Source organism: Onychomys torridus, chromosome 4 (assembly GCF_903995425.1).
Source record: "Onychomys torridus chromosome 4, mOncTor1.1, whole genome shotgun sequence".
Classification (NCBI taxonomy): Eukaryota; Metazoa; Chordata; class Mammalia; order Rodentia; family Cricetidae; genus Onychomys; species Onychomys torridus.
This window is the reverse complement of record NC_050446.1, coordinates 142,893,369-143,036,753: the sequence shown is the minus strand read 5'-3', so window position 1 is coordinate 143,036,753 and position 143,385 is coordinate 142,893,369. Positions and strand designations below refer to the sequence as shown.

The window sequence follows — 143,385 nt, the reverse complement described above, 5'->3', positions numbered from 1 at the left end:
CCCACCTCTAGACTCAGATAAAATGTTCCGACACTCTCACCCCAAGATGGCTATTTCCAAGACGCTAGAGTTGCAAGTTTCAAAGAATCTATTGTTCAAGGATTCTGTGCCATTCCAACTCTGGAAGCCGCTCATGGAGACACCACATTCTGGGATCCTTGATCCATAACCCTGTGGATTTGCCTCACGCAAACTAGGAGCCTGGCTGGCTAGTGGATCCTGGCACTCTCAGCCACCAACCAAATAAACAGGACAAGCTTGAGAAACATCTGGAGAGAGCTTGACCTTCTGGCCAAAGGTTCATTGACCTTTACTAAGGCCTACAATCCATGAAGACAAAGGAAGAGCGTTTCTCTCATAGCCTGGATCTCTTCTATTAAGAACAAGCTGTGACTCCCTACTGAATTTGCAAGGCAATCCTTTTCCTCAGCCTGGCTTCTGAAGCCCCTTTACCCACCTCTCATCCACTTTAAAGTTGAGGGTTTATGAAATGGAGAAGGGGATTCGGGATGACGCCTGGGAAGCTGCTTCTGGGACCACATATCTTTGTTCATTCTTAATCACACCCCAACTATTTTATTGAATATCTGTATGTCAAATTGTTCTGGGCTCCGGGGACATAAAAGTAAATATGGAATTCAGGGTCCCTGGAGCTCTGACAAAGGTCATTCCAGACCCCTCTCATAGCCCAGCATTTGTCCTATAGCATAAGCTTACAGTCTCTAGAACTTTGGACTTATTTGCAAAGTGGGTCAATACCACCACTTGCCACTCAGAGCATGAGAAGAGATGGTAATGGGGACCATCTAGGCCCAGCCTGGGTGCTACAGGTGGGCAGTGCACATCTGTGCTGTCAGGAGGGTTCATCTACTTTCGTATCCCCAGTTCCTTTTAGAGCCCTCCATGAGGCGTTAAAGAGACAGGCAGGGTTGGGATCTAGTCCTCTGGTGGGAGGATGGATGTACACGTGCCTGCTTCCCTGAATGGGTTGCGGGTCCTCAGACAGACTCTGCAGAGGCTGAGGCCATATGCCCTCTTCCCCAGCTTGGCCTCTGAGCTTCGTCTTCACCTAGCTTGCTGCCCCACATAACCCACATAACTATTCCCTTTCCCCTTTGTGTTGGGGGGGGGGGCTGCTCCATGGAAGACAGGGCGAAATCAGCTCCAAGACACAGGCTGAAACATTCGAGCCAAATCCAAAAAGGCGGTGGGGAGTGAAGGCTAGTTCTGGGGAGTTGTCTCCAGGCAAAACATGTCCATTGTCTCCCAGGAGCTCCTCTGTTCCTTGCATCCCACCCTGGCAGCTGCCTGGGGCTCCAGCCAGTGCCAGCCATGAGTCCCTGGCCTATTTGAGGGTTAGATTATTTTTTCATTAAGTTTGTAATTATTGAAAAGTGCAAGTCATTTGCAACACACTGAGGGAAGCAGGCAGGGGAAGTTAAGGCTTTTTCCCTGCCTGCGGCCTGCTGGGCCCCCACCCTGTTCTGGGGAAAGGGGAACATTGTTGGGGAAAATAAATATGAAGCTGTGATCCTTCAGGAACTTTATGAGCCTGACCCCACCCCACTCTCTAGCCTGCTTATGCTCCTCGTTAATTAAAGGGGAGACTAGTTTCCAGGGCTCTTTCTGGCCAGGCTAGGACTGTAGGCAGACCATAGGGATATAGGGGGCAGGCAGCTGGTGGCCTTGGAGGTAACAATTTTTCTTGAGACAGGCTTCACTCCCCTGAAGAGGACTACGTGTTCTTCCCACCCGTATAGCCCCTTGACCTCCCAGGAGGGGGTTATTACTGTGGACACCAAAGAGGTTCCTGGAGAGCAAGAGCCACCATCTGCAGAGTATTTACTCTGTGGGCAGCGGGGCCCCATCAGTCCCCTCCAGACTCTATCTGTGGCTGTCACAGAAAACTGGATCTCCATGCAATCACCCATTTACATATTCATTTACACCTCAACTTTTTACTGTGTGCCAGGCACTGTTTTAGGCAAGAGGGTGAGAAAAAACAACAACAACAACAACAACAACAACACACACACACACACATACACACATACACACACACACACACATACACACACACATACACACACACACACATACACACATACACACACACATACACACACACACATACACACACACACATACACACACACACATACACACACACACATACACACACACATATACACACACACATACACACACACACACACACACACACACACACACACACACACACACACAACCCTGACCCCCTCCCACAGCCCATAGGATATAGGGTTCAGTAGGTATTTCAAATAGATGTGTGAACCAGTGTGTCTGTCATTCCTTGCCAGGCTGACAGACAAGCACATAAGTCAGGTCATGGCTGAATAGCCTTAGGAGAGCAGGGGACCCTCTGAAAAAGTGACTCTGGGCTGAGGCCTACAGAGAGAGGGGGTCCAAGTATTTGACAGTGAGACTTCCACGTTGGAAGTGCAGGCTGGACCCCCACCCCACTTGCTTTTCTAGTCTAGGTTTCCTGGCTACAGTTCACTGCTGCCCAGCCTGCAGTGGCTTACCCATTACTCCTTCAGTACATCCCTTTGTTAATTGATTAACTGTGCCCAGCGCATCTGTAAAACCAGAATGCCAAGCCCTTTCGTGGGAGACACAGAGTGTCTAGTGACGGTCTCAGAACCCATATTATTGGCACACTTCTATCCCTCAAAACAGTGTTTTTCCATTTAAAACACTAATGAACCAGTTTGCTGAGGCTCTGCCCAGTACCAGGGTATTTTTCCACTTGGATCTCTGGTGGAAGAGCCTAGGATGGTAGCCGACTAAAGACATTGCTGTTCTTCTTGTTAAAAAAAATAACCACCCCTGGCGCACACCTTTAATCCCAGCACTCAGGAGGCAGAGGCAGATGATCTCTATGAGTTCAAGGCCAGCATGGTTTACATAGTGAGTTCTGGGCCTGCCAGGGCTACATAGTGAGGTCCTACCTCAAAACAAATAAATGTAACCTTCTGGGATGGTATTGTGTTCCCTAAAATATTGTGCACCCTAATAAACTTACCTGGGGTCAGAGAACAGCACAGCCATTAGACATAGAGGCCAGAAAATTGTGGCACACATGCCTTTAATCCTAGCATTTCAGAGGCAGAGATCCAGCCAGATCTCTGTGAGTTCAAGGTCACACTGGAAACAGCCAGGTATGGTGACACATGCCTTTAATCCCAGGAAGTGATGGCAGAAAGCAGAAAGGTATATAAGGCATGAAAACCAGTAGCTAGAGCCTGGTTAAGCTTTTAGGCTTTTGAACAGCAGTTCAGCTGAGATTCATTCTGGATGAGGACTCAGAGGCTTCCAGTCTGAGGAAACAGGATCACCTGAGGAATTGGCAAGGTGAGGTAGCTGTGGCTTGTTCTGCTTCTCTGATCTTCCAACATTCACCCTAAAAACTGGCCTCAGGTTTGATTTTATTAATAAGACCATTTAAGATTCCTGCTACGACCTCCACCAAATAAGAGCAAGCAGAAATTCAAACTCAGGAGCTGAGACGTCTGAAGCTCTAAACTGCAGTTACATAAAGGGAGTGGATGAGAACTATCCTTAGTGGGCCTTGTGCTGGCTGCTCTGGTGCTGCAAAGAGGGTTGGGTGGTTTTTCTGAAAGCCCCAAGGACTGGAGGCACCAGATACCAGAGGAGGCACCAGAACGGCTGGGGTGGGAGAAAGCTCAACTTGGAAGCCCTGGATCCCCAACACTCCCTGCCCAGCCTACCCAGGGCTCCACTCAGAGCCCACCAGCAAGAGAAACTCACTGGAAAGGGGAACCAGTGAGGTTACTAAGGGAGGTACTCCAGGCCCAGGGAAAGGGAGGGCCTTAGAATGTTAGGAATACCTTTGCCCTCCCTCCTCTTCCATGTGAAGAATGCGCTGAGAACCACATCAAGTCTCCTATTTCTGTGACCACAGTGCCAAGACACAACCTAAAGGAGGAAGAGTGGATTGTACCTCATGGTCAGGAGCTCTGCCTCCTAATGTGATGGATGTCTAAATAACTGCGGGGATGTTTTTAAATGGCTACACTGTTAGAATGTGAATAGAAAGGGAAGAAAGGGGGTAGGGAAGAGGAGGCAGAATAAGAGGAAACGGGAACTGAATTTAGCATTTCCAGAGATGTGATTGCCTCAAAACCTAGTGACTTAGCCACAGTGGATTGGTTCATAGTATAGTGTGGTGGTTTGAAAGAAAATGGCCCCCAAAGGGAGTATCACTATTTGGAGGTGTGGCTTTGTTGAGAAGGGTGTGGCTTTGTTGGAGGAAGTGTGTCACTGTGGAAGCAGGCCTTGAGTTCTCATATATGCCCAAGATACTGCCCAGTGTCTCAGACCACTTCCTGTTGCCTTTGGGAGTCAAGATGTAGGACTCTCAGCTACTTCTCCAGCATTATAGTGATAATGGGCTAGCTAAATCTTTGAAAATGCAAGCCATCCATCCCAATGAAATGTTTTCCTTTATAAGAGTTGCCATGGTCATGGTGTCTCTTCACAGCAACAGAAACCTTAACTAAGACATAGATCTTAGGTTGATGTGGCTCTGTCTGGCCTCCCTCAAATGTCTCCCTCAAATGCCAGCTGCTCTACAGTGACCCACTCAGCTGATATCAGCTGAGGTAACAAAGATGATCTCATCACAGGTCCATTATCCTTCAGGAATCCAGCCGGGGTTCCTTGTCAGCCTTGGGGCGGGCACCTGAGCTGAAGGAAGCAAAGACCCAAGTGTAGAAGTCATTTCCCTGCTTCCCACTGTGATATTTGCCATCATCCTATTGGTCAAAGTCTGCATGACTGGAGTGGAAGACAGGGCTTGAGTCAAAGCCGAGAATCTCATGGTCTTTACTTCATGACTTTTCTAGGGCAACCTGAAATGCAGAAGACTGTGTTAAACAGCAGAAGACAGGGGTTTCTTGACTCTCTGCCCAAAACTCAATAGGTATTAAAGTCAGAACTCAGGGGGAAAATAGCAGCCTTATCAAACTATCACAGAACTGTTTTCAGGGTGAACAGAGTCTGGGTTCAAGTATTCAAAGAAAACAATTACGTTTAAAGAGCCATTGCAATGGAACAGGGAAGGCCTGAGAGTTTGAGAGAGATCATTGTTACAGTTGAGCCAACACAGCTGGAAGCAGCATCTACAGTGATAGTGAAGACACCGAGACAAAATCAACAAAAATCAACAGCAGGGAAAACAATCAACATCCATCACATGAGGAAAACAGGGAAGGAAAGTGGCTACGACTAAGCTAACATCCCCTCCTGGTTACAGGAGGGAGCCTCTGTACGGCATCTGAAATGAGGACATTTCCAGATGTGCACTGGGGTGAGGTGATGAGCAGAAGCTGCCTTATATGACTCCATAAAGGAGAAATATTAGGGTAACAAAGAACACGCTACCCCTAAAGAGAGGAAGAGCAGACATGTAAACAGAGGTAACACTATGGAAATCCACTCAGCTTCAGCACCTGCTTTTTCATAGAGGAGACCCCCCTCTTTAACAAATGCTGTGTGGAAAACTGGGTTTCCCACATGTATAAGGATGAGACTAGATCCATACATCTATGTGCACGGAGAAAAATCAATTCAAACTGCGTCAAAGGTCTCACTGTAAATCCTGAATTTCTGGAGCTGCTAGGAAACACTTTAAGGTCATGGCTCAGGCAAGGACTTTCTGAAAAAGACTCCAGGAAATAACAGCAAGAATTGTTTGGAGTTTGTGTGAAATTAAAAACTGCTTTGAGATTCCAGCTCATCTCAGCCACGTGTCTATCATTAAGAAAACAAAGGCCAGTGAGATGTCTCTGTGGGTAAAGGCACTTGCTGCCAAGCTGGATGATTTGAGTTCAACCCCCAGAACCCATATGATGGAAGGTGAGAACTGACCCCACTAGCTTTCCTCTGATCTCCACATGTATGCTGTAGGATGGGTACAGACATATGCATACACTCAATACATACACTCAACACACACACACATACATATACACATACATGCATACTGTTTATGAAAAGTGAAAGAAATCACATGATAACAAAATGTGGTGAGGATGTCAGGGGGAACCTCCTTATTCTTTGATGGTGGGATTGTAAGCTAGTACAGCCACCAGTGAAAACTAATATGGAGGTTCCTCAAAAAAACAAAACAAAACAAAACAAAAAACAAAAACCCTAAAACTAAGGTGCAGCATGACCTAGCGACACCACTCCTGAGTACATATCTGAAGGAACCTAAATATATCACAGAGGTACCTGCTGCAACCCATGTTCACTGTGGCACTATTTCACAACAGCCAAGCTAAGAATCAGCTGAGAAGCCTATTGCATTTGCTTCTCTGGTTTTGTGATAACCACAGTACCAAAAGCAACTTGGGAAGCAAAGGGTGATTTGGCTCATATGGCCCAATCACAGTCGCCATTGATGAAAAACAAAGCAGGAACTCAAGCAGGAACAGAGGCAGGAACCATGGAGGAAAGCTGACTACTATCTTGCTCTCCATGGCTGCTGAGTTTGCTTTCTTATACATCCCAAGGCCACCTGCCCAGGGCTGTCACCACCCACAGTAAGCTGGACCCTCCCATCCATCATTAGAAAAGAAAATGTTCCATAGACCCACTCACAGGCCAGTTTGATGGAAGCAATTCCCCAAGAGCCTATTTGGTTGTATGACTGTGAGTCCCTGAGATGCCTGAGATCCGACTTCCTCACCTGTAATGTGGATAACACATGCAAACTTCACATGGGATCACATAGCCATACTGCTCAGTTGGTTCTGGCCTCCCTGTCAGTGAACATGCCCCTCAGTGTACGTATATTTACAGGTTTATAAAGTAAAAACTTCTACAAGTTCTCATTATAAACAAAATGAAAATTTAAACAAGGTTAAATCAAATAATACAGATCAGTCTTCTTATTTTTCCTGCAAGACTGGAGGCAGCTTAGTGCAGCCCTTGGGTCTGTTTATGTTTCATTAAATTGACAAGCTTTTTCCTGGGAGATCTGAGGTGGGGACAGGAGACCACACTCTGTTCACTGTTGAAACTGATTTGTTCCATGACAATGCTATGGTTTGGCCATTTTATCATTCCTCCTTCAGTTTTGAATCAGTTAGCCTACCATACATACCTCTCAGGTGGGCTAAGCAATATTTAACTAGACTCCTCTGGGCTGCAATAAGGTATACCTGGTGAAGTGGCCTTCACCACAGAGGTTACTGCAGTTGTTTTTTGAGGGGAGGGGGTTACTCTTTGGGGGCCCACCACCCAGCTCCCAAATAAATACATGGAGTCTTATTCTTACTTATGAATGCCCGGCCTCTGGGCATTTACCTTTCTCTATTCTCTATTCCTTTCTTTACTTCTTACTCCATAGCTGATTATGGGGCTGTGTGGCTGTGTGGCTGGCCCCTGGCATCCTCCTCTTTTCCTTTTCTCGCTCTTCCCTTCCTTCTTTGTTCTTCTTCTCTCGAGCCTAGATTTCTCCCCCAATTTATTCTCTCTGCCTGCCAGCACTGCCTATACTTTCTCCTGCCTAGCTATTGACCATTCAGCTCTTTATTAAACCAATCAAGTGTTTTAGGCAGGCAAAGTAACAAAGCTTCACAGAGTTAAACAAATGCAACATAAGAGAATGCAACACATCTTTGCATCATTATGTGGTGGTATTGTGTTCCCCCAAAATATTGTGTGTTCCCCAAAATAAACTTATCTGGGGTCAGAGAACAGACAGCCACTAGAACAGAGCCAGAAATGGTGGCTAGAAAATGGGTCAGAGCAAGCCATAGCAGAAGTTGGGCGGTGGTGATGCAAGCCTTTAATTCCAGCACTTGGGAGTCAGAGCTAGCTGGATCTCTGAGTTCAAGGCCACTCAAGGCCACTTTAGAAACAGCTAAGCACGGTGACCCACGCCTTTAATCCCAGAAATCCAGCTTTTAATCCTAGGGAGAGATAGCAAAAAGCAGAAAGGTATATAAGACCTGAGGACCAGGAACTAAGTTAGTTAAGCATTTTGGCTGGTTAAGCTTTTAGGCTTTGGAGCAACACAGTTCAGCTGAGATTCATTCTGGATGAGGACTCAAAAGCTTACAGTCTGAGGAAACAAGACCAGCTGAGGAACTGGTGAGGTGAGGAAACTGTGGCTTGTTCTGCTTCTCTGATCTTCCAGCATTCACCCCAATAACTGGCCTCGGGTTTGATTTTATTAAGAAGACCTCATAAGATTCATACTACATCATTAAACAAATATTACACAGCATGAACAAATGTAAACATCTTAAATTAATATTCCACAACAGGTTACTATTATTGCTGACACTTAATTTTGCCATATAGGATGTAAATTGGCAGGATCACTTCAGAAAACTTCTGAACAGTAGCTATTAAAACTAACCAGAGGGGTTACTGAGATGATATGTGGGCAAAGGTACTCACCAGCTAATGATGCAAATCTGAAAGCCTGGGTTTAATATCTGGAACTTACATAAAGGTGGGAGGAGAGAACCAACTCCACAAAGTTATCCTCTGACTTCCATATGCATTGGGGTGACATGCCCACCTGCCTCTGCTCATATCACATACACCCACCACCACCACCACCACCACCAATTGAAATAAAATAAGAAATAAACAGAGCTCAGTTGGTCAAGTCCTTGCCTAGTATTCATAAAACCCTAGGTCTGATCCATAGCACCATGTAAAACCAGGTGTGATAGCTCACTCCTGCAATCTCAGCACTCAGGAGGTGGAGACAGGAGGATCAGAAGATCAACAACATAGAGAGTTCAAGGCCAGCCTGCCCCAAACAAACAACTAAACAGAAACTGAGCTGTAGCCAACAACTGGATATTGTGTGCGTGAAGTGCACAGGTCTTACGATATACATCTCAAGGAATGTTTTGCAAATGTACTCGTGGCCTAGGTTGAGAAACAGAACTTTCTGGACACCCTGCTTAGCTCTTTCATGCCTTCCTTCCCGCTGCTCCCATCTGCCCTCCCTGCCATTGTAGATGTAGACTGTGCATAAAGACCATCTTTATCAGTCTTCTCACTCACGGCTGTGATTTTGTGTCAGATATCTGATGACAACCAAGGTGGTTCAGATACTCTCCTAATGGAGAAAGATGCATAGACGTGGCAGAATCCAACTGTAGAATCCCACTCACAGTGGGGTTTCCACAGCTCTCAAAAGCCCACTGTGGCCTTCAAGAAGTACCAGGGACTTAGAAGATGGAAATATTAATTACCCTGGTTTTGTTTGTTCACACTGTGTATGTGAATTGAAATAGCATGCCATAGTTTATTAACAAGTACAGTTATCCTGTATCAACACCATTGTTGAGTTTAAACCAGTGGAAAGGAAACTAATTATCTCAATCTGATCATTGTACCTTGAGAAAGAGAGGATGTCTGATATGTGAGCAATTATGACGCATGCCATGGAAATCGGTGTCTATGGTAGCGTGACTGTTGTTGCCTCAGCTTACCTGAGAGATGGACTTCAGAAACTGTAAGTGAGATGGTTCAGAGTAGGCCAAGATAGCCAGCCACCTGCCTCAAACCACTTTCACCCAGGCTGATGTGTGGTATTGTGTTCCCCGAAATGTTGTGTACCCTAATAAACTTATCTGGGGTCACAGAAAGAACAGCCACAATATTAAACATAGAGGATAGGAAGTGGTAGCACACACCTTTAATCCCAGCATTCCAGAGGCAGAAATCCATCTGTTCAAGGATACAGCCAAGCATGGTGACTCACGCCTTTAATCCCAGGGAGTGATGGCAGAAAGCAGAAAGGTATATAAGGCAGGAGGACCAGAAACTAGCAGCATTTGGCTGGTTAAGCTTTTAGGCTTTGGAGCAGCAGTTCAGCTGAGAGGCATCCAGTCTGAGGAAACAGGATCAGCTGAGGAACTGGAGAGGTGAGGTAGCTGTGGCTTGTTCTGCTTCTCTGATCTTCCAGCATTCACCCCAATAATTGACCTCAGGTTTGATTTTATTAATAAGCACCTTTAAGATTCATGCTACAGGCTGAAGTCAAGGGTGGGCTTGAGTCCATCATCCGCCCTGATGAAGAGGCTTCTGAACAAGGCCCAGGGAAGAGAGAGTCTGCCTGCCTCCCTGTTTCCCCAGCCTGATCCACCCTCTGCTGCTGCTCTGCTCTGCTGGCCAGTCCCAAGACAGTCCTGAGAGCCTCCTATGAACCAGGCTCTGTGCAAAATACTGAAGGTTGCTGGAGGAACATGTGCAGCTCCTGTCTGCAGGGACTCCAGGAGCATCACGGAGCTCCGTGATGGAAGAGACTCGATTCCAGACCAAGTGTCAGGGGATGTCGGGGAGGCCCTGGGCCCTGCTATGGGAGGGCCGCAGGCAGAGGAGCAGAAAGGCGACATCAGCTGAGGACACCGTGTCCTCTCATCTTTTCACACTGCTAGACCGCTTGTTTGTGGGGATTTTATTCTTCTCTTAGTAAGATTTCATTCCCCGTCATGGGAATGGCCTCTATCCCTGTGAAGGGCTCCCTGCCACTCACCCCTCATGCCCTCTGATGGGTGCTGCAGCCTAGGTGGAAGGAAGCAGGTCCAGAGAGGAGCTACTAGTGGCCAAGGTCACTTGGCTGCCAAGTTTCCCCAAGGTCATCTCCTTTCCCCATGTTACCCTTCTCCTGCCAGGGCAAGGATGCCCTAGAGGAAGGGACAGAGAACAGGTCTCTTGAAGCAGGGTCCCCCAGCATTGTGGGGCTCCAGGAACCTTTGAAGCAAAGAGGGTCAGTGTTTACAGTGGCCCCAAGGACCTTTCCAGTAAACCTTGACTGCCAGGGTTAACAATTCCTATCTGTGCCCTTGCAGCTCGACTTGGATTCTTGGAGATGGAGAGGAAGGCTCAAGGGTTAAGAGGAGGCTGCTGGAGTCTCCTAGAGTCACTGGAGTGACCTGTGGCCTGGTCAGGCAGCACCAAAATAGTGAAGAAAATCGGCTCACAAAGAAAAGGGGCCTGCTCTGGACCCCAGGAGTGGACAGTCTGGTCAGGGTGCCCACAGCGTTGGCCTGTGTTGCGGTAGCTCATGATAGGGGGAACTTTGTGAGACAGTAGCCTCCCTAAAAGTCCCCAGCACCTCTCCACTGGACCACCAAACTGTCGCACGAGGCTTTGGCGAGCAATAGACAAATACTTGAAGGCATTTTCTTGCAAGCCACTTACTAATTACAAATGGGAAAGAGGCAACTTGGCAGAGGATGAAGTGAACGTTGTCTCAAAGTTACCTCCACAGAGGGACAAAGGGACCTCACAGCCCCTAGTGTGCCTTGGCCTCCTCTCCATGCTACTTCAGCTCCATATGCATATCTTGAGGCTAACCATTTTTTGTATGTGTGTTAGATGGGGTATGCACATGTGAATATGCACATGTGAGTGGGTGTGCACACCCATGCATGCCCAGATGACACAGGAGTCCTTTGAGAGAGTTGGAATCTAGAGCTAGGCTGGTGGGTACCAAGCCCAGCCAATCCTCCATCTTTGCCGGCTCCTAGCGCTGGGTTTACAGGGGCATTTATAATGTGTCTAGCCTTTCCCGGAGACCTGAACTGAGGTCTTTGGGTTTGTGCCATGGGTGCCCTTACCCACCAAGCTGTCTCACCAGCCCTTAAATCTAAACTTGAGGTAATATCACACCAACCCAAATGCAAGGATACACACTCAATTGTAGTTAGAGATTTCCTGCCTGGCCCAGTCAGGACAAATCTCTCTTACCCGCCAGTCGCACAGTTGCTCAGACCCAACCAAGAAAGCACACAGAAACTTACATTGTTTACAAACTGTATGGCTGTGGCAGGCTTCTTGTTATCTACCTTTTCTATCTTAAATTAACCCATTTCTGTTAGTCTATACTTTGCCACATGGCTTGTGGCTTACCGGTGTCTTTACATGTTGCTTTTCATGGCGGCGGCTGGTGGTGTCTCTCCCCAGTCTTCTACTTCCTAGAATTCTTCTCTCTTGTCCCGCCTATACTTCCTGCCTGGCCACTGGCCAATCAGAACTTTATTTACACAGAGCGATATCCACAGCACTTCCCCTTTTCTTTTTTTTAAGGAAGGTTTTAACTTTTACATAGTACAATTACATATAACAAAACAATTATCAAGCAAGAATTATAGTTACAATATTAAAGAAGATAACCTATCTATCTTATATTTGTGAGTCTAAGGTTTTATATCTAACTTATCTTGTATCATAACTGAGGAAATTATAACTATCTAGTCTTCAACCACATCAAAGACCTCCGAAGGATATAATATTACCTGAGAACCAGGAGAAGGATGTAAGCATTTTTCAGGAGCCTTATAAGAGTAGACAGAGACAGCTGGCAGCCTGGACAGTCACCTAATGTTCCTTTGTAGAGTTGGGGCATTTGTCTTCAGCCCACAGGGCTAGAGTCTCTCAGTCACTTCTCTCAGTGTCCTGTAGAATGTCTGGCAGTTTCCTCTGTGAATCAGGAACCTGAAGGACCATTTTGTCAAGCAAAGTTTAGTAGTCATCTTTCTATGGGTCCTTCATGTCTAGTCATCAAGCAGTCCAGGCAAGAACAGTTTCTTGCCCAAATGGCTATTTTTGCCAAGGTGAAGATAAGATATGAAGTGTCTTCAATGCCCATCCTCCTCTCTGAAGTAAATTGGTGCTGCCAGGAGCAGACATGTCTCACTGTCCAGAAAGTCTAAATTTTAAAAGTATTTTAAATGCCATATTCTGTAGGTCTTTGAAGTATTTGAAGATTACCTATCGATCTGAAATATCTCTATGTATACCTAGAAGACTTAACTAACATGGCTATGAGTATGATTAATATAGATGACTAATTATTAATCTATTTTTAATTATCCATTTCAATTTAAAATGAGCTATACAAACACAATACCTTAAACACGAGTAGAAATATATACATAGTATAACAAAATTAACTTTAAGTTTGTATCAATAGACTAAAGTCTATACCAATGTAAAACATTTTAAACAAGTTGTTGCTCTTTAGAAGTAAGTTCCTTAATCTACCCTTTTGTCCTATTATATCTATATCCTATCCCCTTTTCTTCTTTAGAAAGAGATCGCATTTATAATCAACCCGATTTAAATAAAAATATTGGTTTTTCTCTGCCCCACACCAGAGGGCTCTTCTGATTTGGGACACAAGAATCTCTTAACCTTTACTTTTAACAATACGTCTGGGTTTAGAGAAGGAGTGAGCCGATTCCATCTCCAAAGCCAGCTTGATAATTTTGGGAATGTGGGCGTAGTTTCTCTTACTACTTCCTGCTGGAGGGGGGCACTGTATCTTATGGGGACACAAAGAAAATTTTAGGATTATGGAGTAGTCCATTAGGGTGAACCTCTGAGCCAGTTGCCTTGAAATCATTCTGGATGTCGGATCATCTGGGCCATGGTGTCATCGGAGACCTTTCAGGTGGTCTTGGCTGATCAAACCTGATGTATCTTAATCTGGAACAAATCCACAGCCTCTGGCTTTCTGTGGAAACAAAAGCAGAGACTCCTTTCCAAAGCAACATATCCTTATATCCAAATTTCAAAGTCAAGGTACCTTTAAAATTTACATATTTGTTTAACTCAACAGCTTTTACGGTCAAATCTTTCTCTGCAGTTAGAAATCCCAAAGACAACACAAACCAGATTCTCTGTGTAATATCCATCTTTGTAAGACTGAAACACAGCTGTGGCCCACCTCAGCTTCCCAACATGGCGGTGGTACAGTTTACTGCCAGCTCTGGGTCTGGAGCCATGTGTACCATCAACTATCAGAAGCAGTTCTATCAAAGCAGCGCATAGCCCAGAAACCTTTTTTTTTTTTTTTTTTTTTTTAACTAGCAAAGGCTAAATCCACCATGCAGCAGAGTAAAGTGTCGCTTGTAGACTCCTCATTCCCACCACACTGCAGATCAGATGCACAAGCCAGGAACCCGCCAGGAACCCGCCAGGAACCCGCCACAGTAGCTCAAACCGGAAGGCTGCCGCTACCTTGAGAGAGACAATTAGGAAGCTGTTTTTAGCTCCGTTTTAGAATCTTTTTTCTCAGGTTTTAGGTGGAAATTCTTGCCAACACGATGGGCGCCATTTGTAGTTAGAGTTTTCCTGCCTGGTCCAGTCAGGACAAATCTCTCTTACCCGCCAGTCGCACAGTTGCTCAGACCCAACCAAGAAAGCACACAGAAACTTACATTGTTTACAAACTGTATGGCTGTGGCAGGCTGCTTGTTATCTACCTTTTCTATCTTAAATTAACCCATTTCTGTTAGTCTATACTTTGCCACATGGCTTGTGGCTTACCGGTGTCTTTACATGTTGCTTTTCATGGCGGCGGCTGGTGGTGTCTCTCCCCAGTCTTCTACTTCCCAGAATTCTTCTCTCTTGTCCCGCCTATACTTCCTGCCTGGCCACTGGCCAATCAGAACTTTATTTACACAGAGCAATATCCACAGCACTCAATAAACAAAAGTCTCTTATATTTCCCCAAGAACTGCCAGTGTCGTGAAGGCCAGAGAAAGACTGTGGACTATTCTAGACAAGAGGAGATCAAAGAAACACAGCAACTCAAGATGACATTGGTCCTAGATGGCACTCTAGAGCAGGAAACTAAATCCCCCAAAGGACATGAGCTGGAAAATGAACAACACCAGGATGCAAGCACAGACGAGAAGAAAACATTGGAAATCTGGGTAGAAGCATGCCTTGTGTCCCACAGTTGGACATATCTGTCTAGTCACAGCACATGCCCCCTGCCTCATGACCTCAGCTCCTAAAGTCAGTTCTACACACTCTGACAGAAGGCACACAGACCTGCTTTTCATACATCCCTGTGAAGCTTAAAAGCTGATAAAAATTAGTCTAAGATCCAGAGGGCATAAGAGGGTAGAGATAACCATCCTCTAGGGGGCCACAAATGGAGTGGGGACTTGATGTGACTGATACTCATTTTTCTTTATCTAAGTGCTCTGTATGGGGTGTGGATAGTCTGGAAAGCTTTTCAGCTTGCTCACTCATTTGTGGATATTTTAAATATATATCATTCTTATGTCAGGTGTTTTTTTTTTTTTTTTTTTTTTTTTTTTTTTTTTTTTTTTTTTTTTTTTTTGTGTGTGTGTGTGTGTGTGTGTGTGTGTGTGTGTGGTTGTGTATAAACCAGAGGTTAATCTTGGGTGTCTTCCTCTCCTGCTTCACTCAACAAGGCATGATGTCTCCAGCATCAACCTCCTGACAGCTTGAAGAGTGAGACTCTGCCCAACAGCTCCACGTGGGAAGCCCAACCCTTGTAGGCAAGAGTAGCGGGATTCAGGGAAGGGTCCCTTAGAGACAAGAAAGGGACCAGTGTGATGGGGAGAGTCACAGAAGCTGGTGGCCCAAGGGGGCAGAAGACAGCTCTGGGAGGACAGGGAAGCTGTCCCAGATGCGGACTGGCACGGTGGCCTTGACCCTCCTCTAATGGAAATGTTCCTCTCCCTTCTTCATTTGGGCTCCCAGGGGCTCTGGTGGTGACCCACCAGCCCTGTTTCCCTGGTGGTGACCTGCTTCCCTGCCCGGTTTTTTCTAGCTCTTCCTTTAGCCATCACCTGACCAGATGCTAGCATTTCTCTGTTAAGATCCTTCCCCTGAGATCCCAACCCAGGATGCCCCACACTTTTGGACTCCCCACCTCATCCAAAGACGTGTTATAGCAGTGCTTGACTCTGCTGGGAGAGACAGAGCCTGCAGGGGCAGAGGGTACATTCGGATTGGGCCTTAATCACCACTGCTGGCATGCTGGGGCCTTCTGGGGGGTGGACGTTCATGGTGGAGAAAGTGAGTACGCACATGCTCATCGTGAAAGAGAAGAGTTGAGGGGAAGGGTGGTTTTTATTAAACACTAGCTGTGGAGGCCAGGTCAATCTCAGTGGTCTTCCTCACTCTCCCTCTCTCTCTCTACATTAGTTTTTGTAGCACGAATCATAATTGGTCTTAGTAATAAAAACCTGGAGCCAGATATTGGGGTAAATGCTGAAAGATCAGAGAAGCAGAGCAGCCAGCCACTAGAGAGACTTCTTACCTCTACCAAATCCTCAGGTAGAAGGGGCTGAGCTCCTGTCTCCACCCGGCCTTATCACTTCCTCTCTCTGCCCAGTCATATCACTTCCTGTTTCCTCCTCCCAAGTGCTGGGATTAAAGGCATGAGATCCCAAGTGCGGGGATTAAAGATGTGTGCCACCACTGCCTGGCCTCTGGTGGCCAGCTCCGCACTCTGATCTCCAGGCAAGCTTTATTTGTTAGAGCACAAACAGAATATCACCACAGTTTTTGAGACAGGATCTCTCACTGAATAGAGAACTTACAGATGTGGAGGCCAGGCTAGCCTGGCTGGCCAGCATGCTCTAGGGATCTTGTCTCTGCCTCCCCCAAGTTGGGTTTACAGATGTATGCTGCATACCTGGCTTTTGGCACGGGTGCTAGGAAACCAAACTCAGGTCCTTAGGCTTCCACAGCAAGCACTGTATTAACTGAGCCATCTTCCCAGCCTCACTAGTAGATTTTATACCTTTGATCCACTTAGCACTCCCTCCTGTTCTTACCAGGTAAATGCTAACTTACAGACAAGGAAATGGTTCAGAGAGGGCAAGCAGCTCACTCAAGACCACACAGCTGGTAACTCAAACAACTGGGATTTGAATTGTCCAACTGTCTTGTACTCGTTCCACCCATTTCTTAATAAACACCCTCATTATTAAGTGATGACTCACACTGCAGCAATGGCTCCTAATTAAGTTTGGGAAACGGAAAAGCATTTGGGCAGTGCTCGGAGGAGGCCGGCGTGGCAGAATTACTTCCATACCAAGCTTTCTTCCCCAGCCAGGGAGCGGCTGGGTTTCTCTTTTTGCATTCCTTGCTGTTCCCAATGAGCAGATGACCAGCTTCTGCCTTCCCTTCCTCCCCAGGCTGCCTCAGACCCTTTGTATAATAGGGTCAAAGAAACCACTAGAACCATCAACTGAGAAATCCATCGATAAATCAGTTCCTACTTCCCCAAGCCATGACTATGGGGGCAGGTACTGATCCATGGTAGACACAGGGAAGTCTCAGACTCCAGCCCTCAAATGCAATGACAACTCCAGGAAAAGAGCTTCGTTTTGCAGCCAGAGGTCAGAGAACACATCTGTTCCCAAGCTTCAGGTTAAACCATCACGCAGAGGAAGCCATGGCCAGTTTCCCTCTCCTGCCAAGAAGAGCCGGGCTGACGGAAGCCGGTTGGGAAACCCAGCTTAATGTTCTCTAACTGTAGTCTGAAGACCATACCTGTTGATCACCCGTGGGATGGTGGCTGGGCTGGGTGGTTGGCCTCTCCTCCCAAACCAGCTGTGAGGGAATCTACAGAGCCTCTCCCCTTCGTGGTCTACCAGCTCAGAGGCACTCTGGCAAATAAGATTTTGAAAGATCTGGCGGGAGACTGTGTTAGCTTTCCATCACTATAACAATACACCTGAGGCAATCAACTTATATAGAGAGAAGGCTGGCTGTAGTTCATGGTTTTCTGTTTCCAGCCCATTCCTGGCTGACCCACTTCCTTCAGGCCTCCAGAAGTGCACAAAACGGCAATGGTTGGGAGCATAAGGCGGAGAAAATTGCTTACCTGATCTTGAGAGACAGGAAGGGACTGGGGTCCCACAACCCTCGAAAATACCCCCCAAAATTTCAGAGCCTGTTCTAAAGGTTCCCTCACCTGCCAGTAGTGCCACTCTGAGGACCTGGCCTTTCACACAAAAGCTTTTGGGGGATATTCAATGTTCAAACTTGAGCAAGGATGTAAGAGTGGGGTGAATTTGGCATGTGGCTTCCAGCTAGCTATACAACTTCCCTGAGGCTCAGCTTACTCCTCTATAAATGGAGCTGACGGAGAAGATGGAGAAGGCTGAGAGGCGTGATCCTCCCCTTCCCTAAAAGACAGACAACCACAAAAGCTGGTGCATGGTCTGCTGGTGGCCTCCATTCTGACCCCAAGTGCCACTGAAGAAGGAGGGACTGGGAATCGCCCATGCCAGGATAGCTGTGGCCCTTTTCCTGGTAGATGAGAATTCATTCCAGCACTGTGAAGACCCCGTGGGCCAGCTCCTGTGGACGGAACACACCGTTCGCCAACCCTTGTTCCCTTCCTTCTCTTCTCTCCTCCCCCACACTGCTCCACCCACACCAGCCCTTCTAGTTCATTCCCACCCCAGGGCCTTTGCACAGCTGTTCCCTCTGCCTCTCTCCCAAGCTGTCATGGGGCTCCCTTGCAATCAGGCACAGCTGATCACATGAAGATGGTGGCCGTTTTGTTTGGAGGACCAGTCTCTACAACAGTGTCCATAGACTGGAAGGTGGGTGAGTGAGGTGGGTGTTGGTGACCAGGGGCGCGGCGTTAGTCAACTGCAGGTTAGTGGTGGGCTGGCAGATTAATGAACGGAATGGAAAGCAGTGAGTCTGAAGTCCTGTGGCCCCCCACCCCTGCCTTTGTTCCGGTCTTCCCACTCATGACCTTGGCTGAGTTACTTGTGTGCTCTGACTCACTATCCACACATCTGCCCAACACAAAACAAACTATACCTCACAGGGCTACCTCTAGAGCACAAGTGATAACGTGAGCCCTTCCTTTGCTGACTCACTGGATGTCCCCTGGGATATCAGAAGCGCTTTCCTCAGGATGGCCCCCCGAATTCTGCAATTCTCGTCATTTTGGCAACATGACCTAGCATCTTGTGTGGAACAACTATAACGTCAAGACATTGATGGGATGGTGTTCTCGAACCTCTTCCAGCTTTCTGGAGATGAGGAAGCTGATGCCAACCCAGCTGTCAACAGCCAGCACCCTTGAGTAGGATCTCAAAGCAGTGGCCTCTGTGGATACTGGGGACAGTAGAGGACATCACGACCGGCGATGCCATTGAGGCTGCAGCCATGCAGCTTCCCCCAGAAGCGCACTCACAGCCCTTCTTGTGGTTACTCAGTCCTTCCTCTCTGGATCCAGGGTCAGATTTTCTATCTCCGTCAGTCTCAGAAGGGCAAAGGAAAGCCAGGGAGTGCAGGGAATGCCCCCAGGGAACATCACAGAGCATGCCTCAGACTCTGTCTACAGTGGGAAGCAGATGAGTGGAGAGAGACTGGAGCAGCAGGGCTCCAAGAGTCTGGGTAGACAACACAGTGGAGGGAAAGAGGCTGGCAACCCAGTGATTCACACAATGAGGGAATACAGAAGCCACAGGAGGAGCAGACAAGTGGAGAGAGGGACTACTTCCTGGCAAGGAAGGTCTGACTAGGACCCAGATAAGCCTGGATGGAGAGCAGGGCTTTAGGAATTGGGGGACCTGAGGCTTTGTCCTAGCTCTGTTCCTGACACAGGTAAGTGGCTTCCTTTCTCAGAGCTGTGGCTTCTTCTGAGAAACACAAGTAATAATGTATCTGTCACTTGAGGCCTGATCTTTTGAAGTGTTTAGCTTGCATGTCTATCCTGGGAAGCCAGATGCCATGCTGGGAAAACATGCAAATGACTCCAGGAAGAGGCCTGTGTAGAGAGTCACTGAGGTCCACCACACATGTTCCCAGCTCTTAGGCCATGCCCAGAAGGATGCTAACCTAGCCAACTACTAGAGGAACAGGTAAGGAAAGCCCAACACTATTTGTGACACAAAGCCAGGCACGCACTCAGTCCCTAGGAACACTCCTGGGGTGAATGTGCTCTGGAGAATTTTCTGGAGATGAACTTGACTTGAGTCTGGAAGAGTGGTTGCAACTCAGACAAGCGGTAATGAAGAGAAAGTTGTCTGTAGGCCACAGAGAATGGCATGAAGCAAGCATGGAAGGGCCTTTGAATACTTGGCAGGAAGTTTGGGCATCATCCTGATGACCAAGGCTTCTCAGACTGAGTTAAAGAGACTTCATGGATGTGCTTTGGGGGCAGAGACTGTGACTTCCATATAATTCTATGGCTCAGAGGTAACAAAGAGACACAGAAGTCTCTGTCAACCCAGAATCAAGCAAATTGCTGAAGTGGGTGAGAGACTTCAGCTTCAAAGATGCCTGGATGCAACAGAGGGCATGCTCCTGAGGAAGCCCAGCCAAGGCGGGGTACTCAGATACCTCACTGTCTGAGGGCTGCTTGTAATACAGTTCCTCAGTCCAAAGCTGAGGCCTTGGCAAGCTTTCAGGAGAGTCATGGGTGTTTACAGAAGGCTGCTCCGCCATGGAAAGGTAAATATCCGTGGGGAACAAGACATGACGGTTACATTGTATGTCATAAGAGACAGACTAGAGCCAGGGGGCTGAGAGCATGGCAGGGGAGGAAAGCCTTGGTAAACAAGTAGACAGGCCCCCGCCCCCTGGGAATCAGAGCCAGGTGGGAAAGGCAGAGACCCTGGGCCCAAGACACCCAGGACCTCAGTGAAGCTGTCCAGCTGAGTGCCTGAAATGTAGTGACGTGTCTGCTGTAGCATCACTGTCTGAATTCTCAACTACAGGTGGACCAGTCCTCAGCAAATCTTATTCAAGGAATGAAGGGATGATGAATGAAATCTTATAAGTCCCGCCCAACTCAGTCCAGGTACTATTTCTATAGGCTTCTCATGGTACCTCCCGTGGGTGCCCATGACCCCCCCACCCCAGCCCTGGATTCTAGAACTTGACTGACTTTACAACAACCTCTCCACCAGCCTGTGAGTACCTAGACAGCATCGTTAACTTCTGCCAATCCCTGCTGCAGTGAATGCTGGGTAATGAGTGAATGAACCCATCAACCAACTGCTCACACCAATACAGGAGACCTCAGGGCCAGTGTCCATGCTACAGCTCACAAGGTTGTTTGTCCTTGCTGCCTGAACACTGCATGTACCTGTGAAATATTTTGTGAATCTGTAACAAGCTAACTCCCCTTAGAGACCTGTTGTGACCATTAACCTTGACTGTCAACTCGCTGGGTTAGAATCACCATGGACACAACCCTTGGGCAAATCTGTGAAGGAGTTTCTAGGTTAATTGCGGGGAGAAGCCCACTCTAAATGTGAGTGGCATCATTCCATGGGCTGGGTTCCCCCACTGAATTAAAGAAGAAAGCAAACTGAACGCCACTCCCGACGGCCGATGAAATGTGACCAGCTGCCTCAAGCCCCTGCGGCCTTGACGTCTCTGTCATGAGGACTACACCTTTAACTGTGAGTTGAAAATAAATCCTTTCTTCCCTGAAGTTGCTTTCTCCAGGCACTTTGCCACAGCAACAGGACAAGTGACTGATACACCTGTCATGCACCAGGGGCCACATTTATTAGCAAATTAATTTTCATCACTCGATTCCCATCTCCATTCTAGAGACGAGGAAACAGAGGCTCCAGATGATTCAGCAGTATGCCGAAGGTCACATAAGTGGCCAGCCCATGACTTGACTCTGGCTTCTGTGGCTCCTCATACTCTCCTGTCACTCCACTGACAGTGGCTGTCAGGCAGAATGACAGGCAGAAGCTGCTGTGTGCCTCTGCTCGGCACATCCCAGCCACCTTGTAGTCCTTGGGCCGGTGTTGGTGATGCCAGACTGCAGGATCCACAGTTGCTCATGGGCTCTGCTCTCATCAGCTCCTTCCAGAGTCGGGACACGAGGGGTTTTCTCCTCACCTTTGTGGGCTCTGCTCTCCATCCCTCTCTCTTGCCATCCTTCACTACTTCAGTGCAGACTGGCAGCCAAGCTCAGCCCCCACATTCCTGTCCCCCACCCACCGCAGACCTACTGTCCCCTCCTGATGGAAAACTTTTCAGTCCTTCTCTTCTTTCCTCAATTACCAAGGGATCAACTTGACTGTGAACATATTTTGGAAATATTTTCACTGTTGTTTTTCCGTCTTGCCCTTTGTTTGAAAGAGTGTCACAACTTCCAACAGCAGAGAAAAGAGAAATGCTATCCCGGCTGACCAAAGCTGGACACAGAACCAGAAATGACTTATTGAATAATCAGAACTGAAAACCACCCAGACAATAGCTCTTGTCGTCACCCCGGCATCAGAAGACTTGGAACTCTGGGGCTCTTCTCCCTGAGGTATGCCTAGAAATTGCAAATACATGAGGTGAGACGGGGTCTTGATCCTGTGGTGGCTTATGAATCTTCCCTGATCCCTGGACCTTGTCCAAGGAATGCTCAGTCTTCTGTTTCACTGTCTCCTGGACAGACGGGCTGACCCTGCGGGGAGATGAGTGGTAGTTGAGGTGGACATCTAAGTCGGAGGTGCCCATTGGGCTCAGACAGTGGCCAGAGTTAGGGTTCAGCATGGAGCCAAGACCCCTCTAAATCAATATGTGGTCAGTACTAAATTCAGTTTGTCTCAAGGATTAGGGATCAGTCTACCTCAAATATCAAAGCCTAGTAGGGACTGGATTCAAGAGCTGGTACAAAACAATATTCTCGGTCCTGAGTTCTATTAAAATGGAGATTTTTTTTTTTACCTTGGCTTCAGTCTATAATTAATAATGTGGTCAGAGCTCTTCCTTAGATGAGGTTTGTTGCACCAATGTGATGGCTGATTTTGCTTGCCAACTTGATATACCTGGGAAGACACACCCTCAGTTGAGGAATTGCTTCTGTGAAATTGTGTATGCGAGCATGCCTCTGGAGCCTCTTCTGATTGCTAACTGATGTAAGGGGGCCCAGCCCACTGTGGTACTGGCGGTACCATCCCTAGACAGGGATGCCTGGGCTGTGTAAGAAGCATAGCCGAAGGTGAACCTGGGGCAAAGCCAATAAGCAGTGTTCCTCCATGGTTTCTATTGAAGCTCCTGCCTTGAGTTCCTGCCTTGGCTGTCCTCGATGATTGGTTATAACCTGTAAGAGTCAATAAACCATTCCCTCCTCCAAGTTGCTTTGGTCGTGGTGTTTATCACAGCAACAGAAAACAAACTAGAACATTCTGTCTAGGATCGGGTGCAAGTTTCAGTGTGCAGCAAGGATCGGGATCCGTCCTGGGTCCCCAACCTACTAAAACGAAGCCTGGCTCTTACTGTCCTGAGAGCATGAGTCAGTTGGCCTGCCAGATGCTAGTCTGTGGTAACCCCTGTCCTGAAGCCCGCCCCCCCTTCAGCACCAGGCCGTATGAGGCAGCAGCTGTCTGTAAGCTTTGCAAACTGCAGACGATCGATCGATCGTGTGAGCGCCCTAGAGAAATGTTGGAATGTCCCTCTCAGCTTCCCCTAGTCCCAAAGCTTCTGCTTCCTCTTCCACGTGTGACAAGAACAAGCTGAAGCTCCACGGCACGGCCTTGGGCTGCCTTCTGTGAACTTGGTGTATATTTAACTAATTTGATTCCCTCCTTCCACCCTGACATGGGTCCTGGGGGTCAAACTCAGGTCATCAGGAGCCCACAGCAAAGGCTTTACCCACAGAGGCATTTCCCATGCCCATTATTGCGATCCTATGGACTGAGGCTAGCCCTATTTTCTGTGGAGAAACCGAGGCAAGGGTCAATTCAGTAAGTTGTTTGAAGCCCCACTTCAGTGGGAACATTTCCGCTTCAACCAGGGAATGTGGCTCCCAGGTCTCTGCTGATTCTAGGAACTGAGAAAGCAGGTGAGAAGTGTGTCATGGAGCAGAGTGGTAGACATAAGTCAGCATAGAGTCCTGGAGGTGACCATGGTTCCCAGCAGTCTCTTTGCCCAAGAGGCCATGCCCCAGCAAACTCCACACTCACATAGAACATAGAGGGTTAAGAGAGTCCTGGGGTGACACTGAGGTATCTCATCAAACTTGTTTGTTTATGGAAAGAAATTTCAAGCCAGCTGCTAAAAACCTGTATTTTGTGGGTAATTTTTTCAACTTATTGCATGGTATTAAAATAATAACAAGCCAGTCGATGGTGGGTGGGGGTTGGGATTCCTCAGGGCTTAGCACAGATGGGGCAGGCTGGCTTGAAGCTGTGAGCCTGAGTACTCCATAAGGCCTGAGCTGTTTGCCTCTCCCTGGGAAAAGCCAGGCACACAAGCAATGAGGATGGAGGGATTTTTGGGGTTTTGGGGTTTTGATTGAAGAGGAGACTGACATGAAGTCTTGAGGAGGTAGTGGGAGGTTTGATGTCTCTGCTTACAGATTTGAGCAGGCACAGATGAAGAACATGTGAGAACATTCCCTGGTTTGGGAGTTGCTCCTAGCTCACCTGCACTACCTATGACTTATCATGAGAACTCCACTCATCTTGCCTTGCTCTAAAATTGCCTTAGCAGATCCTGACATCAAGAGTTGGGATCAAGCTGGAGGTGGGATGAGGGATGGCGCACGCCTTTAATCGAGCACTCAGGAGGCAGAGGCAGACAGATCTCTGTGAGTTCCAGGCCAGCCTGGTCTACAGAGCGAGATCCAGAACAGCCAGGGTTACAGAGAGAAACCCTGTGTAGAAAAACCAAAGAAAGAGGGGGAAAGACACACACACACACACACACACACACACACACACACACACACACACAGAGAGAGAGAGAGAGAGAGAGAGAGAGAGAGAGACATAGAGAGAGAGACAGAGACAGAGACAGAGAGACAGAGAGTGAGTTGGGGTCAAGTTCCTGTGGGAAGTGATCCCCAAAATCATGGCACAGGATAGGCACAGGACAGAAAATAGACTCAAAACAGGAAGGAGGTTGGCCCTGGAGGGTCAGCTGCTCAGTCAGCAATCTTCTACAGCCTAGTTTGCCATCCCCAGTTTCTGCTGGCACTGAGGGAGAGGGGACAGTGGATAGGAAGTGCCTTGGGCCACCCTGTCCCTTAAGGGAGGGAGCTGGGGTTTGTCCATCATTGCTCATTTCTACTCTATTATTGGGACTATTAGCAAGTTGTTTTTCTAATTATTAATTTTTTTCAGCTTCGTAAGTTCTGTTTGGTTCTTTTTTTCTTTACCATGGTTTTCTACACTTTTATTTGTTTCAAGAGAATTTGTAATTTCCTACAAGAACATTGTTATGACGGCTGCTTGAAAATCCTCGTCAAATGATTGCGACATCTTAATTATCTTGATATTAGCATCAGTTGAGTGTACTTTCTCATTTAGGTTGTGGTCATCCTGATTCTAATTATGAAAATAATTCTCTATTCTATCATGGACATTTGGGCTTTTATGTCAGGAAGTTTCCAATCTTATTACAGCTTCTCCTTTTGTGTATTCATGTATTTGTTTGCTTGCTCTTACATTGAGGATCAAACCCAGAACTTTAGGACACACTAGACAAGTGCCCTATCACTGAGTTACAACTTCAGCTTTATATCTCTTGATCTAACCATTTTACTGATGAAGTGGAGCACAAGGGTTTCTGTGGACCTTCAAGGGACACACCTTTAATCCCAGCCCTTGGGAGGCAGAAGCGGGTGGGTCTCTGTGAGTTCAAAACCAGCCTGGTCTACATAGTGAGTTTCAGGACACTGTATGAGTGTCTGGGTCAGTCCAAGTAAAGGCTAAGATATTTTGTGACTTGGGGTCTAGGGGAATAGCAAAGAAGGCATCCTTGAGGTCAAGGACAGAGAAATGGGAGGTTTCTGAGGGGATGGTGGAGAGAAGAATATAGGGATTTGGTTACCATGGGGTGAACTACTGCAGAGTTGATAAGCCAGAGATCCAGAACCAAGTGGTAGGCTCCGTTAGGTTTTTACACTGCTAGTATGAGCGTGTTAAAGGGGGAAGAAGTGAGATGCAAAAGATTCTTTCTTAAGAGATCAGAGATAAGAGACTTTGAAGAGAGAGTGGGTACTGGGTGGGCCTTAGTTATATATTTGGTTGGGTTTTGTAATTGGATGATAAGAGGCAGGTGATGTTTGGCTATAGAAGGGTTTGGAGTATCCCACACCTGGAGATCTAGTTGAGAGGCTGGTAAGGGAAAAGGAGTATCAGAATGTGTGGTTTAGAGGAGAAGAAGGAGGGGAATGGCTGGCGAGCCTTGGGTCAAGTGGATGGAGGAAGCAAAAGAAATAGAGGTTCCCTGGGCCTACATGGTGAGACCCTGTCTCAAAATACCTAATTCATTAGTTTGTTAATTAATTAATTAATCAATTGAAGCACACTGTCAGGGGAGTCATCAGATTCTGGGCAATTCCATTTGGTCGGCTTTGGTCCTCTGGTGCTTCCTACAAGACTAGTGTTAAGCACTGGCCCTTGAATCAGAGAGAACACAAAGGGAAGCTATAGGCCACTAGCCTTCATGAACAGACTCTCAGAAGTCCTTAAAAATATTCGGGAAGAGAGCTACGCAAACCATGACCAAGTGGGGGCAGGTTCCACTATAGGAGGTAACGTATGACATCCACAGGTAAAAGTTAAATGATTGTATCAGCATACACAAAAATATTGACAAATTGAAAATCCATTCATAATTTTAACAACCAGAAAAACAGCAACCAGAAGAATTCCTGAAACTTGATGAAAAACATCCACAAAAGCCTGACTGGTAATGTCATGCTCACTGGTGAGGGCTGGAAGCCGTCCCACTCAGACTGGGAACAAGACAAGGATGTCTGTTCTCATCGGTCCCCTTCAGCATAGTGCTGGAAGTTCTGACCAGTTCAACAAGGCAGAAACAAGGACATAGAAGGTATTAAATTCAGAAAGAAAGGAAAATGGTACTTACTTGCCGGTTTTCTATGTAAACACACACACACACACACACACACACACACACATATATTACACATATATACATGTACATTAATTCTATGCATACATTAATTCTATATATGCATTCACAGAACTAATAAACAAATTCAGCAAAGTGACAAGATATAAGAGCAATATACAAAATTGTCTATATTTCTATAAGTTAGTAATGAATGTGGAGACAGCAAAATTAAAAATCCAATAGCATTGAAACTTGTTAGGGGAAAAAAGAAATGAAATAGATTTGAAGCCAACAAAATATAGATGTGAATGCTATGCTAAACTGATGAAGTTTTGACTTGAGAAACCAAAGGATTCTAAGAAGACAGAGACACATACCATTTGTAGATGAGACAGTTCAGCAGATTGAAGTTATTTCTTCGAAATTGATAGGTATATGTAATGAGATTCTCAGTAAGACTTTTTTTTATAGATACAAACTTATTCCAAGATGTATATAGGAAGACAAAAGAAAGAGAATAGTTAAAATAATTTTGAAAAATAATTAAGAGGAGTGGGCCTAACTAAACTCAAGACTTACTATACAGGCACAGAGGTCGAGACAATGTAGTATTTTGTGTGTGCATTTACACACGTGTGCCTGTGCTTTGCACATAGAGGCCAGAAGTCAATGTTGGGCATCTTCTGTTTCTATCTTACTTTTTATGTGACTGTCTCTTTCTGAACCTCAAACTTACTGACTGGGCCGGATCCCGAGGGAACTGCCTGACTCTGCCTCCTCAGCATTGCGATTAGAACCTGCTGAGTCCAGCTTTATACAGGTGTGCTGGGGATCTGAACTCAGGTCTACATGCTTTTATGGCAAGCACATTATTGATTTAGCCATCTTCTAAGCCCCCCAAATGTGGTGTTGACAGGCAAAAAGACAGACACTCCACAGAGCAGGATAGAAAAATCCCAAAATAAATCCATATATAAATGTGTCCAACTAATTTGTGATAAAAGAGTTAAGGCAGTTCAATGGAGGCAGAGTACTAAAACTAGTGGAGACAGTAATACCAGATCATATGAGAGCAACTGGATATTCCCAAGCAGAAGATGAACCTTGACCTATAAACCCCACACTTTTCACAAAATCAAATCCCAAATGAATCATGGACCCATAGATGTATCGTTTTTAGGAAGTCATAGATGAAAGCCTTTGACACTCAACACCAGCAAATGTTCTTGGACTTGAAACTTAAAGTGTGATAGCTAATCTTGGTTGTCAGAAAGACACCCCCGAGAAGAGGGAAACTCAACTGAGGAACTGCCTCAGCAGACAAGCCTGAGGGCATGAATGCAGGACATTTTCTTAATTGCTGATCAGTGTAGGAGGCCTAGTCCACTGTGGGCAATACCATCCCTAGGCTGTACAAGAAAGCTAGCAGAGCGAGCCAGTAAGTGCTGGTCCTCCATGGTTTCTGCTTCAAGCTCCTGCCTTGAGCTCCTCTCCATGACGGACAGTAACCTGTGAGCTGAAATAAACCCTTTCCTCCCCAGGTTGCTTTTGGTCCTGGTGTTGTCACAGCAACAGGAAGCAAACTAGAACACAAAGCATAATTTATAAAAAGGAAAATATGATACAGTGGACCCCATTGAAGTTAAATCTATTTGCTCTGTGAGAGAGTCTGGTAAGAGACAAATTACAGAGCAGGAGAAAACATTTGAAAAATCACAATATCCAACACAGCATTTTTTATGTAGTACATAAAAAAAAAAAACCAGACAGTGGCTTTATTTATAATAAGCAACATTTGAAAATACAAATGTCTTTAATGGAGTAAAATGCTGGGTGACTATATTCGGTGCCCACCACCACGGAAGACCACTCAGGAATAAAAAGCAGTCAACTGTAGCACACGGGCAAACTGGGGTGACTCTCAAGGAAATTATGCTGAATGCAGAAAGCCAGTCTCAAACTGTACACACTTCACAATCCCATTACATAATATTTGTGTAACAACATAATTACAGAGATGGAGAACAGATGAGTGGTTGCTAGGGATTAGTGCTGAGGAGGGAGAGGAAGGGCAGAGCCATGAGGGTACCATGTGGGAGTCCTGTGGTGGTAGCTTTGTTAGGAATCTTGACTGTGGTGATGCTGAAACCAAGCTCCTTGCGGTGAGATAACACAGCATTCTGGAAACAAAGCAGTCCCTGGCAAAGCTGGGCTGGTGGTCATCTGAGCAGGAGCCATCGAGTGGCCCTGGGGAGCTTGTGCTTGGCCTGATGGGAAGTCCAGGTGTTCTGGTTGCAGATATCCACCCACTCTTCCTGCCTACTATGTGGACTCCAGCTACTGGACTAGACTACACTTCCCAGCAACCCTTGCAGGGAAGCAGAGTTCCTGTCAGCAGGACATAAATGAACAGCTCTGTCCTCTCCATAAGCCTTTGCCTTCTCGGGAAACTTGAAACCATGTAGAGTAGTGCCCCTTTCCCAAGACACATACCCCCAAGAAGCCTAGTACATGTCTGAAACAAAGCATACCACACCTATATAGATTGCGTTTCCTATATATCCAACCTATGATAAAGTTCAACTTATAAGTCAGACATGGTACAAGATTAACAACACAAGCAAATAAAAAGAAGGGAAAAGTGCAACAATATAGTGTAATAAAAGTCAAATGAATACAATATACCTCCCAAGATAGTTTATTTTATGTTTGTCTTTCTACTTAAAGGAAGCACTTCTGGCTTCTCTCTGGCATATGTGAATCACTGGTGTCACCACTTGGGACTATTAATAAATGACATAACGGTGACTTGAACACAAGCACTGCCAATCAACTAAGTGATTAACAAGAAGGTGATATATACAGAGTAGATATGCTAGGAAATGGTATGATTCAAATCCAAGACCAGATTAAACAAGAGGAATGCATTACTCCTAACAGGCCATAATTTCATATTTATGAATACTTGTTTCTATAATTTTCCATTTTATATTTGCAGACTTCTGTCAACTGACATCACTTGAAACTGTGGCTGAGGAAGGGCTGCTGTGTGGAAGAGGGAGGAAGCCTGAGCCCTCCAGTCTGGGAGGATTTCTTCTGGGATCATGTGCTATAAGCCACTATTCTTGACAGTTCCCAGTAGTTCCTGAGTAATAGCCTCAGGCCCACAGCTCCTAGAAAGACTACCAGCATCCCCAGCCTTAATGCCCTCCCTGGGTAGCTGTACTAGAGGAAGGTCTGAATGGCAGGCTGAGATGCCCAGACGACCCCCTAGAGATAGCACCAAACCTTCTGAGCATCTAAGGGAGGAAGGGGATCCTGAGTTTGAGACTTAAATCCTCAAACTCAGATTCTGGAGATCCTAGAGGGTTCACTGGGCTCACAAGATTAGGAAATTCTTGGGCTATTAGATACTTTTCTGTTGCTCTGATGAAACACCATGACCAAGGCAATTTATAGAAGGAAGGGTTTATTTGGGCCTACAGTTCCAGAATTTTAGGGTCCATAATGGTAGAAACAGCATGACAGACATGTGGATGCTGCTGGAAGCTGAGAGCTGAGGGCTCACATCACAGGTTGCAAACAGGAGCCAGAGAGAGAGAACTGGGAGTGGTGTGTGGCTTTTAAACCCCAAGGCACGCCCCGGTGACGTGCTCCCTCCAACCACAAGGTCACACCTCTAAACCTACTCAAACAGCACCACCAATTGGGACCAAGAGCTCCAACATCTGAGCCTGTGGGAGACATTTTTGTTCAAACCACCACAAGGTCCCACAATGAATCTTGGGATTTGTGAATGCTCAACCATTCATTTATTCGTCTCGATCATTCATACTTTTATTCATTTCAAAAATACCGAGTAATCATTTTATGCACTGGGCACATGGTAAATACACAGATGGTTGCTACCCTGTGTAATTCACAAGCTGCAGACAAAAGCAGGCCAGTGGTTCCTGGTACTGTGGAGAAAAGAGGAAAATGAGGTGGAGAGAGTGCCCTGTACTTCTGCAGTGATGGGAGAGGGCTTTCTGAGGTGGCCATGCTGGAAACAAGTTCCGAAGGGACCAGGGGGAGGATTTTCCAGGCAGAGGCACAACAAAAGCCCTGTAAAGGACCTAAAGAGGGAGAGCCAAGAGGAGGCATGGGTAGCTGGGGCAGAGGAAGAGACAGAAATGTCTGTGTTAAGACATCTGTAATGGAGAATTGTGGATGCCCAGAAGAGGTTCTGGACTAAGAATCAGGGACAACTTCCTGGAGAGGTGTCAAACCATGACTGGGTCCTGAAAGAGTCAGTGGAGAAGAGTGGTAGGATTCAGCCCCCGCTCCATGAAGAAGCCAGGGCATGAAATGCTCAGGATGTAAGGGGATGCTAGATGTGGTATTACACACCTGTAATGACAGCACTTGGGAAATGGAAGGAAGATGGTCGGGAGTTCAAGGTCATCCTTAGCTACTCAGTGAGTTCTGGGCTAGCCTGGGATACATAAGGCACTATCTCACAAAAACAAAACACAGGTATAAGAGGTTTGAGAAACTTGAAAAATATGGTGAGAAGTTGGAGACTTGGGATGAAAGGGAGAAATCAGAGACATCCGAACCAGAGGGCCCTGGCAGAGAGCCACAGTGTTTACCTGCAGCTGGCCAGAGGCAGGCCTTGCATGTAGGCTGGGGGTGGGAGGTAGGGGTTTAGACAGCCAGCCAGCCTTGGGACCTCTTTCTATCAAGTCACACTTGTAGCAAGCAGGAAAGCTGATTGTCCTTTAGGCCTCCAAGGCTCTCTCCACTCCCTCTGTGATGAGACTGTGTGCTGAGAAGTGGCTAAAAGGCTACCGACCTACTGTGCAGCTTTGGACACTCATTTGGTCTCTCTGAGCATCCCTTCCCCTTTGGAATGCGCAGTTAGTCAAAATAGGAAGTTAGTTGTTCTGAAGCTTTTAGCTCACATAAAGTGTTTAGCCGAAGGCCAAGCTCATGGGTCTCAGACACCTCTGTGGCAGCTTCACTGCAATTGGACTTGTGTCACAGGGTCACAGGAGGCAGGAGAGTACTGTTTCATGGAGGAGCAATTTGGCACTCAAACAGTTAAAACTAACCCAATCCCGGAGATAAGAAACACTCCAGGTCCCAGGCCCCTTCCTAAGCAAATTTATGAGATTCTGGACACTGGGTCAAAGAAGAGGGGCTCCCCGGGGCTGCAGCAGGAACCACTCAGGGTTCAGACCAGAAAGTGTTTGGGACATCTGGAGCAGCCTGGTTCACACTCCCACCCCCGAGAGCCAAGAGATGGAGAGGGCTGGGCACCAGAGAGCCAGGTGCGAACCCACCCGTGCGCCAGAGAGGGGCCTAGCTCTTGGCCAGAGTGGAGTGTTGGGAGGCAAAGCAGTCAGGGGACTGTTCACACAGAAAAACAACTCAGGAGGGTCCTGGGGGCACGAGGAGGGGGAGATCAGAAGTGGCAGAGGGAGGGTGCTGCTGGAGGGTCTGAACGGGTGGATGTGCGGTACTGCGTGGGTGTACCTGCAGTCGGCCTGTGCACGTGCGCGGGGCGGGCAGGACCGCCAGCACCCTCACGGGCCCCCCGAGGGTTAAGCGCCGCCCAGCCGCCGGCTCCTCCCCGCCCGGCCGCGCGGCCACGCTGAAGCCCTCACTCGACCCACCGCGCCCTAGGCGCACGGCGGGTCCCCGGTGGTGGCCGCAGCGACCAGCAACCCGCGGATGCGCAACGCGTGCCACAAGCCGTCCCCGCACAGCGGCTGCCGGGCCGTCGGGGCGCTAGGGCGCCAGAAGCACCAGGCTGCCCAGATGCGGGCGCCACTCTGCCTGCTACTGCTCGTCGCCCACGCGGTGGACATGCTCGCCCTGCACCGGAGGAAGAAGCAAGGTACTGATGTGGCCGGACTGTGTTGGGGTAGGCACTCTGAGGCAGGCTGGTGGTAGCCTGGTGGGGAATCTGTCTGGTGCTAGACGCCTGAGCTAGTACACGGGGAGCTGTCGAATAATCTGGACCCAAGCAGCACTGCACGGAGGGAAGGGGCTAGTGGTCGAGCTCACTGGCCCCAGCCTCCCAGCAATGTCCAAAGGGTAACTAACTCCACAGACACCAAAAACCTAAGGAACCATCCTTGGGACCAAGGCACTAGAAGACAGAGCTAATGGCTAAGAAGCCAACCCAAGCATTCTCCCTGGGCCAGAGGGTTATATCAAGAGCAGTGGCTCCATGCCCTACATGGGGCTCCCTCGCTGCCCCTGACTCCTGCTGTCAACCCCCTCCCCCAGAAGTGAGCTAGATGAGCCTTTCTGTGATCTATTCTGGGTGACTTGGAAGAAGTTTGTCCTCTCTAGGAGCCTTGGGATTTTTTTCCTTTGGGACCTCCTGGAGCCACCAGGAAACCTGAACCTGAGACTAACTGGGCCCTGAAAACATTGTCTTTGGGGTCCTGTGCCACATTTCCTCAGTGCCACAGTCAGATGTCTTTAGGAGGTGAGTTTGGGGCTGCCCCTGCAGAGATGGAGTTGGTAGACCCTGTGCTGGCAGGGACAAGAGGACTACCAAGCCCTATGCCTAAACGGGGCAGGTCCTAGTACCCTGGATGCTTGTCTGTGAATCAACAGCCCAAGGCTGACCACAGCGCCAAGAGGCTGCCACACGCTGTCCCCACTCATCCCTATGATGACCCACTGACCGAGTGGGCTGGCTCACTCTGTAGGGCAGGTTGCTTTGCTGAGTGGTCCCATAGGCAGGTGGAAGCTCTGTTCTCTCTGGCTGAGAGCCTGGGTCCAAGAATACTGAATGGGAGTACATGAGAGTGACTTTGCCCTTAGGGCTTCTAGTCCATCTTCGTGGAAAGCCTTACATTGCTGCTGTAGCCCCTGTCAGGGAGCAGGGTGCACAGAGGAGCTGCGGGAGAGCGGGTATGAGGTAGGATGGCAGGCCCTGGCCTAGGGGTCCAGCCTCTAAGGAAGCTGGACAAAGGGACAGAGAAAATAGAGAGGCAGGTGGACTCGGGTGGGCTGCAGGGACTTGGGGACCCTGAAGGTGTCCCTTTGTGAGTGGCCTTCACTGAGCCCAGATGCTGGAGTCAGTCTGTCTGGATGCACATCCCTCCTTTGAAGGCTCCAGCTGAGTGAGTGACTTTGGGAAAGGCACGCGGGACTTAAGGTTTACCTGTGTGAGGTCCTTCACATTGGTCCTCCAAGATGCTTCTCCATTCTGAAACGATGTTTAAAATCCTTTCCTTTCACTGGCTTGTCTTTAAAATAGGAGCAATACACTTCATTCTCCTTCATCAGGAGGACCATAGCTCTGAGGAACTGAGCTAGAGGGTTCGCTGCCTATGAGGGCACCACATTGGTGCCTGTCACCGTTAGTCATCCCAGTTTCTTGTCTGTTGCGTGGTTAGCTACTTACAGTGAATGCAGGGAGAGGAAACAAGTTCAGAGAGGGAAATTGACTTGTCTAAGGCTGCACAGCAGATGCTTAACATCTCAGATTTAAGATGATAGGGTGTTGTAAGATCCTGTGAGCTGGGTTGGTCTTCCTTTCTCAGAACCTCAGTTTGCCTCCCTGGAGGGGAGTGGAGCTGGACTTTTAAAATGATTCTCACTGAAGAAAGGAAGAGGATGGGGAGGGCATGAAAAGAATTTGTCCCCCCCTCTTAGCCCAGCTCACTAGCACCTCCTCAGGAACTTGGGAGCAGAGTGATGCTCCTTGCATTGGTCCAGCTGGATGAAGATGCTGCTTTTGAGCCTCAGGTGCGCACACCTGCCAGGCATCTTTAGCGAGGTTATGACTTCGTTCATGTGATGCAAAGCCTTGGGCTTCAGTCCCTCTCCTGACCCATTCATGCCGTGTGACCTTGGATGAGAGGGTTTCTCCTCTGCTTCAGCCCACGGCCTCAGTTTCTCCATTGACACAGAGGTGGAGGCTACACAACCCTAGAGCCTGCTCTGCAAAGCAGTCACGGTTATCTTGACCAAGTAGGTTTGGGAAAGGTGGGGTTTGGCAGAGTTCTTGGCTGTGCACTTTATCAGAGCCCAGGAACAGGTGGTGCAGAGGGGCTGGCCTTTCCCAAACCTAGACATACACGCAAGGACCACTTCTCAGACATGTCTTGGAAGGTTGTGCATGTGGTCCCCAGGGTCTCAGTGACTTTGGCCCTCTGATCTGACTTTGGCGAGGGAATGTGTTCTTTAGATGCTTGGATATTGGTAGTGTCTTGCCTGCTTGATCGCTCACACTCATTCATCTATTCACGTAGTGTTACAGAGCCGCCTCCCCGCCAGGTTGTGTCAAAAGCCTGGAGGATGCAAAGCTAAGACATCCAAGCCAGCGGAAGGCTCACCCTTCCCTGCTTTCCTGAGTTGCCTCCTCCTCCACACCCTGCCCTTGACCTCAGTCTTTGGCCCAGTATCCAGCCATGGGGAAGGACCTGTTTGCCCCCGCCTGGTCTGCACTGCCTCCCTTGGGGTCCACTTCTCATGGTCCTGGGCTCCTCTGGCTCCAGCGTCATCACTGGTTTTTTATGAAACCTAATTTTTCTGTTTCTGCAAAACAGAATGAAAGCAAAGGCTTGAAAGGGGTTCTTGGACCTCAAGTGTCTCTTACAAAACACTTTGATTAATTAAGTATAAATGAATTAGAACCAGATGGGGACGTTTCTCTTGAAATGAACTGGTGTGCCTGGCAGTGGGGCAGTGGGGCAAAATGAGGGCACTCTACATTGTGTCCCCTGGTCACAGACCTAGGGCTTCCTGTAGGGATGAGGTGAGGCTGAGGTCCAAATCCTCCATTCTCTCCTACCCTGGGCATGAGAACTTGGGCAGGCCACACACTTTCTCTGATACGTCTGTGAAGTGGGAGCCACTGAAGCCACCTCCCTGGGCAGCAGGAAGAATTTACCACCATCCTGGAGGGAAAGTACACAAAGCGCAGAGAGGGCTGGACAGAGGATACCTCCTGAGCATTGACTTCCCCGTGACCTTGTTCCCCTGAGCCCATTTGATTTCCTATGGTGGGTGCAAGGAATACCGTGAATGGAGCCTGGATGACAGCACCGGCCTTGGATGCAGATCCAGAGTGGGGATTAACATATGGGCAGGCAGGTGACAGACGACAGGGGTTCGTAAGGCTACCTGGGCCTCTTGTCTATGGGTCAGAGCAATGGCTGGATGCAGAACAAGATGTGTTGCCTGAGAGATGGTATGCAGTTGGAGCCAGGCTCAGATGCACATTGCCACAGCTCTAAAAGGGAAGTTCCCTTGCAGCAGAGGGAGGTGATGCCTTGACCGGTGCTGAGGGATGGTGTGGGGGAATCCTGCCCTGAGACCTGGGTCTCTTGGTAAAACAGCAGCTAGTTAAGTCTAGGAATCAGAAGCCTGCACTCAAGGCAGACAGGGAGCTGATCCGGAGCTCCACACCTGGCCTGTCCCTCCTCAGCCTCTCAGAAACCAGCCTGTGTACAGAGAGAGGTGCTTTCCACTTACCCTGTCATGGCCCTGGGAAGCCATCCAGACACTCTCCCCTTTCCCAGCCACCAGGGATGCAGAGACCACAGAGGGAGCACTGGCCATGTACTGGGGCCCTGCATAGGGGATGGACTTCCTCAAGGGAGTGGAGGGGGAGCCTATGGGGAACTCCCAGCTGCTAAGTTGGGGCACAGAACCATAGCTTAGGAGGCATCCAGCCTGTGCCTAGCTCAAGCAAGGAACTCTGTGGGGACCGGCGGTCATGTCTAGGAGGAGCCTTAGCAGGTCATTGAGCAGTGACACAGTGTAGCAACCTGCAGGAAGCAGGGGGCTGGCCGCTTTGGGGACCACGCAATGGGGAGAAGATGGGAGTCCCGTTGTGGCCAGGGCCAGTGTTGGGTCATGGAGGGATCTGGGGTGCCACGTTTGCTGAGCTCCCCTGGCCAGCCTCTACTGGGCATTGCATTGTCACCCATGTCAGAATAGCCAGCGCGTCCCTAAAGTCCATCAGGGATAACACCATGGCAGGATGCCCGGTGCTCTCCAGCCCAGCCTTGACAGGCAGGCTGGCCATTGTTCCGGTCTCGGCTAGGGACTCCAAGAGGGGACATAGCTTAGGGACTCTGGAGCTCCAAGAGGAGACACTGCTGAGCTGGAGCATCGTGTGTAAGAGGTTTGCTGTCCCTTATGAAGGACATTCACACCGAGATCTGAAGCCTGGGCAGTCAGTTTTTTAATGAAATGGCATGGAACAGAACAGGACAGAAGGGAACAGAACAGGGTAGAAGAAAGTAGAGTGGAGTAGGGGGTTGGTTCTGTGAAGAACCAGAGTAAATAGTCTAGGTTGTGTGGCCCACCCGGGATCCTGCCAGGGGCTGCCGTATACCATACTCTGCAGAAAATGGTTGAGTGCTTTTGAAGTGTTGAGAAGGGTAGTGATGCTTGCTTCTGTGTGGGGCTGTGTGCACAGGTGTGTGAGCATACATGCAAGTATGTGTAAAAGCACATGAATATGTAGTATGTGTGCTCATGAGTGAGTCTGTGTGCAGTGTGAATGTTAATATAAAATTCTTTTCCCTTTTTATTTGCGTGCATGTATGTGGTGTGCATGTATGTGGTGTGCATGCCTATGTTATGTGCATGTTTATATGTATGCATACTCACGTGTGTGCATGAGTGCGATGGTCTGAGATTGAGGTCAGGTGTCTTCTTGCTCAGTGGTTCTCTATTTATTGAAACAGACTCTCTCACTGAACCTGGGGCTTGCGATTCTGGCTAGTCCGGCTAGCTAACTGGCCTGGAAGATCCTCTGCCTCTTCCCACTGAGTGCTGAGATTACAAGTGAGCCACCACATCTACTTGGACTTTCATGGGTTCTTGGGACCCGAACCCAGGTCGCTAGACTCACACAGCAAGTGCTTTGTCTATTGGGCCATCTCACCTGCCTCTGAAAGTGTGTCCTTCTCAGTATCAGAACATGGGTGCCACCCCCACCCCACCCCGCCCCGCTGTGCCTGTCTGAGGCACTCAGCCCTTCACGAGCTGGCCTAATACAGGACAGATGTAAGATGCCGGACCTTATGAAGGTAGGAGGGTCCCTATTTTCCCAAGAGGAGACTAAGGCCCGGTAGGCCACCTGGCACTATCCAGGGACTGGGCAGTAAGCCCAGAGAGTCTGATTTATAGCTCCACTCCCCCGACCCCGGACACCTACACACACACCCTGAAATAAACTTATCTGGGGTCAGAGAGCAGGAGGCCACAATATTAAACATGAGGATAGGCAGTGGTAGCACACACCTTTAATACCAGCACTTGGGAGGCAGAGCCAGGCAGATCTCTGTGACTTCCAGGCCACATTAGAAACAGCCAGGCATGGTGACACTTGCCTTTAATCCCAGAAATCCAGCCTTTAATCCCAGGGAGTGATGGCAGAAAGTAGAAAGATATTTAAGACATGAAGACCAGAAACTAGAAGCATTTGGCTGGTTAAGCTTTTAGGCTTTGGAGCAGCACAGTTCAGCTGAGATTCATTCTGAATGAGGATTCAGAGGCTTCCAGTCTGAGGAGACAGGATCACCTGAGGAACTAGCAAGGTGAGGTAGCTGTGGCTTGTTCTGCTTCTCTGATCTTCCAGTGTTCACCCCAATAACTGGCCTCAGGTTTGATTTTATTAATAAGAACTTTTAAGATTCCAATTACACCCATGAGCAGCTCCGGAGGTCTTTTGCTTCTGGTTGCCCAAGCCTGGTGTCATATCCTTCCCAGCACACTTGAATGTTGACCTCTACAAGGTTGGACTCATCTGTCTGGGCCCTCAGGGTTCTTCCTGCATTAGATGTCCCAGGGCAGAGTGTGACAGACACGGTCATGTTTTCTTCACACTGGCCTTCAGCCCAGCTCTGTCTGGTGGATACAGTTTCCTCCTCTCCCCACCCCCTCACATACACAGGAAGAAAACTGAGGGGACTGAGTCACACAGCTAACGTGTGTGTGACCTGGGTCTTTCTGATTCCAAAACCCACAGGAGCAAATCCCACTTACCGTGGAGCGCTGAGTGCCGTCATTAGCCAGCCTCTTTTCGGCACAGAACGTTGTGGTTTGCAGAGCAGTCCAGGCTTAACTTTCTCTCAGGAGTTCCCGAGAGAGGCTGTAGAACGTTGCAGGGTGGGGAGGCACACAAGGGCCAGAGGCGCCCTCGAGATCAACACTTGTAAAAATGGAGGTGGCAGCCGTAAAAGACCAGCCCCCAGTCAGCAGCTGTAAGTGGCCATGGAGGTGCAGAAGGACCAGGGGCCAAGGACAGCAAGGCAGCCTGCTCCAGAGCCTGTGAAGTCCTTGGATCCTGTTTCCACTGTGGAGCAGAGGGCTGCTAGCCTGCCTGGCCCTTTCCCAGGCAGGTTTGGTGTCAGAAGAAATGAAGAGGCCTTCCATTGATGGAGGGAGGCAGCCCAGCAACAAGGGTCAGGTGCCTTCACAGGGCTCTCCAGGGACCTGGGGATGTGCAGCACCACACAGGGTCTGGGGATTTGGTTAAGGCCTGTATTAAAGTTGTCATGATTTCAGGGCTAGTCTTTCATCCAGATCTGTGGCCGTGGATGCTGTTGAGACGTGAAGTCGTGTGGCGTGGTAACTCTTCCCTGCATGCACCCTCACCCAGCTCTTTCCACACAATCTGCTCGAATTTTTCACTAAAATCACACCGCCTTCAGTTTCCCTGGGGAACTGCCCAATTTTTTGACCTACAGAAATGGCGATTTCAAATCCTTCAACCAATAATTGTCACCACTGCATTCTGCCTCTGCAGGCATGATTCGCTCTCAAGGCCTCTACAAGGCTGTTCAGTGGCCCACATTGAGAGGACCACCCAGCTGCTGAGGGACCCTAACACCCAGAAGTGCTCACATCCTTTAGATTAATAAGCCTGTGAGGTGGATATTAGTATTATACCTGTCATATAACTGAGAAAATATGTGACCCAGAGAGGTTAGGTAACTTGTCCAAGGCCACATAGCTAAGGTCCAAATGCTGCCTGACCCTGGTACCTACTGAGCACAGTGGCCTCATAGCCTCACATCAACCACTCATGGAGACCGAGTTACCCACATTCCACAGAGCAGTAAACAGAATTAAGACAGAAGCACTAATGAAGCCTATGCAATTGCCTTTTTTGTATGTTGAAAGCAGCCAAATATCAGCAATCTCATGTTCCAACACAATGGCTTGACAAAGTAAGTTTTGCCAAACCAAGACTTAAATCCAGATAATTGATGACTGAGCTCAGGTCCAGTGCCAGAACACCACCAGGCCTCTGAGGGCCACACACAGACGGAGAGATGGGATGTCCCCAGGCAGGTCCCTGGGGGCCCAAGCCTTCTTTCTTAATCCAGGTCACATGCCCTACCTATCTCAGATCCCATGGCCCATGTTTGGCCTCTGTCTGGGGAGACCTGCACCCTTGGGTGCTGCTTCCCCGGGCTGAGACACCTCCACACCCTGGATTGATTTCTTGTAGGGCCCAGGCCCCACTCCATGGCTCACGGGGAGGCTCTGATGCCTGTTTCAAAAGGGGCTGTACCCCAACAATGCAAGAGGGAATCAAGCCATGTCTGGGACCCCAGACCACATGGGGGGAGTCACCCCCTATCTCCAGAGCGTCCACCTTCCCCACAGCTGGTGGCAGGAACAAAGGGCTCTGGCATTGGTGAGTGCTGTAGCTGTCTAGTGAGTTTAGGTGTGCCCTGGGGCCAGTGGCAATATAGGCATGGGTGCTGCTGCCCTTGATGCCCTGTTCTGGTCATGCCTCCTTCCATGCCTCTGTTGGCTGGTTCACAAAACAGCCTTGAAGTGAGGATAGCACATTGTAACACATAGGAGTGCTCAACGGAATGGCAAGTGTCAAACCCCAGGCAAGGACCTGTGACAGGGTTGAGACAGGCCTGGGCTTCTGTGCCAGCTCTCCCTACAGCCATGCTCCTGAATGTCACCACAGTCTGTCAGGACAACAGGGCTGGTGATCGCATCTGACTGTACAGTGTCCTGAAGGTCATTGCTTGTGGCCCATCTGGAAGACACAAGGCACTCAGCTAGTGTTGATGACAGCCATGTATCATGGGAGGCTGGCTTCTTGCGTATGTGGAATGCTCAAAAATAATGTCACACATGGCCCTAACACCAGCTGAAGATCTTAAGCAGATGTGGTGAGTTAAACAGAGGTAGCTTTGAGGAACCTAGGTTCTGAGGATAAAGTCGATGCTTGGTGCTGTGTGATGTGGCCTAGTGAGCCACCCTCTCTGAGCATCTGCACTCCCCTGTGTAGTGACCCGAGAGGATGATAGTGAGCATGGTTTTGCACACTAGGTGTAAGGATCACCACAAACCCACGAATAACAAGCCATGTGTTCCCAGGTGACGCCATAGCATCTGATACCTTGCCCTTCACATACAACAAACTGGAATCCTAGTCAGGTGGCCTTTGAGCCACTTGGCTCCTGAACATCAGCCACTGGGGTCTACAAAACTCGGCTTTTGTTTTGTGCCCAACTATATTTTTCTGTCATTATTTTTTAAATTGCTAAAAATCACTTGAATTTTTAGTTTTCCTCTTCAAAATCGACTTTGCTTACCTTTTGTTCTCTCTGAGTGTTTTGCCTGAGTCTGTCTGTGCCCCACATGCATGCTTGATGCCTGCAGAGGCCAGAAGAGGCTGCCCATTCCCCTGGAACTGGAATTACAGTCAGTTGTGAGCTGCTATGTGGGTGCTGGGAATCAAACCCAGGTCCTCTGAAAGAGCAGCCAGGGCTCTTAACCATCTCTCTAGCCACTATTTTTAAATTTCAAATCTTGATTTAAGCATTAATGTTATTTTAAATCTGTAATGTCTATTCATTTAAAAGTAATGTGTTGAAATGTATTTGACAAATGAATTTTATTTAATTTTTACATTTTAGGTTTTAATTTTATCTGATTATTTTAAATACCATTTTATTTTAGAATAATATATACTAATTTTCATATTTTTGGGATTTTATGTGTTTATGTGTGTACATGTATGTGTATGTCTGTGAGGAGATGTGTACACACACATGACAGCCAAAGGCCAACCTTAGCAACCATCTCCTTTGTCTTTGGAGACAAGGTCTCTCACTGGGACCTGGGACTTGCTGTTTTGTAGGATAGGCTGGGCGGTTAGTGAACCCTAGGGATCTGCCTGTCCCTGCCAACACACCCAGCATTTTTATGTGTGTGCCAGAGACTTGAACTCAGATCCTTGTGCTTGCAAGGCAAGTAATTCACTGACTGAGGTATTTCCCCAACCCCATTTTAGTGTTTGTTTTCATTAAAATATGTTTTAGTTTTCCAGTTTAATTTTTTGCTCCCCTTTTTATTGGGCTCCCTGATTTTTCCTGCCAGTTTTGTGGGATCCCTGGTGCCACCTGCTTACTGACTCATCTTATTTTAACCCTGAAGAGTCTCTTCGAGTTCATCAGTTTTGTCTCATCAGTTTATCAGCCCTGTGGAAAGCAGTCACCATGTGGCACGGTGCTGCCATAGTCAAAGCCAGTCACCACATGCTGCCATAGTCAACCCACTAATTCTATTTTATTTTGTATTTATTTACAAGTAAGTATTTTGTAGGCACGTTTTAAAATTTCTTTTACATTTTTTGGAAGAGACAGGATTGTTCTGCCTTATGTACTGAGCTGGGTTTGATCTTAGGGAGAGCATTCTGGAAGGCCTTATGGAAATTACAGAGGTGTGAGCCAGGGGCCACATCGCTGGTATCCCTTCCCTTGAGCTTTTTCTTCTGATCATCATGGTGCTGCTGGGTCTCAAGAATGAGGTGTTCCTGTGTGTGACCCTCCTCTGCCTCTAGAGACGGGTCACTTTGGCTTAAGTGGCAGCCCTCCCTAAGAGGAGGGGCATCCCCAGCTAGCAGCTTGCATGTGGTTCAGTGGCCCCAGTGTGGAGATGTCCTCTTCTCTTGCATCCAGAAGGAAGTCACACTGAGGACATTTGTTTGCCAGGTGGATTTTAGAAAGCCTGAGGACTGTTCCTAGGAGCTTGTCCTCACATGCACACAGTTCCGGATCGGAGATCCCGAGGAGCTGATCCCCGGGGCCTTTCCTCGTGTCCTGTCTTAGCTTGGCTGCCATAACTCCTACTTGTTGCACACAGTGTGGGGTCTAGCCCTGGGGACCTTGGGCGCTGGGACAGTGGTGTCTTTCAGTAGCAGTCCCCAGCTTTTAGAGGGCCACCTCTCAGAAATGGACAGGGAGAGGCTTCTACTCCAGTCTGCAGCCCATGGTTCTTTGCTGCACATGCTTTGACCAGCCTCTTACCACCCTGAGCCTCTCTTGTCTGTCCATGCAAATGGGGTATGCCTAGCCCGTACTTGGAGGGTTGTGGTAGAGAGCACAGGGCCTCCCTAGGGCTTGGCCTGGCAAGATGCTACTGCAGTGCACCAGCTTTGAAACTGACTAAGGGAGCCACCCAGACAGGGCCTTGGTGTCAGTCCCAGCCTTGAGGACAGAGGGTATGTAGTCTGCTTCCAAATTGTCACCAGAGGGAACCCAGAACTAAGATGTGGTCCCAGCTGCACAGTGGTCAGGAGGCAGTAGCAGGCACAAGAAGCATGACTCGAATCCATAACTGGGAGGCATGGATGTGCTGGGGCACAGGTAGAAGTTTCAAGAGGGACAGCCATGAGTGTCCCAGTCAGAGCTCCTATTGCAGCAACAGAACACCATGACCAAAAAGCAAGTTGGGGAAGAAAGGGTTTATTTGGCTTACACTTCCATACCAGTTGACCATCAAAGGAAGGCAGGACAGGAACTCAAACAGGGCAGGAACCTGGAGCTGATGCAGAGGCCATGGAGGGGTGCTGCTTGCTGGTTTCTCCCCCTGCTTGTTCAGCCTGCTTTCTTACAGAAGCTAGGACCACCAGCCCAGGGATGGACATTGGTGCTCCCAGGAGCAGACGTGTCTCACTGTCATGAAAAGTCTAAGTTATTAAAATATTTTAAATGCCATATTCTATAGGTCTTTGAAGATTACCTATCTATCAGAAATACATCTTTGCATACCTAGAAAACCTAACTAATATGACTATAAGTTTGACTATTATAGATACTATTAATCTGTATTTCTTAATTATACATTACATTGTTAAATGAGTTACATAAACATAATATCTTCAATAAGAGTAGAAATAGATATACAGTATAACAAAATTAACTTTAAATTTATATCAATAAACCAAAATCCTTACTAATGTAAAATATGTAAGATTAATGGCTTTTTTGGATTAAAGTAGATTCAATAATCTACCCGTTTATCCTATCATTTCTATATTTCCCTCTTTTTCTTTTCAGAACAAGATCCCTGAATCTAATCTCCTTTGTTTAGCTTTTTTCCTGACCATTATCCATAACAACCCCCCTAAACAATGACAAATATCCATAATTAATTTTGGGAATGTGGGTGTAGTTCTCTAGACTACTTCCTGCCAATTGAGGGTCTGGTAATCTTTGGGGGACCCTGAGAAAATTTAGGATTATGATCAAGTCCTGACTGGAGTATTCTGTGAGGCCGGATCATCTCAGTCAGCAGCCTGGAAGCTGTTCTAGATATTGGATCACCTGGGCCATTGTTTTCATTGGTGTCTGGTCCCCTTGCTCTGAAAATACATAAACTTTTAAAGGTAACATAGATATCTGTATTAGTAAAAGTATAGATTGTGCATTATACACAAGTCAGCCAAAGATTTTTTTGTTTTATGTTTAAGCAGGTAAAATATACATCATGTGTCTTGTAGTTCATTTAGGTTTGTTTTAGGTTAATTTCTTTATGTTTACAGCCAGATTTTTCGGAGGGTCTTCCTCAATCAAGCCTGATTTTTCTTAACCCAGAATGAATCCTGTGGAAACGAAAGTATAACCTGTAAGTGGAAGTTTCTGTCCACCAGATACCCCAAATACCCAGCAACCACTTGCCAAATAATTGACTCAGAGGCTTAATATTACTTATAAATACTCAGCCGGTAGCTCAGGCTTATTACTAACTAGCTCTTATACTTAAATTAACTCGTAGTTCTTATCTATGTTTAGCCATGTGGCTTGGTACTTTTTCTCCATATGACATTCTCATCTTGCTTCCTCTGCATCTGACTAGTGACTCCTTACTTCTCACTTCCTCTTCCCAGCATTCTTAGTTTGGTTGTCCTGCCTATACATCTTGCCTGGCCAATCAGCGTTTTATTAAAGCAATTCGAGTGACAAATATTTACAGTGTACAAGAGGATTATTCCATAGCATTTCCCCCTTTTTGTCTAATTAAAAAGGAAGGTTTTTAAGCCAGGCAGTAGTGGCACATGCCTTTAATCCCAGAACTCAGGAGGCAGAGGCAGTGGATCTCTGTGAGTTTGAGGCCAGCCTGATCTACAAAGTGAGTTCCAGAACAGACTCCAAAGAGAAACCCTGTCTCAAAAAGCAAGGAAAAAAAAAAAAACAAGTTTTAACTTTAACATAGTAAGATTATATACAACAAAACATTATCAAGCAAGAATTATAATTACAATATTTAGTCTATTTGTATTTGACAAAATCAGAGAAAACATTCAGTTGTCTATTCTATCTTGGTGAGTCTAAAATTTTGTATCTAATTTATCCTTTATCATAACTAAGAAAAATTATAACTATGACTATCTAGTCTTCAACTCCATCGAAGACTTCAGAAGGATGAAATGTTACCCAATGAGAGGGACATCAGGCTGCCCGAACAGTCACCCAAAATTCCTCTGCAACATAGGGGTGTCCATCTTTGGCCTGCAGGCCTAGAATGTCTGACAGTCATTTTTTAGAAGCAGGAAATGTTGAGGGACTGTCCTACATGTCTTGGCAAGTTTGGCAGTCACTTTTCTCTGTGTCCTGCTGGTCCAGACTGGACAGCCTGCTTACTGTCAGCAGTCAAGGCAAAGGCAGTTTCTTGCTTAATAGGCCATTCTTGCTATAAAGAAAAAAAAAAAAAAAAACCTCCAAATGGAGTGTCTTCGATGCCCATCATCTTCTCTGAAGTAGATCTGTGCTTCCAGGAGCACATCTGTCCCACTGTCATGAAAAGCCTTAGGTTATTAAAACATTTTAAATGCCATATTCTTTAGGTCTTTGAAGTGTTTGAAGATTAACCTATCTATCAGAAATATATCTTTGCATACCTAGAAAACTTAACTAACATTGCTATAAGTTTGACTGTTATGGATGACTATTAATCTGTATTTCTTAATTATACATTACATTTTTAAGTGAGTTACATAAACACAGTATCTTAAACAACATACAGTATAACAAAATTATCTTTAAATTTGTATCAATAAACCAAAATCCATACTAATGTAAAATATGTAAGATTAATAGTTTCCAATTGGTCCCCATGACCTTAATTAGTTTTTGTGTTACCTGTGAGATGAATGCAGGCCCATTGTGTAGGCCCCAAACCACAGGGAGGCCATACCTTGGAATGATTTCTTCTAGCAGTTTCTTGACTACCACTGTGACCATCTCACGTTTGGTTGGGAAAGTCTCAGTCCATCCTGTAAAGGTATCTATTAAAGACTAATAAATATTTATAGCCATATAGGCCTTGTTTTACCCCTGTGAGGTCGATTTCTCAGTTAGCTCCTGGTCAGGTTCCTCTTTCTTGATGTCCAGTTCTTTTGACCCTGCTCTTTGCATTTACGAGGCAGCAAGTGGGACATTGACCTATAGCTTCTGCTGTCTTAGTCTTGAGATCAAAAACCTTAACATGTGCTCTCCTCAAAAGGTCTTGTATTTTTCTTTCTCCCAGATGGGTACTTTGATGTATATGCTGGACTAGTTGGGTAGCAAAGTCCGATGGGAGAATGTCATCCATCAGGGGTCTTGAACCACCCTTTTTCTTTGTAAGCATTACTGTACAAGTGAATTCTCCAAAGCTCTTGATCAGTGTAAGCTGGAAAGTCTAACAGTGTGGGTGCTACCATTTTGGTGGTGAGGCCAGCAAGGATTGTTGCCGTCTGGAGGGCAGCTTCCTTTGCTACCATGTCTGCCAGGTTGTTTCCCCTCAAGATGGGGTCCTCTCCTTTCTGGTGTCCCAGGCAGTGCATGACAACTATTTCTTAGGGTAGCTGTATGGCCCATAAGAGGTCTAAAATATTATTTGTTTTTAATAGTCTTTCCTTGCACAGTCAACAACCCCCTCTCCCTGTAGATGGTGCCATGGACATGTACTGTGGCGAATGAGTATTAGCTATCAGTGTAGATATTAAGTCTCTTACCCTTTCCCAGCTGTAGTGCCTTAGTCAGAGCTATTAGCTTGGCCCTCTTGTCCCAGAGGATAGAGCCTCTGCCCATATGACTTCGTCTTCAGTGGTTGCTGCCCCCACATACCTGGTACCTTCTTTGATGAAACTACTACTATCTGTATACCATGTTACCTCAGCCCTCATCAGAGGGACATCCTTGAGGTCTGGTCTGATCCCATGGAGATATCTCAGGATATCAAAACAGCCATGGAGGGGTTGGTCCAGGTCTAGGTCTGGAAGCAGACTGGCAGGGTTCAAAGCACTGTTGCTGGTGAACTGGGTTCTGGGTGGGTTTAAGAGCAGAGCCTGATGAGTCAGCCATGTGCTAGAAAGCCATCTGTCGGGAGGGTGTTTAAGAACTCCTTCAGCAGCATGGGGGTGGTCACCCTAAGATTTTGTCCTAAAGTCAGTTTGTCTGAGTCTTTAACTAGTAAGGCTGGTGCTGCAATTATGTGGAGGCAAGGAGGCCATCCAATGGCCAATGGGTCAAGTCTCTTGAACAAGTAAGCTACCAGCCTTTTCCATCGACCAGGGGTTTACATCAGTACCCCCTCAGCAACTCCCCTTTTCTCATCCACATATCAGTGGAAGAATTTGGTGGCATCTGGAAGTGCCAAAGTGGGTGCAATTAGTAGATCTGCCTTGATTTCATTAAAATCCTTTTCCATTTGTGGGGTCCATTTGAGGGGAGCCTTTTCTTCCCTTGTGGCCTCATATAGAGGCCCAGCCAGTTCAGCAAACCCAGGGATCTAGAGCCTATATAACCCAATGGAACCCAGGAGCTCTCTCACCTCTTGGCAGTTGCTGGGTCTGGGAATCCTTAGCGTGGTCTCTTTTCTTGTCTTTGCCAGCCATCTCTTGCCCCCCTTGAGTATGTATTCCAGATAAGTCACCTCAGTCTGGAAGAGTTGAGCTTTCTTTGCTGACACACAATACCCCAAGTCTCCGAGAGTTTTGAGCAGTCCCTCAGTGGCGACTTTGCAGGCTTCAAGATGTCAGGCACTATCAGGAGGTCTTCCACATACTGGAATAAGCTGACTTTAGGATGGGCTCTTCTTTACTCACCCAAGTCCTTGTGGAGTGCTTCATCAAAGATGGTAGGGAAGTCTTTGAAACCCTGGGGCAGTTGTGTCCAGGTCAGCTGTCCATTGAATCCATCTTCCAGATCCATCCATTCAAAGGCAAACAAAGACTAGCTAGAGTCAGTGGTAAGCTGAAGAAAGCATCCTTGAGGTCCAATACAGTATGGATGACCCATTCTGGGGTCTGGGTGCTAAGGGGGATATGTGGGTTGGAGATTGTCGAGTGGATATCTTCAACCCATTTGTTAACCTCTCGGAGGTCTTGCACTGGTCTATAGTCATTGGAGTTGGGCTTTTTAACTAGCAACAGAGACATGTTCCAGGCTGACTGGCAAGGGTTCAGAATGCCCAAGTCCTTGAGGCGTTTGATGTGGGGGTGATCCCCTGTTTAGCCTCTCTGGGCATTGGGTATTGTCTGATGCATGTTGGTGTTGCATCAGCTTTTAGCTGTACTAGTATGCGAGGCCAGTGTGCTGCCAGCCCAGATGCCCCATGCTTGGGGAACTTCTTGGAGCCATTGTTGTAGCAGGTCTTTATTGTCTTTTTGATTTGGTGGGCCCATGAACAATTTATATTCATCCACAAGTGACATAGTGAGCACATGTAGTGTCTCCCCCTCTTGGTCAGTCACTGATACTCCAATCTGTTTAAAGTGGATGTGGGCCCCCACCTTGGTTAGCAAATCTCTTCTCAACAGTGAGTATGGGCATTCAGGCTTGACCATGAAAGAATGGTTATCTGGCCCTTTCCTATGTCTACCAATCTTCTGGTAGTCCCTGAGTACCAGTTCATCCCTGTGGCCCCTTGTGACATTTGGCCTAAGGGTTGCTTTAGAATAGAAAGTTGCACTTCTGTGTCCATCAGAAAAATCTATGGTTTCTCCTCCACTTTTAGGGTTACCCAAGGCTCCCCTTCACTCATTTCTTCTAACTCTAGCATCTTTGCTTCTGAGCCCTGTTGTTCAGAGTGTTCATTCTTCCAGTGACTCCATCTTTTTGCAGTAGGCACAGTGGTCTTTTTGTAGGTTTTTTATTGCCTGGTCTTGGCTTTAGGCTTTTTCCTCCACATTTTAAGTCCCCAAAGGCCAATTTTCTTGCCTGTGTTTTAGCTTCCAGGTTGCCTGATGCAGCTAAGAGAGCTTTAGTGAGCCCCTGGGTCAGCTTATCTAAAGCCTTCGTCAGCCCCGTCTATCCTGCAGGGTCAGATAGTCCCACAGCACACAAAGGAAGGGCCATTGAGTCGGCCTCGGCCAGTGGCTCCTCCCTTTGAGATCAGACATTGTGAGTAGGAGGCTTCTTAATTCCTCCTCTGCCCCCTCTGCCAACCCTCCCTAGGTGGTCTGGGAGTAAGGTGGTGGGGCTGAGAAGAATTCCTCCTCCAGGTTGCCTGGAGATGGAAGGACAGGGTACAGGGTTGCAGAAGGCTATGGTCTGACATCTTCTTTTGGTTTCTCTTTCTTCTCAGCAGCCACAGCCACAACTGTCTTGGGGGTGGGGTGAGGTTTTAGCCATTTATGGATTCTCTATAAGGAACTGCCAGATGGTAATATAGGGAACCTGATCAGGATGCCCTGGTGATCCATAGACTATGTTCTTAACTCAATAAATGGTCGGGAAGTCTAAGGTTCTTTCCTCCAGCCACCCTACATCAAATGTGGCCCATTCATTCCTACAAAAGATGGAGAGTTTTCCTTTTTGGACAATAAGCCCCAGGTCATCAGCCTGGGCCCTAAAGTCCTTGAAATGATCCAATAAAATGTTCAGGGGGTAGAGACTGTTTGCTGCATCTCTCCTAGGAGAATAACAGTGGTCAGCAGACAAAAACACACAAGAATGACACAGATGAAAATGTACAAGTACAATGCGCAAAACAGAAACCAGAATCAGGAAAACAGCTTTTCCCACTGTAAGTGAGCTCTGCTTTGTAGGAGCATCCTGTCCTGTCCCACCTCTATTTCTAAAGGGACCCAGTCCCTTCCAGGGGGACCCGATACATCTCTCAGCCCACTTGGCGTAGTTGCCAATAGCATGTCCTCCTGGTACACTGAGCCTCCAGATTCAGTTAGCTCAAGCTTCCCAGAGACATGAACACAGTGTACGCAACAGTGACAGACCAAGACAGAGACTGCTCACTTACTGGCCAGGTTTCCACATGCTCAACATATCAGGAGTCTTGGGGGGACTTCCCAGACAATGCACCAAATGTTAGGGTCTGTGAGTCATTCCACAAAGACCACCATTTACGTATGCAATCAGCAAGAGCATTTATTTCTCAAGAGTAAAAATTCCGGCATGCCAGGGTCAGCCATATGACAAGATGGCAACCTGGAAAAGAGCACACACACTCCTTTTAAGCACAGCTGCAAGAATTTCAGGAACAATTGGGTCATCCTACATATAATTGGCTTACTAAGAGGCAGTTACACTAATACATTTCTGACTGGCTGGGGCTACAATCCTTCCATCTTTGTCATGTCTAGGCAAGTCCTTGGTGGGGGGGGATACAGGATTTTCCTTATTTGGTCATTGACTTGAGATACTGTAGGGGCCGACTCAGGCATGGTGCTTGCCATCTCCCTCGTCCCTGCTGTCTGGGGCATTGTGGATTGATTACCTGTTGTTCGTGGTATTTCTCATGAACTTCTTTTTCAGTTCTGAGAAACTGAAACTGAGGTCTGGCTTCTGACAGAAAACCGAGGAGCATGTTATGGCATTGGTTTGACACTCTCACACTGCGTCTCCTGCCCCTTCTCCTCAACACCTGGGAGATACTTGGGATGGCAGACCATGTCTCTCCAGTGACTTCCCAGCTGGAATCTTGGAAAATTAAAAATGATCCTGGCTTATAACCTTGAGGTCATACACAAGGTCACATATAATGTAACTGTTTGTAAATAGTTCAGCAATGTTGTTTAGGGCATAACAAGAAAAAGTCCAATACCTGAGGGGTGATACTTGGGATGGCAGGCCTGACTGAGCATCCCTCTCTAGCCACCTCCCAGCCTGAATACAGAAAACTTAACACCATCCAAGCATATAACCTTGAGATCACATACAATGTAATTGTTTGTAAATAGCTCTGTTGTTTTGTTTGGGGAATAATAAGAAAAATCCTTGCCTGTTATGACAACAGGTAATTTTTAATATTTTTAATGCAGAACTTGGACAAGTCAACTATAGTTAACCCACCCTAGTGGTCTGAGCCTTCACCCTCCAACCTCACCACCCACTCTTCCTCTGATCTCTCCAGCCTGAGGACCTTTTACTTGTTGGTCCCTCTATCAAGAATGTATATTTCAGAGAGGCTTTGGAATCCCACTCCATTCAGGATGGAAACTTCCACTTGTCTAGATGTTTCTGTCTAGTCTAGTGGACTGTCTTATCCAGTGAGATCTCCCTGTGCCTTGAACAGTATTTGACACAAAACAATCATCCCTTAATATTCCTCACCTCAAGATGCCCAATCTGCAGGTGTTAAGTCCCTATGAATAACAGCATATGGCCATGTATGGTTGTTTGAATGGGAATGGCCCCCATAGGCACATATATTTAAATGTTTGATCCCTAGTTGGTGGAACTATTTGGGAAAGATTAGGAGGTGTGGCCTTGTTTGAAGAGATGTGTCATGGGGGTTGGGGGTTTGGAAGCTTGGAGATTTCTGAAAGCCCACACCATTCCCAGTTAGTCCTCTCTGCCTCATGCTTGTGGATCAAGATGTAAGTAAGCTCTCAGCTACTGCTCCTATGCCATGCCTGACTGCCTGCTACCATGTTCCCTGCCATGATGGTCATGGACTCAACCCTCTGCCCTCTGGAACCATGAACCACAAATTACATGCCTTTTTTGTTTTTTGTTTTTTGTTTTTGTTTTTTTAAGTCAGTTTCTCTGCATAGCCCTGGCTGTCCTTGAACTCACAGGGATCCACCTGACTCTGCCTCTCGAGTGCTGGGATTAAAAATGTGCACCACCACTACCCAGATTTATCTTTTAAATTGCCTTGATCATGATGATTTGTCACAGCAATTAAAAAGTAATTAAGATACCATATAACCTTGAGGTCACAAACAAGGCTACATACAATGTAACTGTTTGTAAATAGTTCTATAATATTGTTTATGTTCTGTCCACAGGTATTTTTTACTTAATATTTTCAATACAGAACCTGGACAGTAAGTTCTCTGTAGATGTTGTGTGGCTGGCCTATTCTTCATATGAACATGCTGAGGTCAGGCAACCGTATAGTGGGGATCTGGGATCTGGGAGCAGGTTGGTTGAACCCAGGTTGACCTTGCATCCCTACTTCTGTCTTCTGCATTTTACCCCCGAGCCAGCCTGATTAAGAGCCTCAGCTCCAGGTCCAGGTGATGGTTAGGCATATGTTACCTGGAGTGGCAGAGCCCCACCCTTTGCCAGCCCCAACAGGCTGTGGTGATGGGTGTGCAGAGCTGACTGTGAGCCAGGGGCTGTGCCCACATCCATAGGGAGAAAAAGGTAGCTGGAGAGATGGAAGAGTCAGAAGCACACATTCAGATCCAAGGGTCTCAGCTCTGGATTCCAGGAATTCATTGTGTGCCTCTAAAAAGAGTTCCTATCCTTCAGTGAGGACCCTTTATTAATGGAGTGCCCCCAGTTAAATGCTGTTACCCACCATGCTGGAGACAGCAGGGCCCACCTCCTCTCGAGGGGCAGGTGTTGGTGGTCTTTTTCAGTTTAGTTTGCCTACCCAGTAGGTCCCAGTAATATTTCGTGTGTTTTGATTTTTCTTACTAGTATGTGGAGGCCCCCAATGGGGTACAGGGAAGCAGTGGTGGTGAAGCCCATGGTGGAGGAAACTATTCATAATGGAGAATCTGAAAAGCAAGATGGAGTGGCCAAGTGTGTGCCCCAATAACCTGAGGGCCTCTCATTAGACCCTGCCCCCCCAAAGGTTCACACACCTCTCATTAGGGGACTGCGTCTTTTGCACATAAATACCTCTAGGACTCCTCCTCACATGCCCATCCTCTTGTCACAGCCAGGACTCTTCCCTCTGGGGAGATGGCTGTGTCAGGTTTTGCTTTGTTTGCTGTAGGTTCAAGTCCCAGTTTGGCAGCTCTGTTGCTTGGGGCCCCTGGTGGGGTATGTGGCAGCTATGGTGGAGAGCCCATGGTGTGGAAAACTGTTCGCCTCACAAGGGAGAAGCTGAAGAGAAGATGGAGAGGCCAAGCATGTGCCCCAATAGCCTTAGGGTCTCATTAGAGCCTACCTCCAAAAGACTCTCCCACTTCTCCTTAGGCAACCAGGTCTTTCACATACAGATCTTTGGGGATGATGTCCCAACTTTAGCATTGCCTGTATGTTGTGTGCAGAAAGAGTAGGGACAGAATTTCCTGCTGCTGTCACCTCCAGAATTCCTGCAGTTGGAGAACTCAGGGCCTATCCCAGTGAGTAGAGAGGAGGGGCTGTGCCAGGTGCACCTGTGCTGCATGGATGGTGGGTGTCACACTGTGGGACCCTGAAGACTTGCACCCCTCCGGGTGCCAATCTCCATCTTCAATCAATCTCAGTCACCACCATTGTGTTCCTACACTGGGATGAAAACCTGGCCAAATGGTGACAGCATGGCTGTCCCATCTGCCCCACCCCCTCCATCTCTTAATAGTTTGCTCATCCTCAGCGTATCAAGCAGACAACAAATATGAATTAAATTGGGGTGTGGCATTCCGGTCTCCCCATCCTTCAGGCCCCTCCAAACCAGAAGCCCACCTGCATGTGGGAGCTGGGGAGATGTCTGCTGGTCCATTCTGTAGCAAGCTTATTGTTGGGCTGTCTTTGCACCTCCAGCCCCAAATATTGACCCGGAGACTTACTATGAATTACGAAAGCTTGGCCTTAGCTTAGGCTTTTCCCCAACTAGCTCTTAAAACTTAATTGACCCATATTTTTTAATCTCTGCTCTACCATGTTGCTCGGATACCCTTTCTTTCTTGGTACAGCACACCTGACGTGCTCTCAGTCTGCTGGCGAAATGGCCCACCTAGATTCCTCTTCCTAGTTTCTCTCTCTTTCTCTGACAGGATGTTGTGCCTATTCTCTCCTGCTTAGCTATTGGCCATCTAGCTCTTTATTAAAATCAGTTGGAAGGCGTCTTAGGAAGAGACACATCTTTACAGTGTAAACAAATATTCTGAAACACCAGTCATCACTGGACCATCCTTTAGTGCTCTGTGGACAGACACCCACAGGCTGGAGAGGTGCAAGGGAGGGAATGAAAGGCGGCAAAGAGAGCTGGTCCCCTCCCAGAAAGTCCAGGAGTGGGTGGACCCCAATTCTAGACCAGTTCAGCTGGTTCAGGGAAAGCAGAGAGCACAGGGAGTTTGTTTTCACATTTTAGAGGAGCAAGGTTATTCAGCAAATATCTAAAGCATGCACATGCAGCAGGCACTGTGCGGGCTGCATGAGGGCCAATTGGTGAACAAGGCAGAGTCTGACAGAAGCTTACATTTCTAGTACTGTTTCTTGTAACTTTCTCAAAAACCCTGCAGATATGGCTTATCTCCACCTTTGTTTAATACATCCAATAAAGGTGAAGGAGAGGCTTTGGTTCTTGTTTTCACCCTTGCATTCCTATGTACCAGAAAGAGCATGGCATAATGTAGGTATTCAAGAAATACTGGATGGACAAATGGGTGGATGGACAGATGCATGGATGAGTGGATGGTTTGGGGGGTGGCTGTGTGGATGGATGAATAGATGGGTAAATGGAAGAATAGTAAGACAAATTGGATGGGTGGGTGTGAGGGTGGATGGATGGATGGGTGGATGGATGGATGGATGGATGGATGGATTCTTGAGTCCTTAGAAGCACATTTTAACAATCCATCCAACATATTAAAAAGCTGAGGCCCAAAGGCAGGCAGGGACTTGCCCAAGGCCACACAGCCCTGGACAAGAAGCCAGACCAGGGCTTCTCCTAATTCTAGAATTTGAGAGGAGGAGGGAGCCCATGGGGAGGGGTCACATAAACATCAGAATCTAATTATGCTCCCTGGAGCCAGGAGATTCAAAATGGATTCCCAACTCGGCCATCTCCAAGTCCTCATGGTGCTGGCTAAGACTAGCTGTCTGGAAGGGGTCTACCCTTGGATCTGCCTGGGCCTGACTCTGCCCCTTTGGCTGCCACTCACTGGAGCAGGGCTGGTTCTCGCAGCACCAGAGGCTGATGCTCCGAAGCTGACTTCTAGTTCATGAAGAGAGGGGTGTTCAGGTTGAAGCTATTTGGGGATCTGCATCGTCAGCACTTAAAATAATAGTAACCTCCACTTACTAAGACTTCCTGGCTCTACACCCCAGCTCACTATCAGAATCTGTTGTAGCCCCAGGCAACTTACTCTGCTATGTCTTAGCTTCCTTGTCTATGAGTTAGTAAAAACCTACTTCCGAGGGTTATGTATTCACAGCTGTCTCACTGCCAGGCCCCTGCCATCTGCCAGATGTTCTGAGCATACCACACAGGCCATCACACTGGACCTTACACCTGAGGACATTGATTCCTATTTTACAGGAAGGGAAACTGAGGCTTATGGGGGCTCACCTGGGTTAGAACTCAGGCCATCTGCCTCTGCAGCCTGTGCCCCTGGCTACCCTAAGTGTTGCCCTTCTCTGATCCTGCCATCTGTCCAGATGGACTTCAGGGGTGCCCGAGTCACTGGGCTTCTCTAGAGATAAACTAAAGGAACAGAAGGGCTAGGCATGGGGTCCTCATCTTACCCATCCTGGACTCACATTTCACAGCCGTGAAAGGCCAGGAGAATCAAACTCCCAGAGTGGACAGCTAGAGGGCTCTGGCCCCTGAATTGCTGCACTCCATACACAAGTTGTTGTGGCCTAGAAAGCTCAGAGAGGAACTTGGACCACCCTGGGAGGGGCAAAGCCACAAACAGTCAGAGCTGCTGGGCCTCAAGGTCATCCAACATAGCACCCACTGTATAACAGGCACTCAATGAGAACCTGCTCAGACCAGGTACTGCTGTCACTGAAGCAGCCCTTAATGAGAGTGACATACACAACCAGCCCCCTCCCTACATCATGGAAAGCTTGTCAGTGTTTGCTAAGTGACAGGTGTACAGACTGTGAGTTGATCCCTAGGACAATTACAAGATAACGCGTCTCCCCCCCCCCCCCCCCGTCTCTCTCTCCCTCCCTCCCTCCCTCTCCCTTCCATCCTCGTGTGTGTGTGTGTGTGTGTGTGTGTGTGTGTGCGCGCACACGCGTGCTTACAGGGGTTCCTGACTGGGTGTGCAGGTATACATATGTGCCTGTATATGTGGAAGGCATGTCAACCTCATGTCATTCCTCAAGAGCCATCATGGCTTTTTCTGAAACAAGGTCTATCACAGAACCTGGAGCTCACCAGTTAGACTAGGCTGGCTGACCAGTGAGCTCCCGAGATCCTCCTTGTCCCCACCTGACAACATTGGGATCACAAGCCTGCGCCATGCCCCACTTTCTAGGGTTCTAGGATTGACCCAGATCTCCATGCCTCTGCAGCAGACATGTCACTGACCATGCTGTCTCTATGACCCCCTTTTCTTTTTTTAATTTCCTCTTACACTGTTTTACGCATTTGACACACAGGCCAGGTCAGTTAATTCTCCAGCAGTTTCCCCTGGGGGCAGCTCTGATGATTCTGCACTGGCAGCTATCAGAAGGCTGAGCTGTGGGGAGATAATCTGGGAGAAGCCAGCTGGTGGTTCCCACATTACCCAGCTTCCTATCTCAGCATGTTCACCTTGCAAGGCCCCAGAAAGAGGAGTCCTGTCTCTACCTCACTGGTTCTGAGGATCATCAGGGCTGCTTTGCGCTCCAGGCCTCCCACCAGGGACAGTAGTCCAACTTCTCCTCTTCAGTAGCTAACAGTCCAAGGTGATCCTGCAGAGATGGGAGAAGAGACCTGGCCTGCACCCCACACCCCACCAGAAGGCCAGGCAGGGGCACTGTTGAGTGAAGGCCAAAGCCTTCTCCGTGCTTCATCCAGGGACATCTCAATCTGTTAGAGATGATCACAGATGTCAGTGCACACCAACCATGTCTCAGGGGCACACAGGGACCCAAACCGCCCTTTTCTTTCCTGTTATTTGAGGCCACAACCAAGGTCTCTCTTGTAGATGGAGTGATCCTAAGCCGCTGTCCCTTGATTTCAAAAGCCCTTATTGACCGGTTCCATGGCTGTTGGGAGGGATGGAAGGAGAGTAGGAAGGTGGGTCTGGCCCGAAGCAGCCAGTGCTGCCCCTCTGCCCTCATTTGGCAAGTTTTCTACCTCTGTTAAGTTCAAGTGGACAGTGACCTTAGCCCCGCACTAGGAAGACTTCTCAAGATCTTGTTGAGGGGCCTGTGGCCCTCCCTATGTGGAGGCTTGAAGAGGCACCTGATGGCAGAACACCAAGTTTAAGCCTTTGGATTCTACTTCACGTGTAACCTCTAGATGTCCCTCCGTGGTTCTGAGAAGGAACCGGTGGCCTAGAAGCCCCTAAGCCTGCTCTCTGGGTGCCTCCAAGCCGGAAGCTATCTCCAGAGTCTGGATGGTGCAATCTGCCCCCCAGGCAGGAATGTGCTGGCCCTCAGAGCCAGCCTCCAGCGGTGGCAACTGCCTCCCATATGTGGCAGTCAAAGGGGGCAGGCGAGCGCCCAGATGTTGTTCATTTCCCCTTGGTCATCAGTGACATGCATCGCTCATTGCCAGGAAGATATCTGAGATGTGCTGACTAGCCTTCTCTTTGTAGCTTCTCTTTTGGAGTTCTGGATCCTTCCCAAGGGCAGAGCAGGGACCAGGTCCTGCCCTGGTACTTCTAGACTTACTACTTATCTTGGAGCAGGGACCATGATCTTTCTCTGCATCCCCCACCCCCGCCCACCTTCTCACCCTGGGAGTCCTGAGGACGGCTGTATTAAATCTGTAGTCCACCATGACAAACTCCGTTCTCATGCAAGGCATACTTCACTGGGCACACCCCAATTATGAGGGAACTCTGCCCCGAAAAGTGTTGGCATTGAAATAAACAGTTCTGCACTGATTGTCAGGAGAATTACAGCTGCAGATCGGTGGGGTCAGGGTAGGTGGTGAAGGTCTCAGCTGCATAGCGATGTCACCGAGAGCCCCTCATCTGTCAACACTGCCCAGCCATGAATGTCTGTGATCTGAACTCACAGGATTTCTGCTTTACAAATGGGAAGCCGGATCACAGAAAGGTTAGAACACTAGTCTGTGGTAACACAGCTAAGAAGGGAGGGTCAGAGCCAAGATTTGAACTTGCATAGTCTGGTCTTGAACCTGCTCTCCACTAGTGGATTTTAAAGTGTGACTTCAAGACTACAAGCAAGGACCCATAAACTATGCAGGCTCCAGGTATAATGTTGACAGGAGGCCCAGCTGGGGGTGTTCCATCAACCTTCAGGGCAATCTGTATACACCCAGAGGGGATGGATGCTGCTGGCCCAGTGTGGTGGCCCACAGCTATTGTTCCATCTACATGGAAGACTAAGGGAGGATCCCCAAGAATTCAAAGCTATCCTGAGAAGCATGGCAGAACCCCCTATCTAAAATCAAAATTAACAAGGGACCCTCTTCTTCCCATCTTCTCTGAGGGAGAAAAAGGTATGTGTGGTGCCCAAGCCCAGCGAGACCTGGAACTTCCCATCATCCTTGGCAACCAGGATGGGCATAGAAGCTTGAGGGTCTACATTTGGTACCCAAGAGCATCAATCAGGGAAAGCCAGCCATTGCCCCTGTGAGAATGCAAGCCGGGACTGGCAGATGCTCTGGATTTTTCCAGAAGTCCAAATTCCAGCTTTTTATGTGAAATCCCTTGATTTTTATAAATACTAGCCATCTGTCCAAATTACTCTTTAAAAAAAGTGTGGGGCTGTACACTTGGCCTGGGTACAAAGGGCATTTTAATGACAGGCACACTGTGTCTGCTGAGATGAACCTATCTGGGGCATCATGATGTTGTCAGGGTCCCAGGTGTCCACGCAAGCCCCTGGGGCAAAGGTGGCTGTGATGTATGTCAATGTGGAGGTGACCTTAAAAAAAAAAAAGAGTTTCTAAATGGTAGTTCCCTATTTTGGGGGTCATTGATCCCTGTTATATGAGGTGTTGGGCCCAATCTCAGGACACAGATGACTCTGACCCTGGGATCTTTGTCATCCCTTGTCCCCAGAGGAAAGAATAAACCTGACCTTCATCCAAAATCAAAACTGTGTGATGTCACTTGGTGGTGGCAGAAAGCCATGGCCCCATTCCTTGCTATCTACCTTCTAGTCTTTCCTATGCCCCTGCCCTACATGAGTCAAGGGGCGTATAGTGGTCCACAGTTCCACTGTGGATCATGACAAGGAACAGGGTAGGCACTTCAGTGTGTGAATGAGCTATGTGTGACAATCTGCTGATTTGCTGTTATGCCCTTTTAAGGTTTCGGGGCTGGAAGCTGCCACCTCAAGTCTTTAAGTGGGGAAACCAAGGCATCAGTGTTGAAAGGACTTGTCTAAGGTCATTCATCAAGCAGAGGAGCCAGGATTTCCACCTGCCCACCTGCACACACACACACATCTTTAGATACTTTAGATTTTTGAAGATGGAAATCACACCATCCTCTTCAACTTGGTAACAATGACTGCAGTTTCTCAGAGGCTGGCTGGGTGCTGGGCTCTGAGTTCATTGCAGGCTCTCTCACCCTCCATCATGCAAGCCCTGCAAGACAAGCATCATCATGCCATTTTATACCTAGAAAAGCTGGGGCTCGGGGTGGTAATGGACCTTGCCCAGGTTCAAACACTGCTCCCCACTCCAAGCGTGTAACCATTGAATCTCTAGCATCCCCCACCCAACAAAAGAAAAAAATCTCAAAGGTTCAGCAGCTGTGGTGGCTTGAAAGCAAATGGCCCCCAAAGGGAGTAGCACTATTAGGAGGTGTGGCCTTGTTGGAAGAAGTATGTCACTGTGGAGGAGGAGGGCTTTGAGGTCTCATATATGCTCAAATCACGCCCAGTGGCACAGTTCACTTCCTGTTGCCAGTGAGTCAAGATGTAAGAAATCTCAGCTCCTTCTCTAGCACCATGTCTGCCTGCATGTGCCTTGCTTCCCACCATGACAGTAAAGGACTAAACCTCTGAACTGTAAGCAAGCCACAGTTAAATGGTTTCCTTTCTAAGAGTTGCCATGGTCATGGTGTCTCTTCACAGCAATAGAAACCCCAACTAAGACAGCAACCATTCATTGAATGAGTGGCTGCATTGCTCAGCACTAGATTTCTGTGTGCATTCAGAGTTATCATAAGCCACAGTCACCTTATAAACTGTCAAGCCTAAAGTGGTTACCGTGATCTGTAGAGTGGACTTCCAAGTCCTAACTCATTCCCCAGTTACTGGAAGAAAGACAGGTGACTCAGATGTCATTCAGACCTCTCCTCCAGCTGCTGGCACAAGACAGAGCTGTACCTGTGGGGCCAACTGGCATTTCCACTGCAGGTAGCTGGTCTCAGTTGGAAGAGATGGTTGCTCAGGGGAATCATATGGGGTGTCAGCTCTGATGCTCCGAGGAAGCTCACAAGGTTGCAATTAGAGCCCCGATGTGCTCACTTATAAATGTGCATCTGATCTGGGATAGGGTAGGGATTCAGGCCAGGATCCACCTGGCATGAAGAAAAACCTGGTGTTTCCTCGGAGGTGGAGTGGGTGGTGCTGTGGGCCACTCTATCCTGCAGGAACACAGCTGCCCACCAGGGTCTGTTTCCTATCCAGAAAGCTGGGGCTTTTCTGATTGCAAGCTGACGGAGGAGCATTAACTGGAGTGGAAACGCTCTTTTCTTCAGAGCCGTGAGGGAGCCAAGCCCTGGGAGGGCCTGGAAGGCCCTCAGAAGCTTTGCTGCCTTTGGAGCTGGTGAGGTTCCTGGCTGCTGCTTCCCTCTCTGCCTCTGATTTGTTTATTTCTTTTTCTCCCTCTGCTTCTGTATTAGTCAGAAATCATTCGGTTGCAAGTGACAGGAAAGCTAACTCAAAGTGGCTTGAGAAACAAGGAGAGTATGCGGGCCTCTGCGGCAGACCAGGTGGGATGGAGGCTCCTTTCGAAACTCAGATGTAGCTCCTGGCTCTGTGCTGTGTGTTCTTGGAGGGTTCTTGGTTTGTGCAGCACTCACCAGCCTCAACCATCCACAGCATCCCAGGTCCAAAGTGCAAAAAAGAAAACATGCATGAACTATCACACACACTAAACCACACAAACTCACACACACCACATACCACACCACACACACACTACATTCTCCTCCACATGCCACACCACACAAACAACACATACACCACATATACACAACATACCACACCTCACCACATACCACACCACACAAACAACACATACACCACACCACACATACACAATATGCCACACCCCACCACATACCACACCACACAAACAACACATACACCACATGCCATACCACACCACACACACCATGTCACACAACACTCACACCAGACACAAAATAGCACATGACCCTATTAACTTATGAAAAAGAAAGTACCTGTATCTGGACCAGCAGTGACTAAGGTCAAGGGTACATGGCGATCTGTCTGCTCATGTCATGATGGGTGTCAACATGTAGATGGCTCCACATGCACCTCAAAAGTCAGGCTGAATTGAGGACTAGCCTCTGCCAGAAAAGATGCCAGTGCCCACCAGTGGCCACTTTACCTTGGGGAAGACCTATGTACCTCCCTACCTGCCACTGTCTTTAGCTACAGAGCACAGTCCCGACCTCCATGTCTCATCCAAAGTCTCTTTCCACAGCTATGTCTGACTAGCCCATGTAAGCCAGACCAAAGCCAGGACCAGAAAGCCAGCCTGGTGGCCAGCTCCTTTGCTCAGGGAAAGGAGACTGTAGCGAGGACACCACTGTGAAATGCCCAGTATGTTCATTTCAGAGTTGGATCCAGACCGACCACTTCCTGCACATCACTGGGACTCTGTCACAGTCAGGTTTAAGAATCAATATGTTTGGATCTTTCCGGAGCACCACTGTCCAAACAAAGCAGTTGTCGCTTCTGGCTCATAAAGTGAGCATTCAGGTTCCTGCTGACCCATGACCTTGAGGGGACCCGTTGTTCTTTCTAAGGAGTAAAAGAAAGATGTGATAAAGGCCAACTATGAAAATTCAAAAGATGCCATTACAACCTTGAAGCACTAGAGGGCACTCTATCCTATTTCTGGGTCAAGGATGCAGCCAGAAACTGAACCACAACCTTCACACACACACAAATTCATCATGAGCCTACCTTCTGACTCTCAAAGTCAGGGAACGGTTCCTATAGGACTCTTTTGCTCTCGGAGCGTGCTCAGTCAGCATCCTCCAAAGGGCGCTGTGGTTCCAGTGGGGGCTCCTTGGTTTGAGGCGTTTTTCCCCTTGAGGAAGGCCCTGCCTCTTTAGTCTCAGTGTCATCAAGGGTCAGCCTGTGTGATCTGTAAGTTCTTCTGACACTGGATGGAGACAGTTTTTCTCTGCCCAGGCCCCAGGGTACTTTTGTCTTCTGCTTGGGCACAATTTTTGTGGTGTCTGCCGCCCTGCTATGTTGAGTCCTGTGGAAACCAAGCAAGCGGTTCAGCCTACACTTGTCACGGACAAGCCCTGCACCGGCACTCTGGGATAACGGCGGGGTGGGGGTGGGAGGGGGTGTCTCCGCCTCCTGGTTCTGTATTACCCTGGTCATGTCATTTTTCCTCCCAAGCCCGGCTTTCCTTGGACGCAAAATGGCAACACCCCCACATCAGGGCATCTTGGTCCACAAATTCAGTTTGCAGGGGAAACCCCACCTTGCCCTCCAATGACAGAGTGTAACTTGTTTGAGTCACTTGAGTTGCCCTTCATCACTGGGTGGCAGCTCAGCTCCTAAGGCTTCCCTAGTGCACAGCACAGGGGGAGCACCCTCATCTCCACCAGCACCACTATGCTGACCTTTCCAGCATCACAAGCGTTGGTGCCCAGGCAAGGCCAATGACCCAGACCAGGTGTGTGAGATTTTCTCTCCCCCCATTAAAGCCATGGGTTCATGTGGTGGCTGTACAGGTGCCTTTCTCCAGATCTCTCTGCCACAGGGAGCAGCCAAGATTCCTGCCATCAAAACTGAAACCCAGTGTGGGCCCTTCCTGGGCATGGCCCATGACATGCCCACTCCCATCTCACTGGCCAGGATTAGACATGTGACCACTTAACAGTACAAGAGGACCAGGGCAGTGTACTTTCTTAGAAAAACCCTGCTAAAAATCAAAGGTCCCTTCCTGAAGATAAGGAGAGGAATGTGGGAGTTGATTAGCAGCCTGAGGGTGGGTCTCCACTGCCCCCAAATATCCCATTTCCAGAATTCGTTTCCTTCCTACCCATGACCTAAACTTGAGGACAGGATGGGGCTTAGGGAGGGGATCTGGAAGAAAGAGGGAATAAATAATTTATCTTTATGGGACTAAAGAGATGGCTCAGTGATTAAGATCATTGGCCACTCTTTTAGGGGACCCTGGCTCAATTCCCAGGACCCACATGGCAGGCTCACAACTATCTGTTAACTCCAGTCTCAAGGGAACCAGATGCCCTCTTCTGACTACAGTGGGCACATGGCATCTCATGGTGTGTGGCGAGCCACAAGAACATATTATAGAGATTCAACTGTATATTAAAGCTATACTTTGACCGGCCAAGGGTCTTTCAAAAGGCAAGCCATTTATTATGAATATTTGGTATTATCCAGCTTTTAGTATTTCAGCTGTCTTTTGCTATGAAATTCTTGCATGCCCAAATATTCCCAGACCAACTGGCAAACAGTTCAGCTCCTCAGACCTGCTGAACAGAACAGCATGACCAGGGAGAAGGGAAGAACACTGAGGTTTTGTAGACGGTAAGGCAGAACTCTCGTAGAGTTCACCAGAGGCAGGAGTGGAGAGCAAGTAGAGATGAAGGGCAAAGAAACAGGATGAAGATGAGGCTGGAAGCATGAGAGCTTAGTTGTTAGCAGGACTATGAGAGGGCAGTAAATGAGGGAACAAAGAAGAACTGAGTGTCAGGACGGAACTGAAGCTATGTAGACCTGATTTCATCCCAGAGAAATAAAGTAGACGGACAAAGAGCTTGGTGTGTCTACATTTATTCCTGCCCCAAATGCCTGACGGAGCTGCAGCTATAAAGACAGAATTTTGTCTTAGAGGAATAAAGTTAAGAGGCATAAGAACATAGTGTGTGTAGACATTTTCCTCAGATATCCCATCCCGGACGTAATGTCTTCCCCAGACCCTGGGTAATCCATAGTGGTGCACAAATATCCATGCAGGCAAAATGCTGGTACACACAAAACAATAAAATACTTTAACACAAAAAATGTAGCCCTCCCCTGCTCTGGTGCACCAAAGAAGCTAAATTTATTTTTCTTTAAATATATTTTTGTGACGAACTGTTTCAAGTCTATAACAAAAAAGAAAACAGAATGTAATAAACATTCCAGTGTGTATATGTTTATGTTACAGGCACATGAATATGTGGAGAACAGAGGTCAACACTGGTGTCTTCCTCAATTAGTCTCTACCTTGTTAGTTAGTTAGTTAGTTAGTTAGTTAGTTAGTTAGTTAGTTTTGATCAGGGACTCTGTTTTGTTTTGTTTTTTGTTTTTCGAGACAGGGTTTCTCTGTGTAGCTTTGCGCCTTTCCTGGAACTCGCTTTGTAGACCAGGCTGGCCTGGAACTCACAGAGATCGGCCTGGCTCTGCCTCCTGAGTGCTGCGATTAAAGGCATGTGCCACCACTGCCTGGCTTGATCAGGGTCTCTTGCTGAACCCAGAGCTGTCTAATTTGGCAAAACTAGATGGCTAGCAAGCTCCAGGGAATCCCCCTGCCTCTGCGTCCCTGGCACTGGGATTACAGCCACACCCTAAACTAACCAGCTTTTTGAATGGGTGCTGGAGGTCAGAACTCAGGTCCTCACGCTTTCGTGGCAGGCACTTACTGGCTGAGCCATCTTCTCACCCACCCGCCCTCATCAGCCATTTTGACCCAAATCTTTCCATGTACACATTTGCTTCAAAATTTTAGGAAGTTAAATACGATAAATATGAATGAGGTCTCAGGTCTTCCTTCCCAAGCCCTCTCCCACCTCTGCCCCAGAGGTGCCCTCATACTGAGTTAAGTGTGCACACACCCTTATACGTCTCACTCTTCAAATACCCCGTGCATAGGCACTGCTACAAATCCTGGCTCTGCTGTGGAACTTGATACAGATGGCAACATCTACGTGACTCAGCACACAACTTGCTCTTTCTTCTCAGCGTTGGCTTCGAGCTGCATCCACAATGATAATCGAATCTGCCTCCGCCATTTATCATGGCCATGCTGTGTGTGTGGTGTAAGGCTGTGGCATATGACTACACCACCCCGTATTTATCTCTTCTTCCCAAAGTGGGTTCTCTTTTGTGACTGTACTATTAAGCCATGCTGTGGTAAGCATCTCTTGTCAGGGCCTCCTGGCACAGATATCCAAGAGTTCCTTGGCTTTGTGGTTTCCCGAGTGAGTCGGTGAGAGGCAGTGACAGATCACCCGGTATATTCTTGAGCCTTACCCTAGACCTCCTGTAATGAATTGGCTCTGAAATGGCTCTCCCAGCTTGGGATTCTGAACGCTGCTCTATAGCTGGAGAAGCTATTCTGAGAGGCTGGGACTGTTAGGAAGTGGGGGCTGCCCGGTGGAAGTCTGTCACCCAAGGTACCCTTTTGGACAAATTTCCCAGTCCATCCTCCTCTCTCACTCTGTGCTTCCTGACCTGCTGTGGTGTGAACAGCCTCTGCCATATACTCTCACAGCCGTGAACTGCTCTGCTCCGCCATGATTTCTCTGTCGTCACGGATGGAACTGCTTTAAAACTCTGGGCTCAGACAAAACTCTCCTCCCTTACAGATGTCCCTGTAGCTCTTAGGGATGGAGGAACAGCTCCCTAAATCACCCTTGGGACCTGAAAAGTCCCCTAATCTCAACTTGGATAAAACAGGCCCCTTGGCTTCAACACAGAAAAACATTTCCGGACAATCTAGCATGAAGTAGAGTTGAGTTTGTTACAAATAGAAAGGTGCTCAGGGAAAAGAATATCACACACCCAAGAGCACTGGGAGGTGGGTGCTTCTAGAGGAAGAGTCACACTCAAGTGTCCTAATGGTGACAATGTAAAGGACTTTGGGAGCTTTTGAAAATTCATTGCTCTTCTCTCTGTCTCTCTCTGTCTCTGCCTCTCTCTGTCTTTCTGTCTCTGTCTCTCTCTCACACACACACTCGCGCACACATTCTGATTCATATTCTCTCTCTCTCTCTCTCTCTCTCTCTCTCTGTGTGTGTGTGTGTGTGTGTGTGTGTGTGTGTGTGTGTGTGTGTGTGATGCACAGCCACTCAGAGGGCAGAAGAGGGCATCAAGTATCTTCCTCTGTTAACTTCCATTGTCTTTTCAAGACAGGACCTCTCACTGAACCTCTCACCATTAGCTAGTCTGGCCGGCCGTCAAGCTCCTGGGATCCACCTGTCTCCACCCGGCAATGCTGGAGTCACTTGGCTAGTCCTGGCTTTTCTGTGGGTGCTGGGGATCTGAATTCAGGGTCCCTTGCTTTGATACTGCCACCAAGCACTGGCTAGTGCTCCTGCCCATTAAGCCACCTCCCTAGTCCCTGCTAAATCCGTTCCTAAGGTACCTGAACCCCCCCATGTCTAGTCCCTGTTTTGATCATTGAGATTCTGGGGTGTCTCTGGGATGTCTTGGGTGGAATTATAATCTGATAAAGTAAAGCCACTAGCCACTGGAGCTGCTTGAGGAGGTCCTAGAAACTTTCAGGTTTCCAGCTGGAAGGAGAGAAGGCCTCAGGTAGATGCTGGTGATTACATTGAGATTGATGCGCCCCTGCTGGTGAGGCTCCTTTTCCTTCCCATGTCCCCATAGTTTGTTTGTTTTTCTATCCCACCTCAACATCACCATGGAAGTAGCCAGTCACACAGCTATTCTGGAGTGGGGGGGTCAAAGGCCAAATTGCTGGGTGTGAGAAGGCACGTCTTCAAATTACTGGACGCTTTTCTCCTGGACTTACATTAGCAGAAGGAGATGTTTCCTTCATTCCTATCGGTCTTTGGTGTCATCCTGGTTGGGCAGGTTTTGCTGAGTGGGAGAACCTGGCTCCATCTGGGTCTGGTGGTGTGGCTCTCTCTAGTCCAGGGCCCTCTAACGGCTTCACACTTCTTGGCTGCCAGCTGCCTGCAACTTTGAAGACCCCATTTCCGCATGTTTTTTTTTTTCCTGGAGCAAGCTCACCGAGGGCACTGGCACTCTTGCCCAGTACCCAGGGTACACAGTGTCACAGGGTACACATCTGCTCCAATGTGACTTTGTGAGGACCACCCACATCAGTCCGCTCCTTCGGGTGTAAGAAACAGAAATTGGGTGATGAGGTGGAAGGCTCTCAGATTTCTGGGCTGGGAGATAGGAGAGAGTGACAAACCCACCAAGTCTATCAGAGACCATGGACTTACCATGTGTCCTTACTGTATACCAGGCGTGAGACATCATCCAGGCTTTGTGAGGACTGCCCTCTGCTGCCAGGAGCAGGGGTGGCCCCTGGTTTCCACTCTAGGGAGGCCCTGGCACCTCAGTGGGGAAGATACACACTGATGGGAACAGAAGGGCTGGAAGCTGGAGAGCCAAGAATGCCCTCTTCTGTGGGCTCAGGTCACCCAGGGTGGTAACCAGCTCATTCAATGTCCCAGCTTAATGATGGGTAAAACAGAGCAATTGAATGCTCTCCGTGCCCTTCCTTAGTGACTCCTGCTCAAATCCGACTCTCCCCACCACCTGTCCCCAGTGGTCTCCCCTGTTACCACTTTTCTGGGCACCTGCCTCTGCAAGACATAACCAGACCCTCTGGCCTGGCTCCCTCACCGCAAGCTCCTCTGGTGGGCTTCCTGCTGCCGCTTTCCACCCCACCCTTCCAGGCCCCTCTGCTCAGAGAGGTACAAGGAAGGACTGGCGGCAGGGCCGGGCTTAAGACTAACATCTCACCCGGTTTGGCAAAGGCCTCCCTGTGAGCCTTGTCGTGGAGCATCCGACTCTCCCCCACAGTAATGTTCACCATCCCCTCAGCTTTGCGGCCTCGTTCCTACTTCCTCCCTCGGGCTACCTGAACCCCATGGTGGCACGAGCCTTTGTGATGGTGACAGTGGGGACCGGAGTATTGTTCAGAAACTGAGAAAGAAGGTGATGTCTCATCCATCCCCGTATGTGCAACACACGCACACGCACATGCGCGCGCGCGCACACACACACACACACACACACACACACACACACACACACACACAGAGACACACACACAAAGAAATACTGCTTTAATAAAGAATAAATGTGCCTGTCATAGAGAAATCCAGGTAGAAGTGTCTGAGCAAAGTAGACATTGATTTCCGTCATATCAGCAGTCTATAAATGCCTAGTTCTATGTCCCATTGGCCGGATTTTGATCGCATGAGATCTAGTAGTCAGGGATGCTTGGAAATGTATCCAGCTAATAGCCCAATGAGTCCATCTAAGCAGCTCACGTGTGTGATTTGACCATCTTTCTCCCACCTGGTCTGGCTGCAGCAGGCACTGGTCTGGGGGGCAATTGCACGGGCTGCGTCATATGTTCGGAGGAGAACGGCTGTTCCACCTGCCAGCAGAGGCTCTTCCTGTTCATCCGCCGGGAAGGCATCCGTCAGTACGGCAAGTGTGTACACGACTGTCCCCTCGGCTTCTTCGGAATCCGTGGCCAGGAGGCCAACAGGTGCAAGAGTACGTGTCTCCTCCCATGTTGTAGGCAAGCTTGGGTAGAGCTACCCTGTATTCTACCCTCTCCCCAAACATACCCTGGGAGGAAGCAGAAGCACCTCAGACCAGAGCTTGCTGGTTTTAGCTAGCCCTGCAGCCCTAGGCCAGGTAGTCTCCTCCCTGATTCCATCAGCGCTAAGAGGACACCAGCAGCTCTCAGCACAAGCGGGGCAGGGAACCTCCACTTCTACCTAGGTCTGCATGGCCTTCAGCAGGTTTCTTGCCTCCTCTGGGTCTAGCTCTAGCAGCAAAAGTGGTCCTGACCTTTCCTCCATTTTCCCTGTGACCTAGGACAAGTCATTACTAATCTCTGAGTCTTGTGAGTAAAGGGTGAGGGAGCTTCAGTCCCAGCCTAAATTGGCTATGTGACGTCTAGCATGTTGTTTCCTGTGCTCAACTTCAATTTAGATAAGAAAAGGAAGGCCTCCTCCCGTGCAGCCCAGCTCAACAATTTAAAAATCTGAGCTGCTGGCAACATACTATGTCCAGACCCCAGTGACCTACACAGAGACCTTCCTGCCTCAAGCAGACCCATGACTTGTGGTGTCCCTGGCTCTGTTGCAGAATGTGGGGCCACATGCGACAGCTGTTTCAGCCAGGACTTCTGCATCCGGTGCAAAAGGCGTTTTCATCTATACAAAGGGAAGTGCCTGCCCACCTGTCCACCAGGCACCTTGACTCACCAGAGTACCCGGGAGTGCCAGGGTGAGTGAGGCCCCAGACACCTGCCCTGGCCTTAGGGGAGACGTCAGGAGACCTGGAAACGGTCAATGAAATGTTCTGGGGTGATGGGCTGCCCAGCCCCCTGTTGGCACACAGAGAATCTTTGGGGTCGTAATGTCACTGTCCCCATCGAGATCATGGATACTGTGCCACCAACTCTAGCGTTACTATTATCACCAAGAGGTTCTCACTAGCAGGGCAAGAAGAAACAGTGTTACCGTAGCTTCTCAGAAAGTCACTTCATCTGTGTCCCGGGGCGTCTCTGAAGATTGTTAGAAAGAAACACAGGGCCAGGGAGGTTGCTCTATGAGGAAAGGGTGGGTACCCAGCACCCACGTAAAAGCCAGGCACAGTGGGTGCTCTCTAACCCCAGCACTGAGAGACAGGTGGACCCCTGGGGGTGGCTGAGATCTCCATCCTCACACTTTGGTGGGAGACAGAAGAGACATGCAATTGGTATCTAGTACGTTTGGTACAGAATCTTTGAGAGGAATTCTGAAGTGGTATAAAGTTCAACTTCAATTTAGATAAGAAAAGGAAGGCCTCCTCATGTGCAGCCCAGCTCAACCACTCCCTACACCTTTCTTCTCTGGTGTGGCCTCCTAAGTATGTCTTTGAGCCTGCACTCCCATCCATGACCAGAAAATAGAAGATACCAATCTGCAAAATGCTGTTGCTGCTGAGGCCCTCTGTGGCTCTTACTAGCCTCTGGCAGAGCCCTGGGCAATCCGGTTCCCGTCTGTGACCTCTTTACACATCTTCCTCCTCTTCCAGGCTGGACCTGCCTATTGTAGGTCAGCATCCTGGGGACTCTGTGGGGTTTCCATTCACTGGAAGCACCTCCTACCTCTCCTTCCCACCCCACTGGACACTCAGTACCAGGTGCCCTCCAAGAAGGCTTCCCGGACTGAAGGGTGTGGTCCATTCCTCTTCTGGGCTCCACAGCTTCTGTGCCCTCCAGAACTGCACAAAGCACCCCTGCCTTCCTGGTGCAGTATCTCAACATAGTGAGTTCTGGGAGGCAGGCAGGTACATTCTGGGAGGCAGGCAGGGGTATTCTGGGAGGCAGGTGCAGCTACCTTTCTGTACCTGCAACTCTGGGTCTCACAGTAGATGCTCAATCTTGGACTTGTCAGGTGAATCCATAGGGCAGTGACAGCATAGCCACCTTGGGTCTGGAGACCTGTTCCCACACTGCTCTGTACACCTGTTCCTGCTCCAGGCCTCAGCACCTAAGACTGCAAGATGGGACATTCACTGTCCCCTGAGCTCAGAAATGAGTGAGATGTATCTGAAATGCCCTCTTCTGACAAGTTTTTGCCCATCACCTCCTTGTTCCTCACAACAGCACTGGGTGGCATTGACCTTCTACAAAGTTAGAACCCTGATCCTGAGAACCTTTTAGCAGCCAGCTGCCTCTATGTCTGTCCCCAGGTCCTACACCTCTCTGAATTCCAGCCACTTGGCCTATCAAGTCCTGCTGACCAAGGAGGCATAGTTCAGCTTTGTTACCTTCTGTGAAGCCTTCTGCTTCGCTGGCAGAGTCTGCTCTGGGTTCTAGTAGAGCCTTCATGGAGCTCTTTGCAGGCTCCTGCAAATGCAGTGTCTGTGTGTATTCTCTGCTACCAGCAATAGACTGCGACCCTAGTAGGTGGAGATCCTCAGACTGCTGGTCCTTAGATCCAAGAGGCACACACTACCAACTGACTCACCTGTCTGTCTCCTCCTTCACCCACAGAAGAGTGTGAGCCAAGCCCATGGGGCAGCTGGAGTCCCTGCATACACAATGGAAAGACCTGTGGCTCAGGCTGGGGCCTAGAGACCCGGGTGCGGGAAGCTGGCCCAGCTAAGCAGGAAGAAACACCAAGCTGCCAAGTGTTAGCTGAGTCCAGAAAATGTCCTATAAAGAGGCCTTGCCCAAGAGGTGAGTCCTAGGCCTGCAGGGCTGCACTGGGAACAATCCACAGGTGAGTTCTAAGCCTCCAAGGGCAGAGACCCCCCCCCACACACACACACAGATGGCATCTGAAGGCCACCTGAAAGGTCCCTGATTGCCAGCCCTTCCTGTGAGCTAAGTATCACCTATGGGGTACTTACAGAGAAGGGTCCCAGATACAGTCAGAAGACTGACTGGTGTACCCAGACCCCCATTTCCGAAATTCCAATAAGGATTTTGGGAAAGTCTGCTGTTTCTAGTGGAGTTCCTGAGAAAGCCTGGGAAGTGGGGCTGTGGGTGCAGAGCAGTGTAGCCCCCACACTGTAATACAAAAGAGAAATGGTGCCAAGAAGGAGATGCTTGACCCAGCATACAGGGATCAGTTGGAAACAGGCCCCAGGAATGCAGAGAGCCAAGGTTGCCATAGAGATTTGAGTGCAATACTCTAAAACCCTAGGCACGCATGTGCAAAGAGATCTCAGCTTTGAGGAATCAATGCTGTCAACTATGCAACAGTCGAATGGGGAGGTGTGGGGGGGCTATGCCTTACCACCCCACTACATTCCACAGGAGCCCCTTCACTGGGGAAGGTAAGACCACAGATTCCACTAAGAACCCCCAGAAGAGAGAGTTGGGAAGTATGAAAGGCATCGGCACCCAAAAAAATCAATGTTAAAGCCAAGAGCCTGGCGTATTAATTCTCTACAGTCACTGGCTCTTTTGATCTGCACAACGATTATGATGTAGGTATAGTTATTATCCCATTTTGGGAGATCGAGGCCCACAGAGCTTGAGTCACTTGCCCCCGGGTCACATAGCCAGGGTAGGTGGACCTAGAGGTCAAATGTTAATCAGTGGCAAAGAAGAATAGTCACAGTCAACAGTGAAGACCTGGAGCCAGGACACAGGACACACAGTTGGGACATCGCAGAGGCAGAATTTGAATCCAGGGACTCTCCCACCACCATCACGACCCACACATACACAATGAGCAATTGGGACAGTGAGTGGGACCTAGATTTGAGACTAGACACCCAACACTCAAGGAAAGCCCCTTCTCACATGATGGTACTGGGAGCTGTGGCTGCAGACACCGAGGTGATCGCTCTGCGTGGCATATGCTAATTGTCTGAGTTCCCAGACGGCTGCAGAGCCTCCTCGTATGGGCCTCAGCCCAGGCACCTTGTCCACTCAGAGGTTTTCTGAGCTCCCCTTCCGGAGTCATCGCTGGTCACATCATGTCACAGCAGTGACACCTCTAGGGAAAAGCCCTGCTCCGTCTGCAGTTGTGTGTGGTGTGTCTGTGGTCTCCGGAAGCCAAGGCTGCCTCTGATGCTGGAACAGGACCCAGATGTTGACTCTGTGGGATGAGTAGGTGCATGGGTGGAGGAGGGATGATAGGTGGATGGGTGGGTGAGTGGCTGAGTAGATAGCTATATGAGTGGATGGGCAGATGGGTGGGTAAGCAGAGAGTTAGGTGGGTGGGTAGATGGGTGGGTGGGCGGGTAGGTGCGTGGGTTGGAAGACACGGGAGTGAGAGGGTCAGTAGATGGGTAAGTAGGTAGTTTTGTGAGTGCATGGATAGATGAGTGGAAGGGTAGGCAGGTATACAAGGAGGTTGCTTGGGTAAGTAGGAGGGTGTGTGGGTGGGAGGGTGCATGAGTGAGTGGGCGGGTGGGTGTATGAAAGGTGTGCAGATGGCAGCTAGCAGGCTGGCGTAGGGGAAAGGCAGGGACGAAAATCACTCATCTCTCCCAATCCCAGCCTTCAAAGCTGCTAAGGACCTCCCTCCCTGGTAGTCTTCCCATATGTCCTCAGACTCCACCCTCACCTGTGGCCTGCACAGTGTCTCCAAGGCTTTAGATGTGGTGGGAAGCCCCCAAAGTGGGCAGCCTAGTCTGTGGGGCGACCCTGAGTCTGCCCTGCGAAGGGAGATGTTGAGGCCCTGACTCTTTGCGAGAGCACAGTTAACCCTGGAGAAATAGTTCTTGCCCTGTCTGTGGCAGGGTTCAGAGGTCTCCCCCTGTCTGCTACGTGCCCTTGAAAAGCAGAAGCTCTGGATGGTGTCATCAGTCCTGAGAGCACACGGCTCCCCAGGAGACCACCTTGAGATGAAGAGCGTAAGAAAATGGCTTGGGTGAGGAGACACTTTATAAAACGGAAATGTAGGCTTGGCCTGGCTCCCAGACACACCTCAGTCTGTCTTCCTGCTGTCAGAGGAGTGCTCCCACCCACCCACAGGGAAGAATGCCCCGGGGAGCTGGCAGATCACTGCAAAGGCGTGCAAGCCAAGTGGAACACCACAGGAAAGTGCAGACAGGGCTAATGACAAGTGAGCAAAGAGGGGCTGCTGGGGCTGGAGAGATGGCTCAGAGGTTAAGAGCACTGGCTGCGCTTCCAGAGGTCCTGAGTTCAGTTCCCAGCAACCACATGGTGGCCCACAACCGTCTGTAATGAGATCTGGCGCCCTCTTCTGGCCTGCAGTGACACATGCAGGCAGAATACTGTATACATAATAAATAAATACATCTTTAGGGGGGAAAAAAAAAAAAAAAAAGAGGGGCTGCTGAAGGAAGCCACTCTGGCAGGGGACATTCAGCTCTCCTAAAGACACCATGCTGGGACTCTGTCCACACCCTCTGCCGTCTGGCCACTGGTCACCCAAGCAGCCTCTCAGCCCAGATGAGCTTCTCTGAAGGGAAATGGCCCCAGATGCTCCAGGCCATTGAGCAAGTTCATTCTGACCCGCCCTTGGTCACCTTATCTGAGAAAAGGGTCTAATCCGGTGCTCACATTCGACATATGCCGTATTCCTCCAGAGTTGGTAGGATATGCTTCACTCTAGCTGAGACCTGAGTCTGGGATTTGCAGCAGCTGTACTGTGGGAACAGCTGAGACCAGCCCCTTTCCCTCCCTGTCAAATGGGCTTGAAATGGTAGCTTTGCGTCCATGTCCATTTACTCTCTCTCTGGGTCATGGGGCCGCAGCTATGTCTCAGGGTCTTGGGTTGCAGGGCCGCCAGCCCAGGAGGGCAGGACCTGGCTGGAAATAGCCAAGAGTTGACAGGGACTTGTGCAGCAGGAAGCCTTATTAACATACGTGGAGAGGCACGGGGACCCCTGTGAGGCCATCCTAAGTCCTGACAGGTGCTAATCCAAGTGGTCCTTCAGCCCTCCCAGGCCTTGCCCAGCTCCACCTCCCCTCCAGGCACTCCCTCCCCAGGTCAGTGTCCTCCTGAGCCCCTGGGAATCACCGGGGAGGATTCTGCCCCAAACAATTTCGCCTGCGCCCCCCACCCCCGCACTTAAGACGGGTGACTTTGAGCCCAGCACTGCAAGCCTGCTGGGAATACCTGGGGTTCCCTGGTCCCTCAGGAGCTCCTTGGACCTGTGCTCTCTTACAGAGAGGAATCCCAGGCAGAAGAGCCGGAAGGATCGACGCCAGCGCAAGGACAGGAAGTTGGAGCGCAGGCCGCAGCAGCCTGGCTCACAATGACCAGCTAGGGCTCCATCTTCTGGCCTCTGCCCTTGGCTCGCTACACTTCCCTTCCCCCCTGCTCCGCTCTTTCCCACATCCTCCCTCTTTCTGCTTACTTTGCTGTCTGTCTGCGTCCTTGATCTCCCTTTTCTTCTCCCCCTCACTGCCCTCTTTACTTGCTGCTTTCTTCTTTGGACCTTTCCCTCTCTCCATGCACCTTGTCTTTTTCATTCCCCCCGCTTTACTTTCTGTTCGTCACTGTCCACCCCCACCCCATACACAGACACGCGTAAGAGACGGTGCCTATGTTCTCCATGTGGCTCTCGACACCTCAAAGCAAACGTATTTCTTCCAGATTTCTGTGCCTTTTCAGAGTTACAATTTAGGAGGAATAGGGATGGGTGCAACGTGACTGGTCCTGGGAGCCCAGCTTCGAGCCAGAGAGACCCTGCAACCTGAGTTGTGAGCCCTTCACCAGGACCAGTCGTCCCTCACGGCCATTTCTGCAGTACCCAGCCATGGCCTCTGCAGTGAGGCTACCAGGGATGGGTTCCCGGATCTCCCTTGCACCCCTTGTCCAGGATGGTGGCGTAGGAGTCACTAGGGACCCTTTGGCTAGACAGTGGCCTCAGGCCCACCAGCACATCCTTTTGGTTGTGCAGCACATCCTCAGTGCCCCCCTCTGGTCTCCCTCCCATAGCACCCATGACCTTTCCCCCCAGCTGACCACCCTCCCAAGCCGTCGGGGACCCATGCACAGAATCAAGTGGGACATTTGTTCCTGAGGGAATAAGTCTCTCATCTCAAAGGCTACTGAAGTTAAATGGATCTTAATGCTGGTCCCACCCACTCTATTCACCACCCTTCCCCCTGCCTGCCCATCGTACCCATAGAGAAACGGACAGCTGAGGAAGCGATGGGCTTACACCCCAGCCTTCGCTCAGCACATCGTGTCTGTGAAGAAGCCTGAGGGTGTTTGGGGAAGCAATCGGGAAAATTGCTGGCTCAGCAGTTGGGATGGCTTCCCACTACCCACCTCCTCTGTGGACATCCTGAGCATCTTCTACAGGGATTCCTCCAGCTCCAGGCAGGAAAGACACTGGGGAGGAGCCTTCAAGTAGATCAAACTAATTGGCAAGTCTGTCCTTACCCCTGCCATTGGCCTAGGAGCTGCCACCATTGCTGGGGAGGAGTTTGGGCAGCAGAGCTCAAGGACAGCTGGAGAAGAATGTGGTACAGGCAAGAGAGACGCTTCATACGATGTAATGTCACCCCCGCAGACAGTAAGCCTCACACTCACCCTACACTAGGCATTTGAGGGTCCTCAGCACCACTCCTGACCCTGTAGCTGTTCCTTCATGGTGTCCCACGGACAACAGCCAAATCCCCTGCTTACCAGGCCAGGCTCTCCACTTCTCTGTAGAAGTTCACACCCCTGAAATGCTTCCTTGTTTTGAGACCCCCGGCTATTTTTTAAAGAAAGAGAAAAAAGAAACTCATGAGAGCTTCTTGGGTGTCAGATAGGGTTAGAACTACCATGTCCAGAAGTTCACCGTAGCAGATTCTAAACTCCTGGGGGCATCTTCCACCAGAGTGTTCAGGTTGAGAGGGGCCAAGGTTCGTGGGGACTGACAGGACAGGGTTTCTGCTGGAGTGCTTCCAGATCCTCTTAAGAAGTAGGCGCAGGGGCTCTGTCATTAAAATGCTTGCCTTGCTACCATAGGACCTGTGTGACCCCCAGCACCCACATGAAAAAGGCCAGGCATAGTGGCATGCCATTGTGGTCTCATGGCACCAGGGAGATGACTGGCCAATAGCCCCAGGCATCTGCATGTCACCTGAGCTTCAGCCAGAGGCAAAAGATGACATATCCTAGCAAAGCCTCAGCATCGTGAATTAGTTACAGCCCAGGTCCACACTTGTGCTCTCTTTGACGTCTTAGAAACCCAGAGGCACCAGAAAGAGCACAGTCTCACTGAGTCACGGCTATGACCTGGGCTTCTGGTAACCTGGTGTAAGCTCAGCCTGTGAGCGGTTGACTGGGAGTCTGGGCCAAGCCATGTGCCCTTTGAGGGCTTTGCACTACTCCCTTTGATGAATGAAGAGGAGGCAAGGCTGGACTTGTCCCATTGCCTGCATCTGGAAGATGCTTTAAGGGGGGGTGTTTAAGCTTCAGATTTCGGGGTCCCTCCCCAGACCTATATGTTATGAACAATCTGAGAAGCAAATGAGACAAGTGAACTTACTGGAGGCTGAGTTGGGGGAAGGGCACGCTGAGTTCCAGGGTCTGGATTGAGGGACATAGCTCCAGCTCTGACCCCACAGCTCAAAGGTCTGAGTGTGTGGATAGATTGGAGATGGAAATATGTTCTGTATGGTATTCTCAAGCCCCGGGCCACTGCAGGCTCTAAATTCCACAGTTGTTCCAGGACCAGAGTGGAAGGTCTCTGGCTTGCCATTTCTAGCCATGTTATTTCCCCTGTGAGGTGGGGGACCTGATATTCTGCCCCCAACTGAGAGCTCTGGGTAGTTTTTAAATACTGTTTTAATGTTTCCAGTTTTAAATAATTCTCTCAGGGCCCCCACTGTAACCTAGGGCTTTTGCCAACTACTACGCTCTTGTGGTCCGTCTCTCCCACCTTCCTGGTAAGGGAAGCTCCATGTCATCGGAAACTCATCTGGACGCCTATTGTAGGCCAAGCTGGGAAAGTTCAGAATTGCTCCATTTCTGGAGTCATGGAGAAGGCCAGTGAGGTTGTTTGGCCCCTCAGTGATGTTCTAGTGGCAGAGATAACACTTTGCCCTTCCTACCCTTTGCCATTCCTGCTGGACTGTACCAGGCCTGAGGTACCTACTCTGTCCCCATCTCTACCAGACGGGTCACCGTGGGCTGCCTGTTATTCCCACATACAGCCACTAGAGGGTGTGACTCAATCAGGAACTGCCAGCCTGTTTGCTGCCCACTCTCTGAGCTTGGGGGCATATCGCTGTCCCGGAGGACAGGGAGAGACTGCCTCCCACCTCAACTGACCAGTGACTTCAGTGGAATGGCCCTCACAGCAGCACACCAGTGTCTAGAGTCCAGACCCAGGCCCCAGGCCACTCCAAGCACAGAACAGAAACCTGACTCAAAAGACACCCGCCAACATTCCAGGAGAGCCGTACTGACTGACATCTGCAGACACCAGCCCCAGGCGACCGTGAACATCCCAAGTAGTTTTAAGAAAATTTCGTTCATCCCGTGGGACCCTTCTGACTTGGAAATGTGCATTCTAACAATAAATATGATAGTGATGGTGATGGTGTTCCATATTAGTTTAGCGCCTGGTGTGTGGTAGAGGCTAAGACTCTTATCAATGTCTTTCCTTCAGGGGAGACCATAGCAACTCACATTTTTCTGACCCCCTCCTATATACCTGAATTTTCACAACCTTTATCTCCTGCTTGTACACACAACCCTGTCAGCCAGCTTAGAGAAAAGAGGGACTCATCCAGATCTGTCAGCCTCATCCATTGAGTAAAAAATGCACAAGGTGCCTACTATGTGCTTCACACAGCAGGATGCTGGTGACAAAGACCTGGACATTTGTCCCCTGTATACTCAGTCAACTCCCAATGTGTGAAAGGCCTTTTGCAAAGGAGGCGTTCTAGGAAAAGGGTTAAAACATCCATCCACAGCCCATTGGTCAGAGATCTCTTCACGCCCAGAGAGCCCGCTGATAGCAAAAGGCATGAGGGGGGCTGTGTGGAATCGCTTTCTACAAAGGCCCCAAAGATCTGCTCCCATTCCAACTTCAGCCTCAGAAGCATCCAGATCTTGGACCACAGGCCCGAGGTGAGGCCTGTCCTGGGCCTCCATCACCCAGCCTGCCCCACAGCCCTGGGTTTCCACCTGCCTGTCTCCTTGAGGCAGGACACCCTGGCCTACAGTGGGAAAAGGCAGTTGGGCAGTGAGTGACTCCTCCAGGCTGATGGTTCCAGCCCCCAGCTTGGAGTCTCCCCAGTGAAGGCTGCCCTCCTGTCCTGCCTGGGCTCCTGACCCCCAGAACCCCAGGGCATGACTGATGACATAACAGCTGTTTGCTGCTCCTGGGGTGGAGGAGGGCCATTTCCCAGGAGCACACAGCTGGATTGGACTGATCTTGAAATCTGTCTCCTAGGGCAGAAGTGAGATGTGTAAGAACTGAGGACAAAGTCACAAATGCCATCTGCACCCCGTCCAGCTGTGAGCCACAGACGAGAACCCACAGTCTCTGCCTCAGTCTTTTCATCTGTGAAAGGGGATCAGAGTCGTCTCCATGGTGTCAGCGTGAGGCTTCAGCAAGGCAGTGTGAGAAAGGGTTTAGAGACTTAAGTGCTTGTGATTGGCCTGCCCACTGTATATCCATTCAACATTAACTAAACACGCTGTTGGAGCAAGAAGCTAGGCCAGCCGTTTAACAGGGAACACTAAATCCATCCTCACCAGAGCTCTCTTTAGCGGGTTCTTTCATTGGTTTTTTGGTTTATAAACAGGGAATCCAAGACTTAGAAAGAAAGCAATAGAGTGGGAACAAGGAAACAAAACAAACAAAAAACAAAACAACCCCAAAAACTCCACCACAGCCACTTCACACACTGACCAGGACCATCCTCGCCCCCAGCTCATGGGGTGTCTACAGGTGGAGTTCCATGGCCCTCCCTACAACTTGTTTAGTTCCTGAAGGACGAGACGTGCTTTGCACAGCATAGGAGAGCACACCAGGTCCTTCCACAGGAAATCCAAATCAGGATAGCACATCACAAAGACGCCATCTTTCAAAGAGGCGGGATGGTGATTACACAAGTCTCCATTTTCCCTGCCTTCCTCAAAGGCGTGAGACTCGGCCCAACTGCTCTAGAAGGCAGCTGACAGTGTCCACCAAAACGGCCACACTCACGTCTTCTGGTCCCACCACCCACTGCCTTGGTTCCCCTTTCACTTACAATGGCCCACAGGCAAAATGTCAAGGGTTCCTGGGTCCACGGCTGCTCCTTCTAATCCTATATGTGACCACACCCAAGAAAACTAGAAATGTACAGCAGGACTGTGAAGATACACTCTCCGTGGATACCAACTGGCATAAAGGCATCGTGAAGGGCCTTGCGATGGATTACACAGCTAAGTGATGTACTGCTAAGAGAAAAAGCAGGTCACACCACAGAGTGCAGGGTGGGACAGCTGTGGAGAGGAGAGGAACGGAACACCCTTCGTGTGCAGGGCAGGCGTGTGCCAACCCTGTGTGAAAGAAGCCCCTGGTGGCTTTGGGGAACTAGGCAACCACCAGAACTGGAGTGAGGCGGTGAGGGCCTGACTTCACTTCCATGCCTTTTGAATTTAAGCCATTTGACCATAGCAGCAGGTCAAAAAATATCAGGAAAACTGGTCTTAAGATGCCCTTAAAAGGACTTCCAAGTAAATTCTGAAAGGAAGCCTCTTTCAGACAATGTTTAGAACTTAAGGACAGATGCTCCTCCCACCCCCAGTGTGCAGCTCCAGCTGCTTGTCAAAGACTGAGGGTTCAGCATTGAAAGCTGCACCACCCACTGCTTCCCAGCAAGCCTGCTCCTGTCCACACAGGCCATGTCCACTCCTCCATCTCCTTGTCCATGTCCACACAGGCCGTGTCCACTCTTCCATGTCCATGTCCACACAGACTGTGTCCACTCTTCCTTGTCCATGTCCACACAGACCATGTCTACTCCTCCACCTCCTTGTTCATGTCCACACAGACTGTGTCCACTCCTCCACCTCCTTGTTCATGTCCACACAGACCGTGTCCACTCCTCCACCTCCTTGTTCATGTCCACACAGACCGTGTCCACTCTTCCATCTCCATGTCCATGTCCACACAGACCATGTCCACTCCTCCACCTCCACGTCCATGTCCACACAGACCGTGTCCACTCCTTCACCTCCATATCCATGTCCACACAGGCCATGTCCACTTCTCCACCTACATGTCCATGTCCACACAGACCATGTCCACTCCTCCACCTCCGTGTCCATGTCCACACAGACCGTGTCCACTCCTCCACCTCCATGTCCATGTCCACACAGACCGTGTCCACTCCTCCACCTCCATGTCCATACAGACCATGTCCACTCCTCCACCTCCTTGTTCATGTCCACACAGACCGTGTCCACTCTTCCATCTCCATGTCCACACCGACTGTGTCCACTCTTCCATCTCCATGTCCACACAGACCATGTCCACTCCTCCACCTCCTTGTTCATGTCCACACAGGCCATGTCCACTCCTCCACCTCCATGTCCATGTCCACACAGACCATGTCTACTCCTCCACCTCCTTGTTCATGTCCACACAGACCGTGTCCACTCTTCCATCTCCATGTCCATGTCCACACAGGCCATGTCCACTTCTCCACCTACATGTCCATGTCCACACAGACCGTGTCCACTCCTCCACCTCTGAGCAGGCTCTGGGTGTAATGCTTCAAAGACATGGTCCAGATGCCCAGACTCTGCAGGACTGTGCCTCCACTCCCTAGGTCCCTCTGCCCTCCCTGAAGTGAAGCCACGGAGTGTGCCAGCAAGTCACAGGACCTGTCTCCAGCACTGTGCCTGGCTGGCTGCTTGACCCAGAGCGAGTGAGCCCCTAGTCCTGGTGGCCTTCCCAGGGTGGTAGTGGAATCAATTCAGTGAGGTGTCAACACCAGGCACTCAGCGAGGCTCCGTGAGGCAGAAAGCTCTTTCTGTCCTCACCCCTTCCTTTCTCTCACCAACCCCTGACTGAAGGCACGTATCCTCTTCACGTAGACACTCCTCCTTCAGGAAGACTTACTTGGTCTACCTTTCCTCCACCGGCTCCCCGTTCTATGCTCTGCTTGTCCTATACCTGTCTAGGTCACCAGAGGGCAGCAGTGACCGGAAAGCTGGGAAAGGAAACCTTGAGCTTGAATTGGGTTGGGGGAGAGGCCACCAACAGTCACCCATTTCTCCACCAGCATCCTACCCATGTCACAGTCTGCCCTTGAGGGAATTCAGGGCAGGAACTCAAGCAGTAACTTGGGGGCAGGAACTGAAATGGAGACCACACGGAGCCATGCTCCCTGGCTGACATCTTCTGGTTTGCTCAGACACTTTTTTAAATACACCCCAGGCCCACCTGTCTAGGGATGGCACCTCCCACAGTGGGCTGGGCCCTCCCATGTCAATCATGGATCAAAATTATGCTCCTCAGTTGAGGTTCCTCTTCCCAGATGACTCTGTGCGTCAAGTTGACAGAAAATGTACAGCACAGGCAAACGCCGTGTTTTTCTCTCGTGTGAGGAATCTGGTTAAACACAGGAGCTCACACCCGTGAATGGAGGACGTGAAAACAGAAATGGAACTGTGAGAGGGAAGAAGTCTAAATGGACGAGGAGGACAAGAGAAGGTTATAGAATATAGGCAACATGGAAGCTGGCTGACCTGGAACTCTCTGTGTAGACCAGGCTGACCTCGAACTCACAAAGATCTGCCTGCCTCTGCCTCCCGAGTGCTGGGATTAAAGATGAGTGCTACTACACCCAACTTAAACTTCTTTCTCTGTATGTTAGCTTTAAATAATAGTCATAATAATAAGTAATAATAGTAATAATAATAATAAATCACAGTGAAGGTGAAGAAAAAATTGGGGAAGAAAGGAAGCTGGGAGGGATGGAGAAAGGGAGAGATACAGGGAAGGAGACTGTGGAGCCACCAGATCACTGGTCCTCTGAGCACAACCTCTGTGCTTGGGAGTTTCCTTCTCCGGACAGCGCAGTACAGGAAGAGCCATTTCACAGATGAGCAAACGGAGCCGCTCTGTGCCACGCAGCTCCTTGAGATCACAAACTTAGCCGTTCCTTATGAGTTCTGAGCAGCACTGAGCAAGCATCGGGCCCCATATGGGAGAAGAAGAGAATTCATTCCCACAAGCTGTCCTCTGAACTCCACATGTGTGCCATGGTACATGGTGTACATGTGTACACACGTGTACACACACACACACACACACACACACACACACACACACAGAGAGAGAGAGAGAATAAGTAAATAAAGTGTAATTTAAATTTTTCCAAATGTCTTTGTTTTTTATTATCTCTGGTGACTGATTTTGAGTCTCTTCCCACACACTCATTATCAACATCTATAACTATCTATGATGGCGAATCTTTATTCTCCACTTGATGGGCTGGAGGCTGGCCTGGAAGATTAGTATAGCACATCTCTCCTGCTCATGAGGGCGTTTCCAGGGAAGATAAACCAAGGGGGAGAGACGCCCTGAGTGTGGGCAGCACCCACTCCATATGCCGGGGCCAGATGGAACAAGAGAAGAGAGAGGAGGTCACTAGTGTCTCTCCCTGTCCCTCCTCCCCTCCCTGTCTCTCCCTCTCTCCTGTTCTTTTCTTCCCTCCTCCTCTCCCTCCCTCTCTGCCCTGCTCCTTCCATCCTGGTTACAGTTCTCTGCTTCCCCACCATAATGCACCAAAACCATGAGCAAAGTGAATTTCTCCTTTTGGTTGTTCCTGTGGTGGGATATCCGTCTACTCAGACTCAGGTTTAAACCAACGGAAAGTCTTTATTAGCAAGCAAGTGGCTACACTGGGTATTTGGATCCTAGTGTAGCCCCAAGCCTTTCTCAGGATGAGCTTTTAAGCACAAAAACCATGTTCTGGGTTGACATACTTCAGTTAACAAGAACACTAGCCAGAGGCAGAACTACAGAAGCCAAAAAACAAGGTTAGCACATTTAGAGACTTTCCCAGAACTCTGGACTTCGATGGATGAAGTCTTGGTTTTCACTTTGGCAGGTGGTGCTGTCTATCTGCTGAGTTTTACAGCTGAGTTTTACAGCTGAATGGTACTTCCATCATGGAGTCAGTTGTGCTAAGGTCTGGAGACTGTTGCATTTCTGTCTGGTATTTTGTCGCAGAGACAGGAAAAGTTACTAACACAAAAAATTGGTATCAGGGCCATTGCTGTGACTAAGTCTCACCATGTGGTTCTTAAGTCTTTGGACTTGTTTTGTGGAGGAATTAGGAAATTAGATAAGCAAGCTAGAGAAAGTCTAGGACATGCTACTTAGAACACAATGGGCAATTCTAGTGGGTAAACGCAAAGCCAGAATGCCGAAAGGGACTCAATGGGTAGTTCAATCAAAGGCTGTTGATGCTTGCCAGAATTTTGCCCATGTCCTGAGATGGGGGACAATGGGGTTAAACACGGTAGGGGATATTTCGAGGTGGTCTAGTGTGGTGGTTTAAATGAAACTGTCCCCCATAGGGTCGCGTGTTTGAATGCTTGGCCCCTAATTGGGGGTACTGTTCGGGAGGCTAAGGAGGCATGCTCTTACTAGAGGAAGTATGTCAATGGGGTCAGGCTGTGATGCTTCAAAACCTCACACCACCCCCAGTGCTTCCTCTCTCTGCTTCCTGCTGTGGTTTAAGATGTGAGCTCTCAGCTTGCTGCTCTGGTTGCTATGTATGCCTGCTGCCATGTTTCCCAATCTTGACGGTGATGGACTCATCCCTCTGTTACCATAAACCCAAATAAACCCTTCCTTCTACAAATTACCCTGGTCATGATGTTTTAGCACAACAATGGAACAGTAACTATGACACCCAACATTCTAGCCATGGCATTGTGATTACTGCCTGCATTGAGCCAAATTTACAGTGAGGATCAACAGTAAAAGGCAAAGGCAGAAAGACTGAGAATTTGACAGCTTTGTCAGAAAAGATGGTGTGAGGCTAGGCCTAAGGAAAGCATGGATTCATAAGAAATTAGCACCACTAAAGAAGTCAAGAGGGTTGGAGAGATGCATCAGTGGTTAGGATCACTGGCTGCCCTCTCAGAGGACCTGGGTTCAGTCCTAGCATCCACACTCATAAGCATCTGTAACCCCAGTTCTAGGGGATTCAGTACCTTAGCCTTTAAAGGCACCTGTTGCACAGACATATATGCAGGAGAAAACATCCCTACACAAAGGGGAATTTTTTTTTTAATTTGAAGAGTGTGTGTGGTAGCTTGTATTTGGTCCCATAAGCTCATAGGGAGCGACACTATTAGAAGGTGTGGCCTTGTTGGAGGAGTCTTGTTGTAGAATATTATTTGAAGGTGTGTTACTTTTGTTTATGTTGCATTTGTTTAACTCTGTGAAGCTGTGTTACTGTGTCTGTCCAAAACACCTGATGGGCTAATAAAGAGCTGAACAGCCAATAGCAAAGCAGGAGAAAGGATAGGTGGGGCTGGTAGGTAGAGAGAATATATAGAGGGAGAAATATGAGGAGAGGAGATCTTGGAGCCAGAAAAGGAGGAGGACGTCAGGGGCCAGCCACCCAGTACACATTAAGCCATGGAGTAATAGTAAAATTTACAGAAGTAAGATAACAGGATAATTTAAAGTTAAGGAAAGCTGGCAAGAAACTAAGCCAAGCTAAGGCCAGGCATTCATAATTAAGAATAAGTCTCCAAGTGTGATTTATTTGGTAGCTGGGTGGCAGGCCCCCCAATAAGAGTAAAAACCAACAGAGGCTGGATGACACACACCTTTGATCCAAACCTTGAGGCTGGAGGGCACATCTTTAATCTGGGCCACACATTCTGGAGGAAGTGTGTCACTGTGGGGGCAGACTTTGAGATTTCATATACTCAGGATATGGTCCAGTGAGTCAGTCAACTTCCTGTTGCCTGCAAGATGTAGGACACTCGACTATTTTTCCAGCACCGTGCCTGCCTGCATGTTGCCATGCACTCCCCACCAGAACCTTTGAACTGTAAGTGAGCCACCACGATGAAATGTCTCCTTTGTAAGAGTTGTTGTGGTCATGGTGTTCCTTCATGGCAATAAAAATCTAAGACAGCGTGAAAGAGTAAAGTCACCTGAAAGATGTCCCCTTACTTGCAGAGTACCTGCAGGACACCTGCTCACACAGGATCACCTAGGGACGGTGTCTTTCCAAGATTGACTGTCTTCATCTGCCAAGTGCTTGGAGGCCCATGCTCTGTGGTCCAAGGGGACCCCTCACACTGGTGGCAGACCTTGGTGTTGGTCCAGTGATGCATGTTTTAAAAGGGTATGAAAGGCTGGAGTTATAGGGTCATGGCTTTCACCTAGATTCAATGGAAGGCCTTGTGGGGGCGGGGGAAAGGGGCGTCAGATGATGTGTGCCAGGGTTAGAGTCCCTTCAGGCGGCCTCTAAGAGGCCGACATATAAAGCTGTGAGGATGAAGCCTAAGCTGTAGTGGAGCCCACAGGATGTTGGAAATGCCAAGAATGTGAGATATCTGCTGAGCAAAATGCAGGCAGTGAGTTCCAGCCTAACACAGAGGCTATGTGGGCTGCCATGGGCAAGGCCACAGGGCAGGTCTGCCCAAGCCCTTTAGAACTCACATCCCACTGGCGTGCATGCCTCCCTGTTGTGGGACATGATGCTACAGGATTTAATGTTTCCTGGGTGGCCATCTTGCTTGGGTCTGCTTCTTTCTGGTTTTTTTCCTAATGTCTCCTGTTTGGTATGGGAATACTTATCCCATGCTTTTGTGTCTTGGAAGTCTGTCGCTCATTTTTGATATTGCAGGTCTTTGCCTTTAGTCTCAGAGGAGACTCTGGACTTAGCATTTTGAGCAATGTGGCAGCTGCCCAAACAGCTATGAAGACTTCTGGGATGGACCAAACACATTTTGAATTATGAGATGGAGAGGAGATTTTGAGGATTTGGAGGGTTGTAATAAGCGTGATGGAGGCTTGGTCCCCAACTCATGACACTATTCAGGGAGGTTCTGGAGATGTTAAGATGTGGGACATTTCTGGAAGAATTAAGGTCACTGGATCATATCCTTGAGACTTCCCTTTCCTCCTCCTCCTCCTCCCCCTCTCCTCTGTTCCCCCTCTCCCCGCCTCCCAGACACCAGGAAGTGAGGATTATACACACACACTCATGCTGCCATGATGTTCTCAGACACATGAAACTGAGCAACCATGAACTGAAGCCTCTGAAACCATGAGCAAAAATTAAAAAGGGCCGGGTGGTGGTGGAGGCAGCGGTAGTGGTGCACGCCTTTAATCCCAGCACTCGAGAGGCAGAGGCAGGTGGATCGTTTGTGAGTTCAAAGCCAGCCTGGTCTACAAAGGGAGTTCCAAGCCAGGCAGGGCTGTTACACAGAGGAACCCTGTCTCAAAAAACAAAAAACAAAAACAAAACAAAAAAAGAAGCCTTCCTTAAGTTGTATTGTCAGGGCTTATCACATGATAAAACTTCTTATGAATAGAGCATCTTGGGGCTGGAGAGCTGGCTCAGGGTTTAAGTACACTCTCTGCTCTTGCAGGTTCTCTTTCTAGCACCCACATAATGATAACTATGTGATCATTCTAGTTCTAGAGGGTCCCACACCCTTTGCTGGTCTCCACAGTCACTAGCCATGCAAATATGTACCAGTGTGCATACAAGTAATAAATAAATATATAAACAAAAATCTTTTCTTTCTTTCTTTTTTTTTTTCCGAGACAGGGTTTCTCTTTGTAGCTTTGTGCCTTTCCTGGATCTCGCTCGGTAGACCAGGCTGGCCTCGAACTCACAGAGATCCGCCTGGCTCTGCCTCCCAAGTGCTGGGATTAAAGGCGTGCGCCACCACCGCCCAGCCAAAAATATTTTTTAAATAATAAATATAGTATCTTTTTAAAATTTTATCCTTTTTGGGGCATGGGGAAAATTTTTATCCTTTTTTATTGGATTGTTTCCTTATTGTGAAAACTTTCTCTTCTTGTTTCTCTACATAGAGATCAAGTATGGAAATAGAGATATATAAACTGACAGACAATAATAGCTATCTTATAGATGCAAACCTTTTACCAAGTGTTGATTTTTTTTTTTTTTTTGCATTGTCTAATCTCTGGTTTATCTTTTCATTTTCCCAACAGGGACCATGCTGTTAGAACAACTTTGTTGTTGCTGGGGTTTTGTTGTTGGTTTGAGTTGAAGGTGGGTTGTTTTTGTTTAACACAGGGTCTCATGTTTCCCAGGCTGGCCTTGAACTTGCTATAGAGCCCAGGATGATCTTGAACTCCTAATCCTCCTGCTTCCACCTCCTGACTACTGAGATGATAGATACGCTGCCAGGACAGGCTCCTGTAGTCAAAAGTTTCTCCAGTCCCTCCCAGCCCCACGGTCCACAGCTGCTTATAAAATAATCACTCAGAGGCTCAATATTATTTACAAAATGTATGGTGTATGGCAGGCCTCTTGCTAGCTAGCTCTTATATCTTAAATTAACCCATTTGTATTAATCTATGTTTTTCCACATGGCTGTGGCATTACCCATCTGCTGGCATGTTGTTCCTTGGGCAGCAGGCTGGCATCTCCCCTGACTCTGCCCTTCTCTTTCCTGTTTCTCTCCTTGGATTTCTCGCCTGCCTCTAAGCTGCCTTGCCATAGGCCAAAGCAGCCTATTTATTAACTAATGAGAACAAATATATATATTCACAGTGTACAGAAAGACATCACCCAGCAGGCTCTAAACCTTTACAATTTAAGTCAAAAATTTCCAGTTTTTATCATTCATCATTTTTCTTTGATATTTGAAAATTCTTTGCTTGACCAAAAATCACAGTGATTTTCTCCTGTTTTTTTTTTTGTCCAGAAATTTATAAATTTAGGTTTTCCATTTAGAGCTTGACTTTCTTCTTCAAGGTGTTTGAGTACATGAGGTGAGCTTCATTCCTTTAAATTTTCTTCTTAACTTTTGTGTGTGTGCATGAGTCTGATATATGAGTGTGTTTAATCATGATTGTGAATGCCTGTGTGTGTGCATGAATGTGTGCATGCATGAGTGTGTTGATGCCTGTATGTGTGCATGAATGTGTGCATGCATGAGTGTGTTGCATGAGTGTATATTCATGAGTATGTGGTGTGTACATGAGTGTGTGTGTGTGTGTGTGTGTGTGTGTGTGTGTGTGTGTAGGAGTCAGTTTTGTTGTGATGCTGTGCGAGTTTCAGGGACTGAACTCAAGTCCTCAGGCTTGGTGGCAAGTGACTGTGCATCCTGAGCCGTCTCTCAGGCTCTTTCCTGTATTAATAGGAATATAGAATACAAATTTACTTCTGGAAAATTATCCTCCCTGGGGGTCAGGAGGTGGCTGGGCTGGTAAAGGGAAGACGAAGCTTGGATCTTCAGAACCAGTGTGAAATGGACACAGTAACATGTCTGTAATCCTAGAACCCCTGTGCCAAGATTGGGGGCAGCAACAGGAGAATGCCAGAAAGCTCTCAGGCCAGGTAGTACATGGGAGCAGGGAGAGACCCTGTCTCAAAAAAGATGGAAGATGAGGACCAATACCCAGGTTGCCCTCTGGCCTCCATATATATGCTGTGGCGTATGCATGCAAAAGAGAGGAAAGACAGACAGACAATTACCCTCCTGCCAGGTCGAGTGGTGCATGCCTGTGACCACACTCTGGAGGCTGAGGATGATTGGGAGTTAAGGTCATTTTGGAAAACCTATCAAAAAGGAAGGAGGGAGGGAGGAAAAGTATTGCTTACCCTCCCTCAAATGTATAAGATGGTATGTATGGCAAATTTGACTCAAAAATAAAACATCAGAAGCCACCTGTGCCCCTCACCTACAGACTGCCAGGGGGTAGGCTGGCCTGCCAGCACTGTGGGAAATGACAGCTACAGCATTGGAACCGGCCATCAGCCGTGGACATCTTTGGGGCTGCACATGGCTGGATGGAACCGACTCTGGTGTCTCAGTGCCCATGCTGACTCCTGCAGCCATCTTCATCAGCCATCAGAAAGAATGCAGCTGTCCTAGTGGATAGAGGGACATCTCTAAAGGGTCTGTCAGGACAGCCAAGGACAGCACAGGCTCACGTATATGAACCAATGCTTACTCTCGGTGCGTTTCCTTACATGTGTATAAAACACACCAGGAGAGACTCATCGGGAACTGGCCACACAATGGCCTCTGGGAACAGGGCTGGGGTCCGGAGGGCAGGCGTCAGGGACATGGGCTCTCCAGAGTGTCCCGTTGTAACATTGAGATTTCATGCTATGGCTGGGGAGTACACCCTCCAAAAACAAATGGGAAATGGAAACAGAGGAAGCTGCTTCCCCAGAGGCGCCGCTGGGGGAGGCCCTCCCCTCTTGCCTCCAGGAACACACTCTCAGCAGGCCAGCTTGGTGGAGAATGCTTTCTCACTTGGGGAAACTGAGCCCCTAAGCAGGGTCACTGGGGCTGAACCAAGGTGCTGTGTCAGGTATCCTCTAAAGCCAGAGGGACAGAGAGCCAGTGAGGGTCCCTTAGTTCGTCCTGCCCCTGAGGAGACCCTGACAAAATCACTTGAGGGCCAGCTCAGAGGCCAGCCCATCTGGAAGCATTCTGTGCCCGGGGCACAGAAGACAGTAGAGGAGGGCAGGGGAAGGGCAGGAGGGCCTGGGGTGCACGCACACATCTGCTCCTCATCAAGCCTGAACTGTGGACTGGGCCCCAGCCCTGGAACTCTTGCGTACCAGCCAGGTCCAGCCACCCTCAGACCAGCCACCCTCCCCATAGGGACAGAGCAGCTGCACATAAGATCCTTGAGGAGAGGGTGGGGGTGGGTAACAGACAGCCCAGCTACAGCCCCATGCCTCACAGATGCCCGGGGTCCCTTCCTGGTAAAGATTCCACAAGCCAGGCAGGCCAGAGGTCCCTGTGGGCCTTACAACAATTATCTCCTCCCTCCTGGCCTTTGTGCCATGGGGCGGGTGACCACACCAGAAGCTGAAGTATCGGATGCAGATTCAACCAGGGTGTGCGCAGTCATCTACACTGCACAGAAGCCCCTGAACCAGGTACCCTACTATCTTGACTCTTCTGGTGACCCCACCAAGGCTCAGAGACATTGAGTAACTTGCCTAGAGTCACACAGCCTGCAGATGGCAGAGGCTGGATATGAACATGGGGGGCTGGCTCCAGAGCTCCTACATCAAAGCACTTCTTAACCATCCTATGCACCCATGAACCCAAGTTCTGTGGGTACCTATGGCACTGTCCCCTGAGATGGGGATGAAAACTGGTGTCGACCGGTGCTGGTTGCCAAGGCCACAGAGGAATTGCCATCTCTAGCAGTTGGGAGTGAACAGGGGTGAGAGAGGCCTGGGGTGGGGAAAGCCAGTGTGATGGCTCTCTTTTATTGTCAGCCTTGTGTCTTGGGATCGTGTAGGAGACAGGTCTCCGAGGAGGGAGGGAAGACTCACTCTGAATATAGGCAGCCTCGCCCTTGGGCTAGACTCCTAAAAATGAAAAGAGGAGGATGTACGCAGCATGAGGACCTGAGTTCAGATCCCTGAACCTGTATTTAAAAAGGAGTGAGAGCTGAGCAGGGCAGTCCACACCTATAATCCAGTCCAATCCAGCTGAAGCTCCAGGTGAAAGACCCTGTCTCAAAAAACAAAGTGGAGAGAGATTGAAGAAGATACCAAACTCTGTGCCCCCTCTCTCTTTCTCTGTGTGTATTCTCTCTCTGTGGGTCTCTGTCTCTCTCACACACACACACTCATGTATATTTACACCAGCACATACACACATGTTCATGCTCACCAGTACACACAAGTGTTCACACACATGTACACATATTCATACACACACATGTACACATATACTCATACACACATGTACACATATATTCATACACACATACACATATATTCATACACACGTACACATATATTCATACACACACGTACACATACTCATACACACACATATACATATTCATACACACACGTACACATATATTCATACACACATGTACACATATATTCATACCCACATGTACACATATATTCATACACACATATGTACACATACATTCATACACAAAAATGAAACAAAGGAGAGATGGACTGCACAGCAGTATTCACCCAGCTCTGCTCCCTGACTGCAGTGGCCATGTGATGTCCTGTAGCCAGGGATGCCCTGCAGCCATGGACTGTGTCTTAGAACTGTGAGCCAAAATAAACCCTCCCTCCCACCCCCAACCCCCGTAAGCCTCCTCTAGTCTTGCGCTTTATCACAGCAGTGAGAAAAGGAACTTACAGAAGCCGGGTGGTCGGGAGAGGTTGGGAATGCCACACCGGGGCACAGTCTAGACCAGGCTGCTGGAGGGTGGCATGTGGCTGACTCCTGCATTAAAGAACACGTCCACTGACCTCCTGTCTAGGACGCTCCTTGGAGAAGCAGGCTTGTGTGGACATAGTGGCACCAGCAAGGACTTCCCCACAGTCCTGTTAGTAACAAGACGTTAGCCGCAGCTCAGCTGCCCAGCAACAGCAGCCGTGTGGCCTAGCCACACTCGGGAAAACTATGCAGTGATGAAAAAGCCAGAGGCGGAGTCCCTGTGCTGACAGGCTCTGTGCAGAGCCCATTGTTCCATGGACAAAGGAAGCTGCTGGCCAGTGTGTGCAGTGTGAATTCTGGGGGACCATCTGCGTAAGGAGCTGGGAAATGGGGCCAGGAGTGCATGCACGCAAAGAGTTTTAATTCACCCTTCCAGAGCTTTCCTCACTGAATCAGGATGGTCATATCGGAATTATTTTAAGAGCTGTGTTGGGCACACAATCGAGCACAGCTCAAGTTTGAAGAGGATGTTTTGAGCCCTTGTGACTGTTTGTAAATACAGCTGCTGGCCAATGTGTGCAGTGAGCATTCTAGGGAACTGGGAGCTGGGAGTGGGAAGGAAATGGTCCGGGAGTAAGTAGAGGCATGAACAGAGTTTTAAAGTTTGCCTGGAGCCCCCTGGCGGACGGTTGTAGCAGGAAGAGGGGGAGCTGGGGAGGGGGGAGGGGAGCTAGAGGGCTGGAGCCTTGCAAGTGGGTGTATTGAGTATTGCCTGTGGGCCAGAGCCATTCTCCCAAGGGAGCTTTACCATCCCATTTTCCAGATGGGGAAGCCGATCCTAGAGCGCTTACCTCCCTTGCAGCCAGCAAGCAACAGCCGCACAAGCCACACACACTGGCTGCCATGGCAGCTTGTACTCCCAGCCGCTGCTCAGCTCTGCCCATGAGCCATGGGCACTCCACTCACCGGCCAAGAGCCTGAAGCCTGGCTCCGGGTCTACTCTCGTCCCTTCCAGTGGAGGATGAGGGCAGCCAGCAGCCGGTGGCCACTTGGCCAAGACGCCTGGGAGTGATTAGGACCAAGCCCAACGCTCTGGACAGAGGCGCCTTCTGCATTTTAATTGCATTTTAATGGAACTCCAGCCATAAGACCCACAGGCAGGTCACTGTTCTGCAGAAGAGCAGGGCCAGCCTTCAGGAACGTGAAGAGAAAGCATCTCCCTGTGAGAGAAGGGGGCAGGGCCCAGGTAGAAAGACTTTGGGACAAATAGGAAGATTCAGTCCTGAAGGAGTGATCTGTCCCCACCCCACCCTAGGTTGAGAATCCAAATGTCATTAATCACCTCCCTACACACTGACTACTGAGCCACCTACCCCCTTGAAGCCAGGAGGGACCCAGGTCAGGGTCTACGTTATCCTGAAGACAGCCTTAGAGAGGCAAAGGATGGGAAGAGCCCACAGTGACTGATCAGCTACCTCGTGGTGACCCTGGGACCAGGCAATCCTCATTCTACAGTTCAGACAGGGGCTAAAGACTTGCTCAGAGACAGACAGCTGCCAAGCGCAACTCCAGCCTTGCCCCTCCTGAACAGTGAAGAGGCAGGAGTAGCCCCAGGTCACAAGGTGAGTCGGGGCAGGACTCTCAGACTCTTTGGGAAGAGACTGTGGTCTAGGTTCTGAGGGCCTAGATTCAGGCTTGTGTCTCTCTCCTGAGTCGCTCAACCTCTACCATAAACCCAGAGTGAAAACAAGAAAAAAGGGAGGGAGGGACCAGCTTGCCACATGGAGGTCACAGAGACACCCCTGCCTCTTCTCCTCCAGTGATTCTCTCTCCTGCACCCCCAAGGCTGGCTTTCAGGTCAGGCCTCCCACTGCCACCCACCAGAGCTGGCCTTTGTCACAGCCCAGGCCTGACAGTCACACTGACTCCTGTCCCCTCCACTCAATCCTGTTACCCTTCCTTCCATTCCATGATGACAAGCTGTTCAACCTCAGGACCTTGGCACTGGCTATTCCCGCTGTCCAGAGCATCCTCCCCACCAGTCTTCCTGGGGTTCCCTCTGCCATGTCTAAGCTCCAGGATCACATGTGGCCCTCAATGTGGAGGTCCCCAGACCCTTCCTGTCTTACATCTTAGGGTCTTCATGGCATTCACCCCCACCAAACTCCTAAGGTTCATTCACTTGCCTATATGTTCTGTCCTGCCTTCCCCTGCTGGGCCCTGTGCCTGAGGAGGTCCTGTGCTGTGAGATGCTCTGTATGTTAAATGTGTTGCTCTGATTGGTTAATAAATAAAACACTGATTGGCTAGTAGCCAGGCAGGAAGTATAGGTGGGACAAGGAGAGAGGAGAATTCTGGGAAGTGGAAGGCTGAGGCAGAGAGATGCTGCCAGCCGCCGCCATGATAAGCGAGATGTAAGGTACTGGTAAGCCACGAGCCACATGACAACTTATAGACTAATAGAAATGGGTTAATTTAAGATATAAGAACTAGATAACAAGGAGCCTGCTGTGGCCATACAGTTTGTAAACAATATAAGTCTCTGTGTGTTTACTTGGTTGGGTCTGAGCAGCTGCGGGTCTGGCGGGTGAGAGAGATTGGTCCTAACCGTGGGCCAGGCAGGACCAGGAAAACTCCAACTACAGTCCTGGGTTTCCTTACATCGTCCTTATCCTGTGAGCTTGGCTGCAGAGGTACCAGGTGCTAGCCCATAGATCCTGCTCACAGCCTGGAGAGAGCAAAGGCAGGAAGCTCAGGGAAGGCCCCACTCACCCAGGGCCCCATCCTCTCATCTGTGAAGCTGCCTGACTTCAGGAAGGATTGGATGGCCTCAGCTTGCCAGCCCTGGCCCCTCGGTGCCCTTGGATGCTGCAGTGGTTCTGTGATTACTACCCTTGTTATGGTTAGTATCCTGCCTTGTCGCCAGACCCTCTGCCTGCCTGGGCGCCGTCTGGCAGTCCAGGCAGGGGAAGGGCTCGAGAAATGTCTGGCCTGGGTGTCACAGAGCTGTCACCAAGGCTCTTCTTGCCTGTCTCCCCCACTGGTGAGGAGACCCTGGGATGGGCTGCCATTGTTCTGCAGACTTTCGAGGGCTCCAGGCAGAGGGTACAGGGTGACATGAGGAAGCCAAACGTGCCCTGTGTCAAACCTGCCAGTGTCCAGCAGGACAACCCCTGGAGAAAGAATTAGCAGCCCTGACAGACCCCAGCCCAGCCTCCAAGCCCCAGTTCCTCAGGCTCCCCCATCTTCCGATGAGCCCCAGGAACAAGGCATGTCTTGGTTAGGTTTTCTATTGCTGTGATGAAACACCATGACCAAAAGCAACTTGGGGAGGAAAGGGTTAATTTGACTTACACTTTCATGTCACTGCCCATCACAGAAGGAAGTCAGGACAGGAACTCCAGCAGGGCAGGGACCTGGAGTCAGGAGCTGATGCAGAGACCATGCAGGATGCTGCTTACTGGCTTGCTCCCCATGGCTTCTCAGCCTGTTTTTCACTTGTTTGTTTAATTTTGTTTTTTATAGAACCCAGGACCCCTGGGCTGACCCCACCCACAATGGGCTGGGCCTTTCCCCGTCAACCACAAATTAAGAACATGCCTACAGGCAGGCTTGCCTATAGTCCAATCTTGTGGAGCCCTTTTCTCAGTTGGGGTCCCCTCCTCTCAGCTGATTCTAGTTTGTGTCAAGGTGACATAAAACTAGTCAGCTCAGAGAGGGAGACCTGAGGACTGGAGCTCAGTCAGAGACCCCTCTTCATCAAGGCAGACAGGGGTGAGTCCCAGGGAGACCTGGGTGGGGTGTTGCATCTTTAGATGTTCCCAGTCTCAGTCCTAGAACTGCAGGGTTGCTGGGCAGAGTTTAGAGAGCAAGCAAGCACCCACAGAGCAGCTGCCCTGGGGCCTCCAGGGCAGGCCTGTGGTGCTTTCCCTTGCCACAATACCTGGAGTCACAAGTGTAAACAGGTGTATGGCACAAAGATTGCCCACCTGCATGAGATGGCACCGGGGAAGGTTTGAACTCAGGACCATTTGGCCCAAGAACTCCATAGGGAAAGGGATTAGAAGAGCAGGAGAGGGGAATGTAGGGAAACGGGTGGAGCTGAGAAGGGAAGGGATTCAGAGAGATCCTTAGCCTTCCATATCCCAAGGACAGAAAAACAAAACAAAACAAACAAACAACAAAACACCAGTGTGACTCCATGACCAAGCAAGGCAACACTGGGCCTGGAGGCCAGAAGGACTCTGTGCATCCTGGCTTCTGATGCACATTATACAGCTCAAACTTTGTTCCCAGGGAGATCCCACCCAAAGGAAAAGCCTCGTGGAGCCAAAAGTCAGAGCCTCCATGTTCCAGGGTCTGTGGTAGGAACTGGTGGCCAGGAACAAGGTGCTAACTATCCCTGCTGACCCAGGATTGGAAGTGTGGCCCCACATCACTCCTCTGTGGGAAGACCCTCCTTGATTCTATGCTGTGGACTGTCCATGCACACTCATCTCCTCAGCAAGGGTGGCCACTCAGAGACAGGTGTATTTGTGTCTCTGCTGGTCCCATGAGCCATGTAAAATAGGAATCTGTCCCACAGAGAAAAGAAGCCTCACAGCATTTTGTATATGGCCCACTGATTCAGCTTAGAACCATGCCCCAGATAATCCTGGCAAATCTTTCACAACCTGGAAAATGTTGAAAGCAACCATTCCTATTTTGTTTTTTTTTTTCTTTTCTTTTCTTTTTTTTTTTTTTTTTAATCTTGCACAAAAAGAAAAAAGAAAAGAAAAGAAGCCTCTTGGATGTGGTGGTAGTTTGGCTTTTTTGAGTCAGTCTTCTATATTCTAGGCCAGCCTTGAACTTGCTACGTAGCTGAGATGACCCTAAATTTCTAATCCTCCTGCCTTCACTCTTGGAATCTAGGATCCCAGGCATGCACCACCACGCCCAGTTTATGTGGTGGTGGTGACTGAACCTAGGACTTCACTCATGATAGGCAAGCACTCTACCAGATGAGCCACATCCAAGCGCCTAAAGGACTCACTTGATTCAGCAGGAGAAAGAGAGGCTGTTGAAGCTAATTAGTGTCTTTCTGGGGGTTCAGGAGGTGAATCCCTCAGAATGCTTTCTGTTGTCCCCAAGAGGAATCCTGTGTGGTGTTGCAAAGCTGAGTTGAGTTTTCTCTTAGCTGAGAGAGTGGCCTTAGGGTCCAGCAGTTTCGTTTTGTTTTTCCTGTGTCTCCTCACCCCCACCAACTGTTGCCACCCACCCTGCTTTCTGTCAGGGTTGCAGGATGGTGTGTAGTCCAGGCTGCCTACTCACATTCAAAGCAAGACGAAGCAGGGAGGCACATCTCCAGACTCACCTGCATTGTCCTCAGTCACGGAGTCCCTAGCCCATGGGAAGTCCTTGGTAAATGTTCCAGTGGCCAAATGACAATGATAACAATGCCATAGTGTGAATCTGGCCAACCCTTGTTCCAAGCACTGATGGTATTGAATGCAGATCTACTGTCATCTCCCTGTAATAATACAAGGTTGGTGAGTACAGGACTAGACCCATTTTACAGGCAAGGAAACTGAGGCTCATGGGCACCAAACCCAATGAGCTGAGAACCTGTTTTTCTGACCTTTCCATCTCTCCCTGTCACTCTTGTTCTCAGTGTCCCTCACTGACTACAGGAGTACGGTAAATGCCAGCCTCGAGTGCCAACACCCAGAATGCCATCAGAGGGCCAGGAGCTGGAAAATGCAGTGCCTCTCAGCCCCTTGGCGCTGCTACACTGCCCCCAAGAGCTAAGTGTCAGCCTCTTGGGAGAGAAAATGGGCTGTGAAGAACCAGTGAGGGCAAAGTACACAGTACAGTCCCCTGGGCAGGGGCTTGGAAGCAGGGAACCTTATAGGGCTTGCAGGGACCTAAGACCAAAGATGTCATTGCCCAACCAGAGCCCAGGACAGATTTCCAGAGAAGGTCTCAATAGTTTTTGTTTGGTTTTGATTTTTCAAGACAGAGTTTCTCTGTGTAGCCCTGACTATCCTGGAACTTGCTCTGTAGACAAGGTTGGTCTCATGGAGATTCACCTACCTCTGCCTCCCGAGGGCTGGGCATAATCTATGAGGTTTTTTTAACTGTATGATCACTGAGTCTTGCTCTGGGATATTGAAGCCCCTGGGTTTGCTGCAGTTTCCTATCCCACTGGGAAGGGGAGGCTCCAGGCAGATAGACAGCAACCAATCCCCAAAGGCATGGGTGGGGGTGTGGGCTTCAGGTTCTGATGGCAGCTGTAGAAGAATCTCCCCGTGGCCATCCACCACACAGGTGTCTCTCGGTGTCTCCACTGCTCTCATCTGTGCAGAGTGGGCATTGCCTGGAGAGACGCTGGGCAATGTGGCTGCACAGTCCACAAACAAAACAAAACAGGAGCGGGTGGACGTGACAAACTGAGCCAGTGCCCGGGAAGCGTCACAGACCCCCGCCCCAGGGGCGGCTCCTCCCTCGGCAGCCATATTAGTCAGTGGATTTTAGCACATCCCTTTCCCAGGCTACCAGAAGTGCCACTGAAGTGCTACCTGAAATGGCAAAAATGGAGTCCCCAGAGCTTTGACACCAGAAGCCTGTCATCACCACGCTTCTGGGATCCCTCTGGGACTCAGACTGTCCCTCCCTGACTCTTCCCAGCCTCTGGTGGTGGCCATCGCCCTGGTTGCCTATAGCATGCAGCCCCATTGCTCCATCTTTAGTGACATCTTCCCAGGCAGCCCTGTCAGCTGTCCTCTTGCAAGGACACCAGGTGAGGGGTAGGAGAGTGAAGGAGGGGTGAAGGTGTTCAGCCAGAGGAATCTCCAGGGTTGCGTTTCCATGTCTGCAGCTTCCAGAACACTTAGTCAGACAGCAAGTTCTGAATAGAACAGTCAAGAAGAAGTAGAAAGGTCACTTGTCATGTCTGAGACTTGACAGTGACAGGAATGGTGGGGATTGAGTTCTCCCTTGGAGACACCCACATACACCGCTCATTCCACCCCAGTGACAGCTGGTGGCATACTTGTGTTCACCCTCTTACAGAGACCGAGGCTCTCAGCCTGTGGACTGGCTGGCCAGAACTGCTTTGGCTATTTCCTCACAACCCCCCAGAGTGGGTGTCTTGAAGAACCAGTGTCCTCCTCTGTGAGTCATGTGGGCTCCATAGCTCAGGATCATCCAGTCTGTCGGCCCAAGGCGGGGTGATAGGAAGGCTTACTTGGTCATGTCTTGTCCTCTAGCAGGCTAGCTCAATCTCACTCACAAGGTGGCCACAGGGTTCCAAGGAAGCGGAAGAACAAACCCCAGGGCACAGGGCCAAGCTAAGCCTCTGCATGCCTCTGAAAGTGTCCTCCTGGCCAAAGTAGGTCACGGGGCCAAAGTCAGATGCTGCGGAAGAGAGCTAAGGGCATGGGGGCATGGAAGAGGAAAGCTCTCCTGAGCTTGTGAGGAAGTCTACCACAGAAATAGCCCACTGTCCAACAGTAGGGGCCACTGAGAAAACTCCCACTGGAGGCTTGGAGGCCTAGGCCACTATGAACACAATTACAGAAGATATTGTGCTGAGGAAAGTCGATCTTTGCGTGCCACTGAGTAGGAAGAGAGAGCTGGAAAAGTGCACAGGTCCTTTCCCAACTGGACAGTGCCAGCAGCAGGTGGAGCCATGACTCAAACTGGTAGGAGAAGTAGCCTGTACAGCCACATCCTAGCAGGGACACCTTTCACTCACTCCCTTAGACACTGAACTCTTGCTCTGGGCCAAAAGGCTCTGGAGGGGAGCAGACACAAATTCACTAGGAAAAGCAAAAGTTCCTGAGTGGAGCCAGCATCCATCTGCGGGGCTGAAGGAACACAGGGTGTAATTACAGGACACAGCACCTCCCAGCAGAAGGGAAAATGACCCTAGGCTTGGGGCCAAGCCAGGATATGCAATCTAGACTGACCTGGAAACAGTGAACTGGAAACAGCGGGCAGAAAAAGCACAGCCCACAGAAGACTGCCTGTCTGCCTTCCGAAAATACAAAAGTGTCTATATTGATGGCACGTATCTATAGGGACCAAGCAGCTCTGTCAAGGTGCAAAGGCATGCCTGCACAGCCCGGACTGTTTCAGTCCCTTCAAAGTTGAAGACAAAAACAAAAACTCCTGATCTAAGTGAAGGGTGTGTGCACTGCAGGGTGGTTTGTTATGATGTTTTTCCAAAAGATAAATCTGAAGTAAGTAAAATAAAATTTAAAAATGGTTTAGAGACTAGCCCTCTGCGTATGCGTGTGTGTGTGTGTGTGTGTGTGTGTGTGTGTGTGTGTGTGTGTGTTTAGAAAAACATCACTGAAAACCTATGTGCATGGAGAAATGACTGAGGGAAATGACTGTGGAGCTGCCCGTGGACTCTGCCCCAGCTGGGGAGCACTTTCCACCAGGGACATACTGTGCTTGTTAAATTAAAATAAACAGAATCCAGAAGGGGCTGGTGGTTCTCTGGGTCACAGGCTCCTCCAGACCTCTGCAGGGTCCCAGGTTCCAAAATAGATCTATACCCCCCCCACTGCCACCCCGACCTGGCAAGCCTGGTCCCCTCATCCTGGAGGAGAGCCAAAGGCAAGCTGGGGCTGAACTCCTGGCCTGAGAAAGGACAGGCATGGCCGTGGCCCAGGCTATCCAGGGCCGAAAGGACACACATCTTCCACTGTGGTCCTCAGGGGCTCTGGCTTGGCAGGACCAAGGTAATGCTATTGCTCAGGAGTTCAGGACACAGAGGCCAAGAGGACCTTCCACAGAGCTCATTCGGCTGATCACAGAAACAGTTGTATCTGAGGCCCATCTGCCTGAGTTGGTGCTGATACACTGGGTAACTTGGGACCGAGCAATGCAGTCCCTGGGCCAGTTTCTCCAGCAGCGTACGTGGAAAGAATTCTACCTTCTATTCACCTTTGGTGTCACGGGGACGATTTGGTGCAAAGAGACACTGGCTCTTTCCAACACCAACCCAGGTGACAGAAGGCCATCTGGAGTTCTCTGGTGCTAACACTTAAGTTGTACTGTCATACATGGGCCAACATACCACCCAGAGATGGCATGGAAACTAATATCCTGTTCCTCACTAAGGGGTGGGTCTCTTCTGTTTGACCTTAGCTACAATGCTGAAGGCTTGGGCCTGAGGAACTTAGCTGCTTTCTCTCTCACCCTCCCTGGGTGAGAAACCTGCCTTGGAAACCAAAGGGCTGTCATGTATATGAAGCCCAAGCCACTCAAAGACCGGACTGTCTTGGCCAACAGCTATAGGTAAGGTTGTACATAGTGAGAGAGGAAAATGCTTTTTCTTTTCTCTCTTTCTGGTGTGTGTGTGTGTGTGTGTGTGTGTGTGTGTGTGTGTGTGTGTGTGTCTGGAGGTACTCATGTGACATATTGTTGTCTTGGGTGTATTACATACAACATGGTGCCTGCTGCATAAAACTTGGCCTCTGGCTTCCTGACGTTGACAGACTATCCTCCAGGGCTGTCACCGTGCCCAGAGCTTCCTGCCAGGACTTTGCCATGCTCACCAGTGCTGTGGGAAGTGCCCAGGTAATGAGTTCTGGGAGGTGGGTAGCACTGTGAGGCCAGGTTGGTGTCAGCCCTCACTCACTGCCCAGAGGATGAAAAGCAAGAATCTGGTGGATAGCAGCATCTGGAAGGTGCAGGGTGACCATCAATGGGGATCTAGATTGGTGACATTTGTCTTCTTTTTGCTCCAGATACTTAAGGAGACCAAATCAGCAAGTGACTCACCAGGTATGGCTCATTTCTCACCTGAGTTCCGGAGAGCAGAAAAACCAGCCGTTTTGGACCACTGGCCCTGTGTTTGGCTTTGGGTGATGACCTTCCTCTCCTGTACTAGATGTCAGTTCCCTATGAGACAAATGCAAGGCAAGGCCCAGGACCCCACCAGGGAAGCACAATGGCTCATTTGGATGGCTGAGTTCCAGTGGGCCGGTGGGTTTCCTGGAAGACTACCAGGGTCTCAAGAGGCCAGGCCCTGTTCCACTACTCCAGCCTTCAGCATTCAGGGCAAAGTGACTGACCCATTCAGTCCTCCAGCTACAGCAATCAGTCCAGGAATAGCTATGTGCCCTGAGCTGGGACGTTTCCAAAGCTGTCCGGAAAGAGGCTTTCTATTTCTGAGGGCTGCTGAATGGAGAGAAGACAGTGGTGGTAGTGATGGGCATTGTCAGAAGGTGAGGCCAACAGAAAAAAATCACCCTGGAGAAGAAACCACAGTCTCCACTGCTGTCTAAGCTCCTAGATCCAGCCATAGCTGATGCTAGGTCTTGGCTTCTCTGCTGTTTTGCTCACCAAATTCTCTCTTTGACAAACTATTTGAGCAAAAGTCAAAGCACCAAATAGCGGCAGTGTGTTCTCCACACTCTGCCTCCATGCTGGCCAAGTGAAAACATACCTAGGAGTTGGCGAGGTCTCTGTACTTGGAAGCAAGACACTTAGAATGACCAGATGGAAATTTCCTGCCACCCTTGCCCGGAAGGAGAAAGATGACACCCAGGTTCCTCTTTGGGACTGTACTGAGCCAGCTCCTACCCAGTGGTGAGGGTTATCCGTTCAACAAACTTTCGTGCACGCTTCTGTGAACCTGACCCATGGACAGGCACCAAGAACTAAGACAGAACAGCCACAACCGGGGGTGGGGGGGTGAGCCAGGGGCTGAGCTCAAGTCTTTATGAGGCAGGGGAGAGCTTTGATGAGGACACTTTGGCCAGGGCATTGGAGCAGTAATTAAAGGATGGACAAGGCAGGCCTCCCAAGGAAAGTGACACTACAGGGTGGCCCTGGAGAGACCTTCAGGTACAGCTTTATACTGGAATATGAGCCTTGAGGCTTTAGGTGGCAGAGCACACACCAGTCAAGTGACAGACAGTCACACAGGGTTCTGTGAGCAACCAGTCTAGACTTCCAGCCAGAGGCTCAGAGCACAGAGGTCGGGCCCATGTGTGTGGAAGAGAACACTTGACAAGCACCTTGGAAACAGACTAGCATGCCTTCCCAGCAAGAGACAGGCAGCCCTCCACAACAGTGACAGGACAGTGTTCTGGTCTGCACAGACTGAGAAAGAGCAGAAATCTCTGACTCTCAGTCCTGGAGCTCTTTCAGGAAATCCAAAGCAAGGTGCTAGCTGGAAAGGCATCCAGGGACAAGGTTCTGCTTTTCAGCAACCCCAGATGTCACTTAAAATCAATACACCTCTCTCCTCAGTGACCCTCACCCCCACCATCAAGGACCAAACCCTAGGCTTGCTGTGCCCTTCTGGACCTCTTTTCCAAAGGTGTTAATCTTGTTTGTGGATCCCTGCCCTGCCCCCTCCCCAAGGCCTTTCCACCTGATACACAGGCTTAAATAGGTGCCACCCTACGAACCCCAGCAGCAGACAATCCTCAGCCCACACAGAGGAGTGACGGCTATGCTTTAGTTAGCATGCACTGTGCATTGACTATGGGAATCCCTTTTCTAACTTTAATCATTATCGGGCAGTGGTGGCTATTAACCCCATAGGACAAAAGAAACAGTCGGTGAGGTGGTATAACTTGGCCATGGACACACACATACATACAGACCATGAGAATTACATTCAAGCCAGACAGGACAGTGGGCTCAGGGTACTCAGAACTGAAACAGAGGAATGTGCAAAAGCCAGTGGCAAAGCAAAGCTGGCTAGATGTGGGGGCCAGTGCAGAGACACCGAGGGAGATCATGGCTCCTGGGCAAGCCCAGCTACACAGCCCAGGCTCCCACACAGAACACAAGCCAAGCTCTTGGTGCTTTCATTGAGAATTTTAAGACATGATACAGTATTACTCCCAGATTAGTGGAAACACTTGAAATAATTTCTGAAGCCAAATGGCAAGAGGTAGTTTGGCCTTCACCTGGCTCTCTGGAGCTGTGTGCCTCTGTATCCTTCAGTGGCCTATGAGAAACCTCAATCCCTGAAGTCGCTATGCTGGTGACATCTCTGAAGAGACTCAGGGAAGGACAGCTGCTAACACATGAGAGAAGAAGTCTTCAGATAAAATCAGACCAACCATCATGACGCCATGGGGAAGACAGGAGCAGAAGGCCTCAGGGAACACCCACACTCCTGACCTGAGAGATAATACTGTTACTGTGTTTAAAGTCACCAAGCACTGGGGTCCCTTGTGGGTGTTGAATGAATGGAGAGGCAGAGTTGGTAGGCAACAGTGCTCCGGACAGAGAATATGGCATGTGCTCATGTGCAAAGCCCTCAGAAAAGGGTATTGCCACAGGTAGTGCGGCTGATAGGTAGCTAGCCAAACGTGTCCACTAGAGACCCAGCTCTTCTATTGGTCTTGCCAATGTTCTTGCCGATGTTCTTCTGTGAAGTATGACTGTCTCCTCTTTCTGCTGAGAGATGTTAGCATAGCCCTGTGTCTATTCGACAACCCCTGTTCAGAAGTGAAGTCATGTTTAGCCATTCACTCATTCATTTACTCCCTCCATCATTAAAGGTGTCTCCTGTGAAGAAGGCTTCTCACTATCGTCTAGAGTCCACACCACAACCCACAGGAGGTGTAAACACTTTTCCTGTGTCAACTTCAGACAGGCTGGGATGCCAGAGGGTCTTGCCCACTGCCAGGGGTAAGAAGCAGAGAATGGTGGAACTGCCAGGGGGATGGGGCACAGAGGGGAAGGTAACGGCTGCTGAGCCTGCCCTCTTCTCTATCCCTGCCTCCGTCCGGTGTGAGGCCTTTCAGACTGTGTCTTTGAGCAAACAACTCAATTGCTCTGGGCCAGGTTTTGTTTTCTCTGTGGTAAAATGGAGAGGAATCCTGCAGGGCTCACTGGGGCAAAGAAGTGTGTCATGACCATAGCTGCCCTTTAGTCTACATTCCTGTGTGTCAGGTACAGAGCACACAGGCGGCTGGGCTCCTAGTCTGAATTCATGGGCTTCCTCCTCCATGGAGGCATCTGCAGTCAAGGCAACCAAGGCCGAGGTGGCCCGCTGAGCTCCACCAGCAGGCAGGCATCTTGAATGTTGGCTGCTGTCTGCATCTGCAGCTGTTTTTCCTGCCAGAACCTCACACCTGTTCCAGTGCTCAGGCCCAGTAAGCTCTTATTTGTTCATTCATTCACTCTTCATTCATTCATTCACTCTTCATTCATTCATTTATCAGGAGTTCAATATACAAAAGAGAAGGAACACTACCATGAAGATGGGCTGCCTGCACCCTGAAAGGCAGAACCCAAAGGCAGCCCACTCAGCACATCTTCCAGCCCCCGGTGACCATGGCCCCGGGGACAAAGGCCTGCACTCTCAGGCTTTCCTTGCTGTATCCAGAGGAGGGAGAAACACAAGCAAATGGTGATGCCATGCCTCCCTCATGCGACCCTGAACGGCGTGGCCTGACTCAATCACGGTCATGCTCTGTGAAGTCGGTACTGGCGTTTTTCTTGCTCAAGAAGAAGCCACGGCACAGAGTTGAAACGACTTGGTGACAGCCACCCAGCTGGTAACCGGTAGAGCTAGATTTTGAACAGTAAACTGAAAATTCCTCAAGTCCCTGAGCCAAGACTTCCAGCATTCCTCAAACAAGAGCTGGGCTCTGCTCTGTTTTGCAGCCGGAGTGGTGTGAGATTTAGGGCCAGCCACCTCTGATTCCAGGGGTACTGGCCAGGATGCTCCCCAGCCCAAGACTTACCACCCAGAACAGGAAGTCCTGGGACAGCCAACCCAGGAGACTTCTGATTCCCGGCGCCACCACGAAGCCAGAGCCACCACAGGGCAGAATGCCCCCGCCCCTGGCCCCAAGGGAGAAGAGAGGCTGGAGCCAACTGTGCTGGGCACCCACAGGACTCTCCTCCAGCCATGGAAGGCTTTTCTGTCTCCAGGAGGCTTCTCCAGCCTTGCCTTGCTCCCTCCCTCCCCAGGATGCTCTGGGGGTCACCGCCTGTGTTCCAAGCCTGACTTGGAACCAGAGGGGGAAGGTGGAGGGGCCGAAACTTGAGAACCAGGCTTTGGGGGACAGGGGTGGGGGTGGAGAGAAGAGAAAGCTGGGGAGAGGAGAGGAAGAAGGTTCAGAGGCTTCCCATTTGGGAGGGAGCCTTGCATGAGCTGTGGTCCAGTGTGTGCATATGTGCGTGCGTGTGTGTGTGCGTGTGTGTGTGTGTGTGTGTGTGTGTGTGTGTGTAAGGGTGGCCTCGAGCCTGGCCAGGGAGGACAGGCCCCACAGAGCCTCGGAGGCAGAAGGAAGAGGCAGGAAGGGACAGAGAGGACAGAGGTGCCTGGGGGGTGGAGGCGGTGGGAGCAGGAGGCGAGGCCTCACAGGGAAGCCAGCAGCTGTGGCTGCCCCGAGTATAAATAGCCCAGAGGAGCTAGCCCTCAGGACTTACAACGGTAGACTCTGCAGCTACGGTCTGTCTTCACAGGACCCAGCTGCTCAGCACATCTGGGCTGGCTGTGGGTGGGTACCCACCCTGGTACCTCTGACGAGATCACCTCACCGCCACTTGTTCTCAGATGCTCTGCCAACCAGCCATGCTGCTAAGTGGCCTCCTCCTGCTGGCCACCATGGCTGCAGCCCAGCAGAGAGGGCCAGCACCCAGTGGGCGCCGCCAGATTCACCGGGTCCAGCACGGCCAGTGCAGCTACACCTTTGTGCTGCCGGAGCCTGATATCTGCCAGCAGGGACCTGTGGTGCCTGAGGCTTTTGGGGGCTCCAACAGCCTCCAGAGGGACTTGCCTGCCTCCAGGCTGCCCCTGGCAGACTTGCGAGCCCAGCGGGCCCAGCGTGTGAGCCAGCTGGAGAAGATACTAGAGAATAACACCCAGTGGCTGCTGAAGGTACAGCTGGGGTTGTGTGATGGGCTAGTGGGTGGCTAGGGGACTGCCCTGTCACCAGGTAGGGCATCAGCCCAGAGATGTTCCTCACAGGACATAGGGGCTGGGGCTCTATGTTGTGGAAAGACTCTGGGATACAGGGTCCAGAGAGGGCCTGGGATGAGGATGGCTATACGGCCTTATAGGCAAGGCTGAGCATCATTTGGCCAGGAAGCCAGGCTTCTCACAGATGTTCATTCATTCATCTAAGAGGAATTTGCTGAACGCTGACCATGAGTCAAGACCATTCTAAGTGTCGGGCATCCATCCCCACAGGAACAGAACAATACATTCTTATCTAATGGGCTGGGGAAAGGGTGCAAAAACAGTTGTCTGCTGTGTGGGGTAGTGACACATTATGGAGGCAGAGCCAGCATGGGCTGGCTTCCCAGGTGAGGTCCTTGCAGAATCTCTGAGGAAGTTAAGAGAGCAGCGGGCACCTGGAGGGCATCCTAGCAGAGGTGAGGGGCCAAGAGCACATAACTTGGGGGCGGGCACAAGGCATTCATGGAGGGATGAGCCGGCCACAGAGGCCCTGGGGACTTTGGCTTCTCAGTGACTTGGCTACCACAGCGTTGTGAACAGGCTGAGAAGGGCGGATTTGGTTTAAGTAGAAAGCATATAGGGTAGAATGTCCAAGTGTGAGGTCTCCATGGATACTGCAAGCTCCATACATGAGGGTCTGGAGGCCTGCAGGGTGGCTATCTGATTCTGATTTATTCTGAGGCTTCCTGATAAACTGGAAGTCAGATGGCCAAGACTAAAAGCTAAGTACACCACTTCAGTTTGGGCCCAATGCCAGGACAAGAAGGGTCGCTGGCCATCCTCTCGACATAGCTTATGCCATATTTATGCACTGGGTACAGGGCTGAAGAAGGCAAGCTGGGCTAGGAACGTGTGGGCAGGATTCTGTCCTGTGGGTCCAGGATGTAGCCAGCTAGAGTCCCTACGGAGCTGTCACCTACCAAGAAAAGAGAGGGAGACCTAGAGCCATGTGGGAAAGGGACTGAACCAGTCCATGGAGGTTTAAAACAAGGTAGACCGCAGTCCTGCCTGGCAGACAACGAGCCAAGGACGATAATGGCTCCAGAATGCCCCTCTCACCCCTGTGGTTTCCAAACTGTTGGAGTTTTTTTTAATTCTTACTACATGTATTAACTTATTTATCTGTGTGTACATGTGTGTTGGCATGCACATGCCACATGTGTGGAGGTCAAGGGATAGCTTGTGGAGTTTCCACCTTCCACCATTTGGGTCCCAGAGTTCAAACTTGGGTCATCAGGCATGTCAGCGAGTTCCTTTATCTGCTGAGCCATCTTGCCAGACCCTGAATTTCTTAAGTCATACACTCAGTTGGTAGGAAAGCTTTGCTCTCCCATAGAACATACACAGTTGGTCTTTACACACACGAGCCCATATTAGGATAACATACCCCTTGATGATCTCCCTGTAGTGAACAGACTCACTACATGCATTGAAACCCTGTCCCCACATGCCTTTACACTGCCACTCCCAGCACACACGTAGCCTCCTGTCCCTACTGCATCCCAGCTGCTGCTCCTTCCCTCCTGCCCCTCGGCACTTCTAGGCCACCCCCATCCTGTGTTCACATCCCCATGAAAGGCTTTCTCAGCTTCCTACACTGACTGCTCCAGGCTACATGGAGCCTGGTTCTGTGGGCAGCTGTCCCCGAGTCCTATGAGTCAAGCCTTCCCCTCTAACCTTGCCCTTCCCCTCTCCATCCACCTCTCACTAGATGTATCCCAGGCTATAATAAATAGTAGAAAATATGGGGATTGTACTATGCCTCTTGGTCCCCAGATCTTCCTCAGGCTCAGAGGGTTAGGGCCCCTCAAACCTCCTCACCTCCCCTACCCATGACACTAAGGACTTTCCCCTCTCTGTCAGTCTACTCCTCGGCATTTAATCATCCCCAAGCATTCCCCATGTCAGGAAGACAGAGGCAATGGGAGCAGCAATAGCTACAGCCCATCCTCTGCCTCCCAGGTCCCACAGCCTATGACCACAACTCAGCTCATCTTCCTAGACTTCAGCACAATGCTGGCAGCCAGCAACATCCTCTTGGGTCTGCCCAGAAGCACTCTTCATGCACCCGGTCTATCCCTCATAGCCCCACCTGTACCAGCTGTTGGCTTCACTGGCCCAGGACTTGCTATCTCTCCTTTGGGCACTGTCTTTACTTCCTGCCAGCTCCCTACCCCAAGTCCCACCCTCTTGTCCCGTGAATCCCCCAGTCCTGGTGTCTGGGAAACAGCTGAGTCAGTAGAAGAATCTGATTTGATGATCTTTGAGACCAGTCACTTGGCCCAAGTCTTTCTATGGTGCAGGATCCTTCTTGGGTGTCATCCACCTAACCCAGGGAGTCCTGTAGGGCTGAGGAATGTTGGGAGAGTCCTCCGGCTTGAGGTGGTGGGCCAGAAGGCACTGAGTAGTCACGTGGTTGTGGATGAATAAGCCTGTTTCCTCCTCTGATGGTAGGTCAGGCGGCACTGGGAACACTGTCAGACTCTCAGGCGCCTCTCTTTGCTGTGTCCCAGTGGCATGAACCACACCAGCATGGCGCAGCTCACTAGGAGCAGCGTTGGTGGGTTGATGGGTTTGTAGCCTCTCTGCACAGTCTTGTGGGCAGTCTTGCCATCTTCTGGGTAAGGGGCCTTGTGGGTTGAGCACTTCCTTTCACATCCCTCAGCATTCATGCCTGGTCACCCAGTGTCTATAAAGCCCAGTACACATCAGACCATGGATCTGCACATACCTGGAAGTCACTTGGCTTGAATGTCACCTCCTTGGGTAGCATTCTGACCCTGAAGCTCCAAATGTACCTTCCCTTCATGACTGAGAAAAGAGGCCTTGCCTCCCCAGGCCTCACTAAGTAACAGCATTGCCCTCCTCTAGTAAAATTTAGCCAGACAATGCCCAGGACATTCTCGGCTCACTGGCTTCTCAGTGAGTCCAGGTTGTTTGATCTGGAGTCCTCTGCAAACAGACGTGAGTGTGAGTCCTGAAGGGTTAAGTCTTTCATTGCCCCCAATTGAGATGTGTAGTCTCTGGCTTCTTTGAGTAGTCACACACACACACACACACACACACACACACACACACACACACTCACACACACACACACTGCCCCACATACATTCATACGCCTTGAACATTCTTCTCACCCCAAGCAGGGATGCTGTGCCTCAGCTGGGACTCTCTTTAGGCGTCTATCTCTTCCTGGCTTGCCTCGGAGCCACCAAAACTCAAAGTGTCCTCTTTGGCCTTTTTTTTTTTTTAAGAGTTTGAAAACATTCCCCGATCACGTCTTCACCACAGCAGCACAGCTAAGCCTGCCCAAGCTCTCCACCTCAAGGTCCTTCTCCTGAAGCTGCAGGGGAGCCCCTCCTTGTTGTGAGCTCCAGCACCTACCTACATGTCTGTAGCTCCCTGCCTGTTCCTTCAGTTTACCTATGGGGAAACTGAGGCAGAAGTGGGCAATGGCTGTCCCTTCAGCTGCACATGTCTTCTCCTGACTGGAAGCTGGGTGCTGGAAGGCAATACTAGAGGGAGCCTGTAAGTCACTACATCCCCATTGTGTGGCTGCTGGGGTCCTACCACCCACACTCATGTTAGCCCCAGCCTCACCTTCCTTCTCTTGCTCTCCCTCCCTGCACCCCTCCTTTGCCTTTCTTTATCCTACTCACCCCACCCGTCAGCCCTCCTCCTCTCTCCTCCCAGAAAGCTTCTGCTCAGTGGCTCATGACCCACAATGCCTATCGTGGGCTGTAATCAGTGCTCTGCTCCATGCTTCCACCTGAGTGAACTGTGTATCCAGGAGGGATGAGGGGCAGGCATGGACAGTGAATGGAAATGATTCCTCCTGAGTAGTGTGGTTAGCCACAGACCCACCAGGGTGCCCAGGGACCTTTACTTGGGACCGCAGCTATAAAGCAGGACAACAAAAGTGGCTATTCCTCATCTGAGACCGGCCTAGCCACAGCCGCCGCTCCACAGATCTACCTCTCTAGTTACTCGTCACAGACAGTATTTACTGACATCAGGTCTTTCAGCCATAGAGTGTCATCCTTGACCTCTCCCTGTCCCCACATCTCTCTGTCTATGAGTGAGGAACACTCAGTCCAGACCCCAGTGCTGGGCCCTAGCCTGTGTCCACTGCCTGAGAGCAGCATATTGTCCCGAGTCTCTAGGGCCACAGGGGAAGAGCAGACACCACCCACTGAACTCGGGTTCTGTGCTTCCTTACCTATTTTGTGTAAGCGCTGCTTTAGAGTTCCAGGGCCCACCCACTGCCCCAGGCTCTGTCTCCTCTTCCTGTTTTTACCTTTCTGTCTGTCTGTCTGTCTCTGTGTGTCTCTCCTTGTGTCTGTTTTTCTTTTTCTCTTTGTTTCTATGTCTGTCTGTGTCTGTGTGTCTCTCTCTGTCTCTGTCTTTGTCTCTCTCTGTGTCTCTCTGTCTCTCACTTTCTCTGTCTCTCTCTGTCTCTGTGTCTCTCTCTCCCTGTCATCTTGTGCTTCTCTCTCCTCCTCTCTGTCTCTTCCTGTCTCCTTCAGATGCTCCCCCAAAGTCCCTAAGCCACCTCTTCTGCCCCTATCTCTCTGGGTGTCCAATCTGGAGATCTTGGACCCGGGCCCCCAAGACCGGTGCCCACCCTCAGTCAAACTGCTCAGCTGAGGTCCCTCTGCCCCTTCTGTCCACAGCCACAGAAGGAGGAGTCAGGCTCCACTGACGTACAGGCTCCTGGCAGCAAATAGATTATCTGGGCCCCTCAGCCCAGTGGCCTGGCCTACAGGCCAAGGGTCAGGAGGGCACTCAGCAGGAACCTAGTGTGGGGTCCTGGCCCCACTCGAGACCCTCCCAGACTGACAGGGGCTCCCAGCAGCTTTGGCCTCCCCAGGCTGCCTGTAAATTCTTGGCATTTTCCGCCTTCGGTTATGCAAACAAAAAATAAATCTCAGTTGCCACAAGAAATAAATCTTGGTTGCCGAATGAAATAGCTTGGGGTTGATTTCCTAACCTCTCCACTGGCTTTCTGGGCAGTCAGTGCGGGGGATGGGGTGGAGCAAATGGCCCCTGCCTCTCAGAGGAACAGGATGATTCTTCCAAGAAGGGCTTAAAAACTGCTGCTCCACAAGTCCTGGCCTGGGGATGAGCAATTGGCTGATATTCAACTGGAGGCAAGAACAGTGGCTGCCTAAGGCCCATCCTGCCCCAGAGGAACAGGTTTATTCGTTCGTGTGGCTTGGCCAGTCAGCCTGTGGGCCAGGGCCACGTGTGTCTAGCTGCCTCTCTTCCAGTGCCTAGAGTGCTCAGGCTAGGATGTACATCCTCCTCACCTCCTGAAAGCAGGAAATGCGAGCCCCAGACGTGTTCATGAGCTGTACTTCCTCTGAGACATTCGGTCACCTCAACCTCAGCCACGTTCAGTTATTTCAGCCTCGGAGTGGCCCTGGAATATATCTGTGTTGACCTTAAGGGCTACCCCGGGCCCAGAGCCGCTGAAGTTGTGGTGAGGAGCACGTCCTAAGGGTGCACTGGCTGGCTGTGGGACCCTGGGGGAAATCACCTATATTTGGCTTCTCTAGGAAGTGGAACTCATCCTACCCCTGCCCCCCAGCATAACCACAGGATAAGGACAGAAGAAATTAAGGTTGACACTTACCGGGCATTCTATGTACCACACAGTTGTGCTGGGTACTTCGTATAGATTTTAGCATTTCATTCTTACAGGGGCCCTGGGTGATGAGATTGTCAGTGATGAAGAAACTGAGGCACCAGTCAATGGGATGGCCTGTCCAAGATCATATGGTAGGAAATGTAAGAGCAGATGAGAGCCATGCTTTATGCCAAGGCCAATTTCTCATAGATGTGGATGGAGGCTTGAAATCCAGGGAGTACAGATCTCTGCCCGGGGGTCCTGACTTTAACACTCCATCCTTGGCTCGGCCACAGGATGACTTGTGACCCCAGATGTGTGCTTGCCTCCTCCTGTCTTTGCGGTAGCTTGGCCTCTCTGGTTCTGTTTTCTATCACAGGAGGGGGTGCTGAAGTGTGGAAATCAAAGAGATTGATCCACAGGCAGGGCGTGTCTCCCAGGAAACATCACCTTGGCGCCTAGAGAAGGCAGGGAATTGACATTGGAGTCAGGTACCCAGGTCAGCTCAGGTCTCTCCACTTACACAGAACCTTTTTTTTTTAACTCCCTGAGCCTCAATTTGCTCATCTGTGAAGTGGGGATTATAATAAATTCCTCCAGTAAAGACAAAGTAAAGTGAAACCTGAAAACATTTGGTGGGGTCTCGGGATAAAGAGATACCTGGTGACCCTTAAAGCTGAAAGCACAGCCACCTCACTCAGGAAGTTAGGCCAGCAGAGCCTTGTAGACCCCTACTCCTGACCCTAGCCCAGCCTCCATTGGGCTATAGCACACAGCAGGACCACCATGCAGGGGTGAAGGAGGATCATTTCCGAGCAGCTGTGGGCACCTCCCTCAGAAAGCTCTACGGAGGTATCACTTGATCTCAGAGGGAGAGGATGGGGAGAGGGGCCAGCAGTGTCCATCGGCCTGGCATAGGCTGCTCCTTGCCAGCATTCTTGTCCATTTGCTCAGCTTGATAGGAGACTCGTAAAGCCTCCCTGGTCCTCCTCCTCGGCTCCAGCTTGCTTTCCTTGCATTCCTTTGGGCACTTTCAATGTTTGCTGAAATGGTCCAAGTGCATAAAAAGACAGGGAGAGATAGCATCCAGCTAAAAAGACAAAGCCTCACCAAGGCCATCATGCTCCTGCCTCTGCCTCCTCCTTCCAGCAAAAGAAACTATTCTGAATCTGAAGAGGGCATGGGATACATACCCTCTTCCTGTCTCCTCCAAGCAGGAAAGGCAAGCAGTTAGGTCCAAACCCTGTCCATGAGCTGTACATCCTTTGCCACATACAGTCACGTCAACCCCCTCCATGACCCTGTTCCACACACCACCCCCACACACACACATATGCACGCACGCGCGCGCGCACGCTCTCTTCTCCAGAGTATCATCTGCCTCGGCTGCTAATGACTCAGGCCAGGCCTGCAGAAACAGTTCTGCCAGCCTAGTAAAAGCCTCCTTCACTGTCTTTGGACAGTGTTCGGCTCCCATCTTCAGTTTACTTGTTTGCCAAGTCGGGACGGTCACACTTTGCCTCTGGGATGCAGGGGACCAGGGTAGCTAAAAGTCTCGCACTGGAGCTGAGCGGGCAGGAAGCAGTGTGCTGGAAGCACAGGTGACGTCACTACAGGTGACAAGCAGGGTGAGCCGAGGCCAGAGACCCCTGTCTAAGTTCTTTTCACAGCCCCCTCTCTACTCAGGTTCTTGACTTCGTTGCAGGAAAGGATTCAGGATGAGCCAGTCTGAAGCACAGTTGGATTTTCACTTTTAAAAGAGACTTTGAGCATGAGGTCAGCAGAAAGAGAGACACTATAGGAAAGGAGATGACGTGCTCAAATGTGGATACTGAAGGTCTTGAGCAAGTGCCACAGCAGAAACCACACTTTCGATTTTGATGGCTCTAGGGTGACATCTCTAAAGGTCACTAAGAAACTCTTTTCTTTCCCTTCTTTTTAAATGAGTGGGGTTACAGGGTAGTTCTTGGGGTTCTTTGGATGGGAAACAATCTAGCAAAACCATGGGTCACAGGAGCTGGAAGGGGCTTAAGACATTCCTTTGACTGTAAATGGCATTTCTTGTGAGATTCCTAACAAATTGCAGGTTTACAGCGGGGAAAGGAGAAAGGTCTTATGTGCTTAGACCTTAAACATGACTCATCGCTATTTTGACTTTCTTATTTGAAAACATCTTGATAGCGAGACAATACTGTCTGTATGTTGGCAACCTTCACAGTCAACATTCACTGCTGGAACTGTCGGCTCTCGGGGGAGGCGGGAAGCTAAAGCTTTGACCAGATCCCAGAGTGAAATGTCCCATCCCTTCCCTCTGTACCACCCAGCAGCTCTGGCCCACGGGGTCTTGCAGCGCATGGCCTGGTAGAGCATTCCTGTAACTCAGCCATTCCCCTTGGGAAAGAAGTACTAAGTTGAGAGCAGGGGGTATAAACAGGCTCAGCTGTGTGCATGGCCGCTGGGACCTCGCTCTCTCCCAGTGGCCACGGCAGGAGGAATGGCAGCTGGACAAGGATGGAAGGCTGGCTGTTCACACTATTGTTCTTGGTGCCCTGGGAGTTTGAACCATGTGTTTATATCTGCCTTCAAAAAAAGGTTAAAACTATAGCCTAATGTGGAGCACATCTGTAATCCTAGCACTTGGGAGGTAGAGACATGAGGAATTGGGTGTTCAAGGCCAGCCTGAGCTACATGAGACCCTGACTTTAAAAAAGCATATTGAAGAGTTAAAATTAGAGACATATGAATTGAAACTGAAACACACACACACGCACACGCATGCACGCGCACACGCACGCACACGCACACATGCACACGGAGCCGCTGAAGCTCTGCCCCCCAATTCTCAGAAGTCTGGACCACACTTGGCCGTTAGCTCTAGAGTACAACTCCTGCTATAGCTTCTGGTTGCATGTGGCTCTTCAAGAGTTCGGCAGATAGTGGCTGAGGGAGTACACCAGAGGCAAAGTGCTCACCTCCTATCACAAGGCCCCGGGGTTCCCCTCCACCCCCAGCACTAAAAAATAAAAATAAATAAAAATTTTAAAAAAGAAAAAAAATGAATGTGCAGGGCTGGGAAGATCGCTGGCAAATGGGTTTAAGGTGCTTTGTTGTAAGACTTGAGGACCCACATTCAAATGCTGCACATGGGGAGCAGAAGGGATGGAGGGAGGGAGGAGGGAGGGAGGGAAGAGGGAGGGAGGCAGAGAAAGAGGAAAAGAAAAGTACCTGAGGAGAAACAACTGAGTTAACCCATGACCTCCACACTCAGGCATGTGTGCACAAGAGCCACGCATGCACGCATGCACACACACACACACACACACACACACACACACACACACCATGAAATGTTTCAGGACAAAGGAAACAAATCGCCTTATGAGTTCTTACAAACAGAACTATCTGGTACAGTCCAGTCCTGCTTCTCTATTCATCCTTGGACTAGCTGGACCTAGCGCAGAGCTACTCCATTCTGTACACAATGTCCACAGGCACATGATGATCTACTGAGGGACTTGTGTCCCTTCCTCTCTGGGAGCTGGGGCACACCTACATTGTAATGCCCACAGATGTGTGACAAGTGAGTATATCTGTCATTTCTGCTGACAACAGAGCACAGTGCCCACCCCCCTGGTTGTTCCTGGTCTATCTCCACCCATATAAGAAAAGTTCACGTTGGCAAGAGATTATTGGCAGGGGGTGGGGGGGTTGTGGTGGTGTCATTTTTTAAAACCAGGTCTGCAGATTCCCTGAATTCCACAAAGAGCTCCTTTGGGGGTCCAGGGACATTGGTGAAGATTAGCTAGTGGAGGGACTGGAGAGATGCCTCAGAGGACCAAAGTGCATGGTGCTCTCCAAAAGGACCTGAATTCGATTCCCAGCACCCAAATCAGGCAGTTCACAACTGCCTAGAACTCCAGCTCACAGGGATCCAATGCCTCTGGCCTTTGTGGGCCCCTGCACTCATTTACACACACACACACACACACACACACACACACACACACACACACACACAGAAATAAAATAAATCTTTGAGGAAAAAATGAATACCTGGTGGTGTCAGGCATGGTGGGGCACCCCTATGATCCCAGTACTCAGGAGGCAGAGGCAGGAGGATCACATGTTTGAGGCCAGCCTGGGCTGCATAGTGAGACTCTGTCTCAAAGAACCAGAAGACTATCTGGCATATATGCTAGTTGCTAAATACATTAATTATACCTGTATTCATCCTCATTATACTTTTAGCACTTCTTTATTTTAGGGTATGTGCACGGAGGTCAGAGGGTAACTTGCAGGAGGAGGTGGTTCTCTTCTACCATGTGGGCTCCTGGGATCACTGTCAGGTCTCGGGCTTGGCTGCAAGCTCCTTCTCCCACTGAGCCAGCTGGCCTTTCATTGTGCTTTTAAAATACAAACATAGTTGAGATGTGTCGTACAAATAGAAGATGCTGTTCCCCATTGTTACTCCTCCCCAGAGGCTGGTCACTGTGGTTAACAGCATCTTCCTTCCACAAGAGTAGGACCGGGCCATGACAGGAGTGGACCTCCACCGTGACGGGAGCGAGTCCACACTGTTGATGGTGTTTGATCATGGTTGCGTTCACTCACATGCATCTGCAACACCTCTACAAAACAGCAGTGATAAGGCTCAGCCATGTTGTCAGCCAGCATTGCCATGAGGTAACCTGTAACACACAGTACCATACGGGGTGGGGGTGGGGTTGTCACCTGCCAGTTACATAACCACACCGAGCTGTTTATAATCTCAACAGTGCTCTCACACTGTTTCAATGAAGTGTCTCAGGTAGGTGGAGACACTTGTCTGAGGCCACCCAGCCACAGGCTGAGGATGGCCACCATTGCTCCAAGGCATGACCCACTCTCTACTAACAGTGAACAGTTGCTTTTCTGAACCCTGAGCCTCATGCACCTTCCCCCTGGAAGACACATGGAGTCTATTGCTGTTGCCAATCTTGATTGTCAACCCCTCCACACTCCCATCTACCTTGGGGCCTTCATCCTTGCTTCTCCTCCACCTGAAATCCCTCCCTCCTGGCTTCCTTCCAACTGCTGGGAACCCATCCTCTCAGCCCAGATGACCCTGGCCAGCTTGCCTTGAACGTTCATCCTGGTTTTGTCCATGATGCATATCACTACTGCAGGCTAACTCGTTTGTCTAGTAGGAGCCTTGGAATCAGAATATTTGTCAATTTTGCTCATCCCAACTCCCTATACCAAGGGCAGGTCCGGTTCATAACACAGAGTTCAACAAAAACTACCAAGTGGATGTGTGTCTGAAACTCAAGGTCCTACCTTGATGTAAGAAAAACAGTTCAAATTATAATACATATTTATATAGGACATTTTCTAGAACTTTGTGTTGGCAGGTTTCTTTTTTATTGAGGCATACTCCACATACAGGAAAATCCGTGTACTGCCATCTCATGGTCTAGGGTATTGCCAGCATCCCTAAAAGTTCTCATGTCCCTTTGCAGTCACACACTCCCACTCAAGGCCTGGTGAATGTAGATTATGACTTGCTAAAATGTCCCTTTGGTGGAATCCCACATTTGCAGACACTGAGTCTGTGTTTTTCGTTTTGGAAACTGGTCACTATGGCTGGGCACACTAAGGACTCATTTGTTCCTTCTCTTGGTGGAGTGGAGCCCACGGGGTGACTGGGGCTCAGCTGTTCAGCTATTTGCCAGTTAAGACCATTTATATAGATAACACAGTGATAAAACAGCCTCATTTGGACCTGCTTAGCTGCCGAAGCCACACACCCAGGCTTGCATGGAGGACCTTTCCTTTCTTCCTTAGCCTCTGCCTATTGAGACGCTTGCTCTCTTCTCCTCTCCTCTGACCTCTCCACACACCCTCTTCACAAAAGAGAATTGTACTTACTGCCTCCATAGAACATATTTGGAAAGTGAGGTCCAGGAGCATGCAAACGCTTCCAGGGCCCACAGACCGGAATGCAGCAGAGTTGGAACTTGAAGGTGAAGGAGTAGTGCAAGCTGGGGAGAGAGGAGGCTGCTGGCTCAGGTGTGAGAATTTGCTGCTCCAAGGTGCTAGAAAAGGTGCCGATGGTCTGATCCTAAGGGGGAGTAATGTCTGGAAGACAGCAGAACACTGCCTGGATCGGGTTCTCAAGAGGATTCCTTTCCACACCCACTGGCTGGTGCCTCGGCCTGGGGCCAGCCCCAGCTACCTATCTAGATTGGTGTTGGTATCCAGAAACCCAGCCTGGCTGAACCAGGCCATCTGGCTGGGATTATCTGCCAAGGGCCCAGGCCAGTGGGTGGGCTAGTGGATTGGATAACAGGATCCAGCTGTGGATGGCTTATGCCCCGCCCAGCTACTTACAGTCACAGGCCCACTGGGGAAAATCAGTGAGTCTGCTTTTAAGGAGCCCTAATCACTCAGGAGGGCCCTAAGTTACCCTGAGTCCTCAGTCTGGCTCTGTAGACACGAGGGAGGCCTTGTAGAACCTGGGGTTTCCTATATGTGGATTATAACTTGGAACATACCATGGGTAAAAGAAGTGGTTTGGGCTCTGAGTGTGGAGAGGTGTCTAGAAAGTTCTCTACTCAGAAATGAACTTGCTGCTGACTGTCTGAGTAGAAGCTTGGGGCCCTGGAGTCTGCATCTGACTCAGGTTCCAAAAGGCTCATGCTGAGCAGAAGAGTCTAGGGCAGAGCTGGCAGTGTTCTGTGCACCCTAGCCACTGGTGGGCCCCAGCCAGCCACTTAGTAGTGTCCCTGGGGGACAGAGGGAGGAGGCAAACAGACTAGAAGTTCTTACTGGGATCTCAGCAGACCAACTTAATAGCAGGATGTGTGGGGTGAACAGAAAAGAAGTCAAGATTAAGGTCTGGGTTGGGGCTTCAGGATTGGGTGGGGCCATTCACTGAGATGGACAAAATGGGAGCAGGCTGAGAGCTCCCAGGACATGGAGAGAGGGACTCGGAGGCCTGTGCTGGGTGCTGGAAAAGCTAGTTGTTTGGTTGTTTCCTTATTTCTCTACTCATTTGTTTTTGAGACAGGGTCTCAAAAGACAGGGCCTCAAGTAGCCCAGGCTGGCCTTGAATTCACTAGGTAGCTGAGGATACCCTTAAATTATTCATCCTCTTGTCTACCTCCAAGTGCTGGAATTATAGGTGTACCCTGCTGTGGGATGTCTTTCTGTACGCTGTGAATATGTGTTGCTTTCATTGGTTGATAAATAAAGCTGTTTGGCCAATGGTGAGGCAGAATAGGGTTAGGCAGGATATTCAAACTGAAGGAGATGAATAAGGAGTCAGGGCAGATAATTCAAACTGCCTGAAAAGCAAGATGTGAAAGTACCAGTAAGCCATGGGCCATGTGGTGATATATAGATTAATAAGAATGGATTGATTTAAATGTAAAAGCTAGCTAGTAATAATCCTGAGCAATAGGCCAAACAGTTTGTAACTAATATAAGCCTCTGAGTGATTATTTTAGAAGCAGCTGCATGACCAGGTGGGACAGAGAAACCTTCAATTACAGCTTCACCATATGCAGTTTTAGAGATGCTTTTTGAAACCTGTGTAGACATGGAGAGGTGTCCAGGAAGAATTCCTCATAGGAAATGGTAAGTCATGAGCTATGAAAGTCCCAGGAGTGTCTGAAGCACATGGGCAGTACCCCAGGGTCTTTGGAGCACTGAGCCCTTCAGCTTCTGGCCCCAGAGAAAACCTATGATTTTCTTAGAAAAATATACAATCAACTAGGGATGGTGGCACATGCCCATGGCCCCAGCACTCAGGGGGCTAAAGCTTGAGGGTTGCTGTGGGCTCAAGATCAGACTCCCAAGTGATGGGCTATAGAGCAAGACCCTGTCTCAAAAGGCCACACAAACACACACACAAGGAAAACTAAAGTCAAGGCCTTTGGAAGAGCATCAACTAATACTGTAGCTATAATCCAAATATTAAAGACCAAATTGACAGTGAAGTCATTGCCTCATCCAGTGGTGGGTTGGTAACTCCTACAATTCCATAGTCACACTGAGTGAGGGAGAAAAAAAGATTCTGTAAAGAGCCTGCTAAGGATGTAAGCATTCAGAATTTCTCTCTGCCATGGTGTCACGGCCTGCTGGGCCAGCTCTTCTTCGTGACCTGAACTAAAGTTGATGGAAGTGCCTAGTTGCAATCACAAATCCAAATCCAAATCCAATGTCATCTTGCACTCACTGAATGTCATGGACTGCTGAAATCTCTTCACAGACCCTCTGGTCCCCTATTGAGGACCGCCCCCCACAAGCCTAGGGAAAGAAGGAATAAGCAGGCAAAGAGACCAGGAGAGGCAGCATTCAGCAGTGGCTAGGTTGTAAAAGGAGGGTGTATTTGGGTGTATGTGTGTCCAGCAGCTATGAGGTGATAGTTCCAGTATGAAATAAGGGGTCACGGAAACCATGACAAGGTGAATTAGAGGATCGTGGACAGGACTAGAGGGACAACCCAATGGATAGAGCCCTGGCCACACGGGCATGAGGATCTGTGTCTACATCCACAGAACCCATGGAAAGCAAGATGCAGGCAGCACATGTCCGTAATTCCAGCACTCCTACGAGATGGGAGACTGAGACAAGAGAATTTCCCCCTGGAAGCTCTTGGGCAAGTTAATCAGCAGGGGTGAGCAAGAGACCCTGTGTAGAACAAGATAGGAGTCAAGGACCATCACTCTGGGGAGAGAGAAAGTAGGAGGCAGCTAGAAGGGGTGGGGCCCTAGGGTTCAGATGCATCTGTGAGCACATATCCTCCATGTGCTGCAAGAAAGGGTTAGGAGCAGTGACATGCAGAGGAGGAAGGGAGGTGAGGGCAGAGGCCTGGAGAAGCTCCACGCTGGCCCACCCTTCTTCCTTGTGTGCCCCACTTTGAAGTCTCAGTTTTAGCTGGAGGCTTATTAAAGAACACACAGCTGCCTTCCCACTGGTTCCACACTCAGTAGTGTTGGACCAGGTCTGGAAACCCATGTTTCTAAGGTGAGGCTGGTCCATGGGTCACACTCCAGGCATCTCCAGCACTTTCCCAGTGTACCACTGGGACTGGCAGTGGAGCATGCAACTTCCGAAGTGCTCATGGCAGGAAGTGATGGGTGGACAGAGAAGGGACAAGGGAGGTTGGACAGAGAAGGGAGGAAATGAAGAAAGAATCAGCCTGAGTGAGCCTGACCCCCCAGTCAAGATCCCCATCCCTCCCTGAGAGCCCTGACCTTCCAAGGGCCCCTTGAGTGGCCCCAGTGGATCTTAAGGAAGCTTGAGTTCTGGCCTGAGACAGAGGAGGGACCCAGGCAGTGTGTGCAGCCAGGAGCAGTGACGGAGTGGCTCAGCCTGAGGACTCACTGTTCACCTCTCCAACTTGATCTTGGCTTCTCAGCAGACCAACGCCGTGGCCAAAGAAAGAAAGCCAGCTCCAGGGGTCCAGGACTCTTAGATATTGTGACTTCTTCTCTGTTTGGCAGACAGCGGGGCTAAAAGAAAGTTCAGTTTGGCAGATGGACCTGGAAACCTGTACAAGGGAAAGACATGAGCCCACCCCACCTCACCCCCCCCCACCCCGCCCCTGCCACAGGCTGGCTCTCCCTTAGGAAGCTGGGGGAAAGGCAGGGCGTGAGAGCTACACTCTGATCCATGCTGTGCCCCGTTGCCTAGCAATTCCTTGGACACAATGATTGAGCACCCACTGTGTACCTGGGGGTGTGTTAGATATGGAGAATGGAATATTGAGCAAGATTGTGCCCCTGGCTTCCTGTAGTTGACGTTCTGGAGGGTAAGAGATGAAAAGAGATGCTTGGCATAAAAGGAAGGAATGATAAGACCGAGTCGTCAATGAAATGTCCTCAGGGAGTGAGCCACGTGAGTACTGGGGGAATAGCAATTGCAAAGGACCTGAGGTGGGTGCATGTTTGTGTGGGAGGGACGTGTGGAGGCATGGATATAGTTGGTTTTTTTTTTTTTTTTTCATTCTTTGGGGGCTTGTCACCCAGCTTCCAAATAAATACATGGAGACCTATTCTCACTTATGAATGCCGAGCCTTAGTTTGACTTGTTTCTAGCCAGCTTTTCTAACTTAACTTAAATTATCCTATTTTAAAACAAAAAACAAAACAAGAAAAGGCTGGGCGGTGGTGGCGCATGCCTTTAATCTCAGCACTCAGGAGGTAGAAGGCAGGAGGATTTCTGTGAGTTCGAGGCCAGCCTGGTCTACAGAGCCAGTTCCAGGACAGGCTCCAAAGCTACACAGTGAAACCCTGTCTCAAAAAAAAAGTATCCTGTTTCTCTTCTCCATTTTGCCTCTGGGCTTTTATCTTTATCCTATACACCTTTCCTATCCTTCTCCATGCCTTGCTGTGTAGCGGGTGGCTGACCCCTGGAATCCTCCTCCTTCTCTCACTCCTCTGTCTTCTCTTCCCAGATTTCTCCTCCTATTTATTCCGTCTACCAGCCCTGCCTATCCTTTCTCCTGCCCTCACTATTGGCTGTTCAGCTCTTTATTAGACCATCAGGTGTTTTAGACAGAGAAAGTAACACAGCTTCACCAAGTAAACAAATACAAATAAAAGAACGCAACACATCTTTGTATCATTAAACAAATATTCCACAGTGTAATCGAATGTCACACATGGCCTCTGGAGAAGAATGAGAGATGGAAGGAAGGGTGGAGGGAGGGGTAGGCTGGCTATGGAGGAAACTGAAAAACATCAAGCTTTTCCTGTGAAATGGGAACCCTGGAATAACACAGAGCAAAGGAGGGGTGTGGCTGGCATAGCTTCAACAAGACACTTCTGACTGCTCAGTGGGAGACAGACTGTTTTCAACAAGACAGAATAAAGACAGAGGCCAGTGGACGAAACCTAGGAGAGGGGGCAGTGCCCTGACATGGCACAATCTCAACCAGGTATCTACCCCAACTGCTGCTCTGTGCTCTGCCATGGAGCTTTGGGGGGCGGGGACCAGGAGGCTTCTCCCAGGCCTGCCCTGACACTGCAGCCCTCTGTCTCCCTACAGCTGGAGCAGTCCATCCGGAGGAACTTGAGGTCAAACCCGGCACAGGCCCAGCAGCACACAGTCCAGAACGAGACCACCACCATGCTGGCACTGGGCACCAACCTCACGAACCAGACCATGGCTCAGACTGACAAGCTGACTGCTGTGGAGGCCCAGGTAACAGGAGGGCCACCAGAAGGCTAGGCTGTTCCTCAGACTTCCTTTCTCTGTTCCGGTGTCTATGCCACTGTCCCGGTGAGGTGTGTATGTGTGGGGGGTGCCTCTCTGGGCCTGAAGGCCCCTGGCCTCCTCTCCCTGATGACACATTCACATAACCAGCAATCTCTTTGAGACTGCCACACTGGGTCTGACTTCTCTGCATGACCTAAATGACAAGACTATGCTGGGCACTGGGGGAAGGCAACATTGGCAAAGCTCTGTCCCAGGGATTATGGCACACTGACAGAACCGGATGATAAAAGACCTTGTGACTTCAACAGGCCAAGCAGGGGGTGAGGAAGGAACAACTGTTTGCTAAAGCCCCCCTGTGTGCCAGACACCATGAGAGACCCCGGTTCCAGTTTAGTGCATTAAGCGAAGCAGTCCAACATCTGTTCCCCTGGAACCCACCAAGAAGGCAAGCAGGATACCTGGCCCCTGTAGGTTACTCTGTGGCCATTCCAGGGGAACCAGCACAGCACAGAGAGAAAGAGGGGTGTGCTGGGAGCATGGGTAGAATGGGAGGCTATGAGTCCAGGCAGCAAGGTCAGAAAGACACTGGGATGCCGTGCTCCTACAACCTGGGCCAAGTTGCTAGGAAGAACACACCAGACAGGGAGAAGAACAGCATGTCTAAAAGCTTAGAGGTAGAGCCTGCTGGCTACTCCCGGAACACAGAGGAGAGCGATGTCCTAGGAGACAGAGCAGGGAGGTACAGAGGGAAACTGAGTCATGAAGTGAGCTTTTCACAGAAGGATTCTGAGCAAGGGGGCCACAGCATGAAAGGCTGCCTCAACTGCTTTGTAGGAAAGGGATGAAGGGGATAAGGCAAGAGCAGGGAGCCCTGGGAGGCCAGTGCAGGGCACTGAATGAGAGACAGGAGACAGTGAGTGAGTTGGCTCTCTGTTGCTAGGATAAACAACATCGTGACTGAAAGCAACCTAGGGAGAGAAGAGTTTATTTAACTTATACTTCCAGATAACAGTCTATCACTGAAGGAAGCCAGGGCAGGAACCATGGAGGAATGCTGCTTATGGCTGGCTCTCCATGGCTTGCTGAGTTTGCTTTCTTATACAACTCAGGACCACCTGCCCAGGAGTAGCATCATTTGCAGTGGGCTGGGCCCTCCCACATCAATCATCAATCAAGAAAATGCCTCACAGACATGTCCACAGGCCGATCCAATAGAAGCACTCTCCTAACTGGGACTCCATCCATAACTCTGAGCTGTCAAGCTAACAGCTGAAGCTAGCTAGGACAGGCCAACATCCCATACCAACTTGGAGGGAAAGGAAGTGGTTAGGGGCCATTTGGAAGATGAGGCTGATGGGTTGATTGCATGTGGGGGTCAAGGATATGTCTCTGGAGCCTGAACAGCCTGAAGATTGGAACTGATGTGCAAAACCAGTGATGAGGAAGGGCAAATCAGAAACCAGATAAGTCAGGTAGGGTCCATGGTAAGTTGGTAGCTATGGAAACTAATAGCTTAGCACTCTGCAATGGGTTGGCAAGCTTCAAGAGTAGCAGGCCCTTGGGCCTATATAGCTCATGCCCCCACAAACCTCCTGCTTTGTTGGGACAGGTCCTCAACCAGACATCACACATGAAGATCCAAATGCTGGAGAACTCACTGTCCACCAACAAGCTGGAGAGACAAATGCTGATGCAGAGCCATGAGCTGCAGCGGCTGCAGAGTCGCAACAGGTGAGCAGGGGAGGGCTGAAGCTGGGGTGAGAAGCTGGAGCTGGCCAGTGTCAGGATGGGACCGGGACCTGGATGTGCACTGGGGTGAAGGACCACTGTGGGATGGACCTAGGACTAGGGACAAGGTTGGGGTGAGGTTAGGGCTGGATAAGGATCAGAACTGGGCTTAGAACCCAAACAAGTGCTGGTGATGTTAGAGCAGGCTAGCCCAGGCAGCAGCAGTCCTGGCTCCCAACATTTGGCATCAACACAGACTGTGCATTTTCCTTTGATTCTTTCTGGCCCACTTCGCTTCTTTGTGTGGTACTGGTGATCGAACCCAGTTCCTTGCACATGCTAAGTAAGCTCTCTACCTCTGAGTCAACCCTCAATATCCCCCCGGCCCCACCATACTCACACACACACACACACACACACACACACACACACACACACACTGCCCTTGTTTGGAGTTTTTGTTTTTGTTTTATCAGTTTGTTTTGCTTCAGCTGGGTTTTCACTATGTAACCCAGTTGTTTCAGACTTACTATCCTCCTGCCTCAGCCTCAGGTACTGGCATGAGGCTTGCACCACCACACCCATCTCTCTCTTTCTGTTTTGAATTTTCAGTACTTTATTAAGATACAATTTTCACACCTTACAATCCACACTGTGAACTTTCACTGGCTTCCGTAACTGTGAGTACACAAGCCTGACCTGACCCATCCACACCCCCTTCCTGGACAAAGCAGTTCCCAGCATCCATCCTCACTGTCAATCTGGTGCTCCATATAAGCATGCACTGGAGACACCTGAACTTACCCAGACAAACAGTCTTTACCCTGAGGCAGAGACAAGGCAGGGAAATCCGACACCCAAGGCCCATAACCTGCTTCTGCAGCTGAATGATGCACACCTTGTTCCTTTCTCCAACTTCCCAGAGTTCCTCAGTGTCTGTTTCCCAGTCCCCAGTCAGTAGACATCAAGGTCATGACCAGCTTTTTACTGATCTACCCAGTGGTACACCAGTACTCTCATTTCCCACAGACAGTAGAAAACTCCTAAAGAAGGAGAGCTGAGTGGAAAGGTTCCTTTTCTTAAATGTGTCTTTGCTTTTTATACCAAGATATGCCTTGTGCTTATTGTGCTAATAGACCCACGTGATATAAAAGCAAGCGGCCGGCTCAACTCAGAAGTGGGGTACTCACTTAATATGAGCCAGGGCCTGAGTTCCACCCCTAGTACTAAGTGAACAAATATAGAAACACAGCAGAGCAAGCCAGTCACACGTATCTGTTCTATCGGAACCCAGCCTTGTTCCTCTATCACGCTGTGACTCCACAGCCTCTCAACCTTCCTTGATTTGAGCTACTGAGCACCTCTGAGCCTCGGTGGTGTGTACAGTTGCCATACTCAGGGTGTCTGTCTCATTCCTTCCAGGCATCCACACTGAGGCTCTTAGCGTTTTTCCACACCCTGTCCGTCTGTCCCCAGCACCTCCATACTGCCGTGCGTTCCTTTCTTCCTCTCTTTTTTGTCTCCCACACTTGGGGTTCCACCAGAGGCTCTGCCATGCCAGGTTAGTCCCCACCTCCTCTTCCTCACACCTTACCAGTACCTCCATCCTCCACCTCCATCCTCTCCAGCACGATCCTGAGAACCCAAAACAGAACGGGCCCACCAGTCCTGGCTGTTGGGCATCTCCTATGTCGCCCTTTCTCACATGTGAGCAGTATCATGCTCACACTCCCTAGAGACTAGCTCCTTTGGGGAGGCACACCAGTCATAGACACAGCTTCTGGGCTTTGCTTGTGACTACTTGCTTGTTGCTGGGTCCCACCCTGCTGACCTCATTTCTCTACTTACTCCTATTCATGTGACTCCACATTCTCTCTCTCTCTCTCTCTCTCTCTCTCTCTCTCTCTCTCTCTCTCTCTCTTAATCTGAGCTACAGTGGACACAGACTACCAGGCTGTGTGACCCTGTGGCAGAGTCACACACTGAGCATCTCTGAGTGTCTGCATGGTGTGTGTAGCTGTCATACTCAGCCCCATGGAAGCTGGGGATGGGGTGAGCACTGGGGGTAGAGACCCTGGGCTCACTCCTATATGTCCCACCTGGCAGAGCGCTGGAGAGCAGGCTGCAGGCTTTGGAAGCACAGCACCAGACCCAGATGAACAGCCTCCAAGACAAGAGGGAACAACTGCAGAGCCTCCTGGGCCACCAGACTGGAGCCCTGACTAACCTGAAGCATAATCTGCAGGCCCTCAGCAGCAATTCCAGCTCCCTACAGCAGCAGCAGCAGCAGCTGATGGAGTTAGTACAGCGCCTGGTTCGCATTGTAGCCCAGGACCAGCGCCCTGGTGAGCAGGAGGGAGTATGCATGGGCTGGGGTGGAGAACCAAAGAGGGAGGGAAGAGACCTTAGCCATGCTCCTGTTTCACTCCTGGCCTCAGTTTCCCCATCTGCTGAATAGAGATGAGATAACAACACAGACAACTGCAGTCTACACTGACTAATCTGTGTCCCAGCTCCCTTTTTTCCCTTTGAAACAGAGTCTCGCCTGACCTCTTGGAACTTCTTATGCATACTGAGCTGGCCTCAAAGATCTACCTGCCTCTGCCTTTCTAGTGTCAGATTAAAGCCATGTGTCCCTATACCCAGCCATCCAGCTCCTCTTGCTTGGCTTGCTACATGCCTCCCTGGGCCTCAGTTCCCCCATAACATGGAGGAATCAGACCAATGAGTCTCAAGAATTTGCTCCCCTTAATGCTCCTGCTCCTGGGCTTAGAAAGCCATATGGAAGTGGAAAGAAATGTGGCATCCCCAGACTGCCACAGAAAGGAGAGATTCCTACCTTGCTCCACAGCCCTCTTTGGCATGCCCGGTTCCATCTTCAGTCAGTCAGTCAACAAGCATTTATTGAGCACCCACTGTGTGCCAGGCAGGGACTTGGGTGGCAGGAACCCAGCAGGAAAACTTTCCCATCGCTTGGCAGGTCTCAGTGGGAAGGAGGAGAAAGTGCATCTTCACTGAGGGCCCACTGTATCCCAGGCACTCTTAGCTATCCACCTACAGCTTGAACAGCTCAGAAGGCTAAGGGGCTGAGCTGGGAAGAGGGCACTTCAGCCTAAGGCCAGCAGCGGCACAAGAGGGGCTAGGTGGAATGGGACTTCTTTTAGAAGGCACAGACTAGTATGGAGTGGACACTGGCTTGGCGGGGGAAATGCCAAAGGGGCTCCTGCTGTAGGACAATCTGCAACCACCTTGGAGGAGGCTGGGCCTTCAGTAAGGTACCCAGCTTTAAGCATGTGAAGGGGTCCCAGGCTGATAGGAAACTGGGGTAGAGGATCCCACCATGACTCCTCCCTCAGTCCAGCAGGCCAGGGAAGCCATGCGTAGGAGAGGTAGATGCCTTCTAACCCAGAAGTGACCAGAAGCTGTTATGGGGTTGTGTACAGCCCTGGCAGCAAGACAACCAGTGTGAGTCCCATGGTTTCTCACAGACAGGGCCAGGGCCTGGGCTGGTGCCTTTCTCTGCAGGCCCACAGCTCTACTGCCTCCCACTGTGGTTGAATGTCTATTCTCTGAGCCCAGTGGGAGAGTGTGTCAAGCACTCATCACACACTGTCCAAACACCTGTCCCTGACTGTCACCAGGAAAAGACTTTCGGGAGTTCCTTTTTGGCCTCTGGACAGATGGAGATCCCATGGGAGATGGTGAAGGGGAGCTGAGCAAAGGATGAGTCAGGGCATGCTGAAGCCTGGTGGAGAGCCAGCCTCCTATAGCTGCAGAGCTTTCTCCCAGCCAGTGGTACCTGGGGAGAAGAGCGGGGGGGGGGGGGGGGGGGGGGGAGAAGCCCAGCTATCTCAGAGAGTCTGAGTCACAATGTGAAGGACAGGGTCACAGCCTTGCCCATGTGAAAGCAGCCCCCGTCAGCAATCCATTTGCACAGTCTCCCTGTACTCAGCCATGACACCCAAGCCCAGGGAAGGGTAGAGAGGGGAAGGACCAGCCAGTGGAGAGAGCAGGGTTCAAGCCTGGTTGCTTCCCTCGCCTCCTAAGTCATGTGACCTCTCACCTAGATGGCAGGACAGAAGCCTTCAGCACTTCTGTGCAGAGAACACAATAAAGGCCACACTGGCAGGGCTCTGTGTGGTGCCTAGGGCCAGGAGGGAGTGGAACTGGACAGGGTTAGCACCCAGGCACACATTCCATCAAACTGTTTCATGGCTGTATCAGTCCTGTTTTATTTGTATGCCATCCCCTGCATCCCCATTTTTTTCCTGACCCCAAGATGCTCCCAGCAGAACTTGGCTCCTAGGAAACCCTCCAACACGACAGTCCCAGGTAAAAGCACTTTTATTGGGCTGTTATTGTTGCTACTGTTCACTGAGGAAATGGGCTGTGGACAGAGCCTCAGAGAGAGTAGCTAGAAACCCCAGGCCCGCTCCCAGCTCTGCCCTGATTTGTTAGGTACAGCATGGCCTGTCCCTGCTTGTGTGAGCCATTACCTCCCCTGTATTTGTCTGGCCTCCCTCTCCCTATGGGCTATGGGGATCTGGGGGCTGCTGACATGTTGGTACTGGAGGCCGCTGCTCAAGAAACATTCTAGACATTTCATTTGTGGTGCGGAACAGCCTCCTTCAAATGTGTCTTTCAATGACAGTATCTGGGAGCCACCATCCAGGTACAAGGCCCAAACAGGAAGTCCTGCCCCCATCCTGTCTTTTTATTTGTATTGATAACCATCCCCCCACAACTTCAGCTCCATCCTTAGGTCCCTGCCTCTTGGAGAGATTGGGTTCTAGTTGAATCTCATCCCAAGCTTAAGTGAGATAGACAGATGATTTTTAACTCCCTTTATATCCAGGGGGTCATGGTGGATTCCAGTCATTAAATTAACAGATCTCAAGAACACATTGCTTAGGGAATATACATGGGCCCTTGAAGGCCAGTCATCAACTTTCAGAAAGAGCAGGATGAGTGGTCTCTAACTGGGGTTGCAGGAGATCCAGCCTGTCGGTGGGCCATAGGAAAGCCCAGGTCCCCTCCCAAAGGCACTCCAGGAAGGGGAGGCTGGGAGCCCTTAAGTCAGACCTCATCCTGTGCTTCAGTTTCCTGCCCTGGAACATGGGAAGTACCTCAATGAGAGGCAGGTGTCACCTGCCCTCTCCATGTGCTGGAGCTTGGCAGCTTGGGCATCCCCTGCTCTAGCCCAATCCACTCGGGCAAAGCACTCTGCCAGAGCCCTGAGTCAGGTCTCTCTGGCTGGCATTTAAAGCTGCTGAGTCTGCAGAAGCCCAGGCTTCCTGATGTTCTTTCTTTCCTCACCCTGTCTGTGCCAGTACTCCTAATCTCAGAGTGGACACCAATGAGCCTCCCTTCACCACATCCCCTGCAGAAAGCTGTTCCTATCCGGGGATATTGATAGCATGCTGCTCCCTCTGCACAGATACCCCACACACATACACACCTCGCCTGGATGGTCACAGCTCACCCTCCCCTCCTGGAAGAGACCTTCTTCATCTTCCTGTCCCCAGTCAGAATGTGCACAGAGCAGGCAGGTCTCCTTTCTCTTTCTCCTCACTCACTTCCAGCTGATGTTTTCTCCTCTCTCCCTCTCTTCCTCCTCCACTTCTCTCTCTCCTTCCTTCCTTTATTTTGAAATAAGATCTTATGATCCAGGTAGGTCTCAAATTCAGACGCCCCCTACCTCTGCTACCCAGTGCTAGCCTTCTGGGTGGGCACTGCCATGCCTGTGTTCCAGCTGACATTTGCTTTGTTCCTCTGCAGTCTCCTTAAAGATACCTAAGCAGCTGCTCCAGGACTGTGCAGAGATCAAGCGCTCCGGAGCCAACACCAGCGGCGTCTACACCATCCGTGTGGCCAACATGACAAGGCCTCTCAAGGTGAGGCGCTCCTGGACAGGGTCTTTGACATGGTGCTGAGCTGAGAGCGTCTCTGATAGACCCTCTCACCCCACAACATCAATACTAGGCTTTATCCCCCATCTGAGAGCCCAGAGAAGGCAGGAGCCCTGTTTCTGGAAACACGCACCAGGCAGGTTTCTGAGGAAGGGATGAAGCAGAAGTTCACAGAGCTAGCAGTATACCCTGGTACTGGAGGCCCCTGCTCAGGAAACATTCTAGACATTTCATTTGTGGTGTGGAACTCCTGGAGTATCTTCTCCAGAACCAGGTTTCTAAGCCAAGTCTCAGGAAACTGTTCTTTGTTGGTAGAGATGGCTGGCCGCTCATATCACGGATGGTCCCGGGCACTCCTAGTTGACTTTGCCCAAGCGGGTTATTCTGTTCACAGTCCAGGAGAAGCAGGAGTTGGGTCTGTGAATCTGGTGACGGCATAATGGGGGGAGGGGGAGAATGCCATCCAGTGAGAGGCTGCAAGGGTGCCCTGAGCTTGACAGTCATCTGTCTGTCTGTCCATCTGCCCCTCCCCCCACAGTAGGGGGTCAGGGGAAGTACAGATGCCAGGAGCGAGGTTTGGGGCAGGCCAGAGGGAATGGGAACGAGCCTATAGAGGAAGTTCCAGTCTGACTTTTCTGCATGTGTTGGGGGCAGTAGCCTTGTTTGACGCACATCCCCCCATTGACTTTTGTGGTTCTACATAACCTGCCACACTCCCCTTTCCACACAAAGAGATCAAGCCGAGGACCTTGCCCTGGCCAGTCTAGCCGGTTCTTCAGAACACTCTTGCTTTCCTGGTATTTACAGCCATCTGGATAAGGCGAGTGTCTCTGGCTTTCCCTTTACAATACTGATAAGGCTTCCTTTCCAATGGGCTTCTACCGTCTGGGTGTGAGCACTTTGAAAGTAAATGTGTCCTGTGAAGTTGAGTAAGTTCAGCTGCAGCGGAATGTAGGCAGATGTGAATGGCTGGAATTTGAAGCCACTGATGGAGAGACAGGAGGTGGCCTGGGAGGCAAGGGTTCTGAGCACTGATCTTGGTGTGTCTTTGGTCTCTCTTAGCTGCACACCTCTCTGGGCTTCCCTGTACCCTTTGCACTCACAACTGCCTTCCTTCCCTCCCTCTGTGGGCCTGATGAGCCCTATACCCCCCCTCTCTCCCTCTCTCTTTCTCTCTCTCTCTCTCTCTCTCTCTATCTATCTATCTATCTCTCTCTGAAAATTCCAGCCACTTCTACTTAGAAGTACCTCATCACTTGATACCCTCTTCCAAAGCCACCTCCTCCAGGAAGCTTTCCAGGAGTCTCCAGTGACTGCCTCCTTGTAGCTACCCAGGCAGTCATACTCCCAGTAGTCAGCTTGCCCTACCAGAGCCTCCTCCGATGCCAGCCAGCCCTGTGACTTATCCATCTCCTACTTAGCAATAGCTCACTTAGTGCAGGGCCAGGCAACATAACCATGTTCACTGTTGGACAAACAGGTACTGAACCAGTTGGAAGAACGTGTGAGCAAACCCAGGCTGAAAGAGTAAGCTGAGCTAGGCTGCAAGCCTGCTGAAAGAAAGGACCTTTCATTTATTCACACATGCAACCCCTGCCTTGAACAGAAGTTAGTGTGTAGGTGCTCAGAAGACATTAATCCCGTCTGCCCATTGGAATAGCGAGCCCTGCGACTACACTGCATCCAATTGCCTCTGCTTGCTATGGTCTGACCTCATGAAGTCATGAGCCAAGTAATTGGTTTTCAGCTAGTGGTGCTATTCTGAAAGGTTCTGAAAGGAATAGGCAATAGAGCCTTCTTAGGAGAAGTGGGTCAGTAGAAACACATCTGTCGAGGTTTAGTCCTTCTGTTTCCTATCTACCATGAGTTGAAGACACACACACACTCTCTCTCTCTCTTTCATAATGTTTTGTCCCAAGACAGAATGCCGAGCAGTTGTGTCCCAAAAACACTCCTAAGCCATGAGCAAAGTAAGTCCTTCCTCCTCCAGGTTGTTCCTGTCAGGTGTCTAACGTGAACCCCTGCAGTACTAACGAATCAGAAGCACCTCGTGTGGTGTGTGTGTGTGTGTGTGTGTGTGTGTGTGTGTGTGTGTGTGTGTGAGAGAGAGAGAGAGAGAGAGAGAGAGAGAGAGAGAGAGAGCCTCTATGTCCCTCTCCTGCCTCTCACCTGCCTCCTTGAAAGATAATTGACGTGAGTGGGGAGTCTGAGTCTGGCTTTTCCTGATGCTCTTGACCTCAGGTTCACTGTTGCTGGAGAAGGGCAGAGTTCAGTCAAGTTACATTTAGGCTGGCTTGTGGCACCTTCAAGAGCTTCCAGCTGTGATGTGTGTTCCCCACCAGGTGTTCTGTGACATGGAGACTGACGGAGGTGGTTGGACTCTCATCCAGCGCAGGCAGGATGGAAGCATGAGTTTCCAGAGGACTTGGGAGGAATACAAAGAGGTAATATGCTGTTCTGGGGGCTCCCAGCCAGAGCCTGTGAAGGGGGTGCTGTGGGTGGGAACTGGCTTGCCCTTAACTCTCCCCAGGGCAAAAGCCCAGCTCATCTGAAGCTCAGGCTCATTTGCTTTTCCAGATCCCGACCTCAAATTGAGCCCTCTTTGGACATTTCTCACATGTGTCCTAAGAATGAAATTTTATTTTTGTTTTAATATTTGCAAAAGTAACACATGCATATTGGTAATGCTTTTTAACGACTCCCAGGAGGGACTGGGGAAGTAGCTCAGTAGTGAAATGCTTCCTGGGTGAACACAGGAACCTAAGCTTGATCCCCAGAACCCATATAAGAAAGCTGAGAAGGGTGGAACAATCCTGTGGTTCCAGATCTGGAGACACAGACAGACAGATCCCTGGAGCTCAAAGTCAAACCAGCCTAGTGAATCGCCAAGCTCCAGGCCAGCGAGAGATCCTATCTCAAAAACAAGGAGGCCAACTCCTGAGGAGTGACCCCTGGGGTTGACCTCTGCACTACACACACACACATACACATACACATACACAGAACATGTACATGTACAAAGCACACACACAGAGCCCACATTAAATACACATGCACACACACACACATACACATACACAGAACATGCACATGTACAAAGCACACACACACAGAGCCCCATTAAACACACATGCACACACACACACACATGCACACACACACACACGTGCACACACACACACGTGCACACACACACGTGCACACACACGTGCACACACACATGCACACACACGTGCACACACACACATGCACACACACACATGCACACACACACACGTGCACACACACACGTGCACACACATGCACACACACATGCACACACACACACACGTGCACACACACACACACATGCACACACACATACATGAAAGAATAATGCAAAGAGTGAAACGGGAAAAGAGAATTCCCCATCATTCCTGACTATATGACTTAAATGAACTTCTCCTTCCTCCTCCTCCTCCTCCTCCTCCTCCTCCTCCTCCTCTTCCCCTTTTTTCTTTTTCTTTTTTTTTTAGATAGGGTCTCTCTATAATACTAGCTGTCCTGGAATTCACTATGTAGACCAGGCTGGCCTAAAACACACCTGCCTCTGCTTCTTGAGTACTAGAATTAAAGGCTCTATGAATTTCCTCGTCTTTGTACACATCTGCAACACATCTACAAGACAAATTTCTCTTCTTCCTCCTCATCTTCTGGATTTCCTGTATTTCAAGTGGACCTCAAAGTCTCCTTGTAGTTGAAGATGACCTTCAACTTCTGCTCCTCCTGTCTCCACCTTCACAACACTAGGATTATAGGGGTAATTCTCCAAGGTGGGGCTGCTGCCTCTAGGAACACGTGTGTTGTATTGGATGGCAGTGAGTGCTTAAAGGCTGCCTTCCAATTTTATGTTTTCAGTTAAATTTTGAACATAGAATTTTTGGCAAGTTGACTTAAAATCCCTTAAAGTTTTCAAAAGTAAAAGAAATAGAAAAAGATATTCACAAGCAATGGGTGTCCACCAGCCATCTTCCAGATAAAGACTTAAAAGCATTAAGCAGTCAGCAGCAGATCAAGGCAACTGCTGACTCCATGTGCCCCTGTCCTTGGTCCTGAGAAATTTCTCTGCCAAGGTCATCAGTTTCTTGCTACCCTGGAGCTTGGGTCACAAAGACACTCTAAGGACTTATGGCCTTACATTTCTTTGTTGCTGAAACTATTGGGCCTCTCTCCTGCCTCTGGGAAAATGTGCTCCTGCCACTCCTGCCCGGCAGCTGGCTCAGCTGCTCAGCTGCTTTCTTCCTGCTGAGGCTTAACTTGCAAGCAGCTGAGTCTGCAACTATAAAGCAGAAAGCTCTGTGAATTTCCCCACAGGCTCACCATGTGACTGCCATTCACACCTAAATACCCAACTTCCTGGAAAGCCCCCTGGGGCCCCTCTCGATAGGTGTGTCCCCAAAGGTAGTGGCTGTTTCTTTCGTCTATTTTATTGTCTGTGGGTGTGAGTTTACTTGTGTGGTGTACACACATGTGTGGGTTTGCGCTCCCAGTCACACTAGGAGGCCAGTGGAGGTGTCAGGTGTCCTGCTCTGTGACCCCCTTCCTTACTCCCTTGAGTCAGAGTCTCTTACTAGCCTGGAGCTAGGCTGGTGGCCAGCGAGCCTCTGTGGTCCTCTTGTGTCTGCTTTGTACATGGGTGCCAGGGATTCTACCTCAAGCCCTCATTCCTGCACAGTAATTGCTCTTCCCCGATGAGCATTCTTCCAGCTATTCCGGTCTCCATCACCACAAATGAGTTTTGAGTGTTTCTGACTTTGGAGGAATGTGATTTCAGTTATTTTTAGCGGGTTTAAATTTTACAAACACTTTATCTTTGGTCTTTGGGAGGGAGCCCCTCCTGCCCCAGGCCCATGCACACTGTTCTTATGAACTTGCTCATCAGGCACTGACCTTGGATAAGTGGCCATGGAGCCTGGGCTGGCCCAGCTCCTCAGCCACAGACACCCCTTCCCCCATCCCTCTTCAGCACACAGCCACCCTTTCCTCTCCTCCCACACAGGGTTTTGGTAATGTTGCTAGAGAACATTGGCTGGGCAACGAGGCTGTGCACCACCTCACCAGCAGGACGGCCTATTTGCTGCGTGTGGAGCTGCAGGACTGGGAAGGCCGCCAGACCTCCATCCAGTATGAGCACTTCCAGCTGGGCAATGAGAGGCAGCGGTACAGGTGGGCTTGGGGCCCAGGCTTGTGGGTGGTTTGGGGTCCCAAGGCAAGCGGCTGCAGCGTCTTCACCCAGGGTCATTCCCTGGGCGTCTCCTACTTCCACCATCTGGCCCCCATTTGGGTGCACGTCACGGGATCTGGAGGTGGCTGCTTAGCACTCAGCACATCTTGGCCACTGGGTGGGGTGAAGAGACTGTCACTGACGCCACCGTGCCTAGAGCAAGAAGGGATCTTCCAAGGTTAGTCACCCCATTTACAGACAGCAGGAGTGGGGGTTGACTTCTCAGTTTGTCCTGTGCCCTGTGGTAAGGTGCAAAAGTCCCCACAGGGAGAAAGGAGGGCCCTCCCCAGCACCCTTTGCAGCTCTGAATAAAACTGGGGCACATCAAGGTCAGCATTCTCTGCGCTCCTCAGCAGTGTTGGGAATGAGGCTATGGTCAAGTCATCAAGGTTTCCTTCCCCTTCCTCTGCCTGGTTTATGGTGTGTGGTAAGGAAAAGAAGCATTTCCCAGGTACCTGCTATGTTCCAGATACAGTGCAATTCTCTTCTCAGTCTTACGAGACAGACATTACTATCCATGGGTTAGTGATAAGGTGGATCCTGGATTTGAACTTAGATCTCCCTGTTATCAAACCCACTGTGTCTCCACTCTCTGCTGTCACCCCTCTGAGACACCCACTGATCTTCAAATTAAGCCAGTGTCTTGGCTATCTTTGAATCAGGCTAGAATGAGCTCATGGACTCACCCATGGGGCTGCAAAGATGCCCCCTGACATCTGTCCCCTCTACAACTGCAGACAACTTCTGGAAAGCTGAGGAACCTCTTACTTCCCCCCAGGGAATCTCTAAATGACTCCCTCCCTGTAAATGTATGCCTAGGGGCCTCCCCTGGCATCCCTCCCATATCTCTCTTTTCTTATGAAATGTCCTAGCTTCCTCCAGCGGAGTGGGCCTTCCACCCACCCTGATGCTTGAGGTACAGGAGGCAGAGCTGGAGGCAGCATCCCTAGAGCTGTGCAGGGCTGAGCCAGGGGCTCCAGATCCTCCAAGCTGATCAGGGAGAACTTGACACAGCCTGCTGGTGCCTACTGATGCCAATGACCCTTAAGGAAAGGCTGTGTCCCACCTGCATCCCTTTCTGAGTGACTCTGAGCAAATCCCTCTACCCTTTCATTTGCTGAGTGAATGCCCTGATCATACTCCCCCCCACCCAGGTAAATAGTATTGTAGTAGTTCTTCGTATTGAAGCCTTCATGTACCACTGGCCTGCTCTGCAAGTGCCAGAGTCTGGCATCATAACCTATGGTAAAGCACCGAGCATTTGGTAAGTGTTGGGTAAATGATGGAGATCTTTAAATGCTAGATTCCAAGGCCAAACTACACCATCCCAACATCTGTCTAACAGTCTATGAGGTTTGTGTCCACCACCCAAAGTTGTGCTCAGGTCTCTGCCTTCCCTAAGCCCTTGCATGCAGAGTGGTCTTTTATACAGCTCCGCCTTTGTCTCTGAAACATGGAGAGCTCCCTGCTACCCCCTCAGTCATGCTTCAAAGAGCAGCATGTACTTAATAGGCTGCAGAGCCCTAATGACAGAGTAGTGAAACTTGCCCTGTGTCAGGATTGTGCTGGTCACTTGGGAAAGTCTCTGGCCTTGACTTACCTCCCCAAAGCTGCTCATATCCCAGTGCAGTGATAGTGTGGTACAGGATAGACATGTTCACAGGCAAACCACTTCCTCCAGAGAGACAGTAGCTGCCAGGGTCAATATCCAGGGGCTATATCAAGACAATCAAAGAGGTCTCGTGGGAGGGGTGATACTTGTGGCAAATGAGCCTTTTTTTGGGGGGGAGGGGGTAATCCCAGAAAGTTACGTGTTCTCAAAAATGGCAGAAAGGGATGGAAAGATAGCTCAGTCAATAAAAGAGTTCATGCCTTTCCAGCATAAGGACCCAAGTTCAATCCCAGAACCCGAATTTTTGAAGCCAGGTATGGTGGCACATGCTTATACCTCCAGGGCTGGAGAAGTGGAATCAGGAGGCTCACTGGGCCAATGAAATAAATACAATCTCTCAAAATTAAAAAAAAAAAAAAAAAAAAAAAAAAGATACCTGAGATTGTCCTCTGTCCTCCATATGCACACAAACATATATATACACACACACATCTACATGTGCACACACATACATTTAAGAAATGGCAAAGAGTTGGCATCCAGCTGGATTACACATCCCCTAAACCTGAATAAGATGTTCACTAGGGCTTCTGGGGCCATAAGGTGTCCACTTATAAAGGAAAAGCCAGAAAGACTGGCTTAAGAGTGGGCATGGGGGTCCTGGAAACCATTGGAAGGCCTGGAAACTGCCAAAGGAGGAGCAGGAGAAGAATGACAGCTTGTACTGGGTCCCAACTCCAGGTCAGCAGCTAAGGCGGGAGGACCCACAGAAAAGCCCAGAGGACAGGAAAGGGCTAGCAGTGATAGGCAGGAGGCACCCTTGTTTGTCAGATGCAGTGACAGGAACCCTCTGAACATGGTGGGACACACTTCATGCTCTCACTTGGGAATTCACAAGAGATTCAAGTATCTGAGTTTCTTCAGGCATACATGATCAAAGTGAGGTTTCCTGGACCCTGAGGTCCTCAGAGAATCACCAACTCCCATTCTGGTTCCCAGAAAGAAGAGGGACATGACTGAGTTTAATGGCCAGAGGAAGAAGCCAGAGCATATAAGTGGGTGGGCAGCCTGTGAGTCCCCACCCCGGAGCCCCTAGCCGGTCCAACCTCTATGCAACACTGGTCCCCAGGACTAGAGCCTCACATTTAAGGGCACGCTTGGGCCTTCATGGCTGGTCGTGAATGCCCTGCCTTGCCACAACCAGATAGAGCTTCTGGGTGAGAGGCATGGACTGAGCCAGCCATATAGAGGCTCCATGTTTTCTTGGGCCTGCAGGGCTGGCTACCAGGTCCTGCCCTGGCTGTCCTGGCCATCGGCTTCCCTCTACTATGGAAGCATCTTAGTGGCTCCCAAGTCAACCCCTGCCTCAGCTGCTCAAGCAAGATTTCTTTACATTTTTCAGCCAGGCTCACCTGTCCCTTGGGAGTCCCCAGTCCTGAATGTGTACTATCACCAAGGCCCCCCCAACCCCTCAGCGTACTTCACCTGCTGATGTCACTAAATCACAAGGTGAACAAAGTCACAGTAAGTCTCTTGCCACTATTTGAATAAGTGAAGACACTAATCCTCAGTGGGGTGAAGATGCTTTCCCAAAGCCAGGCAGTGACCAACCAGCCATGCTGGGGTTTGAATGCAGGCATTCAGCCCTACCCCCATTCCACAGTCATTATCGCCCTGTAGGCTTGGACATAGTGACCAGGGATACGGAGTCTGGCAAAGAATTAGAAGCCCTCTGTCCCCTAGCTGGGGGTTTTCTGAGTGTTGATCCATGGGGTCTGGTGTGTCCAGGGAAGGCTTTCAGGCAGAGGTATGGAATAGAGCGGCTGCAATGCACTGAAGTTGCAGGGCTGTCAGCTGGCAGGCAAAGGATGCAACCCTGCCCATACCAGGCCACTCCAGACTGCACCAGAGCTCTGACAGTTACTGACTCTGAGAAGCGAGCAGCTTCCTTTGGCTCTTGCATCCCCACATCCTCATGTAGAAAAGGGTATTGTGAGGTATAAATGGAAATGAGTAACAATGCCTGGCCCAGAGCAGAGATGCTCAAAAGACTACTAGCTGTTGCCCTTATTCTGTGTCTCCCACTCAGAGCTCTCTAGGACCCAAATTCAGCAAATAAGAAAGAGCCAGCAGCAGTAAGTGCTGTGACCCCAGAGAAGTATGGACGGTCACCAGGAGGGGCAATGGCCTGGACATCAGAGCAGGCTATTTTCCCTGCAAAAACATCAGAAAGGGAACTTTGCCAGAACAAAGCCCTCTGGGGAGCACCAACCTGACTCTGCACTCCTTTCCCACCCTAACCCCTCTCCTGGGCTCTTAGCCTCTCTGTGAACGCAAGCAGCAGCTCGACTGGGCTCAAGAACAGCCTGGCTCCACGGGGCACCAAGTTCAGCACCAGCGACATGGACAATGATAACTGCATGTGCAAATGTGCTCAAATGATGTCTGGAGGTGGGTGTGTTTAGATGATGTCTGAAGGTGGGTGTGCTTAGATGACATGTAGAGGTGGAGGAGGATATGTCCAGATGATGTCTGGAGGTGGGTGTGCTTAGATGACATGTGGAGGTAGAGGAGGATATGTCCAACTGATGTCTGGAGGTGGGTGTGTCCAGATGATGTCTGGAGGTGGGTGTGCCCAGATGATGTCTAGAGGTGGAGAAGGGTATGTCCAGATGATGTCTGGAGGTGGGTGTGTCCAGATGATGTCTGGAGGTGGGTGTGCCCAGATGATGTCTAGAGGTGGAGGAGGGTATGTCCAGATGATGTCTGGAGGTGGGTGTGCTTAGATGACATCTGGAGGTGGAGGAGGGTATGTCCAGATGATGTCTGGAGGTGGGTGTGTCCAGATGATGTCTGGAGGTGGGTGTGCCCAGATGATGTCTAGAAGTAGGTGTGTCCAGATGATGTCTGGAGGTGGGTATTCCTGCTGAGGCTCCTGACAAACCTCCCTCTTCCAGGTCACTGGAGTCCCCATGGGGTTGTACCTCCTATAGAGACACCCCTAGATTTCTCTAGAGACCAGCTGAGAGACACCAAGAATAGCTCCAGGAAAGCATGATGTCCATCAATTGTCTGAGGATTCCCCTACTCCCCAGGCCAGGTGGAAACAGCCTGGGGGAGACCAGAGGCAGAAAAAGGCAGGTCCATTCCACACCTCTATGTCAGGCAGTGCTCTGGCAGGGATAAAAGCCAGAGGATGGAGAAACAGATGGAAGAGACTCAAGTCATAGAGAACAGGGCAAGAGGAGGTCAACAGTGACACAAAGTGGCAGAGGCAGAGAGGTACAGAAGTCAGCAGACAGAGCAAGGAGAGGAATAAAGCCCAACAGATGGGCAGGAGGTGTGCAAACCACACTGGAGACAGAGCCCCACGGGAAGACAGTTCAACAAGGACAGAAACCACACAAGCAAGATGACACAGACAGAGGACACACAGAGACCTCTAGAGGGAACAACGGGAAGACATGACAGAGCATGGTAGGAGGTCATCAAGGGCAAAAGAGGGACATAAGGGTGTCAGAGAGACAGCAGGAAGTCACAGAGGAGCCTGAGCTGTGACCAGAGCCTCTGCTGCCCTCCAAAGCTCTGGCTTCACCTCTGCCCATACCCAGCCCACTGCCCTCAGCAAGCTGGCACCCCAAGATGACAGTCCACCAGCCCTACCCTCCTAGAATCCAAGCCACCGTGTCCCACCTTCCCCAAACTCTGTCCTTTTTCTTCCACTAGGGTGGTGGTTTGACGCCTGTGGCCTCTCCAACCTCAACGGCATCTACTATCCAGTTCATCAACACTTACACAAGATCAATGGCATCCGCTGGCACTACTTCCGGGGCCCCAGCTACTCACTGCATGGCACACGCATGATGCTGCGGCCAATGGGTGCCTGACACACAGCCCTACAGAGACTGATGCCATAGGATTCTCAACCCAGATGGCAAGCTGGCCCCCACCCAGAAATCAGTGCCCAGGGCTCATCCTTGACATTTTAGGACACCAGAGACAGCTTACCTTGCCCCCAAATTACAAGAGCCACCTGCCTCCCTGTGTCCATCCATTGTGAAATGCTGGGTGCTTGAGGCACGGCCTCTGTGGAATGCTCTTCCTTCTCCTGCCAACTGCAGGGACTCCTTGCCATGACCTGAGGCCGACTGAACTTGACACCTCAGAAGGTGGGGTTGCAGCGGGTGGGAGAAGCTTGCAGGCTGGGGGTGCTCTCCTCCAGGGGAGGCTGAGAGTCTATTCTCCTTCTCCAATTCCAAGTTCCCCCAGCCTTGATGACAGCAGACTCGCTTTCCAAGGCTTGGGCACTGTGCCCACTCCCCTACCCATGACTCCAGTGCTAGCCATTATTCCCCAGTGCTCTGGGGCTCCTGGACTTCAATGGCTGACAGTCTGGTCTCTCAGAAGCTTCTGGAAGTATGAGAGGGATCTTTTTACTCCAGTGTGCCCTGGATTGCGTTCTACAGGTAATAACCAAGGCTCTTCTCTAAAGTATGTAGGATTAAGTGAGAGAAAAACAGCAGGTCAAATAAAAAGAATGGGCTTTCTCAACTGCAGGACTTGTCAGAGCCTTTCATGTGTCCCCAAGCCCTGAGGCCACCCATGAAGGGGCTGGGGGAAGCAGCTTTCTCCAGATGGACTTATTTGAAAATGAAGACTGGGAAGATGGCTCCATTGGTAAAAATTCTTGCTATGCAAATACAAGGACCAAAGCTCAGATACCCAGCACCCACAGATGGCTGGGTGTGGCCATTGGGACCTGTAATCAGCACTGGGGAGGCAGGGACTGGTGAGTCTCTGGAACTTGCTGAGCAGCCAACCTAGCTGAGTCAATGAGAGAAAAAAGTAAGGTGGAGAAGTAGCTGAGGAAGACCCAAGCTGACCTCTGGCCTCCGCATGTATGTATATGA

General features: G+C 49.7%; 2 protein-coding genes across 2 annotated transcripts; both read left to right on the top strand.

Annotated features, from left to right (window-relative positions):
* Positions 1 to 32,469: 32,469 nt before the first annotated feature.
* On the top strand, positions 32,470 to 75,102 carry Rspo4 (R-spondin 4). The gene is made up of 5 exons (XM_036183394.1): positions 32,470 to 32,548; positions 68,724 to 68,912; positions 69,513 to 69,653; positions 71,410 to 71,595; positions 75,011 to 75,102. The coding sequence occupies exons 1-5, from the start codon at positions 32,470 to 32,472 to the stop codon at positions 75,100 to 75,102; spliced, it is 687 nt and encodes a 228-aa protein (XP_036039287.1).
* A 31,485-nt stretch (positions 75,103 to 106,587) lies between these two features.
* Positions 106,588 to 143,031, top strand: Angpt4 (angiopoietin 4). The gene is made up of 9 exons (XM_036186030.1): positions 106,588 to 107,045; positions 123,793 to 123,948; positions 125,573 to 125,694; positions 127,798 to 128,036; positions 131,470 to 131,585; positions 133,943 to 134,044; positions 136,639 to 136,805; positions 140,796 to 140,926; positions 142,202 to 143,031. The coding sequence occupies exons 1-9, from the start codon at positions 106,722 to 106,724 to the stop codon at positions 142,360 to 142,362; spliced, it is 1,518 nt and encodes a 505-aa protein (XP_036041923.1). The 5' UTR covers positions 106,588 to 106,721; the 3' UTR covers positions 142,363 to 143,031.
* Positions 143,032 to 143,385: the final 354 nt, after the last annotated feature.

Bases quoted from the DNA above. Each gene is read 5' to 3' on its own strand.
- Rspo4 (XM_036183394.1), top strand. From the start codon at position 32,470: ATGCGGGCGCCACTCTGCCTGCTACTGCTCGTCGCCCACGCGGTGGAC. The intron at 32,549-68,723 runs GTACTGATGTGG...GTCTGGCTGCAG, and splicing joins GCACCGGAGGAAGAAGCAAG to CAGGCACTGGTCTGGGGGGC. The intron at 71,596-75,010 runs GTGAGTCCTAGG...GCTCTCTTACAG, and splicing joins AAAGAGGCCTTGCCCAAGAG to AGAGGAATCCCAGGCAGAAG.
- Angpt4 (XM_036186030.1), top strand. From the start codon at position 106,722: ATGCTCTGCCAACCAGCCATGCTGCTAAGTGGCCTCCTCCTGCTGGCC. The intron at 131,586-133,942 runs GTGAGGCGCTCC...GTTCCCCACCAG, and splicing joins ACATGACAAGGCCTCTCAAG to GTGTTCTGTGACATGGAGAC. The intron at 140,927-142,201 runs GTGGGTGTGTTT...TTCTTCCACTAG, and splicing joins TGCTCAAATGATGTCTGGAG to GGTGGTGGTTTGACGCCTGT.